Source organism: Pogoniulus pusillus, chromosome 34 (genome assembly GCF_015220805.1).
Source record: "Pogoniulus pusillus isolate bPogPus1 chromosome 34, bPogPus1.pri, whole genome shotgun sequence".
NCBI classification, from domain to species: Eukaryota; Metazoa; Chordata; class Aves; order Piciformes; family Lybiidae; genus Pogoniulus; species Pogoniulus pusillus.
In genome coordinates, this window is record NC_087297.1 from 9,964,601 (window position 1) to 10,071,170 (window position 106,570).

The 106,570-nt window shown below is 45.0% G+C and overlaps 2 protein-coding genes and 2 long non-coding RNA genes across 7 annotated transcripts; 1 reads left to right on the forward strand and 3 right to left on the reverse strand.

Annotated features, from left to right (window-relative positions):
• Positions 1–19,644: 19,644 nt before the first annotated feature.
• Positions 19,645–24,052, reverse strand: LOC135189868 (uncharacterized). Its single transcript, XR_010308339.1, has 2 exons — positions 23,973–24,052; positions 19,645–20,073 (listed from the first exon to the last, which is right to left on the reverse strand). It is a non-coding gene; the product is annotated as an uncharacterized LOC135189868 (long non-coding RNA).
• Positions 24,053–33,799: 9,747 nt separating this feature from the next.
• On the reverse strand, positions 33,800–68,866 carry ATP6V1H (ATPase H+ transporting V1 subunit H). Its single transcript, XM_064170445.1, has 14 exons — positions 68,728–68,866; positions 67,145–67,271; positions 63,927–64,029; positions 62,161–62,250; positions 59,120–59,233; positions 57,622–57,726; positions 56,452–56,496; positions 52,674–52,771; positions 51,065–51,257; positions 46,814–46,992; positions 45,839–45,964; positions 44,642–44,743; positions 40,838–40,951; positions 33,800–34,273 (listed from the first exon to the last, which is right to left on the reverse strand). The coding sequence occupies exons 2-14, from the start codon at positions 67,246–67,248 to the stop codon at positions 34,213–34,215; spliced, it is 1,434 nt and encodes a 477-aa protein (XP_064026515.1). The 5' UTR covers positions 67,249–67,271; positions 68,728–68,866; the 3' UTR covers positions 33,800–34,212.
• A 4,507-nt stretch (positions 68,867–73,373) lies between these two features.
• Positions 73,374–106,252, forward strand: RGS20 (regulator of G protein signaling 20). Of its 4 annotated transcripts, none has more exons than XM_064170716.1 (6): positions 73,374–73,898; positions 87,352–87,705; positions 96,719–96,867; positions 99,391–99,477; positions 100,820–101,054; positions 103,644–106,252. In XM_064170716.1, exons 1-6 carry the CDS (start codon positions 73,776–73,778, stop codon positions 103,830–103,832), a joined length of 1,137 nt encoding a protein of 378 aa, XP_064026786.1. In that variant the 5' UTR covers positions 73,374–73,775; the 3' UTR covers positions 103,833–106,252. The 4 variants fall into 4 exon arrangements, with proteins under 4 accessions (XP_064026786.1, XP_064026787.1, XP_064026789.1 ...); XM_064170719.1 differs by lacking the exon at positions 73,374–73,898 and adding an exon at positions 87,142–87,193 and having other exon boundaries at positions 103,644–104,839; XM_064170717.1 differs by lacking the exon at positions 87,352–87,705 and having other exon boundaries at positions 73,386–73,898.
• On the reverse strand, positions 99,704–100,968 carry LOC135189938 (uncharacterized). Its single transcript, XR_010308377.1, has 2 exons — positions 100,883–100,968; positions 99,704–100,006 (listed from the first exon to the last, which is right to left on the reverse strand). It is a non-coding gene; the product is annotated as an uncharacterized LOC135189938 (long non-coding RNA).
• Positions 106,253–106,570: the final 318 nt, after the last annotated feature.

Below are 106,570 nucleotides of genomic sequence, written 5' to 3' on the forward strand. Positions count from 1 at the left end.
AGAAGTGTAATTTTTAATCCTCCTAAATGGACAAAACCTTTCTGAGTAAAGAGATGGGCACAAATTTTATGTACTTGAATGCCACATATACAAATAAATCTAATTCTCCTTTTTTCTTATCTTTAAAGCCTTCTATAAAGGCCTTAGAGCAGTCAGATTCACTTTGTAGGCTGTATGCAGCCCTTGCTAATGTAGGAGGAAGAATTTTGAGCAAAGCATTTAAACCAGAGTCCATAAAGCTAGAAAATCCAGACACAGGAATACAAAATTCAGAGAGGAAGCAGGATTTTGAGCAAAGCATTTAGATCAGCTAGAAAATCCAGACACAGGAATACAAAATCCAGACAGAGAGAAAGCAGGATTTTGAGCAAAGCATTTTGATCAGAGTCTACAAAGCTAGAAAATCCAGACACAGGAATACAAAATCCAGGGAGTGATGCATATTTCTAATCATTATGCTAAGCAGTCCGTCCTGATCTACATTAAAAAAAAAAAAAAAGGAAGAAAAATACAAACTTAAAGAAGGAAAAGACAGAAGAAAAATCAGTGAAAAGGTAAACTACAAAATGTATATTCCACAAGGAGTTTTCCTCCTTGTCTCTGACAGCAGCAAGCTCCCAACAAAGCAGGTGTGATTCATTGTCCTCACTGATCTCTTTCAGATGCAAAATCATCCCTAAGCTGGAATAAGTTCGAGGCTCCAGTGTTTGCAGCTAACTGGAATGGTTTGATGGAGTTTTGTCAAGAAAAAGCCATGCACAGTCTTTATGGGTCACAGCACCATGACTTTATCAGCCCCCAAGCTTCAAAACAACCATAGAATCATAGAATAAACCAGGTTGGAAGAGACCTCCAAGATCATCCAGACCAACCTAGCACCCATCCCTAGCCACTCAACTAGATCATGGCACCAAGTGCCCCCACCTGCCCCTTAAAGCTCCCTGTCAGCCTTACCTGGAGAGAAAAATCCTGCTTGAATGGATACCTGGATGTGCTACAGGCCAATTACCATGGGTAAGAGGGTAAGAGATGGGGAGAAACAAGCTTGATACAAGCAATTCATATCCAATCCAAATCCAAATCCATTTATTGCACTCCAAACATGTGTTTGTATACCTTTCATCAGAAGGCTACACACTGTACTAAACTGCAATTGGTTACATGTACTTGTGTTAGAAATAACATACTGCATCAGGAATGGTGTGGCCAGCAGGAGCAGGGAGGTCATTCTGCCCCTGTACTCTGCACTGGTTAGACCACACCTTGAGTACTGTGTTCAGTTCTGGGCCCCCCAGTTTAGGAGGGACATTGAGATGCTTGAGCGTGTCCAGAGAAGGGCGACAAGGCTGGGGAGAGGCCTTGAGCACAGCCCTACGAGGAGAGGCTGAGGGAGCTGGGATTGGTTAGCCTGGAGAAGAGGAGGCTCAGGGGTGACCTTATTGCTGTCTACAACTACCTGAGGGGTGGATGTGGCCAGAAGGAGGTTGCTCTCTTCTCTCAGGTGGCCAGCAAAAGAACAAGAGGACACAGCCTCAGGCTGTGCCAGGGGAGATTTAGGCTGGAGGTGAGGAGAAAGTTCTTCACTGAGAGAGTCATTGGACACTGGAATGGGCTGCCCGGGGAGGTGGTGGAGTCGCCGTCCCTGGAGCTGTTCAAGGCAGGGTTGGACGTGGCACTTGGTGCCATGGTCTGGCCTTGAGCTCTGTGGTAAAGGGTTGGACTTGATGATCTGTGAGGTCTCTTCCAACCCTGATGATACTGTGATACAATACTCGAGATGTTGCTGGATAGTTTGCCCCATCCAGCCTTGGAAAAATGCCCTTTGGACAGTCGAGCATACTGTGCTCCAGATGTATTGAGGGGTGAGGGCATCTACATGTCCCTTGATAGTACCTGCAGACCAGCAAAAACCTGCTTGGTTTTGCTCTCTGTTTTGTTCCCAGGACCACAAAAGGTTAAGAATACTGTAGCTAACCTGCTGGCAGCTTTTTAGATATCCTGTTTTTCCAAGCTTTGTGCCTCACGTGGCACTTTGCAACCTCTCTCCCCACCCTCATTTGCATTTTTTCAATTCCACTGTGATTTTGGAGTGTTTTGTCTGCAGCTCTAATCTATCCAGGTAGCACTGAGCTGCTCTTTTGATCTGAAAGGCTTTTGCCTACTGTTGCTCCTGTGTCTATGTGCTGCAAACACTCTCTTATTTGGTTAGCAGGGTATTTCTGAGCTGAGCTTTTTTGACAGATGCACACATTCTTGTTTTATGCCCACGAATCTTGAATGGGAAGTCCTCCCACAACACTTCTAATGCACCACCTCAGATGAAAAAGAGACTTCAAAGCCACCAAGCTGGCAGACTAAAAGTATCACTTCAGCTTGCAGATACATGAGGTGGTGCTTGGACTCTGTGCCAATGTGAATTCCCTTTGCCTGAATTTCTGCCTCCATAAAGCCAACACTATGCTTCCCATTTTGCAACTGGACTGATACTGTCAGCTGACCACAAAAAAATATGTTTTGCCCCACATCTTGCATAAAGGCTTGCAGCAGAGTCATGTATTTTGTGAGTCTGTGGCTCGTAGCAGGATCTCAAGTCCTGCAGAAGGGCTTGTAGCAGGTCAAGCAAGCTGCAGGCAACCACATTACCAAGCCAGGCTCTTCAACCCGTAGTGAACCCTTCTGCTTTGGGCTGAGCAAAGCTTCATACACAATAAGCTTGTAGCACCTTCAGAAGCTCCAGCTCTCCACCATCACCCCCTCCTGAGGAGTTTGGTCACAGGTAACACAGAATCATAGAATGTCAGGGGCTGGAATGGACCTCAAAAGATCATCCAGTCCAGTCCCCCTGCCAGAGCAGGATTACCCAGAGCAGATCACGCTGGGATGTATCCAGGCACTTCTTGAGTATCTCCAGAGAGGGAGACTTCACAACCCCCCTGGGCAGCCTGTTCCAGTGCTCTGTCACCCTCACAGTGAAAAAATTCTTCCACAGGTTCACATGGAGCCTCCTGTGCCTCAACTTCCACCCATTGCCCCTTATCCTGTCACTGGACATCGCTGAGAAGAGGCTGGCTCCAGCCTCCTGGCATTCACCCCTTACCTATTTATAAACACCTTACTCTCCTCCTCTCCAGGCTAAGAGGAGCTAAGCCCAGGTTCCCTCAGTCTCCTCTCATAAAGAAGAGGTTCAACCTCCTTAATCATTTTTGTAGCTCTGTGCTGGACTTTTGAGGCTGTGACTGTTCAAATAGGCTTGAGGAAGATGAGGAAAGAAGAAAGTTGTTCCCTCTAGGACAAATATCTGCATTACTGCTGGTGTAGTAGCACTGTCAGCATACATTAAATGTTCTTATTCTGCTGGGCAGAGTGTGTCACTTAGCACTCATTATGAATATTTTATAAGGAGCTGTTTATTTGTGGTTGGTTGATTGCTTATTCCTCAGCCACACAGAGAGAAGTTAGATAACCAAGCTGGACATATAGATACATACACACACAGAAAAATAGATAGAGGGGAGGTGTGTCCTGATGTTCAGCCCAAGCTTCTCAAGGCATGGGGAAAGCCAGATTTAAATAACAGCAAAGTGCTCTGAAGGAGGAGGAGGTCACAGAGAAGTGGCTCTTACCAGTGAAATGTTTCAGATTCAATCAGCCACCAGCTGTGTAGAGCCAGCACATCTGGAGAAGCTCCGAGATGGCTCTTCCTAATAGGTGATGAGCCTTCAGACCAGAGGTGCAAGAGAAAGGCTCAACAAAAAAAAAGGCTTTTGTCTGAAGAGTTAATAACTGTGTGCTGGATCAAACAGCCCTTTAGGGATCCTGATAGCCCAAAACTGGAACAGAGCTGCAGAGAGAAATCCTGAGTTGGTTTCCCTTAGCACCCAGCACTTTCATCTGAGGCACTTTTCTTTTTGAAGCCAGCACCCCAGTGAGCAAAGCAGGAATGCTGATGTTAGATGAACTACCCTCCAAACACTGAATATATTGGTCTGCAAATTCCCAAGTGACAGGTGCCTGCAAAAGTGGGTTTTTTTGCCTGTTTATCATCAGTTTCTTTCTAAAGCTCCATCCCCACCCGCGCAGAGCTGAATTAATTCGGTAGTCAATCCATTGCTTTCACCTTGGTTATTACTGAATAAAACATCCAGTTTTAGCCCTGGGTCTGTCACTTCTGCAGAGTTATTTCTACTTGCTTCTGGGTAGAAGAATGTTGAAAGGGAGGAGATAAGGTAATGAAGACCTTTTCTCTCCCTTAAAAGAGCATGCACCACAATCAGGTATATTTACAGAAGTATCACTGAGAACTGCTCACTTGCTAGGCCAGTCCTAGAGCTTGGGAAATTGAAGCTGCTCATTTGAAGGCAAGCAAAGCTATAGGGTAAGTAGTTGATTGGATAGGGCTAGGTAATAGGTTGGACTGGATGATCTTGGAGGTCTCTTCCAACCTGCTTGATTCCATGATTCTATAGGGTGGAGTCTGATGAAAGCAGAGTAAAGGGCTAGCCAGGGCAAGGGAGGTGATTCTCCTCCTTTACTCTGCTCTTTGTGTCTGTGCTTTCATGTCTCCCAGCAGAATAAATGGGTAATACAGACATCACCTTGTTTTTCTTTTCACAGCCAATAATCTAATTTCTCTCATTAAAGTCTTCCAATTAGCCTCAAACCAACACACCATGATTTTATGCACTCATCACTGGTCTCCAGAAGACTTTGTGTCCATCTACAGCCAGCCTGGATAAATGACTTAAAATCAAGATCTTCTTTTTGAGTTGTATCAATTCCTTACAGCTCCCCAAATTAGTCTTGTAGCTGTCTGGCAAGCTCAGCTTTTTAGGGCTGTGTAGATTCCTTTCCAGCTTCTCCAATAACAACCATCTTCTGGAGGAAGCTCAAGATTTGCATTTTTACCCCCGCATTTTAGAGCAAATTTGGTCCTTCCCATCTTGTCCATGAGAACTTGGAAGTGCTGGGAAAGTGCTGGGAAAAACAAACTAAAAGCAATGAAGGAATGAACTGTGGACCAGGGCTTTGTGAACAGGGACAAACCAAACTTTTCTTTCTCTGCTGGGATCAAATATAATGAATCAATACTTGAGCCCAGGAGTGGCTCATGGTTTTCAGAGAAACCTTTCTGGAGGAATGGAAGCATTTCCCATGAATAAACTCACTGCTTTAGGGGACAAACATAATTACAAACCCATTCAATGCTATTTTAATACAGTTACCATGTTTTGGGAGAAGGAAAAAGCAGCAAAAGGCAATTAACAGGTCACCTTTCTGTCCTGACTCTTGACACACTGCAACACTGCAAAGGGTGAAATGGAAAATGCTACTCTATCCCTAGAAATATTACATCTCTGAGTGCAAAGAGCCCAGGAGGTTAGCGAGCAATAAACAAAAGTATTGTTGTTATTAGTTTGTGTCCTTGCCTTTATTGAGCCTCATGTTTCTTTGCCAGAAAGAATATTATCAGCTTCCCTCTTTTGCCTCCTAAAATGCCTTTGATCTGTACAAAGTGAGGGAGGGGTATTCTTCAACTCCACTTTTATGCATCTCTATTAAAAACAACCCAACAAAACCAATCACATTTACACCAAGAGAACAGGAGGTAATTCTGATGTAATATATAACATGTCTATTTGAGACATCAATAATTCATGTTTATTATATTTTACATCTCTAGAGATGTACCTCTCAACTGTTTCTAGGAAGATGCATGCAATCAGTGTTCCAAGATGCTGTGTGTATGAGACAGTTTCACCCTGATCCATTGACCTGTGACTGAATTCCCTTTTGTCCCAGTGTCTCGGTTATAATTTAAAGTCCCAGAGACTCAAATATATTTGATAGAACCAATAGCAATCTTACAGAATGCCCTTCCCTCTTCCCCCTTCTTTCCCAAAAAAAAGGAATTTAGATGTAGAGAGAGGAAAAGGTAAGCACACCCAAATAAATAATCTCCCTCTGATTTGGAAGGTAAAAAGAAGAAAAGTTTAACAATAAATTAAAAAGGTATCTGAGGTAGGGAAGTTACAAAGGTGTAGGGAAGGGAAAACAAATACAAAATGTGTAAATACAAGCAGATTTGTGATGGTAATGGGCAGAGCTCATTGCTGTCTGCAACTACCTGAAGGGAGGCTGTAGCCAGGGGAGGTTGGGCTCTTCTGCCAGGCAACCAGCAACACAACAAGGGGACACAGTCTCAAGTTGTGCCAGGGGAGGTCTAGGCTGGATGTTAGGAGGAAGTTGTTGTCAGAGAGAGTGATTGGCACTGGAACAGGCTGCCCAGGGAGGTGGTGGAGTCACCATCCCTGGAGGTGTTTAAAAGGAGAGTGGATGTAGTGCTTGAGGCTATGGTCTAGTGATGAAAGATGCTGGGATCAAGGTTGGTCTGGATGATCCTGGTGGTCCTTTCCAACCACAGCCATTCATAGTGATTAGATGTTGTGTGCTGAGGGATTTGATTTAGTCAAGGACTTGTCAGTGTGAAACTGATGATTGGACACCATGATCTTGAAGGTCTCTTCCAATCTGGGAAATTCTGTGATGCTGTAACGTTTCCATGACCGTGTAAGAACCTGATTAATATTACAATTAGTGGTTGGGGGTGGAGAGAGTTCTGAATACCAAAATTAATCAACAATATTAATTATGGAAAAAAATACCATCTCACATTAATTAATTTCCCTGCTGCAAACATTTAATTCAGTGAGTTTAGCTCATCAAGGTTTTTTTTACTTTGACATTCTTTATCATCTGTTCTTTTTTCTTATCCACTGCTTTTCTGCTGATCCCCATCATCCATCCTTGCAAACAAGGGGGTAAAGAGGAATTTTTACCTTTGAGCCCCACAGTAAATATATGCTCAGAAATCCATTCTCAGCAGATCGCTCATCTACAGTGTTCATTTTGTTTGGAAAGCAAAAAGTAGCAGTGAAGTTTTCCAACTGATTTAGCTAATTTTACTAGCTGTGGGAAGCAGCAGAGTAGCCACCTCTGGGGGAAGAAAAGGACCAGCTGTTGCATGGAAGGAAGGAGATTATTTTCCTTTTTATATTCAGCATCTGCCTTAATCTTCTTTGACCTGTTGAATGATTAAGCTTTGGTGAGATTGTTTGCATGTAGATCTTCCCGAAGCCTCCTCACACTGCATCTATTAAGAAGGATTTGACTCAATATTAACATCCTGCAGATAATTCTGCTGCTTCTTCCTTTCAAAACTAGCATGGTCCCTCTCTGTCACCTGGTCACTGTTGTGTGTGGAGCAAGTAGCCCACTGAACATTAAGCTGTTTCCCCTTTGTGCAACCTCTGCTTGTAAACTTAGGTCAGTGCTAAAAGTGATCATGAATACACATCGTGAAGTCTAGAGCTGTCTGTTACCATGTCTAGATCTGTTGGTGTAGATGTTTCCATCTGTCTAGATGTCTGTGACCATCATGCAGTAGTTTTTCAACTTGAAAATACAAGAAGGGACATAATTACTGAATCCCTAAAACTCAGATAATATTTTGATGCTGTGAAATACTCGGAATGCTTCTCCCTGTTATCTTAGAGGACCAGGAAAAGCATCAGGGCTATGCACTTGTCAGAGGGATCTTCACAGAATCACAGGATGTTAGAGGTTGGATGTGACCTCAGAAGGTCACCCAGTCCACCCCCCACCCTGCCTGCCAGAGCAGAAGCACCTAGAGCAGATCACACAGGAACACATCCAGGTGGGTCCTGAATATCTCCAGAGACTCCACAACTCCCTGTTCCTGGTTTGGAGTAGTCATATCGCTGGGATGAATAAAATGAGTATCTGGCTTGTATAACCACAGAGGCAACTCACAGAAATGGGTTTCAAAAAGCCCACCATCGATTTGGAGTTGTTGGTTATTTGGAACAGCAAATTCCCAGCCTGGGCAGAGCGATGTGCACCTCAGAAAACCTGGAGAGGACCCAAGCTGCTTTGTTCTGCAGCTCACTCGAGCAGGCACTCATTTCATCTATTCCACCACTCGTAGAATACAGAAGGGAATTCTTCACACTGACACAGAAGCACAGAACCACAGAACGTTAGGGATTGCAAGAGACCTTCAGCCATCATCAAATGCAACCCCCCTGCCACAGGAGGATCACCCAGGAACACATCCAGGTGGGGTTTGAAAGTCTCCAGAGGTGCCTCCACAACCTGTGTGCGCAGCCTGTTCCAGTCTCCAGCACTCTCACCTACAAAGATGTGCAGTTCTAGCCAGGATTCAAACTAATTATCACATTTCCACTCAGAATTACCAGCTTAAGGGGAAGCTGGCCACAACAACCTGACAGACACTTAGCCTCTCCTTCCAGAGCACCGAGATTCTCCAGCCTCTAGATGTTTGCAGCAGAACCTCTCTGTCTTTTCACGTTCTGAACCATCACAAGAGCAGCAATTTTGCAGCTGGAAGGAGCTTTCTTCTGCTGTGCCTGTTCCAGACCACAGGATATTTGCTCCCATAATTCATGGAGAATCAGGCACAGAAGTTGGGGCAGGCAAAGAGGGCAGATGAAATGCAGAAGTCTCCTGCTGTGATTCCTCATTGTCTGCTACCTGGAGCAGCTGCTCAAGCTGCTCAGCTCTGATGCCATGCTGCAGCCATTTCTGTTTCCCTCATTAAGATGAGCTATTGCTCCGGAAGACTAAGTCCCAGGACAATGCCCTCAATGTTGCAAAGCTAATTTTGTAGATCACTTCTGTGCCAAGCCAGCAGCCTGGGGTGTACTGAGGCACTGCCAGATTTCCCTTGTCCCTGTCTAATGCATAGACAACACAATGTTACCCTGTAGTTTGTAGATACTCTGGCCCAAATTAGAATCAGCCCTGGGGGAGAATTCTGGTGCATACCAGAATCAAACCTGGCTGAGGAAACAACAGGGAATCAATGAATTACCTTGAATTTCAAATCTCTTGCTCTAAAACTCAAGCCAAGCTGTGCTGATGGATCCGATTCGCTAAATTCAGGATGCTCTAATGCAGTCCCAATGGTTTTACACAGGTTTTGCATCCCAGTTGCCAGGGAACATGGGCATGCATTGTACCATAGCAGAGGGAAGGCATATGCAGGAGGTGGCAGGCAGATCCTTTGCTGCTTAAATTCAAGACAGCTTGCTTGGAATAAGCTCTGTAGTACCACACAAGGTGCAAAGACTTAGAATCACAGAATCAATCAGGTTGGAAGAGACCTCCAAGCTCATCCAGTCCAACCTAGCACCCAGCCCTGGCCAATCAACCAGACCATGGCACTAAGTGCCTCATCCAGGCTTTGCTTCAACACCTCCAGGGAGAGTGACTCCACCACCTCCCTGGGCAGCCCATTCCAATGCCAATCACTCTCTCTGACAACAACTTCCTCCTAACATCCAGCCCAGACCTCCCCAGGCACAACTTGGGACTGTGTCCCCTTATTCTGTTGCTGCTTGCCTGGCAGAAGAGACCAACTCCCACCTGGATACAGCCTCACTTCTTTCATTATAAAGCCACATACCAACAAATTTCATCATACCCTTGTACCACATTGACCTCATGGTTCCTCTCTTCACATCTTCCCTGGTGCAAACAGCTCAGCTCTCAAGTGAGCTTTGCCTCAGAGAGGCATTAGAGCTACTCAAGTCAACTTGAGTAGCTCTGCGTCAAGGACACAGTCTGGAGTTCTTCACAGCCTTCAGCAGCTCTTTCTTTTGGGCCCCAAAAGCACTCAGTTGTGTCTGGATACCTGTCTGCAATAACTGGCAGCTCACCTCATTTAAAATAGGTTTAAGTAACAAAATAGATCAGCTTGGCAGCATGCTGTCAGGAGATTTGTTTTCTCTGCTATTCGAAATACAGGTCCCAAAGCATCAGTAAATCAATTGATAAATTAATTGCCTTGCAGGAACACTTACAAGTAATTAGAGTACCAGACATACAGACTGATCTCTCACTTTGCTAAGAATTCACACTGCTGGTATTCAGGGCAAGAGGAAAACTCTGCCTTCTTCACCTCCCCATTCCAGCATGCTCCTGGAAGAAGGTCAGAGATTGTCCTGCTTCCCAAAATAGGGAAGTTTTGTCAAGTAGGCAACATTTGTCACACAATCCCCTCAAGTCTGCTGACATCTTTCAATTTTTATTGCTTTTTGAACATCCTGAATTAAGCCAGTGAGCCTGGGAGAGCTCTAAACACTGCTTCTGGCATTCATCTGGGGATTTTTTTTCTCTCAACAGCAGGTTAAAGTTAATAAAACTAACAATGATCCCACGTAAAATCATGCAGACAACATTATTTTGTTCACCTGAAGGGAGGCTGCAGCCAGGTGGGGTTGGGCTCTTCTCTCAGGCAATCAGCAACAGAACAAGGGGACACAGTCTCAAGTTGTGCCTGGGGAGGTCTGGGCTGGATGTTAGGAGGAAGCTGTTGGCAGAGAGAGTGATTGGCATTGGAATGGGCTGCCCAGGGAGGTGGTGGAATTGCTGTGCCTGGAGGTGTTGAAGCAAAGCCTGGATGAGGCATTTAGTGCATGGTCTGATTGATTGTCTAGGGCTGGGTGCTAGGTTGGCCTGGATGATCTTGGAGGTCTCTTCCAACCTGATGGATTCTATGATTAACTAAACCCTGGCACTAAGTGCTTCATCCAGCCTCCTCTTAAACACCTCCAGGGATGGTGACTCCACCATCCCCTAGGGCAGTTCATTCCAATGCCAATCACTGTTGCTATGAAGAACTTCTTCCTAACATCCAGCTTAAACCTGCCCTGGTGCAGCTTGAGGCTGTACCCTCTTGTTCTGTCACTGGTTGCATACAACCCTAGGTTTCTACAAATGATTTTTAGAGAAAGAAAGTAGAAAACCACCTGGAAGACAGAGGACTATAATTTTTCCTGCCAGGTGTTCAGCCTACTTGCTTGAAGCTAGAAATGGATTCCTTGGTCCTGTCAATATCCCTGTAAGCCTACGTACAATGATACCAATCACAGACCAGACCCATGTCTAGGCCAGTGTTGTTCTTAACAGGGAACTAAAAAAGCTTTTACTAGCATCTGAAAGAGAATAAGATCTAATTAAAAGAGGAGCACTAATATTTGGTTGAAGAAATACTTTGACAGAAAATCCCACTAATGTTTTTGTCTCTGAATGTAGGACGTTCAGACACAGTGGTGCACTTAGCACAGGGACAACCAATGCTTTATCTGCAGAGAACAGGAGGGCACATTAGTGAAAGCAACATTTCAAGCAGCTAAGAGCACTATTTGCATAAACCACCCCTTTCACATTCTAAAAGCAACAAACAAAAATTAGATATCACTTCTGCAAGCTGCCCTGCACTGGGCAAGAGTCAAAGTGGAATTTATTACTTTGTTGTTGAGGGAATTTAAGCCCAAACCCTTTTGGCTACAAAGAAACAAGTTGTATAGAGAACCCCTGAAAAGGAAAGAGAAAAGCAGGATGAAAAGGAAAAGCAGACACAGAAAAATTAATCTAGGGACCTCCATTAATATTATCTCTTCATCATAGAATCAGTCAGGGCTGGAAGGGACCACAAGGATCAGCCAGTTCCAACCTCTCTGCCATGGGCAGGGACACCCTACCCTAGAGCAGGCTGCCCACAGCCTCATCCAGCCTGGCCTGAAACACCTCCAGGAACAGAGCCTCAACCACCTCCCTGGGCAACCCATTCCAGACTCTCATGCTCAACAACTTCCTCCTCACATCCAGGCTGAACCTACCCCTCTCCCACTTTGCTCCATTCCCCCTAGTCCTGTCACTCCCTGATCACCTAAAAAGTCCCTTCCCAGCTTTTTTGTAGCCCACTTCAGCTCCTGGAAGATCACCTGGGAGCCTCCTCTGCTCCAGCCTGCACAGCCCCAACTCTTTCAGTCTGTGCTCACAGCAGAGCTGCTGCAGCCTCTGAGCATCCTCCTGGCCCTGCTCTGGACACACTCCAGCATCTCCACATCCTTCTTGCAATAGGGACTCCAGAACTAGATATTAACTCCTCACAGGAGGACACAGTTTCATTTCTGGTATGTCAGCCTATTTTTTTTGAATCAATGATTTTTTTCCCCCCATTCCATTAGCTGAATTTTGTGATTGTGCAGAGTTTTGTTAATGTTGTATTCCCTTTAATGACAACAGGATAAAAAGCAGATTCCTTTCTGTGGGCAGTCAGTAATAAGGAACCATTCTTTATAATTAAAATAGAATTATCCTGTGTCCTGAGATTCAGTGTAAACTCATTATGTCTGCAGCACATCTTTAAAAGCAAGCTCATGTGCACAGCAAAGTTATCCAAGGTTACAGTGCCAGCCAGATTTGGTCTGTGAGGCTTTGCCTGTCAATAGTACAACAGGGAGTAGAGAATCCTAGTGGAAGAGACATTTAAAGGTCATCTAGTCCAGCTCTCCTTTAGCCAACCAGGACAACTTCAACTAGATTGGGTTGCTCAGAACCCAATCCAATCTGACTTAGAATGTTTCCAGGGTTGGGGCAATTGCCACCTCTCTGAGCAACTTGGTCCAGTGGTTCAACACTCTCATCATCAAAGGAGGCTCACAGCATATCAGTACTGCTATTCTGTATATCTGGATGGAGGGAGGGAAGCTTTATGATATTTTTCTTTATCCAAGAGTCTAGAAAGCTGCCTGTGCAGCCTGGTAAGCCAGAAACACCACAAGGGCTTTAATGCAAAACCCCTTCACAGTTTTGAGATAAAAGATCATTTCTGTCTTTTGCTCCAGGTTAGAGGAACAAGTGAGGGGGTTTTACGTTACAGAATCATAGAATCAACCAGGTTGGAAGAGACCTCCAAGCTCATCCAGTCCAACCTAGCACCCAGCCCTATCCAGTCAACTAGACCATGGCATCCAGTCTTTTCATGAGCACCCCCAGGGATGGTAACTCCACCACCTTCCTGGGCAGCCCATTCCAATGGCAAATCACTCTCTGTGAAGAACTTCCTCCTAACATCCAGCCTAGGCTTCCCCCAGGACAACCTGAGGCTGTGTCCCCTTGTTCTGTTGCTGCTTGCCTGGCAGAAGAGACCAACCCCACCTGGCTACAATCTCCCTTCGGGTAGTTGTAGTTATGAAGACAAAGGGTCTCAGAGGGACAAACCAGAACTTTATTCATCAATTGACTCAATTTCCAGCATGCCTCAGAGAATTTAAAAGCAGGCTATCTTCTGCTTTCTGGTCCATGTAAAAGGAGCTTGTGACCATGCTGAGAACATGGACTATGCCCCTCTGTTAGGATGATCACAGTGCAATTCACAGCAGCTCAGTTTGCTACAAGATTGCAGTGACTCTTTAAGTCACAGAATTGAAGGCAGACACTAATCAGGAGATCTGAATGCAACTGGCTTTTCAGCCTCTCTGCTGTCCCTTCATTATTCAACAGCCATAAAGTAGTGACAGAAGAAAAGAGCCATAATGCTGACCATGACCACAACAGATCTTCAGGCAGTGCAGGACAGCAGGGTATCCACTGGGATCAGAGACAGCAGTAACAAGATAAAGCAGAAGTACTTCTGACAATGAACAGATGAAATGCAAAGTCTCACCTACTCCAAGTTAAGCACAAGCGTTTCTCACGCGCTCCACTCTCCCCCCAAAAAACCACAAACCCAATAATATGAAAGGGTGGGAGAGCTCCCACAGCAGGCCTAGGGTACAGGGTTTGATGAGGGGGGGTTGATATTACAGGCTCACAGGATGTTAGGGGTTGGAAGGGACCCAAGGAGATCATCGAGTCCAACCCTCCTGCCAGAGCAGGACAATGCTACCTAACACAGATCACAGAGGAAAGTCTCCAGAGAAAGAGACCCCACATGGGTCTGGCATATCCTGCCAGAATCTTGGAGAAGTGGGGAAGGCTGGGAAGGGTCAAGTTTCTAGGCACAGACTGAAACACCCACTACAGAAAAAGCTTTTCAGAGGTAATTATTAACACCTACCCCAAAGCAACTCCTTTCTATTTCTATTCCCATCTCCCATCAGTGAGATGAGACCAGACATCCTGAGGATGCTCATCTCAGCCATCTCCCAGGCAGCGAAAAAGGGCTTGCCTACCTTGGAAACCTTTTGTTAAGGGGAACAAAGACATCTGTGAGAGGAAAGTACATTAAGCAATCAGCACCGAGCCCCCTGCCCATGCTGCCACTCTGGTTTGACACACTCACAGTCCCTTTGTTCTGTTTCACTGAAGAAAATCAACTTATCAAAAGGCTACTGAAGAATAACTCTTGCAGACCATTTCCACATAGTCATCTCCTTCCATAGAACACAGCCAGTGTCTCCCAGAAGGAAATCCTCCACTGATGCATAGCCCAGCACACCTAGGAAGTGTTTTGCCTTCCAACTCTTGCCAAGAAGGACATGTAAAAAGAGTACCAAACAAGAGTGTTTCTCAGTTGTCTGGAAGCTGAAGAACTGTCTGAGTGCTCTAGAAGACAAGCCAGCTGCCATCCCGTGCTCCAATACCATAACAACTTCAATTTACAGCCAACAAAACCCAGGATGAATCTCAGCCTTCACTTAGATGAACCTCAGCCTTCACTTAGATGAACCTCACAGCATTTCCCCCCTGTTTTCTCTACTCATGCATACCCACAAGTAAATATCAGAGTGCTTTTGTGTCTTTTCCTTGTTTTAGGGTGGGGTGAGGTTTTTCCAATAGTTTCATAGTCTATTCAGAGCACTTCTTGAAGTCTTTTAGCCTGGAACTAGAGTATCACTGCTCTATAATTCACTCTGCCTATGCCCAAGCTATTAACTCCAGATGCAATCCAGACTGAAGTAGCTATCAAGTATTCTGGCAGCTGACTGCAGACCTTTGATCTGAAGCCTGGCAAAAAAACCATACCACAGAAAACCAAACCTGAACCTCTACAAAAGAAAGAAAGGGGGAAACAAAGATTCTCCCAGTGTGCTTTTAACGCTCGTTGGTAGGTCCACAGATCTGCTCAAGGGTGTTTCTCAGCTAAAAGAATGCTTTTAGCAGCAAACAGCGTGGCAGAAGTAGATGAAAAAATGGAACTGAACAAACCAAGGATGCAGGGAACAGTTACCAATGAAATGAAGAAATCAGTTTTCTTTGCCTGTCAAAAAAAAACAACCTCCTTGCAATGTGTTACTCCTTGGATAGTTACCAATGCTTCAGCTTTACAAAGGGTAATCATCTTCCAGGCTCATTTGTTTTCCAGTTTAAAGGCAACTGAACTGTTTCTTGTCAATATGAGTGTGCTTGCTTTAATTATGCAGTCAAATGGGTGTTGGAACAACTTTCTGAAGAAAGGAAATGAGGAATGCAAGAGGATGGCAGTTTGTGCTGCTAGGTTCACAGCAGTGAAAAATGAGAGGTTCAAGGCAACCCAAGCTGCCAGTGCTAGAAGCAGGGTCAAGCCATTTACAGTAGCAGCCATCTTTCAGGAACAAGATTACCCTGAGAGCTTCTCAGTTAAACACACATACTCTGATCTTCTTGGCTCCCACCACCAATTCTACACCCATACTCTGAGTTCTGGCTTTCACCACCTGGATTCTGCACACTATTGAGCTTTTCTTAGCCATGATGCTCTTGTGAGACCCCACCTGGAGTACTGTGTGCAGTTCTGCAGCCCCCAGCACAAGGAGAACATGGAACTGATGGAGCAAGTCCAGAGGAGGCCACGAAGATGCTCAGAGGGCTGCAGCAGCTCTGCTATGAGGACAGGCTGAGAGAGTTGGGGCTCTGCTCTGCAGTCTGGAGAAGAGAAGGCTTCAAGGAGACCTTGGAGTGGCCTTCCAGTAACTGAAGGGGGGTACAGAAGAGCTGGGGAGGGACTATTGACAAGGTCTTGTAATGACAGGATGAGGAAGAATGGGCTTAAACTGGCAGAGATGAGATTGAAACTGGATGTTAGGAAATAGTTGTTTGCAGTGAGGGTGGTGAGACACTGGCACAAGTTGCCCAGGGAGGTTGTGGCTGCTCCCTCTCTGGAGGTGTTCAGAGCCAAGTTGGATGAGATTTTGAGTGACCTGTTCTAGTGGGAGGTGTCCCTGCCTGTGGTGAGGGAATGGAACTAGATGATCGTTGAGGTCCCTTGAAACCTAAACCATTCTATGATGCACAACCCCTTGAGGAAAGGAGTTAGTGGTCCCATGTAACAGTTCAGGCACAACTTTGACTGGTTCACCAAATTCTGGACATCTCAAAGCCTAATCATATATTCCAAGAGAACTACTTTGACTTTGTGGACTTTCTGCTTGGTGGAAAATATAGCACTGCAGAAGCGGAGCTGAGCAACTAGATGTAGAGCAAGGACAGAAAAGTGAAGCACTTCATAGGAGGTCAGCTAAAATGTGTTATTCCACCTGAAATGGAAAAAAAGATACACAGAGAGGGAAAAGGGTGAAGGAGGAAGATAGAGAGCAATCAAGTTCTCCACACTGCCCACTTCAGTACCATCGAAGTCTGATTGTCAGGCTGGCTGGTTCTCAGGGTGGGAAAGTAAGAGGAGTCTGAAGGGAAAAATGTAAAATTTAAAGAAAAAAAAAGAACCAAACAACCCCCCCCAAAAAAAAATGTTAATGCCAGCATGGTGCAGAGTGGAAACCACGAGGGAGTTGCTCTGAAGCAGCACAGAACTGAAAACTGGCTTGGAAGCATGAGCAAGCCAAATGATGCCCATTTGCACCACCCATTTGCAACCCACTTGCACCACCAGGTTTGCAGGCCAAATATTTCTGTTCTTTGTGAAGAAGCCTTGAAAAATGTGTCTACAGTTTTTCCTCCCTAGAGGACTAAGCTGGTCTAGGCTGGATGTTAGGAGGAAGTTCTTCCCAGAGAGGGTGATTTGCCATTGGAATGGGCTGCCCAGGGAGGTGGTGGAGTTGTCCCTGGAGGTGTTGAAGCAAAGCCTGGATGAAACACTTAGTGCCATGGTCTGGTTGACTGTCAAGGGCTGGGTGCTAGGTTGGATGATCTTGGAGGTCTCTTCCACCCTGCTTGATTCTATGAAAACTGCAAAAGATGAAGGTTTACCAAAGTATTTTATGGAATTTCAATCAGTTCTGGGATTTGTATGAAAACAACTCAGGAAAAGCACCAGAGAAATTGCTCGCTCCTTGGGCAAAAAATTGGTCAGGCATTGGAATGGGCTGCCCAGGGAGGTGGTTGAGTCACCAATCCTGGATGTGTTTAAGTCATTTGGATCTGGTACTTGAGGATACAGTTTAAGGGTGAACTTTGTAGAGTAGGGATAAGGACTGGACTTAGTCATCCTGGAGATCTCTTCCAACCAGAGTGTTTCTGTGATTCTGTGAAGACAAGCACAGGGCAGCTGCCACAAGGATCCCTAACAGACAACAGCACAAAGAATTCCACATAGCAGTTTCCAGTGTAAACAAACCAGTTTGTGCAAGGAAATGAAGCCACCAAGTAAAAGCCATAGTCTCTTGTCAGGTATGTTTCAAACAAGATTCCTTTTAGAGACAAAAAGGAAACTCAGTGTAGTGAAACCTTTGCATAGTATCACCTTCTTTATAGGATCTCCTATATGAAACAAGAACAGACAGTGAAACCTTTGCATGGTATCACGGGCTCACAGGATGCTAGGGGTTGGAAGGGACCCAAGGAGATCATTGAGATCAACCCCCCTGCCAGAGCAGGGCAATACTATCTAACACAGATCACAGAGGAACACATCCAGACAGGCCTTGAAAGGCTCCAGAGAAGCAGCCATCAGTATCACCATCACAAGTATCACCTTTATAGGATCTCCTATATGAAACAAGTACAGACAGCTAGCAAGTATTCCTCATCCTGCCTCTCACACTAAAATGTCCTGTTTTCTATGTCCTTCTGAATGCCATGCAGACAAGTAAACACCCTCTGCTAGACAAACACCTCCTTGATCTTCCCATAAAGGCTAAGGCTATGTGAGATAGAAGCCATGCACTGACTAGGAGACATGAAACATTTGCCAGGGTGAAGAGCTGCAAACCCATGCAATAGCACAGGGAGTTTCACTGCATGGAAGCCCAACTGAGAAAGGACAATTTAAGAACAAAAGGTGGGGGGAAAGCTCACCTTCTGCAGGTTTGTCTAGAGGCCTCCACTCCAGTCCAGGAGCAGGCAGATTAAGAACCTGGTTGGATGGCTGTCTTGTAGAAAGCTCCTTGAAGTCAAACCAGTATAAGCATCAGAGCTGTTGGCTTTCATCCTTTCACTGCTTTGCAGGTGTCTTTGAATGAAGAAGCAGGTTTCTTCAACTTCACACTCTATCAAAGCTCAATGACTTAATGTTTGCCTGGTGTTGAGAGCAGCTTGGGGCTGGCTGGTAGCTCTCAGCCATCCCACTCTTGCACTAGTTCCCAAAGCAGTAAATGCAAGGGCAGGAGCTGTGGAGGCATCACATCTCACCGTGCCAAGGCACCTACAGTGAAGCAGACTCACACTGCTAAGTACCAGACACAACTTCTTTGTCAAGCACTAGATTGCAGGGCCAGAGGATCTGGCAACTATGAAATTCCCCTTGGAAATATGCCAGGGACATTTCAAACATACATTTTGGAGCTGGCATGTAATTTAAATTCCCCCCCCCTCTATTTTTAGGAGAGGTTATGCAATTTGTGTAATGGAGGTCATAGGTGCTAATGGAAAACATCTTCTGTGGAAGACAGCACTCTGTTTGTCTAACAGCCTGGAGCAGAGTGATCAGAGATCAGGAAGGGAAGGAATTCAGCTTGTGCTCGTCAATCAGTAAGGAAAGATGACTATAATTAATTATTATAACACAGCTACCTAACAAGGTGTGCTGCCATTCACTGGTGTCCCAGAGCACAGCTGGAAATCTCCCACTGGAAATCTCTTTGACAGAAAGAAAGGCAAAACAGGAACCACTTGACTTCATGTCAGAGATTTGCCAGGGTGTGAATGTAGCTTTAGGCTTTAAGAATCCACATTGCTTGCTCATTCACCTCAGAATAAACATTACCAACAGTGACCCAACTCAGGCTGAAGATTGGCTTGCTGCTAACGGCTGGAACTCTAAGTCTTCTCCAGGTCTCCTGGTCCCTCAGCCTCTCTTCATCAGCCATGCCCTCCAGTCCTCTCATCATTGAGCTCTGTGGTAAAGGGTTGGACTTGATGATCTGTGAGGTCTCTTCCAACCTTGGTGATACTGTGATACTGTGATCATCCTCATAGCCCTCCACTGGATATTCTCCAGCAGATCCCTGCTCCTCTTAAACTGGGGAGCCCAAAACTGAATGCAGTATTCAAGATGAGTAGAGGGGGAGGAGAACCTCCCTTGAGCTGCTGGACACACTCTTCTTAATACATGCCAGGATCCCATTGGCCTTCTTGGCCACAAGGGCACATTGCTGTGCCATAGTTAACTTCTTACCCACCAGCACTCCCAGGTCTCTCTCCCCAGGACTGCTCTCCTGCAGAGAGAGGTGAATTACTAACAGCCATGGCCTTTCCCTAAAGAACAAACCATTAACATTTTCCTTCTTAATCCCTAGGAAAGGTAAATGTGCGACACAAACAGCATCCTGCTTTTTGTTTCCTCCAAGACAAAGATTAGATTCCACTCTACACATTTTCCTTGCAGCAGTGTCTATATACTGCAGAATTCCATGTTAAAAATCAAAATCAGTTCAGAAAGGTGCCTGCAATGTGTCTTTTATTTGGTGACCATGACCTTTAGAAACTACTCAAGCTGCTGTTTAACATTTCAGCAGCAAACGCAGTGTAATGCACAGAAGACCATCCTCAAAGTTCACAAAGCTGTTTGCATAGATGAGAAAAACAACAAAGACTAAAAGTTTGTAACTGGAGGAGGTGTGGGGAGGAAAGAGCTGCAGGTTCCTTCCAAGTGCTGGCTTCAGCCAGCAGGTTTTCTCATGCACTGATGTTGACACTTCTGACCTCTTTCAGCTGTTTGCAAGCAGCTTGGTTCAAAGTTCAGACAAATCACCAATTCTTCAATGCACTCTTCTCTTGGATCCAATCCTCCCCGCTTCTGTTAGGCTTTTTCCTGCAGCTGTGTGGCAGAGCAGAGTCAGAGAGGATGGAGAAAGGTCTCTGATGGACCTAGAAGGTACAAAACTGCTTTTGGTCTAGCATTAGTGATTCCTGAACTGAGGTCTCTTCAGTCAGAAAAAACAGCTTGGATGTGGTGGTTTGGGTGTTCATCCCCCCCTCCCCCACCACTTCAGAAATCACCCAGACTAGACTCAGCAGCTCTGGAAATTGAATGAAGTTTATATTTACAGCTTAGCTCAATATACAAGCAGAGATTTACAGTACATACAGTTATAGACAGAAATAGACAAGGTAAAAGGTAATGCAGAAACACAACAGCCCTCCCAGAAACCTGAGTCCCCAGGAGGGGCTCCCAACCACCCTTCCACCTTCTCCCACCCCTCTCTACCTTACCCCAGATGTTGCCTTGTGCCCAAGGAAGAATGGAGGGTTGGCCAGAGGGGTTAGGAAGCAAGTGGATTAATCAGAGAGACAGAAGGTGAGGTCAGAGACATGCAGCCCAGAGCCCAGTCAGAGAGCAACTCCCTTATCTGTGTTTGGATTCTTGCTCTTATACATTTCAGCAAGCCCATGAGTGAAGTAGACATCACCATTGCTTCCCTTTCACAGCCTGTGATCTAGTTCTTCTCAGCAAAACATTCTAGCTAGCTTCAAACTAGCACAATGGAGTATGTCAGCACTGGACACACCAGTGGCTGCTTCTGAGTCTTTGATGCTGCCAGTGTTGGGATGACTTCAGATAGCTCAAAGGCTCAGGTAGACCCAGAGGAACAATTTCCTTTTGAGCTTTTATCTGTCACCAGCAGGAACTGAGGCTTCAGCAATGATAAACTCACTACAAAATAATATCAGCTTTGGGCTTTGTGGTTTCTTCCCTTTGCCTAAAATACTGCACACACATTATTGAGAGTCTCGAGACCCTTCCTGTTTATCCCAGCACTAAGTGCCCCATCCAGGCTTTGCTCAACCACCTCCCTGGGTAGCCCATTCCAATGCCAATCACTCTCTCTGCCAGGAACTTCCTAACAACATCCAGCCTAGACCTGCCCTGGCACAGCTTCAGCCTCTGTCCCCTTGTTCTGTCCCTGGTTGCCTGGCAGCAGAGCCCAACCTCACCTGGCTACAGCCTCCCTGCAGGCAGCAATGAGCTCTGCCCTGAGCCTCCTCTGCTGCAGGCTGCACCCCCCCAGCTCCCTCAGCCTCTCCTCACAGGGCTCTGCTCCAGGCCCCTCCCCAGCTTTGTCGCCCTCCTGCGGACACCTTCCAGTACTGCAACATCTCTCTTGAATTGAGGAGCCCAGAACTGGACACAGCACTCAAAGTGTGGCCTGAGCAGTGCTGAGCACAGGGGCAGAAGAACCTCCCTTGTCCTGCTGGCCACACTGCTCCTGAGCCAGCCCAGGATGCCATTGGCTCTGCTGCCCACCTGGGCACTGCTGGCTCATGTTCACCTACTCTCTACCAGTACCCCCAGGTACCTCTCTGCCTGGCTGCTCTCAGCCACTCAGTCCCCAGTCTGTAGTGCTGCTTGGGGTGGTCGTGGCCAAAGTGTAATGTGCTGGAAAGGCTGCTCTGGTACAGCAACAGCACCACTGGAATAAAACAAGTCACTGAGGGAGCCATAAAACCACATTTTCATTATTACTACACCATAACTTCTCCAAGCAGGCCAGTCCTACAACAGATCCAACTTTGCTGGCAGAAAGCTTTGCTTCCCAGAAAACCCCAAACAGCTTCTCTCACGACATAATTTTCTAAGCCCTACTGCCAGGACCCCCTAGATAAATAACCTCCCAAGGTGTTTGTAGCATAGTCCTCTTCCCACAGCTGTTTGTCCAAAGAATGGGCTTGAAATGTCCACTGAGCTACTCAGTGGCAGTAAGTTACAAATAATTATTGATTTAGCTTTCTAGCAGAGTCAAGCATTCAACCTGTTCTCTAACATCCAAGTACATATCCCACTCTTAAATCCTGCCAGGAAAGCAAAGGATTTCTGCCAAACTAGTTTATTGCTGTTGTCTTTCCCCCACAGCTATATCAGCCTTCTGCAGAGGGATTGATTTTACACTCTAGTCTGCTACAAACAAGTGCCTTCCTGATAGACCTGCTTTTCCCCCAGGTTAGTGCTAAGAACAGAACACCCTCTTGACCCTAATCCCAACTAAATACCTATAGCAAATATTCTTCCTGCAAACCTCATATGTACACTTTGTGACAGTGGCAATACTGGCAGGGAGAGACACAGTTTAGCAGTGCCACCAGATGATTTCCCATGCTGTTCATCTTACGTTGTCCAGCTTTGTTCAGTGCCAGACACCCCAATAACAGGAGACCACGAGAGCTAGCTTCATAAACACCTGCTCTACTCTGAAAAACAGGCTTGCAGAAGAGATCTCAGTGATGGGGATTCTTTCTTTACTGAAAAGCACCTCCAAGATGAGCAAAAAGCCAGAAAGCTCCCTTTCAGACTGTTGCATAGCCACTGCTCTGGTTCCACTAGCTCACTGCACCCTGGCAGACACTCTCTGCATGCTGCATGCTTATAAAGCTATTATCTAAATCCCTCAGGATCTGTCCATGCACATTTAACACAATGTTTATCAGCTCTAAGTGCCATACAGATAAGATGTTTAAATCATTCCAAGCAGCCCGTACCTAAATTGGCCAAATAAATTGCTGTCGATTTCGGTTCAGTTTATCACACACATCATTCTGATGCTGCTCTCCACAAAGGCTCTGAAAATCACAGAATCAAACAGGTTGGAAGAGACCTTCAAGATCATCCAGTCCAACCTAGCACCCAGCCCTAGCCAGTCAACTAGACCATGGCACTAAGTGCCCCAGCCAGGCTTTGCTCGACCACCTCCAGGGACAGTGACTCCACCACCTCCCTGGGCAGCCCATTCCAATGCCAATCACTCTCTTTGCCAACAACTTCCTCCTAACATCCAGCCTAGACCTCCCCTGCCACAACTTGAGACTGTGTCCCCTTCTTCTGGTGCTGGGTGCCTGGCAGCAGAGCCCAACCCCAGCTGGCTACAGCCTCCCTGCAGGTAGTTGCAGACAGCAATGAGCTCTGCCCTGAGCCTCTTCTTGTCCAGGCTGCACACCCCCAGCTCCCTCAGCCTCTCCTCACAGGGCTGTGCTCCAGGCCCCTCCCCAGCTTTGTCGCCCTCCTGTGGACACCTTCCAGTACTGCAACATCTCTCTTGAATTGAGGAGCCCAGAGCTGGACACAGCACTCAAGGTGTGGCCTGAGCAGTGTTGAGTACAAGGGCAGAAGAACCTCCCTTGTCTTACTGGCCACACTATTCCTGATCCAGGCCAGGATGCCATTGGCTCTCCTGGCCCCCCTGCTGGCTCATGTTCAGCTACTCTCTACCAGTACCCCCAGGTCCATTCTCTGCCTGGCTGCTCTCAGCCACTCCGTTCCCCACTTATTGGGCAAAATAATCAGAATTCAATTGTTACTGTATTTATTTCAAGTCACAGATCATTACCAACCATTGATGCACTACTAAAGAGAGAAAGCTGAAATCTCTTTAAACCTCAATTTACTTTTATATATGTGTGTGTGTGTATATATATATGTCAGTTCCATTAGCATGCCTGCTTTGAGCCTTTGAAATAATTGGCAGTGGCTCAGTCACAAACATACCTTTCATCGTTTAAAAGCCCACAAATGTCTTTCTGCTCATCCTGTCCCACTGCCTCCACTAAGAGCAGCCCAGCAGGCATTCGTTAAAGCTCTCCTTTGAAGTACCTTTCTTCTGATGTTATGGCCATATCTCCTAACCTGACCTTGTGAAAGAGGTGATAACGCTTTTCACTCTCTCATTTCCATGTAATTTAGAGCCCATGTCAAGCAAGGAAATGAGAAACAATGATTCTGAAAAGGTGGGGGGTAAAAAACAACAAATCACCACCCCCTGGGTTTGAATCCTCACCTGTGATACCTGTTCCCTGCTGCTTCTGCTTGCTCACAGAGGGACCTTAGAGCTCGACTTTCATGCAGGGAAAAGTCAACATCTGCACACACTCTAGGGGAACCTTTATTGTATCCACGTGGAGATGCTGATCCAGAGCAACAGCAGGCACACACTGCCCACAGCTACCTGCTGCCGGTCCTGGAGATCTGCTCTAATTGAGAGACAGCACTTGTGGTTCACTCCCCTTTGCCACAGCCTCCCACTAAACAAACAAGCCAGGACCCACAGGGTTAGGTGCAGAAGCAAGAAATGACATGGATGACTGAGGAACTGGAGCCTGATGAGGAGAGGCTGAGGGACCTGGGGCTGTTTAGGCTGGAGAAGAAGACTGAGAGGGGATTTAATCAATGTCTATACATATCTGAGAGCTGGGGGGCAGGAGTGGGGTGTGGGGACAGGCTCTGCTCACTTACTCCCTGGGATAGGACAAGGAGCAATGGATGGAAGCTGCAGCACAGGAGGTTCCAGCTCACACACTACGGGAAACTTCTTTACTGTAAGGGTCCCATAGCACTGTAACAGGCTCCCCAGAATTGTGGAGTCTCCTTCTCTGTAGACTTTCCAGGCCTGTCTGGCTGTGTTCCTGTGTGACCTGAGCTAGATTGCGTGGTCCAGCTCTGTCAGGGGAGGTTGGACTGAATGATCACCTTGGGTCGCTTTCAACCCCTAACATCCTGTGAGCCTGTGACCTATTGTGAAATGATAGACTGCAAACTCAGGCACATTCTGCATCTAATTGCAGAGGTGTGGCAGGTGCATCTCCTGGAAAGGTACTGCATCCTCCTGCTCTGCTCTGCAGTGCTGTTGCTCAAGCAGGGGTCATGCTCTGCATTGCATTTCTTGGTACCTTCAGTCATCAAGTCCATATCCACATGTTCCCACCATTGCTCAAGTTCTACAGCAGTCCACACTACTTCTTCCTATGCTTACACAGAAAGAGCTTCTAAGGTGTAAAGAGCATCTCCAAGGCATTTATGCTATGACAGTACAAAAGGGTTACAGCTTCCTAAGCTACCTCCTGTTCTGGAGCTCTTCTGTATGCCTGGATTTTTGCAATGCCTTCATTATTGGAACACTTATATCAATGTCTCATTTAATTGGTTCCATGCCAGTGGATTTCAGTCCACATCAGACTGTTTTTGAGCAGTGCTAAATTGTGGCTGACTACATATCAGGACCACATGAACCTTTCCTGAGTACATGGCAATGATGGCTAGAAATTGAAAAATACCTTTTCTCAGACACTGGGGGTGGATATTAAGGGAAGATTGGAGAACTGTGTTCAGGAGAAATGCATTTTGAAGGTAGAAGACAGAAATAAAAGTGTAGCAAAGAAGTGATAACCCTTGCCCTTGCATTAGGAAAACTTGAAAGCACATTGGCAAGGTACTGCACAAAATAGAGAGCAAAGAGAGGTTTCTTGCCAGATCCTAACATGATCTTTCTGGGCAGTTTGAAGTCCATGGTGGTCTTCACATCCTGGTCCATTTCACTGTGAAATTCAGGTTGTAAATTACCTTCCCCAATTTTTGTGGTGAATAGATATTGAAATTTCCCATCACACAGTTCTTTGTTTCTGCCCAAAAACCAGCCCCAAAACAACCCACAAAAATAATAACAACAACTTTTTTGGATCATAGATTCAAGCAGGTTGGAAGAGACCTCCAAGCTCATCCAGTCCAACCTAGCACCCAGCCCCATCCAACCAAACCAGACCATGGCACTAAGTGCCTCATCCAGTCGTTTCTTGAACACCTCCAGGGACAGCGACTCCACCACCTCCTATTCTTCCAAATTCTCAAATGCTTTATCCATTACTAATTATTCATCATGTTCCCTCAGAACAATGAAATTAAGGGTGGAAAAAGTGTTACTTTTTATTCTTGTGCTCTCATTCCACTAAATAGAACAGCTGGGGGGCTGCCCAGGTAAAAGGTGCATGTGTCAACATCTCTTTTCTGTCTGGATTTGGAAAGGAGTAATGAAGCAGTAATGTTTCAGCAACCCTCTGCCACCTGACAACTCTTTTCAGAGTATCCTTTAGATCTAAACACTTGAGGCTGACAAGGACTTACTAATTTTCACTTTAATTCCCTAGGAAAAAAAAATGAAGGCTTAAGAGGAAGATAAAAATTAAAACCAGAAAATTATAGTGCCTTATGTTAGAAGATATTTGGGCTTATGCAAATAATTTATCTGCTTTCTTCTCTGATTCTGCCAGCCTTCAGAGAGCAAGGTTTAAACTTTAGAGTGCTCATTTCAGTTAGAAAGAATAGCCCAAAACACAGAGTGGCCCAGTGAGGAGCAGTTTACACAGCCCATTGTACAGATGCATTGTACTAGATGCTCTTTTAGAGGTCCAACCCAAATCATTCTACGTTTCCCTCTGTTGGCTTTGCTCTGCCCATGAAAATGCACAGCCTAACTCGGGAGCTGAGCATCCAAATCCATCTGTTAGGACTCAAATTGCTTTCAGTCAGGGATCACAAGAGAAGGGAAAAGCTGCTGGTTTGTAATGCAAAAGCTGAAACAGTTTGCAAATGTGCAGGAGAGCACATCAATGACATCTGCTTGTGGATTGTCTTAACCTTGCAGCAGCTATGGCTGCAGAGCTGATGTCTCTTCCCACAGCTCCCCAGGGAAAAGCATACAATAGCCAAAATTATCAGGACAGATATTTATTTTTCCCCTTCTGGTACTGACATCTACCCCCTAAGAAACTAATTCAGCAAATGAATATTTGCCACTGTCCATAATGTGTGATAATTCACCCCATGCTGTATTCTATGTGCCTAAACAAGGAGGGCAAGTAGTAAATGGAATGTGGTCACTTTTGTCTTATGCCTGCCTTGCAGAACAAGAAAACAACCCACTGCACATCATCAAGTCATAATGATAAATAATGATGCTCACATTTAAACCACCAAGGCTCTGCAGCTAGTACAGCACATAGGGGATGATGAGCCCTGCTTCAGGCAAACAAGAAGATGCTGTCAGTGCCTACCAAAATGGCAACAGCCCCCACTGGGGCAGGGAGAAGTGACTAATATAAATAAGAAGATTTCATTTTGTGCCTGAACCCAGGACACATGAAAATGGGCTGCTGTGTTTGAGACTGGAATTTTAGATGCTGCTTAGGTCAAGAAAAGTTTTCTGCTCCTCTTCATTTACTGTTGCTCCCCAAGAGTCAAATGCTTCTTCCCATCCCATGCCCTCCATTTTTCCTCCTGATTACAAAGCTGTTTTCCTCCAGTCAAAATAGAGAAGTGAGGACTGTGTCTGATGTAATTACAGCAGCTCATTCTAGCCCAAAATGATGGCATCAGTTAGTCACATAACTGCTGCCACCAGTAACAGAGAGGAACAAAAGCCAGGTCTAAGCAGAAAATTAAGTCAAATAAATTAAAGAACAAATAGCCCTGATGGAATCAGAACCTGCTCAGAGGCATTTTATGAGTAAACTATCTCAATCAATCCAATAAATTCTGTAGTTATCCACTCAGTACTGCTTCTACCCCACTCAGTGAGTTTTTACAGAGAATTTTAGTGAGAGACAAACTGCTACATTAAGAATCAGGACAGTAGAATATCAGCTCTTCTGTGTGCAGAAGAGCCATCTCCTGCCCAGGTGTTAGGTGGATTGAATCATATTGTCACACAAGATGAAACATTTGCCTGGCTGGATTCAATTTCCCTCCGATTTATGAAGAGTTCTCATGAACTCTGAAGAGCATTGAAGGAGCTTAAGTCTAAACAGGAAAATCTCCAAGCCTCAAAAGAGTGGTTTGATGGCTCACTCTGCTTGCAAGCTTCCAAGTACCCCATCTGCCTGATTTGAAACATCCATGTGAAACCAGCTATCTCCTTCCAGGCAAGTGTGGGGACCATCAGCCTGGTGCTCTTAGGAAGCTTCTCTATCTGCCTTGCTGGGCTGATTCACTGAGACAGATACAACCTCTGTCCGTGTCTACAGTGCACATTTAAACCACTTTGTCCTGCTCTCTACCCCAATTTGTCTTTCCATGTAAGGTACAGAACAGTCCATCAGGAGACAATTTGCTCCCAGTATCAGCTCCACTGTCTGGATCTGGATACAAACTAAAACCAGTGAAAGAATCATAGAATGGGTTGGGTGGGAAGGGACCTTTAAAGGTCATCCAGTCCAACCCCCCCTGAAGTCAGCAGGGACATCCTCAACTAGAGCAGGTTGCTCAGAGCTCCAGCAGCCTGACTGTTCCCAGAGATGGGCATCTACAACATCTCTGGGCAGCCTGGGTCAGTGTTTCACCATCCTCATGCAGACTGTAATTTCACACTGAGAATCCTCCAGCCCCCAGTTCACTGCCTCAGAGAGAATTAATTCAATACCTATTGATCATCTCGTTGCAAGGTAAGTGCTGAGGAGAGGTGGCATCATGCTCAGTAGTTACCAGGAACTAAGTTGCTGAAGTGTTATGGTAAAGTAACACTAACAACTCATCACTTCCACAAGTGGTGTAAAAATGAAAACATTATTAATGCAGCATGGTTTTAATCATTAGCCTGATAAGCTCTGGAAATGTTTCAGGGCAATTCAGCCCAGGAAGAAGACTGAAAAATCCTCTTAATTAGAGCTCATTATGTAGCTACACACAGAGAGAGAAAAAGTCCAGCAAAACATGCTAGAAGACTGCAGTCATGGAGCAGCAGCAGAAGTTCATTTCTTCATGACTCCAGAACTAGAGGAAGCAGAAAAGCTTCATCCTCTCTGCTCACAAAATTAGGAACACAAGGAAAAAAGAATTCTGCCCTTACGTTCAACTATCTTCTGCAGCCCTACAACCTTTTCTAGAGTTATAGTTCCCTTTATTACCAACACAGATGGTGCTCATTTGCTGTGGTCAAGAATTAGGTGCCATTGAACCACATTTTGAGATGCTGGGCAGTGAAGGCCAGAGAGACTGAAATGGGGGAGGACAAGTAGAACCCAAACACTGTTTCATGGGGATGTGGCATGAGTCAGCATAGCAAAGGCAGTGACAGTGTCATCAAGGACTATCTCATTAAAATAAGGCAGCACAGAATCCTCTCTCTGATTGAATGTCTACTTAATGCTACACACCTCCCCCTCACAGCTTCAACTCATCATGCACCACAGAGATTATCAAGCCATCAAAGGCTCTAGTGGAAAGAAACTATTCAAAGGAGATTATCTTTGGGGAAAAATATTTTGAGGCAACAGAAGTGACTCAAGGAAAGACTTCTTCTGCCAGAGCCCTGGAGCAGGCTGCCCAGAAAGGCTGTGGAGTCTCCTTCCCTGAAGGCTTTCATAGAATCAACCAGGTTGGAAGAGACCTCCAAGATCATCCAGTCCAACCTAGCACTCAGCCCTGGCCAATCAACCAGACCATGGCACTAAGTGCCCCATCCAGGCTTTGCTTCAACACCTCCAGGCACAGCAACTCCATCACCTCCCTGGGCAGCCCATTCCAATGCCAATCACTCTCTCTGCCAACAACTTCTTCCTAACATCCAGCCTAGACCTGCCCTGGCACAACTTGAGACTGTGTCCCCTTCTGTTCCTGCTTGCCTGGCAGAAGAGCCTAACCCCACCTGGCTACAGCCTCCCTTCAAAACATTCCTGGATGTGATGCTGGGCAACCTGCTCTGAGTGTTGAACTAGAAGCACTCCAGAGGTTCCTTCCAACCCCCATCACTCTGTGACATGATTCTGTGTGATTTTCTCTATTACCTTCAAGAGGACATCACCATAAGAATGGACTAATGCAATAGTAAATTATATCTGACTGATTTAGAATGGTCAAGAGGAAGTGTACACTGACATATTTGTCCACATAGCTCTTCAGATGCATGAGGAAGAACAAATCCAAGTAACAACACCCAAGAAGCTCAGAGTCATGCAGCAGGGCAGGTTATTCCAAGGTAAACAAACAGACTCAGCCACAAATAATTGCCAAGCACCATGTTTACAAAAGCAAACACAAGAACAGTTATGGCATTTTTCTGACTTAAATATAATCCTGCAGTCTCCCCCAAAAGCCACCAATCTGAGTTGGCAAAGGCAACAGGAACACAACATAGAAGCTGGGTAATTAAAGCTCCACCTCATTAGCTCTGCCTGTGATCCTGAGGCTGAAGGTTTCCCTTAGTTTGAGGAGTCTACCACAAGCTCCATCAAAGGTAACACACAGACAGCCCTTGCCTCATAGACCTGTTCCTCTAACACTGATGTAAGCTTCATGTCAGGACTTCCTAACACCTCTAGCGTACCAAGCCCGTGGTGCTCTGACTCTAGGAAGAGAGCAGGCTTTGCAATACTGCTAGACAGAGGTCACAGTTTCAAAGTGACTTCTCTCTAAATGACTTTGGGAGGTGTCTGGGTGACAGTTGTTGTCATCAGGTTAAGCTGCACAAAACCAAGTTATAATATCCTCACCATAGCTTCAGTGAATTTGGGAGCAAGGTTGAAAGCCATTAAGGGAGTGGGTTTCTGGTCCAGTCTCCCAACAGGAAAAGCAGGAGCCAGAAACACAGCTGATCCTAAGAAAAAGACACTATCCCAGTCTCTGAGAATGAGAACCAGATCCAACAAGCCAGGCCCTTGCTGATCTTTCCTGAACCTTTCCTGTAATGAGGAGACAGTACTCTGCTTCCACGAATGCAAGGATCCACAGCTCTTCAGGGACACCAGTTAAACCCTAGGAAAGGCAAAAATCCACACACACACCCAAAAAGAAGGATTTATCTGGACATAGACTTGCCAGATTAAAAGCAACAGGATACAAATCTTGGCTCTTCCTTCAGAAATAAGTTACATTCCAGGTCAAATTCTGTCAAATAAGAAAGAGAAGCAAAAACACAAGGTGGAAGAGACATAAACAATACTTTCTTCCCAGGAAACTAAATCTTTCATTAAACATTTCCCTTAGTCTAAGTCTTATCTGTCACCTGCTTGACACAGTACCACGATGTAATTAGACTGGGAACTAATACTGATTCCAAGAGGAATTGGAATGTGATGCAGAAATAATTAGGTGGCACTAAGAGCTGAACTACTACAAGAGATGCGATAGTCAAAGATAGAAATGAAGGTACAGTTGGTGTACTTCATACTAAGTTCTACTGTGAAAGGACTTCAACTGAAGACATCCCAGATGGATTTCGGGGTCTCACCAGTGGCCTCAAGCCCATACTTTTGGCTAGTAAAGGAGCAGCTCAGTTCAAATGTGCCAGCTGGGGAAACCAGGCACAAAGTGACTCTGTTAACTGCCTTGAGATGAAGTCATCTTGTCAGCTCCCAGCCAATAAAGACATCATGTGCAACACTGAAAGAAACCAACACCATGATCTTGACAGCAAAACCAAACCAAGAAACATAGCTAAAGGTCATTTCTCTACTTCACTTGGATATTAAAATGATTTCATCTTTTTAACTGATGACCAAATCAGTCACTACACACACCCACACCCAGACCATCAGCTGGGATCCCCACACTGGCAGTCTCACAACACACAGTTGTATGTTAGCCACCTGAAGCAGACAGGACAAGCTTGTCTTGCAGATTTCCTTTTTATGGAGGTTATCTGGAGAACAATGACCTTTAAGCAAGCAATTTATCATGTTTCCCCACTACAAAAGAACTCAATACTGCAGCAGTTCTGCAATTTCCCAATCGATAGGTTTTAACTGGCAGCACCACAAGCAGCTGCCCATTTGTTTTTGCCCTTTTTTTGGCAGAGCTGGATGGGTGCAGCCTTGTGCACAGTTTGACAACACTGAGAATGTTGTTTTCCATTCTACTGGTTTTTCTTTATGCAGAATGCATGCAAGGCAAATTAAGTGAAGAGCCTTGAAAACACAAAGCATCCCACCAACATGCACATAATGGCACCAAAGAGGACTCCTGAAACTCTTGTTTCTTCCTGCAGATTTAGTTTTCACACAGAGGGACTAACTGTGAATTCCTGGGGAAATCTTCCACGAGAGGAAAAGGCACACCTGGGAATTATCAGATAAGTCTTCGTGGTCCCAAGAGGAGTAGGGCAAAGAGGAAGGACCACAGCCCAGCAGCAGACTTGTTGCATATTATCCAGGCAGGAAAGGTCTCAGATACTGAGATGAAAAAAGAAAACCAAAACCAAAGACAAATGTTTGTGGGAAGGTTGTCAGCTTGTGTTTGGGGGTTTATTTGCTTTAACAAATGCTGGGACATTCTATTTTATACCATCCCTGCTGGTCCAGTCCACAGCAAAGGAGAGACATCCATGAAGTGCTGGTGGTAAGGATTTGTGACTGAGAGATCTTAGGAAGGAAGCCTATAGTTTAAGCAGCATGGTTAGATACCAAAGCAGTTCTACATTGACAGAGACATTCAAATTACCCAAGTGTTTAGAACATCAATACATACAATGTTCACTGTGGCTCATGCAACAGCAGAAAACTTGAGGTCTGACATTTCCTAGAGCTTGGATGCCTGATTTGGCACCATAGAAATATAATTAGGAACTAATTCTGGTCTTCAATACTCTTTAGAAATTAATTTGTTTTAAACCCCAGTAGGATTTCTTTCTAACCTTAAAAACAAACCTGCTACAAGCAGGTGTTACACCAAAGTGTTCAGTGATTTCCTGTAAAGGACTGTAAAAATTATAACTACATAATAATTAGAGAACTGAGGTTTTACTCACCAAGAAGAGATTTAGCCTCAGGTAAGACAAGAACATTTCTTACCTAATCCTTTTGATCACACCTTAAGGGAGTTGAAAATAAAACCAGGTGGGGATGTTTGTCATCATGAGGAAAATCCTTGCATTTCATTTTTTCATCTTCAATCACAAAGAGAAATAATGAATACAGATCCTAATTCCTTCCTCTATCAAAAACAAAAACCCTAGAGAAAGTCAAATAAGAGGTAGTCAGTTGAGATGTTTGTGTTTCACTTATAGACTTTTTCAGCCAAATCACCTTCAGTGTTGATTCTTACTAATTTTCTTTAAAGCACAGCAGCTGGGAGACTGTAACAAATACAGATGGGGCCGGTGGTGGTGCTGGCTGCTGTGGTGCAGGGCACACTGCTGGCTGGACTCAGACCCTCAGGTGAGCCCCGGGACTGGCACTGGCCAGCAGCCTTGATGGAGTATTGAGTTCAGCTCTGAGCCCCTCAGTTCAAAAAGGACCTCAGAGGAACTGCTTCAAAGAGTCCAGTGCAGAGACACAAAGATGAAGGGAGTGAAACATCTCCCTTAGGAGGAAAAGTTGAGGGAGCTGGGGCACTTCAGCTTGGAAAGGAGCCTGAGGGCTGACCTCATCCGTGTTTATATAGATGTGAAGGGCAGTGTCAGCAAGACAGAACCAGGCTCTGCTCAGTGGTGTCCAGTGATAGGACAGGGAGCAATAGGTGCTGGCTGAAGAAGGGGAGGTTCCACAGGAACACAAGAAAAAACCTTTTCATCTTGAGGGCAACAGTCCTGGAGCAGGCTGCCCAGAGATGTTCTGGAGTGTTCTTCTCTAGAGACATTCATAACCCACCTGGATGCATTCCTGCATCACCTGCCCAAGTGCTCTTGCTCTGGCAAGGGGGAGTTGGGACTGGATGATCTTTCCAGGTCCCTTCCAACCTCTAACATTCTGTGATTTTCCTCATCTTGTATCCAAATTCTACAATACAGTCCCTGAAAGCAGAAAGAAGTTTCCTGCTCCCAGGAAAATCCTATCCATTTCTTTTGCTTTTGGAAACTTGGTATATAGTTTAGTACTGACAATCAACACTCAACAGTTCTCTGCATTTCCTACAGAACCAAGGAAAAGCTTTATTTACTTAATCATTTAATTAAGGAGCCATAGAGACTACTGACTTTTCTGGGAAACTGTGACAACACTGCTAACTCACTAAAGTAAGAGAATAATTCTTCTAGGCTAATTATACCATGGAATGAATATCCTTTAATAACATCCTTTATTATGAGAATAAATACATAAAACAAATGCAATATATTAGCCACATTTCCTCATATACATTCAGAAGAGAGCAGGAAGCTAATAATAGGCATAATCATCAGAACAAGTTGAACAATCTGATTTTTACTAAGCCAACACCACTGGAGGACAGCTGGAAAGTTTAGTAGCAGGCAAAGGACATGGAATTTCAACATCTCCTGAAGACACGCTGTAGTCAGAAGCATGAACTGACGAAGCTGCTTAGCTCCGTGCGGTGGCTGTTTGAGGTTGTTCTGATTGCAGCTGCTTCCCAAGGTATTCCCTGAAACACAATTCAAAAAATTAGATGGAGAAACACTCAATGGAGCATTGGAAGTAGGACAGTGGCAGGAAGGAAGCAGAGAAAGAGGAAAACACTTGAAGGTTGGAATTATTCACTCAAATACTGCCCACTGTTAATAGTCAACTGGAGCTATTTGTGGGAGTTCCTCTCTGAAAACGAGGTATGAAACTAAACATCAGCAACACTGTCTGCAAAAGGAAAGGCCCAGTGGTAGCCTTCAGAAGTCCTGACAAGTGGAGCAGCACACCCAAAGCCCACAGACTGTGTTTGCTAACTAAAGATAGTAGAAGCTGCAGCAAAGCATTTAAAAGGCTCTCTTCCCAACCCCCTGCTGCACAAACACAAGTGGCACCAACGGGCACACTGGCATCCTCACTCACAACAGTCACTGACTGAAGAACTCTGCACTTAAGATGAAGAAAGAAGAGATTATAGTGTCACAGATTTGTTTTGAATGGAAGGAGGAAGTTCTTCACAGAGAGAGTGATTTCCCATTGGAATGGGCTGCCCAGGGAGGTGGTGGAGGCACCGTCCCTGGAGGTCTTCAAGGAAAGACTGGATGAGGCACTTGGTACCATGGTCTAGTTAAATGGATAGGGCTGGGGGATAGGTTGGACTGGATGATCTTGGAGGTCTCTTCCAACCTGGTTGATTCTATGATTCTGTGAAAAGATACTTGAGATCACTGTGTCCAACCATCAACCCAGCACTGCCGAGTCACCACCACACCACATCTCTCTGCACTACAACTACGTGGCTTTCAAATCCTTCCAGGCATGATGATTCCACCACTACCCTGAGCAGCCTGTCCCAGGACTTGATAACTCTTTTGGAGATACAATAAGGCATTCAAGCCAGGCCCACTGCCCACTAACACTTTCCTCAACTGCATTTTGAAGCACACTAAGTCACTTCTTTTTTACCTCTCAAGACAGGAAGAAATCACCCTCAAACTCTTAGCATTTGCCTCGAGCAACAGGGTCTGAAATCTATGGAAAAACCCTGCACAATCCTTCTGTGCAGGCAGTTCACCACCTCACAGAACCACAAAACAGCTCTTCAGTACTATCTGGGTTGCTGCTTCTTATAGGAAAGCTTCAGCCATTGTTCCACTGCATCAGCTGAAGGAGAGGTCTCAGGGTCTGCAAGATGTAGGTGTTCTTTTTTCATTGCTCATCCCACACTTAGCACCACATTTTGCCTCACTGCACAAGTATTTCAACCTACACAGGTTAAACCTAAGAAGCAGTTCAGGGAAATTATGTTCAGAATGAAGCCTTGAAAAGAAAACACAGCCAAGGACTATGCACTTGGCTCTATTTAAAAGACGAAGAGAAAGGGAAAGCAGTTTTTGCTGCATGATTCAGTGCCTAGCTTTCCCTTTAGAATCCTGTTTAACAGCTGTTCCCTATACATTACAACTGCTGGTACACAACTCTAGCACCCAACAGCACTTCTCAGCTTTCATGTTAAGCATTCAGAACAGCAGCATTCCTATTAGGTAAGAATGTAAATGCCAAACTCCACTAGCAAAGCAAATACCACAGCACCAGCCCACCCTTATCAAAAGCAGATGCAGCAGGTCCAGCCAAGCTTGCATTTACAATTCACTGCATTCAGAAGTGAAATGACTCAGTATATATTTACAAGAGTAAAATATTACCTCTGCACTGCAGAGAAGTGTCACAACATGCAAAGTAGTACATCACTTCTGAGAGTAACTACCAAATCCTCCACTTCTCAACTCAAATTCAACAACAACAAAACTTAAGCCACTACATTTCTCACCTCCTTGGTCATTCAGAAGTCTGCCAGTGAGGGGTAACCAATTTCCATTTGCAAATTAATCTTTTCACTCATTATCTGAATAACCAAATGAGATTCTTGCCCCACCAGCAATTTCCCTTGTTTTTGTTTTCCCAGGCCTATCTTTAAACACACATTTTCTGTGTGCATTCAAAGTGCTTTTACCAACAAGAAAACTTAGAAATGAGTACATGAATTTGTTACATCTCAAATCCTTATTCCAGTTTGCTGCTTCATTCTGCTTAATTTAATTGGTTTTGTTGGCACAAGAAAGACACTGATAACCTCCAGTTGAATTATATTTAAGAGTCATGGTGGCTGCAACAAATGCTTAAGGGTCAGTTAGGAACAGGCACAAGGAACTGCTCCAACACATCAGCCAAATTCAACAAGTATGGAATAAAGAGGCAAGTGTGAGTTGGCACAAGACAAATTTATACTGGTTTTCAGATTGAGAAAGGACCAATGTTAATAGCAGACAACCTCTGATACATAGAGAAGTTTTCAGGTATACACAACACATTCTATAGGCCATATGCTAGAAAGAGCAAGCCTTTCAGTGTTACACTCCAAATTCCAGGGCTATCAGATTGACCCATCCTTTAAACAAAACTGAAAACTCTTCATTTTAGCAGGCAAGTGGAAGTCTAGAAGATAGGATGAAATTCTGGTAGTCTTTTTTCTAACTACATTTATTTTGAATCCCACTTCAAATTTATTCAAGAGCTAAATCACTAAAACAGTAATTTCATGACCTTGAACATCTCTAATTTATAGCTTCTTTTGGCAGACTCAGGTCCTTGAGAGGTAGATTCTACCAGATTCTACCCAGAGAGAATTTCCTCAGAGAGGTCGTGGAGTCTCCTTCTCTGGAGACTCTCAAGGCCTGTCTGAATGTGTTCATCTGCGCTAGACTGTGTGGTCCTGCTCTGCCAAGGGGGGTTTGAACTCAATCTCCTTGGGTCTCTTCCAACCCCATACCCTGTGATCCTGTGTAGTCCTTTATTGCAGAATCAGGTTTAGACTGGAAGGGACCTAATGGTTCATATTGGAAGGGACCTTAATCATCATCTGTATCCAATCCTCCTTGCTTCAATCACTACACCATTTAGTAATTTTATTTCTAATATCATACTTGATCACGCATCAATGATGCATCCTAACTCCTGTTGTTCAGTAGTCACCAACAAACTGCATGCTGGTATCAATTCACTGAGTAGCATCATTCCTGAACTCTCAGGCAAGAGATGCAATCTCCTGCTCACAGCAGTTCTCTGCTGAGCTCAGGCATCAGAACAGGCTGCCCAGGGAAGTGGAGTCACTATCCCTGGAAGTGTTCAGGAAATGTGTGGACACGGCACCTGGGACATGGTTTCATGGCCATGATGGTCTTAGGGTGAAGGTAACACTTCACCTTAGAGATCTTTTCCAACTGAAACAATTCCAAGATTCTATACAGCAGAAAGGTGGGACAACACAGTCCCAGAGTTTAGTCAACAGGAGCAACTGGCCAAAAGATGCTCTGAGTTCTGCCATTAACCTGACTCAGCCAGAGGGAAAATAAACAGGTTTTCAATCAGATCTACTATGGTTTTACTGCCACTTGCATGAATACTGAAGAACATTTGAGTTATAGAGCTTAATCCACTGCATTTCACTTTATTTGTATGAACAAAGAGCACACATGATCCATTTCCACATGTCAGCTAGACTGGATATTGGAACAATTCTTTTATTGCTGACCTCTGGTCCACAACTCTCAACAGCACTGAGGCTGACAGAGTAAGAAAGCACACAGGATAAATTGCTTGGAAGCTATCAAGTGATGCTAGAAAGATACCTTTGCTCCCTGCTTTATCAAATGCATGATCATTTAACACGTGAAGGCAACTGGAATATTTCACCTCACCTTATCCCATCTGCGAAGCTGACAGCAGATACTGCTGTTGCCAAGCTAGCCTCAGAATCTCACAGAATGCCTGACAGCCTCGTTTATCCCTGACTTCAAAGTCCCTAAGGAAAAGCCAGCTGAGCAGGTACTAGTGAACTATTCAAATTACTTAAGAGCCAATTGTCCCCAAGTGGAGTTATTAGCAGGCTAATGACACAGCTGTGCTTTAAGCATCATACCACTTGAGCTGCTCCCTGACATTCCTTCACTGCAGCTACCACAAGTTTTCCTCACTCTGCTGCTGCAGGCACAGCATGTGCACCAAGCCTCAGACTGGCAGAGCAAGCTTTTGTTCTCTGCTCCTTCTGTCTCTTAGCCTCCACGTCCAGGAAGAGCCTGAGGACCTCTGTCATGCCCGTGTCCCAGGGTAATGCAGGCTTGGTCCACAACGCTTCAGTTCAAGGGAGAAACAGTTGCTTCAGCTCTGTCAGGGGGGTAGGACTAGAGGATCCCCAGAGGTCCTTTCCAGCCCCTCCCCATTCTGTGAGTGAAATACCTGGAATTCCAAAACACATGGAAGGAAGAGGAAAAGTGCTTATTGCCTTGCCTAGCCCTGAAGAGCAAGGTAAGCAAAGCTTGAAGTCACTGAGTAACCCATCCTGTGACAAAGCAAGGCCGAGTAAGCAGCAGCAGCACTGCAACTGCACTGTGCAGCAGAGGACTCTGCTCTCTTCTCCCCAGACAAGCTACAGAACAGAAATGCTCCTGACACACACTAACAGCCAGATCTATAAGAAGACAGATGCAGCTTCCCACATACAAGCAATGTGTCATTCCCATAGCTCAAGCTACCTGATGGCTATTCCAGGGCACATGCACCTTGACAAATATCAACCAACAACAGTGTGCCCCCGGAGGCTTGTTGTAATAATAATTAAACAAGAACATGACAGAGATGACAACATCCATCTAGAAACAGCACTAACTTCAAACAGATCCTTTTTGTTGACACCACTGAAGATCTGAACCTAAATGTAACTGCAATCTCTCTGTCTCAAGTCTAAGAGCTCAAACACTGAAAAGGATGCACAGAAATATTCATGTCACTTAGAAAAAGAGAGACAAATCAATTAGAGGTCTTCTAAAATTAATGAGCTTAAGGTGAAAAAGAGAAAAAAAAAACAGGTTAAGAATCCAGGAAAACTTAGTCCCAGTGAGACTTGTGCTGAAGAAAGATCAGAGTTATGTATTTCTATTATCAGATTTCCAAGACACAACACATGAAGCAAGCCCTGTGGCACCTGCAGAAATCAGTAACTAAGTTCTGCACACTGTAATCTTTATTTACCTATGGCCAGTTTAGAACAGTCTGAGAAGAGTCTTATCACCAAACCTGAGAATCAGGGTAGTGTGTAACAGACAGTAATGACCCAAGATGAAAAATTTCATGCTATTTACCCAAGTCTTCCCTCCAAGTGGAGAATATGGACTCTGCACTTGTCACAGGAGGCTGTTGAAATGTGTGCTTCTATACTATAGGTTCCCACAGTCAGAGAGGGGAAGCAGGGTAAAAATCATATAATACACAAGAGTTAAAATCCATATTCATAGAAGCAACCAGGTTGGAAGAGACCTCAAAGATCATCCAGTCTAACCTAGCACCCAGCCCTGTCCAGTCAACTAGACCATGGCACTTTGTTTTAAAGAACATACACTGCAAGAGGGGACAGAAGTTTTTTTGTCAGCCTTGCTAGCCTGTCTTCTACAATAATAGGTGACCTCAAGAACCTCTCACAATGTGTTTGATAAACCTACAACTTCCACACTGTTAGAATCATCACTACTCAGCCTTTTAAGATCACATTGTGTCAGAAGCAAGGAAACTGACAGGAGTTCTGGGTATTTCCAAACACCAAGCTTGGCAGAAATAAAAGGTTAAGTTCAAAATGAAATGGTTTGCATCTCAGCATCTATGTTCCCATGTGCTCAGATGTATTGCTGCATTCTAAGGCAATGCCAAACTGGAAATAGGAGCTTTGGTGAAATCATTGTTAACAACAAGACAAAAAAAAAATCCTAATCAGTTATTTTTAATTCACTATGCTGTTTGCTTAGCATACCTAAGAAGCTTGGCAAGTTCTGCAAATGCTGTTAGATAAACATTGAAGTTTTCTAATACTTCAGCCTTTCAGAGCTTCACTAAAAAAGTTTTGTGCTCTCTTGGAAAGGCAACCACCAGCGAGTTCTGTGGCAGAACAAGTCAGGATTTCAGGGGGGTCTGGAGCTTTATTAGAGAACCAGTCAACCATCAACAAAGGTAAAAACCACTTCAAATGCTACTCTCAGACAACTGATCAAAAACATAGCAGCTTCATCTAACCAGCCCATGAGGTTTTGCTGCTCCAGGAGCTGCAGAACAGTTGTACCTGCAGCCCCTTAAAATACTGACAGAGAAATAACAGTGCAGAGCGGAGAGAAGCACTAGAGTGAAGAACAACAACGCAGAGGATTGGTCAGGCATGCATTTTGCAAAGCAACAGCCAATTAAATACCCAAAGAAGTGCAAGCCTAAATCACAGCTTGAACATTAAACAACTGAAATAAGTTCAAATATCCTGTTTGAGTGAATTACTCCTGTGACATTCAATCATGTAAGGTGAAGCCTCTCAATTCAACTGCAGCCCGAACACAAAGAAAAAGGATCTTACACATAAATATCAGCTGCAATCTTACCACACAAAAACATTATTCCCCCCTCAAAGAAATCTCCTCTCATCTCTCATCTCCTCTCTTTGCACCCAGCATTTTTTTTGCTGTTAGTAATGTGGTAAGTAATCTTCACATACCAGTTGTGAACCATCAGCTTCTGCACGGCCAGCAGAGCGTTGTACCGAACTTGTTGGTCTTCATGATGCATGTGGTTCATTACCAGCTGTTTCCCACCAAGTTGTTCAATCACTCTGAAACAGAAGAGAGGAGCAGGGGTTTTGCCATTACTTCAGCTTCCAGGCAGCTATCCTTTCCAACCATAAAATCCTACAATGGGTTGGAAGAGACCTTAAAGACCAAGTAATTCCAGACCTTCCACTAGACCAGGCTGCTCAAGGCCATTTCATGTTCAATGCACTAAGAGGGTAAGTTTAAGTCACTTAACCATATAATGATTTAGGTTGGAAGAGACCTCAAAGATCATTCAGCTCCAACCCCCTGCCATAGGCAGGGACATCTCCCACTAGAACAGGTAGCTCAAGGCCTCATCCAACCTGGCTTTGAACACCTCAAGGGAGGGAGCAGCCACAACCTCCCTGGGCAACTTGTGCCAGTGTCTTACCAAATACTTAGAAGTATTTCTTACCTCCCTAACAGATACATCTTATTGACTTGTTACAACTGCAGATCTCTTGTATTATATACTTGGTATTTTCTTTTTCTGTTGGCAATTCACCACCCCAGGATGTGTTTGTACTGGACTCCTGTTGGCTGTCCACTACCTACTTCCATATGTTGAAAATTAATTAGTCAAGAAAGAAGCCCTTTTCAGAGAGGGTTATTAACTTTACTCAGCTTGCTAAACAACTCAATTTTGGCTTGACAGAGTTGGCAGAGTGCAGCACTATTATTTAGGAGGAGATAGTGCTCTCCTTTCCACAAATTCACAACAGCCAGATCACTCATTTTTTTTGCAAGAATAAAGCTCCAATCCAGCCTAGCTCTGCCTAAGCCAGAAAAAAAAGCTTGTAATCATGCTGACAGCTATTAAACCACCCACCTGGTATTCCTCACAGTGGTTTTTGCCTTTCAAACTGTACTAGAGCCACAGCTGTTCCTGCACACAATGCAGAATTGGCTGCTAAGATACAACTTTCTAACTCCATACTTGAGCTGCAACTTTCACTGCAGACTTCACCTGAGTATTGAGACACAGCATTTTAATAGCTGCACCAAATCACCTCAGTATTCTCACACAACATTTTAATAGCTACACCAAATCCTACAGGAAGTCCTGATGGAATTTTATGTTGTGTGTCATGAACAGAGCATTTCTTTACAAAATGGAAAGCAATCTACATCAACCATACTTAAAACCAGGGGGCCTACAAGAAAGCTGGGAAGGGACTTTTCAGAAGAGCTCGAAGTGATAGGACTCAAGGGAATAGATTGAAGCTTGAGGAGGGGAGATTGAGACTGGAGATCTGAAAGAAATTCTTTATAATAAGGGTGGTGAGACACTGAAACAGGTTGCCCAGGGAGGTCATGGCTGCCCTCTCCCTGGATGTGGCCTTGAATATCTTCAGGGAGGGGGTATCCACAATCTTCCTGGGCAACCTGTTCAGTGTCTCACCACCCTCACTGGAAAGCACTTATTTCTAATCTCCAGTCTCAATCTCCCCTCCTCAAGCTTCAATCTATTCCCTCTCATTCTCCCTGGGCTGCCCAGGGTGGTGGTGGAGTCACCATCCCTGGAGATGCTCAAGAAGAGACTGGATGAGGCACTTAGTGCCATGGTCTAGTTGACTGGATAGGGCTGGGGGATAGGTTGGACTGGATGAGCTTGGAGGTCTCTTCCAACCTGGTTGATTCTATGATTCTAACACTACTAAAAACATCTATGGCTGTTTCATACAACAGGATTGCATTCAGAAAAATACAACTTTGATCTGGAAAATGCTCAGCAAGAACTCAAAAAGTTATTCATGTAACAGGTCAAAAAAAGCCTTTATGCCTGCCTTAGGCTAAACTAAAACCACTGCACACGAAGACAAGACTGTGAAACACAAATGAGAAACTTTGCCTCATCACACGCCTGACAAACACTGAATGCTGAGGAACTGAAAGGAGGTTAAAAAAGGCATTAAATTGAAAAGCTTCCTCATGCTAGGAGCATGGAAGAATCAAAATGAGATGTTAAAATCCTATAATCACAAATGCTAATTGAGTATTTTGGGTGACAGTACATCAGTGAAATTAGGGCTGAGAACATGAAGAGTCAAAGAACAGCATTAATTCTTGCATAACACTGCCTACTGGCACAAATCTCTTCCTTTCCATGGGTTTTAGACCAACAAGTAAGTGGCTGTGAAAAAGGTTCTCAATGAATCCTGCTCTTTCGAGTTCCAAACCTGCTCAAAACACTACTTATGGTTCTGATTTCCTCTGGTCCTCAACTTGTGCTCACTCTACAGTAGCACTGGAGCCCAGAGGGCCAGTTATAGTATGTTACATCTTCTGCTGGGACTGTTCCCTATAAATAACAGGGCAATAAGGCAAAACAGTGGCAATTCAAACATGGTTCCTAAACCTCAAGAGCCACATTTTAATATAACTCATTTAAAAGAAGAAGGAACAGAAAGACAAATGAGAACACTTAGAGACTTTTATAAAAGAAAATATTAATAACAATCCACACTACATATCTATAAGCAGATCAGGGTGAAAAGGGGGACAGAACTACGCTGCTTGTCAAGCATGAGCTAGAGAGGGAATGGCTCTAGCTGTCCATCTCTTGGACATGCAAAACATAAAACCCATGTTCATGGCATTCAAGTGATTGAAAGCCTTGATCTCTTGGGCCACATGGAAGTGGTACTGAGGGCTGATTTTAGTCTGTATTTATCTTCAGTGGCAGGGAACACCAACGCTGTACTTTACCTCTGCTGCTGCACTGTTACAAAACGCTCATTGGTGAGCCTTGCTGGAAGCCCACAGTGCTACTGCCTTAAGAATTTAGTCCATAATGTGCAATTTCAAAAGCAACTTACAACTATTTCAGCTGATGATATTAGAGAGCAATCAAGCAAAGCACAGCTTTCAGTGTAACAAATACCCTTTGTCAAACCAAGAGAAAGAGTAGCCAAAACTGTAGCTCTAGGTCTCTGCTGTATGCAGCAGGTAAACTCCTAGAGTTTTAGATTCTGTCTCTGAAACCTTCAGAGGCTAAAGAATGAGTTAGCCTTCAGTTAAGAATTGAGGAGAAAAAGCACTTAAAAGGAAACAAAAAAATATTTAAGCTATTTGAATTCTCTTATTTATCTAAACCAATGAATAACATTCCTTCTCCAACTAAGCCTTGAAACCAGCATATGAAATGCCAGCAGGGCAGAGGAGTAGTAAACCACTACACATCAAAACCCATCATGGTAAGAACTGGGCTGTTACATGGGGACTGACACAGTCTTTGGCTACTTTTAGCATATTGTTTAAGAATACAAAAGAAGTTGAAGCTTGAAGTCCCAAAACAGACTTAATCATTGAAACAGTCCAGCCCTACTGTATTTCAAATAATTACAGTCCATATTCATAATAGAGGATAAGAATATGTTGATTAAATTCTTGGTACCTCATTTTTTCTGCTGCATTTCATCTGCTTTAGTGTAAACAACTTATTCAAGACTGCTTCAGACATGTCCCTTCTAACCCTGACTGATTCTATGATGTTACCTTCGCTGTTAAAAGATATTGAACTATATTAAGTCAAAGATCTAGCTTGTGTTTTCTCATCTGAACTCACTTTGTGTTTCTTCACCTTCCCATTGAACTAACTTGCAGTCCCCATGCAAGACATTTTAATATGAACAAGCAAAAAAGCCACAGGGCAAGTCTGTCCTATGATTCTATGATTCTAAGTCACAGCACACTGGCATTATTCCTACCGTTTCCCACGAGGATAGTGTCGCACATATTCTCCCACGTCATGAGCAGCTACAGCCAGCACTTGAGGGTCATCAGAAACCTCCAGAAGCTTTGTCAGGATTCTATGACAGAATTTAAAACAATCAAACCCCAGGATTTCTTTTGGGTTTTGTTATTTAAATCACTGATAGCTTAAAATAGCCAAACCTGTAACCACAAAAATGCTTTACAAGTTATCCATGAGGAGCACTTTTTCCATACATCAACTGGCATAGCTATTTCTCAAGTGAAAGCATGAAGAGAGTCACCAGTACAAATCTGCACCCAAGTTCAGCCAGAGATACTCCCTGTCATCTTAACAAGTTAACCACGGCACAGCAATGTGCCTTTGTGGCCAAGAAGACCACCTGGGGTGTATTAAGATGAGCGTGTCCAGCAGATGAAGGGAGGTTCTCCTTCCCCTCTACTCTGCCCTGGTGGGACCTCATCTTGAGTATTATGTTCAGTTTTGGGCTCCCCAGTTTAAGAGGGACAGGAATCTGCTGGAGAGGATCCAGTGGAGGGCTAAAACAGATGATTAGGGGACTGGAAGGCATGGCTTATGAGAAGAGGCTGAGGGACCTGGGGCTGTTTAGTCTGGAGAAGAGAAGGCTTAGAGAGTATTTAATCAATGTTTATAAACACCTGAGGGCTGGGGGTCAGGAGTGGGGGACAGGCTCTGTTCACTTGCTGTCTGGCATAGGACAAGGAGCAATGCATGGAAGCTGCAGTACAGGAGGTTCCAGCTCAACACAAGGGGGAACTTCTTGACTGTAAGCATCACAGAGCACTGGAGCAGGCACCCCAGGCAGGGTGTGGAGTCTTCTTCTCTGGGACTTTCAAGGCCTGTCTGGATGTGTTCTGTATGACCTGAACTAGATGGAATGGTCCTGCTCTGGCAGGGGGGTCAGACTGCATAATCTCCTTTGATCCCTTCCAACCCCTAACATCCTGTGATCATCAATATATCTTGACCAGTAAAAGCAAATAAACATTTCTGCTTTTGAACAAAACGACCACACACAAGTCAGAACCATACACCCTAAGAAAGGCAGCGTGTTCTGAATTGCTTTCATTCTAGATGCTAATTTGTGATGAAATATGAAACCTGTATCAGATACAGGCTCAGTTAAATGCAGAAGACAAAGAACTGTGTGATTCAGGACTTGGAAACTTACTTGAGCAGTTCATAATTCTTCTCATTCAGTCTCACAGCATTCTCCCGCCAGAACTTCTCAGACTTGTGTACAGGACTCCACTCCAGCCTTCCTGACTTGAGCTCAGAACTGTACTCATCGAAGGAGCTGCAACACAGAAGAATTCAATGAACTCCATGAAATATCAGGTAGGCTTCCACAGACAGTTTGATTCATGTGCCTAAGCCTGCCCACAGCAAAACAAAGCTGGAGCACAACTTGCTATGAATGTTTGGATGTCAGTGCTCTCCACAGAGCATGAGAACTGTCTCAGAGTTCAGCACCTGAGAAATAAGGAAAGGTATGAAAGGGAAGAGAGGAATTTGTTTTCTAACATACCCTTCCATCCACCCAAAACAACTCCTGAGGGAAAAAGGAAGGAAAGATTCCAAATTACACAACTGCAAGATTTGGGAGTTTAATTGGCTATTTAGCCTGATTTCTAGGTTTTAGCTTCCCCCATCAAGGCAATCAGTCCTTGCCTTTCATCACAGTGAACTCCAATTCAATTTACACACAGGAGCAAAAACTGACTTAGAAGAACTGAACTGACACACAAGAGCAAGAATACGTCACAATTTGAGTTAATCTGGACAAGCTGTATTCTAACCAGGTAGTCTTCAGCTTCGATCAGAACTCCTGGAAGATGCCTCTGAAGTCCTTCAAGAGATAATCAGATGCAAAAAAATCACATGTCCTAAAGGGAATGTTTAATATTCACCTTGTAAAGGAAACAAAAGAAGGGAAAAGGGAAATCTGGATCTGGAGATCCAAATGAGAAAGGAGGTTGGAAGAAAAAAAATGGTTGAGAAGCGCTCAACAGGAAACCTTTCTATATAACCAGCATCTCTACCTACCACTTACATATCTTAATTCTGCATGTTCATTAGCCTTACAAAAGACATAAATTACCAATGGTTATGTAATCCCTTTTTAAGTTCCCACTGCAAAGCATACCTAAGATCCTGCACGCTCTCACCAAGCTTGTCCAGTAGAAATTTGATGTCTTCGCTTATGTCTTCATCATCGTATTTCTGCTGATCCAAATTCTCCAGCTGCTTTAATACTTTGCACTGAATCATGGCAAGTGCATATTCTTGGCGAGTTTCTCTCTCAGTAGACTTCTCTAACAAATTCTAGGGAAGTAAAGATGGATTTGTGTTCTTTCAGAGGATGCAACTGTGCAACAAATGATGTTTATAGAATTCTTAGTGCCACTTCTCAGTGACGCCCAGTGACAGGACAAGGGGCAGTGGGAGGAAGCTGAGGCATAGCAAGTTTCATTTAAACATGAGGAGGATTTTTTTTTCCCTGTGAGGGTGACAGAACACCAGAACAGGCTGCCCAGGGGGTCTGTGGAGTCTCCCTCTCTGGAGATACTCAAAACCTGCCTGGACACACTCCTGTGTGATCTGGTCTAGGTGATCCTGCTCTGGCAGGGGGGTTGGACTGGCTGAAGTTTCGAGGTCCCTTCCAGTCCCTGACATTTCGAGATCCTATGCTTTAATTTACTAAGTGACAGAACTTACACTTGCCAAAATGATCTCTACAAAGAAGTCAAGCATGGGTCTAGCACACAGTGGCTGCTTTACACCTACATTCAGTGACATTGATGGCCTTATTAGACAGCAGGAGCATTCATATCTGTCACTCTAGCAGATGAAGGAGAAAAACCAACAAACAAAAAACCCAACCTCAGTTCTACAGGAGAGAAGTGCATTGAATCTCAGACCATTTCCCACCTAGAAGGCAACACTAGAAAGTATCCATTTACCTGAATTGATCATTTTCCCACATCCAATCAGACAGGCTACAAAGACTATGCTAAAAAAAGGGGAAAAAATAGCTGCAGCCTGCCCTTTCTCAGAGGTTATCACAGAATGTCATAGGTTGGAAGGGACCTCAGAGATCATCTACTCCAAACTCTCTGCCATGGACAGGGACACTACTCAACTAGACTCAACTCTCCTCAAGGCCTCATTCAATCTGTCCTGAAACACCCACAAGGGACAAAGTGTCAACTACCTCCCTGGGCAGCCTGTTCCAGAGTCTCACCATCCTCATATTAAAGATCACAGTATCACAGTATCAACCTTGGTGATACTGTGATCCAGTCTAAACCTATTCTCCCTCTGCTTCAAACCCTTCCTCCTTGTCCTGTCTCTAGACATCCTTTTAGCTTTGTGTAGCAAAGAAAGTCTTAAAACACAGAATGGTTTAGGTTGGAAGGGATCTCAAAGATCATCCAGTTCCACCCCCCTGCCATAGGCAAGGACACCTCTCACTAGAAGTGGGACAAAAAACAAATGAAAAAACCCTACTGAACCAAACAAAATAAAGCCAAGCAACAAAAAACTCAAGTCATCTCTCCAACTCAAGAGTTACCATCTGGATGAGATCAGCTTCTTCTGAAGTTGGGACTATTCCAACTAGCCTTTTTTTCATTCAAACAGAAGCTTTGTTGGTAAGATTGGAATTACAAGCACAGAATGTAACAGTCAAGTTCCAATGGCATTTATTCCTTACACTTCCACTCAATTTAGTTAACTTCAAATGATACCACTTGCACTTTTTGCTAGAGCTGAAAACATCAGTAGCATGTAAAACACAAAGGTCTTCATAAACAGAACATGTGTTCAAATAGGCCCTAATTTCTACCAGATATAGGCCATGAAATCATATCATGGCAAAGTGACTCCATCCCTCAGGTTCATGTTACAGAACTATTACATTTAAGATTGCTAAGATCTAGTGGAGGGCATCTCTGCTCATGGCAGGAAGGTTGGAACCAGATGATCCTCAAAAGGCCTTTCCAACCTAACTCATTCTATGAATTCCATGAATATCAGACATGGTATTTGAAAAGCAGGACACAGCAAATCTATGTTACAACCTGAACACTGAAAATAAGTCACATTACTGTTTTTAATAGCCACATAAAATAGCTTTAATGTGCAAAAAATTATCCACCCCAAACCACTTCTATTTCAGTAAGGGAACTGAGAAGCAAAAGGTAATTTGCAGAAAGTAATGCAAAATTAGAGTGTAAAGTGCTAATGAGAGTAAAAAGAACAAAGAATGGCTCTTAATAGACAAAAATACACCAAGTCCAAGGAGCAGGCAAAGTTACCAAAGAACTCCTAAGTACAAGAATCATAAGCAGATGTGGAAGCTACTTCAAACACTGCTACCCAGGTGAAATCCCTGTGAGATATTCAAGCTTTGTATAGTGGAGTAGAAAGGACACATTAGAGAAGCAGAAACAGAAACACATGGCTAAGTAGAATTAATCAATAAACAACCCAGTGACAAAAAGATATGAAGGTACAAAATGAACTACAGGTAGGCAACAAACATAAAAGACCAAAAAAGTATGAAAAATGATGGGATAAAAAGCATTTCAATAGGTAAAAGGGAGAAAGTTATTGATTCAAAGGAGCTGGAGCATTGGGTTGCTTTATAGAAAGGAATTACATACTTCAGGCAATTAATTTGCCAAAGAGATGGAGCATATCAAATCAGGAGAAAATCAGTAGCAAGAGGCATGTGTGATTTGTCAAGAATCATGGCACACCTTCAGTAATGCACTGACAGTAGAGATGATTTAGGGAATCAAGCCTAATCCTTCCAGCAATTCATCTATGACTCCCTAAACTGGCCTCATAAGAAAAGGGCTATTTTGGCTCTGCTTCCTATGTTAATTTTGCTTCAGAACTCACAGCTCTGATGTCTAATTTCTGATCTATTATATCCTGGCTGCCAGTTTATAACCTCATTTTCATGCCAACCCTAGTCTTTAATGTTGGAGAAAGAAAACAGCTAAGTTAATTTCCCCTAAGCCTGTAACAGAACCTTCTTTTTCTTTCTTAGTTTTATTTATTAAGAGAACTTGGCTTCATTTTTGGCTCATCTTGCCAATTACACCAAAAAAATCTGAGCAGTAACATTTTTTTCCAATTCTGAGGTCACCAAAAGCAGGAGAGAAAGTTAAATATAAGCTGCTGAGTCCCCCAACTGTTGTTTTTTTTAATCAGTCTGTCTTGCTGTATGCTTCTGCTTCATCTTAACATTAAGATCATAAACAACATTTGAAGACCTACAGAGGCCTTCAGAAAATAGCTTCTGCTAAATATTTCAGGCTCCTTCAGCAAGTTCTTACATACCTCATCCAGCAATGTTTCCAAGAACAGATGCTTTTGGCTAGAGGGATCATTTAAGTGACAGAGTAAGCTCCTTCACACAGCTTGTTATTGCTGATCAACAAGTCAGTAAGCAACAGTTCTCCTCTCCCAGTCCTAACTTACACCTACCACTGTAAATAAATCCTCTGGAAAACATACAGTTTAAGGTCTACACCCAGTCCAACCCCCCTGTCAGAGCAGGATCACCTGGAGTATGTCACACAGGAACATATCCAAGCAGGCTTTGATCTCTCTGTAGGAGACTCCACAACCTCTTTGGGCATCATAGAATCAATCAGGTTGGAAGAGATCTCCAAGATTATCCAGTCCAACCTAGCACCCAGTCCTAGCCAGTCAAGCAGACCATGGCACTAAATGCCTCATTCAGGCTTTGCTCGACCACCTCCAGGCACAGCGACTCCACCACCTCCCTGGGCAGCCCATTCCAAGGCCACTCTCTCTGCCAACAACTTCCTCCTCACATCCAGACTAGACCTCCCCTGGCACAATTTGAGACTGCATCCCCTTTTTCTGTTGCTGGTTGCCTGGCAGAAGAGCCCAACTCCACCTGGCTACAGCCTCCCTTCAGGCAGCTGCAGACAGCAATGAGCTCTGCCCTGAGCCTCCTCTGCTGCAGGCTGCACACCCCCAGCTCCCTCAGCCTCTCCTCACAGGGCTGTGCTCCAGGCCCCTCAACAGCTTTGATGCCCTCCTGTGGACACCTTCCAGTATCTCAACATCTCTCTTGAATTAAGGGGCCCACGACTGGACACAGCACTCAAGGTGTGGCCTAACCAGTGCTGAGTACAAGGACAGAATAACCTCCCTTGTCCTGCTAGCCACACTGCTCCTGATCCGGGCCAGGATGCCATTGGCACTCCTGGACACCTGGGCACACTGCTGCCTCATCTTCAGCTACTATCTACCAGCACCATCAAGTCCCATTCTGCCTGTCCTTGCTGTATTTCACTGGCAGTCTCCCTGCCCAACTCTCCAGCCCTTTGCACAGCTGCAGACAGACACTTACCCGAAATGCTGCCAGGATGATCCTTGTCACTTTCTCTTTGACAGACTCCTGAAGGATATCTGACAGCACAGGGACGATATTATACCGACGGAGATATTCACACATTTGAGGGCTGAAAGCCAGCAGCCACACACAGAAAATCATCTGATACTGGAGCTGGAAGCCACATTTGTTGCTCAAGACTCCCATGATACTGAAAAATGAAGAGAGCATACATTAGATTTTAAAATGACTGCATAGATTGCATTCCTGAACCTCAAAACATTAAATGAAATGGCTAAAGGGAATGTGTTGGAAATTGTTGCTGACAATGGGCATACAACTCCCACTTCAGTGTCCTACATGGGCATTCACCTTTGCAAGAGCAGCTTGTTCAGAAAGCCATCCTTAGCCTTACAGCTACAGAGCAGCTCCTCCTGACATGAACTGCTGTGGTACTGTATCCACCATCAGGCTCACAACAACCCTTTTCCCAGCAGCATGTTTAGAGCACAAGAGTAGGAGAAAGAGCAGGTAAGTTACTCCTTCAGAACTAAAGAGTAAACTCAACAAAATATATACAAATGGAACTAGTTTCCTTAATTCCAGCTCTCCATAGAAGTGCCCAAAATGAGCTGAAGTAATCACTATTTGACAAGTGAGTTCTCAGAAAATGGTTTAAAAATACAACACAGCAGATAGACAACCACCCCTAGAGAAGCAATGCCATAAGACCTCCAAGAGGAAATCATGCAGAAGCTTTGTTGAGCTGAAGCAATTAAGCAATTTACAAGTCCATTTGAGAGAAGCTAACCCAATTTATACAAAACCAAACCAAAAAAACCCAATCTATTTTCAAGACCACTGCTGTCAGAACTAAGACAAATTCAAGCTTATTGAAACACAGGCTTATTGTAATGCTTTACTAGTTTACCAGACAGCTTCCTTGGTGAAAAAGTTTGCTTTGATAGTGTCACCTTGACACATACAAACATTTTTGAACTCTCAACTCACTGGTAACTCAGACTTCTCTCCATCTCAAAGAAGGGTATTTTTTCCCTTTCAAGTGCAAATCATAATGTTACCAGCCTTGATAGAGGCACACATGGCAAGAAAGTGATTTGTAAAGAGCCATTTTTTAAATAGGATGAGTGACAACATCCTAGCTTCCAGCAGAGCAATTTATGAAGAGTCTGGATAGAAGAACAACATAATGGAAGCCACATGCAGGGGGAAAAAAATGGGTTAGCTCTAGAAGATGTTGGTCCTTTCACCAATATTTTCAGACAGAAAAGCTCCAGACTGAAAGACAAGGCAGTGTGGCAGCAGCTCATTTTGTTAGTCCATGTCCTGCTAAGCGAAAAACACAGCATCTCCAGCTAGACAAATGGCTATATTCTCCTTCAGAGATTTATTTAAGCAGTAAATTAGCATTAAAGCCTCAGCATTGGTATCTATATCTGCAAGTTCAAGTTATTTGTCTGACTGTATTAATGATTGAAAACAAACAGGGTTTGTGTTCCAACAGAGCAGCTGTCCTTTGCAAGAGAGCTCTGTTGCAGAAGAGCTCACTGGAGAATGTGTCATTGTAGGTGCAGGTATACCCATATAAACTGAAATAAATGCTCACCAATTCACTCCATCTGCTTCTACCCACGCAAAGCGATATTCATTGACCCTGAGCATCAGCTGCAGGCATCCAGCAACACATTGTACATACTGGGAACTCTGGGTGAAAAGAACATAGCAGTGCTTACAACAAGAGTTAGGTAGCAAGTGCTCAAGTTCAGTCTTCTTACTAGCATACCGTCCTTCACATTCCTCCAGCAGCACTTCCAAGTTAAAGACACTCACCCTCATGACGCTTTAAATCTCCACACTTAAAGAGAGGTCACCAAAAAAGGTGGGAAGCAAACAGAAATGAAGTTTTAAACAGGAAAGAAGTCTCATGCATGTGATACCACTTTACACTATCATAGCAGATTTTTACAGCCCATCTGAACACACCTTTCAGCAGCTATGAATTAAGGCTCTCTTCTGTTTGATTAAACTGCCACAGCCACTAATTCTTACTTTGTTGAACAAACTTTGCTAAAGAAATCAGCAAATCTGTTACCAAGTTCAAAGAACTTTGCCAGAGGTCACAGGAAAACAAGGATTCTTTGGCTCAGGTTCTTCCCACTGCCATCCTCTAACTCAAAGCAGCAGCCGTGGCATCACAGTTCTGTATTTTCAGAAGATTCATACAATGGTTTAGGTTGGAAGGGACCTCAAAGATCATCAAGTTCTAAACTCACTGCCATGAGTAGGGACACCTCCCACTAGAACAGGTCACTCAACCTGGCCTTGAACACCTCCAGGGAGGGAGCATCCATGACCTCCCTGGGCAACCTGTGCCAGTGTCTCACCACGCTCACTGCAAACAATTTCTTCCTAATCTCCAGCCTAAAGCTCCCCTCCTCAAACTTCAATCCATTCCTTCTCATCCTATCACTGCAAGCCCTTGTGAAAAGTCCCTTCCCAGCTTTCTTGCAGGCCACCTTCAAGTACTGGAAAGCTGCTCTAAGGGCTCCCTGGAGACCTCTCCAGACTGAACAGTCTCAACTCTCTCAGCCTGTCCCCACAGTGTTCTCCAGCCCTCACCTTATCTTCATGGCCCTCCTCTGGATCCACTCCAGCAGTTCAACATCCCTCCTATGGTGAGAACACCCGAGAGTGCTACAGAAGTACCATGCTTATCATCAAGGGATGTGTGCTGATACAAAAGACACTATAGAAACACAAGTATACAAAAGCTTTATGTGTTAACTGTTGTCTTTTCACTGTCAGTTCAGCACAGTATGCTGTGCTAAAAAAGAATATTAAGACTAAAACTTTCCCATCAAGAAAATGTTGACAGATACACCACTGAATTCTATTTTCATCCTATAGGAACAGCCACAAAGAATCACTAAATAACTTTTCATCTCTAAAAGCACCTATTTTTTTGTGTTTCTGTTCAGAAGATGCACCAAAATGGAGCTTGGTCAACCCACTGTCCCTCCCACTGCAGCAACAGAAAGATCCCAAGGTACAACAGAAGTGACATTTTTTTCCCTCTCTTGCTCAGCTTCTGGCATGATCTTAAACAATAGATATGTTGCTGGTAAAGTGTTGGAAGTTTTTGTCTGGAAGACTTTCAAGACTAAGTAAAGAAAAAGGCTTATGGGGTAGATCAAATCACAGAATACAATATCAAACTCCTCAAACTGAGGAAAGAACTCAGACAATCCCATATGAGAAAAGAAAGAGACAATGAACAGAATTGAAGATAAAGATGAATTATTCTGTTTCTCAGCAGAGATTAAGACCTTCACATAAAAACTGTGTCTGAACATCAAGACCCAAATCATTATAGAGAATATTCATTTCTCTGGGTGGCTATTCATGCACAACATGCAAACAACACCTAGACAGCCCTCTCACCTCAAATCATGTATTCATTTATCTGCTGCACCAGCCTGGGTGCTACTGAACTTGGCTTTTTCCTTTTTTCAAGTCTCTCATAAAAGCTTTCTCCTCTAACACTGTTATAATTGAAATTTCAGAATAAATCCCAGCCCTCATTTCCTGCATCTCTAATTTACTCTGAAATAAATTAGTTAGGATATGCCTGGAAATTCTGCACAAACTAGATCTGGAATCAGAATGCTAACGAAGTAAAGGCAATTCTCAGTCAACTTAATTATCCTACAACAGATCTGCACTATCACTGCTGCTGCTTTGGGACCCTGCAGTGGTGCAGTACACCCATGCACTGCCACAGTACACCCATGCACTGCTACAGTACACTGCACACACATTTCTTATCAAGTCAGCAGAGCTCACAGCTCCACACAACTGGTGGTGTCTGCTGTAGAGCCATTTACTCTTTCAAGGCTACATGACCAAAGCTGTCAGCCTAATAAAACCTAACAGTGTGGCACACAACTGCACATAAAACATTTAAATAGTTCAGCTTCTATGCTCAGGTCATAATTTTAATCCCTGTCCGTGGTCATGAATAGCACTCCCTCATCTTTTGTATTTCAAAACTCAGTCAGGTGTTAGTTTAAGAGGCTTTTCTCTACAGAAAGGCAATCAGTTGAGGTGATGACTACAATTGGAAGAAAAACCAATTCCAGGTTCATATTTGAATTCTTCTAACACTTTCAGGTTATTAAAAGAACCAAAGACCAAACTGAACTCCATTTCCCATTCTAAAGCAATGACAAATCACTTCCCTGTGCCACAGCTAAACAGGAAATTTGGTTATGGTGACTGCTTGTTTGTTGTGCTATGGTAGTTCATCTTGAAGCTCAACAGCCATTACAGACTGACAGGCTGTTAAGGGTTGGGAGGAACCTCAAAAGATCATCCAGTCCAACCCCCCTGTCAAAGCAGGAGCACTTGGGCAGGTCACACAAGAACGCATCCAGGTGGGTTTTGAATGTTTCCAAGGAACAAGACTCCACATCTCTGGGCAGCCTGCTCCAGGGCTCTGTCATCCTCTAAGCAAAAGGTTTTTTCTTATGCTCATCTAGAACCTCCTCTGCTCCAGACGGCACCTATTGCCCTTTGTCTGATCACTGGGCAGCACTGAGCAGAGTCTGGCTCTCTCCTGACAGTGCCCTTCACATCACGGATGAGGTCACCCCTCAGGCTCCTCTCCAAGCTCAAGAGCCTCAGCACCCTCAGCCTTTCCCCCTGAGGGTGATGTTCCACTCCCTTTATCTTTGTGGATACATGCTGGACTCTTTAAAGCAGTTCCCCTGAGGTACTTCTCGAATTGAGGGGCCAGAACCAGGCACAATACTCCAGATATGGCCTCACCAGGGCAGAGAGGAAGGGAAGGAGAACCTCTCTCAAACTACTAACACCACCCATTCAACACAGCTCCTGATGCAAAGAGGACAAGCTATTTTCCCCTGAATCCAAGCTATTTAAATATGAAAAGCTTACAGCTTTGAAAGCACTCCTGTCATTTCATGCTACAGAGGTGAGGGCTTTAGTATCTGACACGGCCTGAGTTCTACACAACATCAGCACCAAAAGCCTTTTAGGCTCTAGTTTATGATAGTTCAGTGCTAAACAGTCAGTGTTGGTCAAGGATTTAATTAAATGCATACAATTCGAGTTTTAACAAGATCCTAGATACATCTTCAGTTTTAACAACACAAATCAGCTTGTACAACACAGCTCTTTCCGTGCAATCGGTGCTTTAAAGCTCCTTCTGTTTCTTGGCGCCATCAGCTGGCACTTTGCTGTCCAACAGTTTGGACTCCAGGTACTGCCCATCACCCACAGCAGTACATCGCTGCCCTTTAATCCCAGCAGTGGATATCACCAGCCCCAAAAGGCAATTTGCCAGATTTCAAAGGTCTACTCACATCACTCGTGGAGACTGCTCCTGCTTCCACGGAACCACGCAGTTTCTACCACAAAAAAAGAAACAGTTAAAATCAGAGCTGTCCTCCACCCTTTCAGAACACTTGTTACCAGGTTCCTTTCAATGCATCTCTCTAGTCACAGAAATAAAAGGTTAAGAAGCTACTAAATACTCTTCCTGCTCAATGTATTGTGATAATATATTGTAGTTATTTCCCCCCAGAAGAATATGCTTGAAGTTGTTCCTGGTATATGAAGGTTTAATAATTTAAGAACACTTAAAATAATTTTAAGTGTGGATTTACTTGAGACCTTTATCCATCTTCATCTTGGAATACAAAAGCTTCTCTTGAATTCTCCCTTTAGTAAACTACAACTTCAACATTCTTCCTCCAGAGGGAAAAAAACCCAAAGAACAAACCACATAAACAACAAAGAAAAAACCCACAACAACCAAAACCAACAAAACCCCAAACAAACCACAGCAAAACACACACAAAAAAGAAACCCAAAACTTGTTCCTCTCCTTTCCAGAGTCAACTTCAGCTACAACACTGCCTCAGAGAATGAAAAAATAATAAATCACTCAGTTCTGCTAAGATTCAAAGAGAAAAATACCCAATTATTATTACAAAGGAGAATAATTCATCTTTGAAGGACAAGTCAGAAGTAAATGAGCTAATACTGAGCTCATACCATAAAAATACTGTCCAAATAAAGAAAGATTTATTTAGTTATAAGAGACAGGACTAAAAGAGAAAAGTTTTGCATGCCAATCAACTGGAACAAAAAAAGTTTTGGTATTCACTTCCTTCTCCCACGGCTTTTTTTTATTCCCATCAACAAGCGTTGAGAAACAAAACAATACAGGGAGACAAAACCAAAATCCCTCATCACATGTTTTTAGTGTCAGGAAAACAAAACTGAAGAAATAGTAACCAACATGACAAAAAGGCTTATTTTTGACTTGTTCTTTACATTTGAAAGACCAGAACAGAAAACAGAATTCAGTATTTTACATGTTTGAATAAAGGATATTCAGGTTTAAAGATGACAAAGTACAATTTCATTGTAGAAAACAACAAAATTCATAAAATGATACCTCGTTTGAACATCCTTGCACAAAGTTTCCTAAGTCACTGCAATGCTTACGAACAGAAGAAGCTTTTTACCTGTGAGCTGAGCTGAGTTTTAATCCAGTTGAAATAGTAATTCAAGTCGCTGCCTTCCATAAGCTCCTTCCCCCAAGCAGCCAGTTTGGCAATAATTCTTGCTGCCTGAAAAGAGAATGCAAAAGCAGATTTTTTTCAACCACAGCAATTTCAGGATTCAGCAAGATGTCCTGGCAAGCTCTGGAAACCAATTCCAGGTAAAAGATGGTCCTTCACAGAAACCTACCTGCTTTACATGCAAGGATCATTTCATGCCTGGTAATTGTCTGTTTGGCTTTCTGCTGCTTCTGCTTCCTAGTAACTGATACATTGACTGGCAGTTGTGATAAAGGTTCTTTTCCTAATTATGTCTTACTCTGATTAATTCTAACATTCCTGCTTTGCTTGCCTGAGTCTTTCAATCCTGTTCTAATCTCCCAGAAAGTGGAAAAAAAACCAGCGTAAATAAATGATGTATTTTTTCTTACTGGTGCTGGACCCAATGCAGAGGAGGGCAATGAAGCTGGGGAAGGAGAGTAACTCTTCTGAAGAGTGACTGAAGCAGCTGGGCCGTTCAGTTTGAAGAAAGGAAGCTAAAGATAAGTCTCATAGCTCTCTACAACTACTTGAAAGGATGTTGTAGAGAGATTGGTGCTGGTCTCTTCTCACAGGCAATTACAGAATCACAGCATGTCAGGGGCTGGAAGCAACCTTGAAAGATCATCTACTTAGTGACAGAACAAGAGGGAATGACCTCAAACTGCAACAGGGTAGGTTTAGACTGGAGAAGAGAAGGCTTCGAGGAGACCTTATAGTAGCCTTCCAGCATTTGAAGGAGGCCTACAGGAAGGCTGGGGAGGGACTGTTTACAAAGTCTTGTAATGACAGTACAAGGAGCACTGGATTTGAACTGGCAGAGGGGAGATTCAAACTCAATGTTAGGAAGAAGTTCTTTACAGTAAGGGTGGTGAGACATTGGAATAGGTTGCTGAGGGGGGCTGTGGATGCTCCCTCCCTGGAGGTGTCCAAGGCCAGGCTGGATGAGGCCTCAAGCAACCCGTTCTAGTGGAAGGTGGCCCTGCCTATTGCAGGGGGTTGGAACTGGATGAGCTTTGAGGTCCCTTCCAACCTAAACCATTCTATGATTTGGAAAAACCTTTTCCCAGCAAGAGGGGTCAGGCATTGAAAAGGGCTGCCCAGGGAGGTGGTTGAGTCACCAACCCTGGATGCATTTAAAAGTCGTTTAGAAGTGGTGCTTGGGGATATGGTTTAGGGGTGAACTTTGTGGAGTAGAGTCAGTGGTTGGACTTGATGATCCCAGAGGTCTCTTCCAACCTGAGTGATTCTATGATTTTATTAAGACATGGTTAAGTGAAGCTTGTATCAAGACCAACTCATCTAGATTGCAAGGGGAAAACTTTCCAGCCTGGGCAGTAGTTCAGCTTCCAACTCAAAAATCTCCTAAAGAAAACCCAAGCCAGCATTTTTCTCTTCAGAGCCAGGTTCATTCCAGACTTACCATATGCACTGTGAAGAGATCCTGTCGATTGAGCATGGGCAGGAAGTAGGACCATGCAGTGTTTTTACCACGTTTTGCATAATCAAAGAAGATAGAAACACGCTGGTGGTTCTCCTGTAAAAATTGGGAGAGGGAGAAAGCTGACAGACTTGTAAAAGCATTCAACATACAGCAGTTATTTGCTCCTCTGGCATGCCTTATCAGAGTGTAGCCTGGCCTGTAAATTGGAAACTGCTCAGTTTGGCAGTTACTGTGCATCACTTCAGCACTCCAACAGTAAGGTTCAGTTCAGCACTCAGGTTAGTGATTTGGATGGGCAGAGAAAAATAACTTTGAAACAAGTTATATCTCAGATCTCAGCACTTGCTTAAGTCAAAATGGATGCATCCTTTTGATCAAATAGAAGGAAAAATAAGAGACAAGCTAATTACTGTCACTTGGCAGAGGAACACTACTCTTCCTCCACAGAATCAACCAGGTTGGAAAACACCTCTAGGATCATTGAGTCCAACCTATCATCTAACCCTTCTATTTAACACAGAATCATGGCACCAACCAGGTTGGAAAAGACCTCTAGGATCGAGTCCAACCTATCACCTAACCCTTCTATTTAACACAGAATCTTGTCTTTCCTAGTACTTCCATATACTTTGTAGCCTGGCAGGCCATAAGCTTTTATTGTAAAGAGATCTCTTGCCAAGTCAGCCTACTACAACCAAGTATACACCTCCTAGCAAGGGATGCAAAACTCTCTGAAACTCTGCAATTGGAAAGCTCTCATGAGAACAGTATCTCAGTCTCCACTACCCAGTGCATGTCATTTTCCATCTTCCCTAGCTGAAGTGCTTTCCTCTATCAGTTCAGCACCCTGTTATTAACTGTACAGACCAAGACTCAGCCAGGCAACCTGCTTACTGGGATATGATCCATTAAGCACAAGATGGTCTGAACAGATCTATGATCCAAACAGTGGCATCTTACTAAGTATCAGATTTGCAACCAACTCTTCATCAAAAGTATCAAAATCACTGCACAACACAGGCTGCAAACTGCTGTCCTGATGGCTGACTGGGGAAGGTCGAGTGTCACCAGAACCATCTGACAGCCACAGTCGTTGCAGTGATTAATGCTCTAGAAGAAACATGTCAAGAAGCACTCAAAAATCCTCATAAAATTTTCTGTTCAGTCTATGAAAAAAAAATTTATAAGGCAAGATGTGAGGAACACACTGCCAGGATGGAGAGCCTCTGCTCTGGGAGGATGAGCTTGATGAAAAATGGCAGCTCAATCAAATCACTGTTAACACCCACACTTGTGCTGCACAGGGTCTGGCTAAAAAGATCAGAACTACCTATATCAATGAGTTCAGTTTACAAGATAGCTGAGGAAGAGACAGGTCTGGAAGCAGAAAAGTTGAGGGAACTTCAACGTGCTGTCAGTCAGAAGACTGCTCTGGTTTGCAGAGCAGAAGTGCAAACAAGAAGGAAGCAGCACAGAACTGCCTGAAACTCCAAGTGCTGCACTGTCCCAGGCAGCTACTGACCACCCTCACAAGGGGGAAATCCTGAAGATGTCACTTCAACAGCTGAGTAATTTAGCATCTGGCACTTCTGACAAAGCATAATAAAGCTCAGTCAGGTGGCACTGCTGCTTGCACCAGCTGCAGTGCAGCTTCTCAAGGATTTCACAAGCAACAGGCTGTGCAGTGTGACAAGGTCATTAATCCAGAGAAACTCCTGCAAGTACTTATCATATGATTAGAGTAAGAAATGTTCCCTCAGGGAATGCTAACATTTCCTCCAGTATGCAAACCCTCTCCACCTTCAGGGATAAAAATATCACCATTCTGCTTATAAGGCAACCACATTAATTTCACTTCTTTCAGCCACCAAAAGAAATCTGTCTTAAAATGATAATCAAATCTCTAAGTACAACTGGTAGAACAATCCTAGACACCCAGATAGGCTTCTGGTGTGCTCCAGACAGCTGATAGGATTTTTACAGCCTCACAAGGAAAGCATAAAAAGACAACAGAAGAACCACAGTCATCATCCACACAGACAGAAGCTGGCTACTGTTATCTATGGTAGTTTCTAGAATTCTCAGCTACCAAAATTAGCTTGCAAATAGTCTTTACCTCCTGGAACTGCAGCAAACATCCTCGCTCAAAACAATTTCAGTGAAAGAATGAGTTGCACCATGACAGACTGCATCCTTGAGCAACTTCTCATTTGAAATCTTTGTAGTACTGAATTAAGACTACTTGGGCAAAGATAGGAGACTTCACACCCACTACTGTGGATTCTTCTCTCCATGCAGCTTGCAGAGACCCTGCATGAAGCTCAGCTAGAGACTCAATGGCCAACGTGCTGCTTTCTGACAACAATCTTGGATATGTGCAGCCATAAGGCATCACTGACACCGTGTCCTATCAGGTGAAAATGGCCAAAAGAACACCTAAGTCCCATTTCAGCCTTATCTAGTGGAGACACGGAGGGTTAGGAAGCCCTGGGGTGACGACATACAGATGCTCTCACACAAGCCCTTTATGTCAGCAGCAGGATATCCCTGAGTATGAAATCATAGAGAACTACAAAAGCCAGTGCAGGCCTTCAGACACTGAAGCTAAACTTCTGAAGTGAAAGAGGCATCCACTTCACACAAAAGCAAAGACACACTGTGCACCAGGCTTTTCCAGAATGTGAACACAGATACACAAGACTAAGCTGTCCATACAACTTTAGGTCTAACACTTCATTTCTGAAGACAAGAACCGAGTATTTCAAAGAACATTTTTAATGCAGTTTGACAAACACCTGAAGGTACCAGAATTAAGGTCCTGTCTCTGGAGACATTTAAGATAAGACTTGACGTGGCAATGGGCAGCCTGATCTAGCTGAAGATGTCCCTGCTTACAGCAGGAGGGCTGGACAAGATGGCCTTCAAGGGTCCCTTCCAAACTCATGTAATCTACAAATCAGGCTTAGGAAGCATCCAAACATGCATTTAAATACTTAAAAAAGGAGAGATTATTGACCTACTTGCAGCATATCATCAACCATTGTCAGAATGTACTGAACTGTCTGTTCCTTGGAGATATGAGTCATCAAGTTGATAAATGTTTTAGCACACTAGAAAAAATAAGAGAAACATTAAAATTAGTATCAGCAATTGTCTTCAGTCCTTTTGATACTATCAGCCAGGACTCCATTAATTCACAGTTAAGCCTTACATAAGCACTGAGCATCCCAACACCTTACTCAACTGCAATGAGAGATGAATACATTTGACATACTACAAAGAAAATTTTCTGTCATCCTTTACAAATTGTTTTATGATTTTCAAATGAAAGAACAAGCAGTCACTGGTGAAAGTCAGCAAGGTGTTGTATTGAGAGACTGATGAGGAAATCTCTGTCAGCATGGGGTTTTTTTAGCCAAGTAAACTGACAAAACCACACCAATGTGGCATAAGAAAGTTTCAGCAACTTGAGTGGGAGGGAGGGACAAGAGCTGACTGTCACCTGGCCAATTCCTATACATTGTACACATGTCTTTGTTCCGTTTTCTCCTCCTGAACAACCCTACTGTTTCAGCAACAAATAATATTCAGTCACACTATTTTTCATGCTTCCTCCTTAGTTGACTGTCACCACAGTCAACTAACACTGAAAGCAAAACAGAACTCTCAACTGTTACACTCAGACAGGAGCATAATGTTCACCACTTATGCTTTTGTCACCATCCAAATTATGGTCCATCACACAGCAGTCACACAATACAGTCTGGAAAACAAGAGCCCCATAGAACAGTCTAAAAGTAAAGAACAATGGCTGGGCAGTTGTGTGTCTCAAGTGCATTTCCTAATCTTCACCTTCTTTATGTGAACATCAGGAAAACTTCTTCACTGTGAGGGTGGCAAAACACTGCAAAGAGGCTGTCCAGAGAGGCTGTGGAGTTTACTTCTCTGGAGACGTTCAAAATCCACCTGGGTGTGTTCCTGTGTGATCTGCCCTAGGTCACCCTGCTCTGGCAGGAGGGTTGGACTGGATGATCTTTTCAGGTCACTTCCAGCTCCTAGTATTCTGTGATTCTACCTCACCTTCCCTCAGCCTCTTGAAGTTGGCACTGCCTGCCAGAACCTCAAGCTCTGAAGAAGAAATTCTACTGCTTCAAATGTCACAGAATTATAGAATTGTTCTGGTTGGAAAAGACCTCTAAGATAATCAAGTCCAACCATTGCTCCAATCACTGTCATTCAAGTGTCTTTGGCCATCCTTCTTAGTGCCATGGTCCAGTTGATTGGATAGGGCTGGGTGGTAGGTTGGACTAGATGATCTTGGAGGTCTCTACCAACCTGCTTGATTCTATTACTCCATAAGGCAAATGGCATGGGACACCTATCAGTTTTATATAGGTGAGCCAACAATCTTCTGTAAGGTCTGTCCAACGCAGATATCTCATCTCTCTCTGTGCCTAAAATGACACTAGAGACTTATGTTTGACCGAATGCACCTCGGTAGTCAGTGGACTCTGTTGCTCGAACTACATTACACCAGTTCAGCTAGCCAAGTGGAAATCTCACTGGCAGTAGCCCACAGGAGTCTGTCAGATGACATTTAATTACTTAATAGCTTTTTGAAAAGAATGCCCAGCCCATGTGTAGGGAAGAAAGAAAAGGAATCATAACAGCAAGTTTTATACTTTTTCCATAACATCTTAACTGCATGCAGCCTACAACAGAACAAGACTTGTTACAAAACCTTCCACCCTCCTCCCCTAAAGATAGGTTATTAGAAGAAAGTTACTTGATTGCCTTCTGTTTGCAACAACTCCTGTTTTTCTTCTGGGTTTCTTTTCTGTTCAAATTTTTGAATAAACTCACAGTCTTCACCTGAAATCATCTGCCCTCTGAAAGGCAAAAATTTAAACTGTAAGTAATGTGAACAGTCAGTTATTTCAAACTGTGCTGTGTTTAGGTAACTAGGATTTGGTAGCAGGAAGGATATAGGAGGCTTCTATGAGACTTCAGAAGCAGCTCCCTTGTCAGATAGGTTCAGGTCCAGTTGGCTGCAGGGCAGACCCACCACAGGTCACTTGATGACAATGGCAGCACCTACTGCACAACAGCAACCAGGAGAGAGAACACAGCAGAGAAGTAACTCTGCAGACATCAGTGGCAGTGGAGGAAGGAGAGGTGCTCCAGGCACCCAAACAGAGACTCCCCTGCAGCCCATGGTGAAGACCACAGCGAAGGTGACTCTCCTGATGCAGCTCTTGGAGGCCACGGTGAAGCAGACACCCATCTGCAGCCTGCAAATGACCACACACCAGAGAGATGTGGCCTAAAGGAAACTGCAGCTCATGGAAACCCCACACATAATAGGTTTTAGCTGTCTGGGCAGAGATGGTTTAGACCAGGAGCCCTGTACCCATGGTTTAGATCTCTGTTCTTGAGACACTAAGGCCTGCCTTGGAGAGCATGAGCCACAGGAATTAAACTGTGCAATATTTAGAAAGCATGATTTTCTAAGACTCTCATTTTAAAGCCTCTTGGTCTTGAGATGATTCAGAAACTTGTGATTCCTCCTTTTTATTATGCATTTCCTCCAGCAGCTCTTGTTCCTTTTTTTTGTTTGTTTGAATGACTTAACAGAAGTCATTCTGGAGGTTGGAAGGGGTTTTGTTTGCTTTGGGGGTTGTTGAGGTTTGTAAATACCAAAATTTGATGAAATCTACAGGCAATACGAAGCCATCCTGTCAAGGAGTAACTTCTTTTATGCAGGTAACTACAGTACTTTGGATATTCATTTTATCCAAATAACTGTTTTAACATTAGCAAATTAGAAGAGCAAACCAGGCTGAATGTACTCCCTCCACGGCCAGACAAATTAAAATCACACAAAATTAAACCCAAAAAAGCCACCATGCTCCCACACATTACAAGTGAGGAAGCTCCTCTCTCTCTTCTAACACAAGGCTGGCTTTTAAAGACCAAGATATTTAACTTGCTTGAGAAGGTTCTCCTACTCCTAGGAAAACAGATGATTTTTTTTTTATATCAGAACTCACAGGCATTAAGACAAAGCACTTAAAGATATATGGGGAGGTTTTCTCCTTCCCCTCTACTCTGCCCTAGTGAGACTTCACCTAGAATATTGCATCAAGTTTTGGACTCCCCAGTTCAGAAGGGACAGAGATCTACTTGAGAGAGTCCAATGGAGTGCTACAAGGATGATTAAGGGACTGGTGCACTGCCTGATGAGGAGAGGCTGAGGGACCTGGGGCTTTTTAGTCTGGAAAGGAGAAGACTAAGAGTGGATCTAATAAACGTTTATAACTGAGGGCTGGGTGTCATGAAGGAAGAGACAGGGCTGGCCTCTGCTCATTTGGCAGTGGATGTAAACTACAGCACAGCAAGTTCCACCTCAACACAAGGAAGAACTTCTTTACTGTAAGGGTCAGAGAGCACTGGGAGGTTGCAGAGTCTCCTTCTCTGGAGACTTGCGAGACTTGTCTGGTTCTGTTTCTGTGCAAGATTATATGGCCCTGCTCTGGCACGGTGGTTGGACTTGATCTCTAGAGATCTCTTCCAGTCCTAACAATCTGTGATCCTGTGGTAAGAACAAATTCTCTATCAGATATAACACTTGATATTTAATCAGGTGAGATCAAATGCTGTCTGCCTAGAGAACCTACAGTGAAGTCAGATGCAAGTTACACTCCAACACAAGACCACTTCTTTCACTACCCCTAGAAAGCAAAAAAATCAAACTTGCTCCAAGCAAGCTAACACCCTCCCAAGACATTCTGACACTCTTAAGGCAAATGCTGAAAGCAACCACACAGGACAACTGTAGAGGACAGTAACACCTCTAAACTGTTACAAGATGCAAAGGTAGTAAAGTCTCTAGAGAAGTAACAGCCTCAACCACATTTAGCTAGACCTACACACTGCCTTGCACTGTTTCAGATTTCACTAAGTTGCTCTCCCTGAGACATGAGTCTCCAGCTGGAATTCAGTACAATGTGCGAATTTTAGCATAAAAAAATACTTTTTCCACATTTATTTCACTTTTGTGCCAACAGCATACACGGAAACCATCCCAAATCACCAGTTGTGTGCAAGCAGTTTGTCATTTAGTTTACAGCTATAACCTTCAGAGATGGAATATACAACATGCTAGTTAATCTTTAGCTTGAATTGACTCCACAAGTCAGGCTAATTAGAGCCTGATCAACTATTAGCAAGCCATTTGAGTTTGCACTGAAAAACAGAGAGAGCAGAAAAGAACTTCAGAATGCCTTCCTGTGTGACTCAAACCCCAATGCTCCTGTGATGCGACCTTTAAAGCATCTTATAGATACAGTCAACCTATTACAGACAGATTCACCTCACTAGCCTGTTGTTATCATCAAGAATCACTGGAGAACCAGTGAAAGACTATCCCCACACTCAGACTGAGAGTGAACAGCTGTACTCCCAGTTTTACCCTCTGTACCTGCAATTCAGCTGTTCCTGAGCTGTCCCAGTGCCAAGTGAACAGCTGCCCAGGATTCTCCAGGACACACTTCCTATCAGATGGGTAACAGGGCACACAGTAACAGTAGTACAATTTTATTCACACACAAGACATTTTAGCAACAGAGATAACATATCCATAGAAGACAACACCTACTGCAAGCTTTTCTTCCATCAATACTTGTCCAGTAATGAAAAAAAATGACAACTAATGTTTGAATGATAAGGAGAAAGGGGAAAAAAACTGAAGTTTTACCACACATTCATGCAGACATTCTTTTTATTTCAACATTCCTCTCACAGAAGAGTTCCCTTTCTTGCAATAAATCACAAGACAAAATTTCCTCAACCCTTTCCATTCAATGGCAACTTTTTCCAATGCTTTTCATGCGACCAAGAGAGAATGTTCCCCACTGTAGTCTAATCTCCCAATCTTACCCAGAAAGTTTAATATTTAAGAAGAAACAGAGAAAAAAAGGGAAATGGTGGGAAGTTTTTACTTACTGAAGATATGACTGCCAATTTACTTTGTTTGCCCGAACTTCAGCAGCTTTGGCAGCAATGATGTTTGTTGGGACAGCAGCATCTACAGCACCTCTGATATCCATCTTAACTGGTAATTAAAATGTACCTATGAATACAAGCCAGATTTGAGACCTCTTATTAAAGAGCAGAGCTTAAGTCCAAGATTTTAAAGGAAAATCTATTTCAGGTATCCCATTCCATAAAATACCTCTCAATACTATCTGAAATCAAAGTGTTATACAATAAGTAAACTGTGACTTCTCTGAAACAAACAAAACTAAGTCACATCTACAACCTGAAGTGTAACCAGTCACAAGTGTGCTACAATCAAAGATATATCCCATTACTAAGTAACAGTCTTGTAAATTTTCAAGCAAGCAAATTAAGTTATTTGAATAAAGTCATTTTTTTCTGCAATGCCCAAGGAGCCCTACAGATAACAGAATTCATCTTCCTTCCAAATCAAAACTGATAGGTTGGACTGGATGATCTTGGAGGTCTCTTCCAACCTGGTTGATTCTATGAATCTATGATTCTATAAGGTTTAAAAAAGCAATGTACACTTCCCCCACCCCCCAGCAAATTAGGACTGACTTTGTTCAGGTGTTTGTCTAAGAGTACTTAGACCTTTGAAACACATGAACTACAACTACAGAAGAGAGATGCAAGTTACAGAAACTAGAAAACATTACACAGACTAACAAGAAAATTCAAATTATCACTATCCAGAAGGCAAACTGAAGAAGGAATATGAGCAGAAGTTCTTCCCTGGGACATACATTACCACAGACAGTGACCTTCATTTCTCCTTCCTCCTTCCTTTATAGTGCAATCTCCACCTAACTTTGATGCCAAAACAAGAAGTATGTTTGCAGAGGCCTCAGACCCAGCTGGAGCAGGAATTCCTTACAGTCTAAACTGCAACAAGCCTCTCCAGACTGCCTGTTCATGGACTTTTTTGCTCCCTTTACAGAAGCAAAAGCAAGAGCAAACTAGTACATTCTGCCCCATGCCTAATAAGCATACCGTGTTTGTATGACTGAACGAAAAGACGATTCTAACAGCAAAAAGAGGAACTACATTGAACAAATGAAGCAGCAAAACTGCTCTTCCTTTGAACCTACTTCTGCGAGCAGACAGCCACAAAGACGGCACCGTTTACTATGTCCTTCAACAACCACTGATGGTTTCCCAGCTCTTACATGACCCAAAGAGAGCCATTTAAACACTCCTCGGGCCGCTGCAAGGGACATGGTCGGTCACACCGGGTTGAGGAGTAGGCAAACGATACAAATTAAATGACAAAGTCGACAGAGGCCCCTGGGAGTCAGGGGAAGGAAACAAAACACTTAGCCCAAGTCCCTACACAGGTTCAGTGACAAAACCGCCTCCTAAGAGGGCTTAAACTACTGGCGAAGCCACAGCATCACATAGAGCCCTTCGTGATGTCCCCGGTCCCGACAGAGCCCCCGGGACAGGCTGTAGGACAGCACACCCCCTGCCCGAGACCCCCCACCCTCCCATCCCCGCGGTGGTCACGGCCGGAAGAAGCTCTCACTCACCCCACGGGCACACGGGGCGGGTGAGGGCCGTAGGAAGGAGAACAAGAAGGCTGCGGCAGGCCCGGGGAAGCCAACGTCTGCACAGGGCCCCGCCGCTCCCCGCACAGCGCCGCCGCCACCGCCGCAGTCATGTGACGGCACTCACCTGACCGCGACGGCGGCCTCCGAGGGACAAGTCACCCCTAGCGCGCTGCGCGCCGCCGCCGGGCGCCAGTGGCCGTTGGCGGGGCGGGGTGGGGCGGGAGCGCAGCAGCCCGCTCGGGGCTGAGGCGTTTGGCGCCAGCCGTGTGCGTTTAGTGGCATAGTCAATCCCTGGGAACTGGGCCAGTTCCTCTGGGCACGCAGATCTAGGTGCTGGCTTTAAAACACTAATAGAGTTGCTCCCCATCCTGTGCCTCTGTCTAGCAGGGCAGTGCCCCAGATACTCGCTTAGGCCTGCTGGGGATCGTGCCACAGAACCACCGAAACAGCCAGGTTAGGAAATCCCCTCAGGATCACCTAGAACCCTACTCTACAGGATTCACCTTAAACCATATCGCTAAACACCACATCCAAACGACCCTTAAACACATCCAGGGTGACTCAACCACCTCCCTGGGCAGCTCATCCCAGCGCTGCTTTGCTCAGTAAGTTAAGCACAGGTTTGGGTTAACTTTAGTGCCAGTGCCTGATTGTACACAGGACTACATAAAAGCATACACAGGATCATGGAATCACAGAATCAAGCAGGTTGGAAGAGACCTCCAAGTTCATCCAGTCCAACCTAGCACCCAGCCCTGGCCAATCAACCAGAGCATGGCACTAAGTGCCTCATCCAGGCTGTGTTTGGACACCTCCCTGGGCAGGTTCTCTTATGGTTCTCTTACTTCCAGTACTTGCTTCCAGTATTGCATCAGTACTTTACAGTACCACAGTATCATAGTATCATCAGGGTTGGAAAAGACCTCACAGATCATCAAGTCCAGAGAAAAATAAATTCATGGTTTCAGTTTGGTGCCCAATGTGACCTCTCATTTCGAGCACGCATTAGGTCACCAGTGGTCCTCTTTCCTTTCGTAACAGATGATTTTATTGCTGGGTTGTACCACCTGCAGGAGTCCAGCACCATGCATTCAGTCTGGGTGACAGGCCAGTTTGCCGTTTGCAGCTGAAATTTGATGCTACAGCAACGTGGTAATTTGGGGGATAGAAAAGAGCTTGAGAAAGCTGTGATTTGACTTTGTCATAATGGCAGCCTTTGCCTTTAGTGTTCATTTCACAGGGGGTCGAGAGGCTACAGTCAAGAATACTTTCAGCCCCCCTCGAAGTGAGGTGCAATGGATGAAAGTATACATTTGTTGAGAGAGAAAAGCAAAGAGAGGAACAACAACTGCAGTGGTGATTACACTTTGCTTTAGTTTAATAGGAGTTACAGGGAACTTTTAAGGAACCAGCAAACTGCAAAGATTAAATCTGTGCCAGGCAAGTTAACAGAGCTGCTGGCAGAGGAATCAGATTAACGAGGACAATGTGCCATACTAGAAATGTAATCGGTAGATTGTTCCAGAATCTGCCTGTGTAATAATACCTTTTGTTTACATATTCTTCTTACTCATATAAGGGAGTAAAGAAAACATTAGCAAAAAGTCTCTGCAGCTCTGTTAGGGACAGACATGTCTTACACCTCTGCAGGAGCTCTTCTTCTGTGTGAACCGAGTTAGTGCTTGGAGTGTTTCCAAAGGATTCAATGAGATGCATCTGCAGGTGCTCTTACAACATAAAAAGACTCTGCTGGGCTAAAAGGAGAGGTCTGTGCATTGATTTGTGGCCCTTGAACACTGTATACAACAGAGGGCAGGATGACAAGATCAGCTTTCACAGTGCAGAAGGGTCATCAGCTGAGTGCAGAAAGAATCTGGCTGGAGTCTATGCTCAGCACACTCAGCAATGCCTGAGAAAGGAGGTGAATGTAGTGAAAACTTTGCCAGTGCTAGTGCTGCTGCCTTGGCAAGTGCACCTTGCCAGAGGGTGGTGGGTATGCTGCATTTTCATATGTGCTCTTGTCTCCTGTCTGTCAAACACTTGGGCACATTTGGCAGTTTTTACTCAATGTGAATCCCATGAGGTGAAAGAAATCCTCTGTTAAGGGATTTCACTGCAAGGGCAGGCTTTGAGAAAGAAAAGCATTATATGGTCACTGCAGTGTGTCTGCCATCACTTGGGTAGCAAGAGGCAACCAGCAGCAGCCAGTACAAACCCATCTTGTGTCATCAGCTTCAGAGAGCACCTCACGCTGATTGATTCTCTGAACCAGATCCTACTGAAGGTTATCACTGCAAAAATGCTATGCTCTTATTTATTTGGTAAGCACCTGTCCTTTAGGATTCAGGTGCTGCAAACCAGCTCTCCTTTAGCTAATTTTAGTCATGTCAGTGCTTGTCCATCGGCTTCCAACAGCACAGCTTCACTCGAGGTTTCTATATTTAGATGACTTTATTGATATGTGAAACAGGAAGAAAAATGGAAAGGATATCAGCATGCAGGAACAAAAGTCCTCAATTGCCTAGATCACAGAGAATAAAAATGCTCACCCATTTCATACAAGAAAAATGAGTGCAGATGAGTCATCCTCACAGGAAGACTACAGACAGCTGAATGTTGAGAGCAGTTTTCTCCTTTCTTCCCTGTAACAAGAACAATGTAGCATTGTCTCTCCTATGTTCTGCAAATTGCAGCATTTTGCACACCTTTCAGCATTCTGCACATCACCCTGCATGCCTGGCAAGGTTTTAACTTGTCCAGGACAAATGGCTTGGAAAGCTTATCCAAGCCAAACGTACTTCAGAAGGGCAGGAAAAGTGAGCACACTTCTCTGGTTCATGAAATAGTATGGACAAATAACAACAGCAGCACCAACAACAAATCCAAAGTGGCAGAGTTTGCAAAGGAGGACATTTTCAGAGTGGTACCTATACACTAGAAAAGCACAGCCTGACCTTGTCTCTACAGTCACAGGTTATTCATCCAAGGATCCAGGGCAGATCTTCTCAGAAATCAAAGGGGCAGCACTGGAGGGCAGCCCTGAGGAGAAGGACTTAGGGGTGCTGCTGGACCAGAAGCTCAACATGAGCCAGCAGTGTGCACTTGCAGCTCAGAAAGCCAAGCAGAGCCTGGGCCGCATCAGGAGCAGTGTGGCCAGCAGGGCCAGAGAGGTGATTCTCCCCCTCTGCTCTGCTCTGCTGAGACCTCACCTGGAGTACTGCATCCAGTGCTGGAGCCCCTGGGACAAGAGGGATGTGGAGATGCTGGAGCATGGTCAGAGCAGGGCCAGGAGGATGCTCAGAGGTCTGCAGAAGCTCTGCTGTAAGCACAGACTGAAAGAGTTGGGGCTGTGCAGGCTGGAGAAGAGAAGGCTCCCAGGTGACCTTCTTGTGGCCTTCCAGTATCTGAAGGGGGCTACAAAAAAGCTGTGGAGGGACTTTTTAAGCTCTTAGGGAGTCACAGGACTGGGGGAAATGGAGCAAAGCTGGAGGTGGGGAGATTCAGACTGGATGTGAGGAGGAAGTTGTTGAGCATGAGAGTGGTGAGAGCCTGGAATGGGTTGCCCGGGGAGGTGGTTGAGGCCCCATCCCTGGAGGTGTTTAAGGCCAGTCTGGATGAGGCTGTGTGCAGCCTGCTCTAGGGTAGGGTGTCCCTGGGCATGGCAGGGGGATTGGAACTGGCTGCTCCTTGTGGTCCCTTCCAAGCCTGACTGATTGTATCACTCTATGAAAAGCCATCCCTCCAGGCTAGTGTGGAAAGCAGCAACATGTACACTGCATCCTCGATGGGATTGGTGTTTACAAAGGAAAAATAAACTAACTTCTCATTGTAGTAAATATTTTCCCCCTCCTTGGTAGAACAGTCAGGAAATTAGAAGTGAAGCACCATGCAGAAACTGGAACAGAAAGGCCAGCACGAAGCTATTTATAGCCTTGAGAAATAAATGCATCTGGGATTAAAATAGTAGAGTACATTAGGGAGTTGAAACAAGTGTCCCTGTCTCATGAATATACATTTTTGTTTTGAAAGCTGGGAGGTCTCAGAGTCCCCCTTTGCAGTCTGCAGCATTTCCCCTCTCACCATCAGTCTTTGCTGCTTTGTACCAACTGCTTGTTTGGACAAGAGGGTCCATACCTGAGTGTATAGAAGGAGCACTCTGCTCTGGGAAATTGCTGCAGTAGCAGGTGAAATAAAAGCCACCTCTGGGTTAACACAAATGAAACGTTATAAAGACCCCAATAGATCCTCTAACTTCCTCCTCTCTCACATGAAAAGGCCAGGGTCAGAGCATTAGCTTCTTAGAGGAAAAGGAAATGCTGAGCTACACAAACAGAAGGCAAAAGCCTGGCAGCCCTCTGTAACACTGAGAAATAATCTATTAATAATCTACCTGGAGTCTTAGTCTTTATATTTAGTTTGTCTCTGCTCACAGACGTGGCTGCTGCTCCTGTAGTGGTTCTGTTGGGGCTGGAAGGATTACCAGCAGACCATCTGCTCAGTGGATGATAACACCCATGATTGACAAGTGCCACTGGCCTAAGACTGACATCTCCATTTGGTGCTGCCTGCAGAGTGCAGCTATGTGCTGAGTTGCTTCTTCCTTCAAGTCACAGATGAAGTACATTCTCTCTGAGGTGATAAACTGTGTTTCTCGATTGTTCCAGCCTGCTTCTCTGACATGGATTCAAACGCTCTGTGCTTGCTTTCCTCCTTTTCAACTTACTGCAACCTATGGAGTCACAAATCTAATTGCTAAGCTGGCAGGGTGCTGAGGGGATGAGGCACTGCAGATATCTGAGGGCAGATAATCCTGTTTGTCTCCAGAACTGTGGAGGCTGCAGGAGGAACGAGCAAGCTGCAAGAGGCCCTGGCATTTGCCCATCAGGGCAAGGACGAGCCATCTCTATGCTGCTGTCATTCAGCCCAATGTCTGGGGTTTGGTTTTGTTTCACCGTTAAATAAAAGTAGTGCTGTGCCAAGAAAGGTCGGCCTGAAGTTGGATTCGAGAGCAGCCTTTTCCTGGCTCAATGTGGAGGCAACTTTTGCTCTACTTCAGGACTCACAGCTACCATGCAGATAACTGTCAAGCAAAGGAGACCCTCCAAAATGAAGATGGAGAGGCCAATAAGGCAGCACGGTGGATTTTCAAGGTAAGACATAATCCAAGAGTATTCATATGTCCTGAAAGAGGGGGGGAAATGATGCATCTGAAAAGAAGCAAAACCAAAGTATTCATGGCATGCATGACAGCCACAGACTATTTGTTCCCGAAACATGGATATCCAGGTTGTTCCTCTCTCCTCCTGAGCCTCTTGCTCTGCCCTCTGTTCCTCAGCATGCTGCAAATGCAGTGCCAAAAGGGGGTGGTGATTCGCCTTCCTGTTAAGTGTCTGCTTTCAAACAACACATTCATCACATCCATCTCGCTCATGAAAATGATTCATACTTTGTGGAGCTGATCTGTGGTTAAAAGGGTGAAGGAAAACATGTCACCTCAGGGTGTTTAGGCACTGAATAGCTCTGCACTTTTTATTGATGCTACCTTAGATTATTTTTTTTATGGGAGTTAACCAAAGAAGACATCCCAAAGAAATCAAACACAGGATAATACTAGAATCTATTAGGGTTGCTGCTGTAAATGCCTTTTACTGAGCCTCTGAAGCTGAACCATTTTTCTTAATTAAAAACAACAGTCATGCATCTTCTAGATTTGGTCCAAGGTCTGAAAGCTGCCTGAGGGGGAAACAAACATTATTTATGATGAGCAGCACACTTCTGTGTGGCTCAAGAGAGCAGGGGATGTGGCTGCAAGAAACAGTATCTTATTAAAACCTTGGTGAAGAAGCAGTGCATCTTCGTGCATGGTAGGGAAAAGTCAGTGACAGCAAAGGCACATGCTCACAAAATCTGAGGGGTTTTCAGACTCACCTAGCACCAGAGTAGAGAGAGACTAAGGCAACCAGTCGAGGTTGTTGGCAAGGTTGGTGAAAGACAAGATGGGGGAAGAAGCCACATTGCACTTCTGCCCTAGGGATGTTCAAGTTAAAGCAAATATTGGTTTCTCCATCCTACCTCCTTAGCCAATACACATCCATTTCCAGGAGTCCATTTCATTTGAATTACGGGAATACACTCAGCAGAAATCCTAAATGGCTTTCACTGCTTTTGCTGAGAGGAGTTAGGCAGCTCTGACACTACCAGGAAACTGTTTCTGATTATGAACCAAGCACACTCCTTTTGGACTTTCATGTCATTCTGTCTCATTATCTGTCCATTTAGCACATGAGCCCAGGGACTTCTTGGCCCTCTTAAAGGCAGAGAGGGTTTTATCACAGGCACAGTGCTTCTGAATTTAGCCCTTAATAGTTACAGCTTCTGAAACCTCTACTCTGAGCTCTTCACAACCCATACCCCCAGTCATTTCTTATTTAACCATTCTTCAACCAGGTGAACAGTTCCTTTCAGCTTGGTGATCACTGTTAAGGATCTCACCTGAAACTGTAGTTTGTTGTAGAGTCTCTGAGAATAGGCCACACAGGACTGAGTCAGAAATCTCAGGGAGGACAACTTTTATTTCTCTACTCTCTACAGAAAGACCTAAATGGCACTGCAAAGTTCAGGGCCACTTAATGTCCACAGTTCTTTAAACAGCAGGGTTGCCAATTTCCCTTCTCCTGCTTACTTTGTTCTGTGCTAATGTTTCTAATTGCTTCAGCTGCACTGATGTGGCTCCCTCTGGTAGCAGGGACAGCCTAGGAGATGGTCTGCAGCCATTTCATGAGGTCCATCGAGGTGAAATTGCTGTCACATGGGAGCTCCTGTGTAAGGCTACATGTTCTGGGTGAACACATCTCCAGTACTTCACAAACCGTATCAGCAAATGACCCTTTCACTTATGTGATGTAAGCAGTGTTACTAGCAGTTGAGTCCTCTGGGGCTGTGTTAGTGATAGGAAATCAGAAAACTTACCCATCTAGAAATGTGTCTGGCCCTAAGGCTGGGCAACTAAAATAAAATGCAAGCTTTGCCTCACATAGGAAGGTTCTTCTTCTGCTGAGCCAAGATTTCATAACACTTAGGAGAGCAACTTGAGGTTCAGACCAGCTTGTCACACCCCCAAAACAGATAAGATCATATTAAAGCTTCTTTTCTTTTGGTGGCATTGAAGCCTATTGAAAGGCCAGATTCTTTCTGCTGAAATGCCTCCATGTGTGACACTGGTTGCTACAGACCCATATCTTGTGTGTCTGATGTGGTCTTTGATCAGACTGATGCCTCAGCCCTCATTAATTCCCATGTTCCCTTCCACCTTAGGTGAGGCTTTGAATTTGATGCTTCTGGATGTGAGCAGTAGCTGCTTTTGAGAGCAAGTCCCTACCTGATTGAACATGCCACGTAGGAAAAAAGTTGGAAAATTGACTAGATTGAGATGTTAGAAACTGGTCAAAGCCAAAGCCAAACAAAACATAAAAGCTGAACTATTCATTACATTGAGATGTTAAAAACTAGACAGAACCAAAACCAAATGAAAACAACAATAGTTTAAAGCCCAAAAACATCCAGAGCCAAATGGTTGAACAGAACACTTGCATTAGGTTTATTCCTGAACAGGTTTGCAGAGAGAAACTGAATTACAAGAGAAATGTTTTTGAAAAGTGGTAGGCAGAGCACAAAGGCCTTTTAAATTCTCCTTGTGACATTTAAATTAACTCACTGAGTTGTTTGTTTCCGATCTCCATTTGCATTGCTTAAAAAAAGCCTTTCCCTCTGACAAGTTTGCATCTCGATTTAGAAAAGTGTTAAAAGGCAAAAAGTGAATAAGCTGCTTTTGACTTCTCTCAGCACAAAGATGAAAGGGCTTCCAGCTCGGTGCCCCTGAGGGAGCAGCCCTGTTCTTGCTGTTCCTTGGCAAGCAGAATCCAGCTCCTCTTGAGATCTGCATTACCTGCCAGGGCTTTCTTTGCTTTCTTCTCCAGTATGTGAAGAGAGGTGAAGAAAAGCCTATCATTAAGTGAGAAAGTGTGTGCCAAGGCAAGGCAGAGAGCGAGTATTCAACCTCCTTAAAAATCGACCTGTGATACCCCAGTGCAAGAGCATTGCCCTTTCTGCTTGCCAAGTCCTACCCATTTGAGTTCTGTGTGGGAGATCAGGCAGAAACCAGCATGGCCCCAAGCACAGTGCCTGGAGGAGCAGCCTGGGGGAAGTATGGCATCCTCTTCCTTTCACCCAGCTAATCCCAGCTCTGCAGAAATCCTTTGGGTTTGGAGAGAGCAAACGTTATTCCATGAATTCAGCTCCAGCCAGCCTGCTCTAGGGTAGGGTGTCCCTGCCCATGGCAGGGGAGTTTGAATTAGCTGATCCTTGTGGTCCTTTCCAGCCCTGACTGATTCTGTGATTCTATGACTTCCATGTAATATGGAAGTCACTTGTGACCACGGAGAGCTCCTCTGAATTATTCAGCAAGTGCTGTGAATCATGGTTTGGTTGATAAAATAGGCAGCTGTTCACATACAACCCCAAGATGGTCAAAAAGTCATATTTGCAAGAGACAATGTGCCAGTGATATGAGCACACTGCTTTGCCAGGTACTCTGGTGGCTTCGGGTAGCGAGTGCCACCAGTCAGTAGTTACTGTAAAAGGTCCTTCTTTGTCGTTTACAAGAGTAAGAAAAGTCCTGATATGAGTAAATACACTCACCTTCTTCACTCACTATCATCCCTCCCGAGAACATTTTCATGCCAGGAGTGTTTATTTGGTGAAGTTTGATTTTCATACTTACTCACGATGGCATTTGTATGTCTTAAAGCTTGTGACTGTGTCATGGGGTGTTAGGAACAAGCAGTAACATATACCAAGAACACATTCTTTCTGTTCTGCTGAACAGGTGTTGTGCTCACTTAAACAGACTGAAATATAGCTTCATTGTCACATTTTATCTAACTCTCGTGTTTGAAATGGGCAGGGGATGCAAACTGTGTGGCTGTGGATTCAGTCACTTGACAGCTAGCGTTCTTCAGCTTTGCCAAAGGAGTTATTCCTACACAGCAAATGTAAAATCAGAGGCTTGTTTGATGTTCTGCTTTACTCAGGAGCAGCATTTCAAAGGAAGGCAGAATTCTGGGACATCACCATGAGCTATTAATGGGGCACCCTTTGGCAGGCCTAACCCTGAGAGACACAACATGCCTCTGGCTTAGCTTGTAGCAGTGGGCACAGCTCATTTTTGTCACTTGCTCGCTACCCCTGGGCAGCCTTGCAGAGACCCTTCAGGTTTGGTTTGCAGGTTTCTTCTCCCCATGTCTCCCTTGAGCATCATTAGAATAAAAATATCACAGAATGGTAGGGGGTTGGAAGGGACCTCTGGAGATCATTTAGTCCAGCCCCTCTGCTAATGCAGGTTCACCTGGGTTAGGTTGCCCAGCATTGTGTGTGAAAGTCTCTAGAGAAGGAGATTCCCCAGCCTCTCTGGGCAGCCTTTCTCAGTGCTCCACCACCCTGGAAATAAAGAAGTGTTGCCTTACCTTTAAGTGAAACCTCTTATGTTTTAGTTTGTGCCCACTGCCCCTTGTGTCATCACTGTTCACAACTGAAAAGAGCCCAGCCCTATCCTCTTGTTCCCAGAGATACTGATCAGCATTACTAAGACCTCTTCTCAATCCTCTCCCTTCCAGGCTAAACAGCCTCAGGTCTCTCAACCATTCCTCCTCACAGAGATGCTCCGGTCCCCTGATCATGATCATAGCCTTTGTATGACTCTCTCCAGTAGTTCTCTGTCTCTCTTGAACTGGAGAGCCCAGAACTGCACAAAGTATTCCAGGCGCAGCCTCACCAGGGCAGAGTAGAAGGACAAGAGAACCTCCATTGACCTGCTGGCTGCATTCTTCTTCATGCACCCCAGGACACCATTAGCCACAGGGCACATTGCTGACTCACAGTGAACTTGTTGTCCAGCAGCACTCCCAGATCCTTCTCCAGAGAGACATTTTAAACAGGTTACCCCTCACCTGTACTGGTGCAGGAGGTTATTCCCAAACAGGGGCTGCAACTCCTTTGAGAATTAATATGCTTGACTCTTTAGCATAATACAGGAATGTAAGAACTGCTGAATGTGGCTTATGCAGGAGTTATTCCATCAGGCAGAAAACACTGTTTGCTTTTTTACTCTGGGGGTGGCTGAACAATGAGACAGGCTGCCCAGAGAGGCTGTGAAGTTTCTATCCTCAAAGGTATTCAAACACTGCTTGGCGCAGTTAGGAAGCCTGAGAAACAATCTGCAACAAACTCCTTCCACTCTCAACTCTTCTGTGAAACAAAGAGCACTTTGCAGTGTCTTTCTTTTTAAGCTGTTCTGCAGTTATATGGCATAATAATATTTTCATTTATTAATCCATAACAGTTTTTTTCCCCTTTTGCATCCAGAAACTCTGCTCTGAGAATAGCTAGCTACTGCTCAGGGTGGTCTAGGAGCCAATAATAGCTGCAGAGACAGCAGTCAGAGATCATTCTTTTGTAAAAGATGTCAAAATAACAATGCACTACACATTAATGGGTGGATTGCTTGCATATTAATGCTGTGCAAATTTGCTAGTCCTCAGAGATAATTTGTCCTAATTTGCAATCATGTGTTTTTTCCAATTTAGAGATTTGCATATTTCACCTTTTAAATAGTCCTAAAACTTCCTTCTTTTCTTTTTTTTTTTTTTTCCTTTTAAGCTGTGCACCTTTGAAATTGAAAAATGCAGAGTTCTGCTTCAATTAGGATATTCTGTCAGAAGGAATTTAATGAATACAAAACCCCCAAGACAAACTGGGTTTGCTTTAGTTCTGGAAATGTATCAGCAAAACAATCCCAGGCTGACCTGAATGACAGAGGCTTCCATTCATGTAAGGTGACCTTCTTTAAGTGGAACAAAATGCCATGCTGGTTAGTAAATAACCCACTCAGTCTAAATCTAAATCAAGTCATCTGGGATATGGGTGGTTTCAGATTTACAAATACATTCATTTTGGATGTCCTGCCACCAGCAAGAATCAACAGTTGGATCAGAGAATTAGAGAATCACAGAATCATAAAATCAGTCAGGGTTGGAAGGGACCACAAGGATCATCTAGTTCCAACCCCCCCTACCTTGGGCAGGGACACTTCACACTAGATCAGGCTGTCCAAAGCCTCATCCAGCCTGGTCTTAAGCACTTCCAGGGATGGGGCTTCCACCACCTCTCCAGGCAACCCATTTCAGGGTCTTACCACTCTCATGGTGAAGAACTTCTTCCTAACATCCAGTCTGAATCTCCCCATTTCTGGCCTAAGAATACGCTGAGATAAAGTTGAGAATACAGTTGAGATAAAGGATGACATTTCTCTGGAGGATCAAGAAGGAGTCCTTAAAATGCATCCAGGTTGGATGTCTGAGAGTCAGGAGGAATTGGCCTTTCCTCCATGATTTGTCCCTCACACACAGACCAAGTCACAGGATATCTTTGATTGGAAGAGACCTTCAGGATCATCCATTCCAACCTTTGACCCAGCACTGCGAGGTCATCACTAAACCACGTCCCTAAGCATCAGGTCCACACTCTGTTTAAACACCTTCAGGCATGGTGACTCCACCACTATGCTGGGCAGATCATTCCAATGTTTGATAAGCTTTTCAATGAAGAAATATTTCCTAACAATCCAGCCTGGCACAGCTTGCCAGTAAATTACAAAGCTAAGGATGAAAATACAAACTAAGGATGAAAATTAATCCCAGGTGTCAGGTATAGGCTGAGCAATTCTCAACACAAACAGGGGAGGGCTCAACAAGTTTTGTTATTCAGGCTGGATATTTCTGCACTTAGAAAACTGATAAAGTGAGTCACAGCCTTGAGACCTTTCTCCAAACTAGCATTTCTTTATGCTCTCTGCATGGTTTGATTCTGAAAGGTGGATGCTATTTTTGTGCCAAACTAGCCCTGCTTGCTGCACTGTGTTCATCCTCCTCATACAATCCCTGTGCAGACAAATGCATGTGCTTCACTTGAGTACAAGAATAGCATCTGCCTGAATGGTTTGCCTCACCAACAGTGGCCTGCTCAGGCTGTAATGCTGTTTCACACTCATGAAAAAGCTGTTCTGTCTCAGGTATCACAGTGGGGTTTAAGCAGGCATATTTTAAGCAGAAAGAAAAGCCAAGCTCTGCTGGATTCTTAGCAGGCTTTCCACCTCATCGGGAGAAATAAATTAAAGGTGTTACAAACTAGAGAAGAAAGTCTAGGCTACTGCTGGCAGACAATTTCAGTCCCACTTTGCCTCAAATACTAAGTTTGGTTTTGGGCCACTCACTACAAGAACATTGGAGGTGCTTGGAGCATGTCCAGAGAGGAGCAACTAAGCTGAAGAAGGCTCTAGAGAACAAGTCCTGTGAGGAACAGCTGAGGGAACTGGGGTTGTGTAGTCTTTAGAAGAGGATGCTGAAGGGACACCTCTGCATACTCTTTAGCAACCTCTCATTTCCCACTCTTTATTCTTTTATTTGCATGTTTTGAAGGAGTTATACTGCATTTTAGCTCTGATGTCTTCTCTTGTTCTCCACCAGAGCCTGTGAGTTGCATTTCCTCTCATGTGGCTGCACAGTTCCACCAATTCCTCCAGTTCAAACTCTGACCAAAAGCCAATGGCAGAAGCCACAGAGGCTTCCTCAGGAATCTTGGCAAGCTGGAATATTACTGTGCAAGGCACACTGTGCATCTGGGCTTTCAAATACACTTTGACCTATACTGAAACCTCAAACTCTTCAGTTGGTTCCAATTTGCCTCATTTATCTTTTTGAATCTTTTGGAATGTAACTCCAAATTACTTCCTACACTGAACAAAATTGCTATCTTGCCACTTTGGCATTCTTCTTGAACGATATGTGTTAATTATCAAGCATTTAGGATCCTGTGTGATAAGGAGGTTATGTGTGACCCAGACTATCAGGACTGTTCCTGCAGGTCATTGTTGGATAGGTAACTCTTGAGTGACATTGATGCTATGAAGATATTTTTTCCTTTGCTAATCACGAGAAGAGGAAATTGTTTGTGTCCTCACCTTTAGTTCATTTCATTTCCATTGCGGTCAGAGACCAGGACCCCCAGTAGCAAGAGGGGGAGTAGTGCTTTGCACTAATCCCTGCTTCTTGAGACTCCCTGTTCAACTTGTGGGTGCACAGCGACACCTTCTGGAAGCTTGTAACGAGGGTTACTGAGCAGCACTTTCATGAGCTGGAAAACACAGGTTTTAAGATGTAGAAGCTACTGCTTCTTTCCCAGTCGACATTTTTCCCAGACCTTTGCAACAGGTTCTGTGATGTGACAGGGAGCTACACGAACAAGGAGTGAATTATTTGGTTTCAATCAACTCAAAGGAAGTTATTATTCCCTTACACTCAACGCTGGTCAGGCCACACCTTGAGTGCTGTGTCCAGTTCTGGGCTCCTCAATTCAGAGAGATGTTGCAGTACTGGAAGGTGTCCACAGGAGGGCGACAAAGCTGCTGAGGGGGCCTGGAGCAAAGCCCTGTGAGGAGGGGCTGAGGGAGCTGGGAGTGTGCAGCCTGCAGCAGAGGAGGCTCAGGGCAGAGCTCATTGCTGTCTGCAACTACCTGAAGGGAGGCTGTAGCCAGGTGGGGTTGGGCTCTGCTCCCAGGCAACCAGCAACAGAAGAAGGGGACACAGCCTCAAGTTGTGCCAGAAGTGGTCTAGGCTGGATGTTAGGAGGAAGTTGTTGGCAAAGATTGGCATTGGAATGGGCTGCCCAGGGAGGTGGTGGAGTCTCCATCCCTGGAGGTGTTGAAGCAAAGCCTGGATGAGGCACTTAGTGCCATGGTCTGGTTGACTGGCTAGGGCTGGGTGCTAGGTTGGACTGGATGATCTTGGAGGTCTCTTCCAACCTGTTTGATTCTATGATTCTATGAAACTGTAGGGTTTTGAAATGATTCCAAAAAGTTCAAAAGCACAGGGAGAAAACAACCAACCAACAAAAAGAACAAGAAAAGAGGGGATAAAATGGGAGGTGTGTGTTAACCTCATGGTGGCATTACATTTTTAACTGTTTATTGGCATATATAAGGTGAGCAGGTCAGGCAGAATATAGTGCAGCTTCAATTTGCCAGAGGTGGTAAATGAAACCCATGATAGGTTCTTGATGCAGTTGTACTTCAGCAAAGAGTTCATTTTTGGTATGTGTCATATTGAAAATTCTAATTAGACCTTCTTTGCCCAAGCTGCTGGCTTCCTGGGTAGTCTGTCAATCTGCCAGAAAGTCTGAGTCACCAAGGATTTTAAGCACATGAGTTGTGGCACAGAACTCGGTCAGAGGGCTCATGAACCCTGCAGTGCCTGCATGCATCAGCTGAACTGGAGCTCGAATGGGGAGCAGGCCTGTCACAGAGCTGGCTCTGATCCTCTAAAACCCAGCATTCAGCCCTATTACTGAAATATATCTCCCTAGCTGTAATATTTAATTCTCAAAGATTGTTGCACTTTCAGCTTCTTTCTCCTTAGAAGCAACAAAGATGTGATATGTAGGAGTAGAGATGAAACAGGCTTGTGAGTGGAGACAGGAGAGGTTGATTTCCAGACTTCCAAGACTTCAGAGTAGAGGCTGACTGATAGAAATACTGAGGCTGGGAATTTTGGCAGAACATACATCTGAGATTAGCTAACCCTGAGAAAATACAGCACCCCAGAGAATAACTTCAGAGGGCTGAAATAATTAGCAAAGTACTAAGCAAAGCCATCGACAGCAAATAATTCTGGATACTCTGACATCTAAGCCAAGTTCAACCATTACAGTAACTTTTCAAGCACTGCTCCTAACCTGATGCAATCACAGGTTTTAATGCAGGACCTTGAAGAAACTGAATCCTCCAGTAAAAGTCAAAGCCCCATGCTTGACATGTGCTACCAAATGACATTAGCAGGAATTTCCCAGTGGGACTTTCACATGTGGCCTTAGACAAAAGAAATTCTGCTGGTGAAATAATGAATTGCTATTACTGTTGATGAACAGTCAAGTACTAACAGGCATCCCTGCATGTGGGACAAGGAAATGCTCTGTGGAGCAATGTGGTTAGCTCTGCGTTCTTTAAGACTCCAGTTTGTTTTGCCTGCCATCCACACTGAACCTACATCTTCTGCTTGAAGCCAATCACTAATAGACCCATTAAGAAAAGTTATTGACACTTAAAAGAAACTGATGGTGAAAGAATGCAACTAGTTAAAAGTTTAACCAAGCTGCTTCCCATAATATCACTGGTTCTGCCTTCAATCCTAAGTATGGTTACTTAAAATGCATCCCTTAAAAGCATACATAGATATTTTACAGTGGAAGTTTTTGATAAGAAATAAAACAAATAGAATACTGCTGATGGATGAAGAAAAGCTAAGTTCAGCTAAAGACCATGGGAACTCATTTTACTTCTGTATCCCAGCTCCTAGCAAAGCCCATCACTCTTCAAGGTAATTTGTAACAAGTGCACTTTCATGTCAAGGAAAATAGTCCCAAAAATGGCTTCTTACTTTGTGTTTGAATTGCTCCCTAATTCCCTGTGAATCAGCTTCATTCAACAGCCCAGAAATTCTCCATTTAACAACTGCAGTGGGCAGGAAACACTAAAATAGACGAGTACCCACGAGCTGCTGTACAAATGTGTATGACCTCTCCTTGGGCAAGGAGCAGAACTTCAGGTAGGAGGCTCCACAATCTGTCCTAACACCCTAAAGCAAAACAGGCTGCAGAAGGGCCAATATGTGCATTGTGTTGCCTATTGCTGTGGGACTGCACAAGTGCTGGAATGCAGTGTGCTCGAAATGCAAACACATGTTCAATATTACCCTTCTTGTAACCTGTTCTTAATATTTTCAGGAGAATAAATTTTAAACAAACAAATAAAGTGTCATTCAAGTTTCCAGTAGTAATGTTCAGCAGTTGTAGTAATCATCATCATCATCATCATCATCATCATCATCATCATCATCATCATCATCTATACAGTAGCAGGCTTCTTAATTTCCACAAAGGCAAAATTAGCAGAATGTATGAACTAGACAAATCTGCATAAAAGGAGAGTCTGGAGCCTGTGAAGCATGAAAAGGGGCAATATTAAACAGCAAAGGCACCCTCAGATAAAGCCATTCCTTCTTGGTGTAGAATAAAACTGCTGCCTGATGGGTAGTATTCCCTGCTAAAAGTTTATCAGTAACCACTGTAGACTTAAGTAAAACGTTCAGGAAATCCTAGCAAAAAGATAATTTTTATTTCTAGTGTCTTCTATGCTCGTAGCTGGCATCAATATAGGAACTGAGTCCTAATTTGATATTTAACTTGTATCTTACAATACAATATGAACTTGTGTGTTAAGTTGTATGCCACCATGTGGGATAACTTTATTAAATATGAAGTTGAGGTGCCAACACCCCAATTTCCATAACATTTTTTGGAACAGAATCAAGACCCAGGACAAAGAGTCCCACACCTAACTAGATTTCCAAGATGCTCGCATTTGGTTTTCTCTCTGTCCTAGTGGAGTTGAATTAACCTGTACAAAGCTGGGCAGCAGTGGGGACAAAGAGTAAGGTCACAAACGTGCATGTGCACAGCGAACTGCTCAGGTGGCTGAAGGAACCACACATAGGAGATGCACATTCACATGGCTTTCAGGCAGAGGAAAGGTTTCCATCTGTGTCTCTCAGCTTTTAAAGTGCCTCAACTTGAAACCCCACTTCAACAAAATCCAAACACTTGCTTATACACGTCTGTCTTATGCAGCTGGACATCAGCCTTCACCCTGCTCAGGAATAAAGGAGAAGATGCCTGTTTCACCAATTTGGAGAGGACTTTAGCCCTCCAAGACACACAGCTGGGTCAGGATTTAGGTGTCTGTATACGTACACAATGATGTAGAGGTACCTACCTACAGAGCTAGGTAGAGATGTCTACAGTCTGGAATATGCTTGGCTTAGATGGCTTTGTTTATCTGAAAACATTGATGCTAGGAATTGTGAGCAGCATCTTTTTACACACTAGCACTATGTGTCCTTAATGCTGAAAAATATATCCATCTTTAATAAGCTGTTAAGTGATCATGAACCTCCTGAGGGGGATTTGAAGGATGGAGCAAGATCACACATTCCACAGGTGTTACACTATACCAGCTTTTTAGGCTTGGCCTTTTTTGAGCATTCCTGCCAAGATTTAGAAAGCCACTCACCTGGGACCATGGTCTAGAGAAGGCTTAGAGGAGTCATTTCCACTCACTGGTCTTAGAAATGATCGTCCACTTAGCACAGTCGCTAGGAGATGGGCTCCAAGGCCTGTGGTGTTAACAAATGCCCTTGGTCTCAAGACATGTAAGAACCCTGTTGGTGCACTTAGTGAGACCTTCTTCCCTTTTCCCTGCCAAGAACTGGCACGGTAACATTTAAGTCTAATTGCCAATCTTCTAATGCTTCCATAGGTCCTGTCTGGGTCTCAGCAAGTGTAATCCAGCACAGAAGTGTGTTTAGTGCACTTAAGGTCCAAGCTATGTGCTTTCTGCCACAACCAAAGGGGCAGAGATGTACAAAAGGGATCTTACCACTGAGTGGGAGAAATACTATGTAGAGTGGGAATGCAGGAATCAACTTTTCTGGGTTTTTTCTGCTCTCCTGGGAACATTGTCCAGCTTCCACTCTAGTTCACCTCTCTGAAGAGACATGGGGAACTCTGTGCTGCTAAGCAACATCAAGCTCTCCTTATGTGCAGGAATGGCAGCTTTCCCCATAGGTCTCAGTTCTAACGAGCACCTTCCCTTGGCACCAACGGCACCACAGTTGTGTTCTGTTATTGCAGTAGCAGTGCCTTTGGCCTTCAAGGGTGGCATCGCCGCTGTAGGAAGGGCTTTCTGAACACTGTGCAGAAAAAACTTTGTTTCTTTGGTGTCAAGAGATCAGTGGTAGGCCAGAAATGTTTTGAGAAGGGCTGCCCTTGATGAAAAACAAAACCCAGCAGAGGAGGAGGCAGAAATCGCTATTAGAGGAACGGCCAGTGCTATCTATCCCTGTGCCGGGCGAAGGCGCTGCTAGGCTGGGTGCTCTCTCCTGGACATTCACAGGGAAGATGCGGCAACGGTGCCGCGATTCAGGAGCCTGGACAGAGCGCGGCGGGTCAGGACCCTGGACAGGGAGCGCCGCCGGCGGCCCGTGTCGGGGGAGCTGCGGCCCGCTGTGGCTGGCCTGGGGCGGGAGTGGGTGTGCACCTTACGTATTGACTGTAAGCGGCCACCTTCGTCCTCTTGCTCCTCCGTCTCTCCGGTCAGCCCCCAAGGGGCACCGGCTTGGTACGAGAAGACTCCTCCAGTCCTCACCTGAAGGGCCAGATTAGAAAAGTTAAAAGCGCAGAGGGTGCCTGCGTGGGGCTGAGGGGCACCCCCCAGCACAGACCGGTGGGTGTTCAGTGATTAGCACGGATGGGGGCTTGCGCGGGGCTGGGCTCTGCAGGGCTCCCGCCTACCCCCCGGTAACGCTTATTTTGTGTTTTTCTCTCTTTCTCCTCCTCCCCGCCCCGTCCCTCCCGCTCCCACACCTCCCCCGCACGCCGCAGCCTCCGAGGCCTGCCGGGCCCCTCGCCCCGCTGTCAGCTCTGCTCTCCAGCCCCTTCCTGCGGCCGCAGATCCCCGCCCGCCGGCCCTGCCCGCGCTTCGTCTCGGCTCCTCGTCGAGACGCCCCGGGGCACGGCTTCGGCCCCGTGGGCTTGGCGGTCCTGCTGGTCGGGAGCGGGCCGGCAGTTCCTTGCCCGCTCGCCGCCCTGCTTTGGGGCCGCTGGGCTGAGCCTCCGCCGGCCCCCGCCCCGCCGCCGCCGCCTTCCAGCCGCCTCCCCCCGGAGCGCCGGAGATGCCCGGCGTGCCACGGAGCCGCCCCGCCGCCGCCCCGCGCTGCCCCCGAGCCGCTCGGCGCTGTGAGTACCGCTCCTGGGGCCGCGTCCGCCCCTTCCTCCTCCTCCTCCTCTCCGCAGCAGGGAAGTCGCTGTCCGCCCACATGCACCCAGCCGGCACCGGCGTGGGCGTCCCGGGGCGCTGGGCGATAGCCCCGGGCTCCATGGGCAAAGCCCGCCGCCCCCCGCCTGCCATTCCTGTCGCTCCCCGGGTCCGCTAGTTCCAGCAAGGCGGCTCTTGCGGCCGCCCTGCTCCGCACCTGGTGCGCAGGCGGGAAGGGAGCAACCCCAATAGTAAGGCTGCCCGCCAGCTCTCCCGGGAACCGGGATCCCAGCTCTGGGAATCGGGAAGTGCGTGCATGCAACGAATCAGTCTCGCTTGCATGGCAAGACCGTGTCGCTTATCCCGGGGACGACGGTGACACAAAGCAACCGTCCCGCTAACCGTTGTCCCGCTGCTGCCCCCTCCCACAGACAGCATTTGGACTACCCGGGGGTCCACGGTGGTGGAACGTTATAGGTGAGCTAGTCCCCAAAACGTGGCGGCGTCTGTAAGGGCGCTGCTGAGAGCGGGATGAGCCGGGGTAAGCACCGAACCTGGCGGTCCCAGCCCACCGTCCTACGCGGGACTAGGCACACACCTTCTCCGGGACCGCAGCCGACTAGCATCGTGCCCGCTGTAACGAGAGAACTAGCCCGGGAGAGCCCGGTGAGATGTACGCCTCTGGAGGACAGGAGGCGGCTGGGCAGGAGGGAGGGCAGATCTGTCCTGCGGTTACTTAAAATGCAGGCGCGCCCCAATCCCGGGCTCTCATTTAGGGCATCTCTGCCTGTTAAGGGACCAGCACGGAGCCCCGCGGCGGCACTGCAGCCTCCCCAGCCCTTCCCGCCCCTGCCCTGCTCGCAGGCACGCTCTGCTTACACTCTCACACCCTCACGCCGGTTTTTCTGCCATTTCTCCCCCGCCCAGCACCGACCCATGGCTCTCCCCGCTCCCTGCCCAGCTCCCCGCCGCGGTGTGGGTTCTGCGGTGGACACTCCCTTTACAACTCTCCCCTGAATCGCGTCGGCCCCCGCTGCTCCCCTCGTCGGGGGCTGCCCGATGACAGCCCGCCCCGTCGTGCAGCGTCCAGGAGCGCAGGCCGCCGGCGTAGTTTCCCCCGGGTTCCGGTCACGGCGAGCGAAGCCTGTCCGCGTCCGGTACCGTGAGACGAGCCCGCAAGGGCCGGGCGCATGCGCGGGTCTGTCGAGCCTTCATCCCCGGGCGCTCAGCCCACCGCTACCGGAGGGGAAGCGGGTGAGGATTGCCGGCGCATCCACGCCGCCGACACCGTAAGTACCGCTCGACCCTGCCCGGCGGCTGTCGGGCACCGCGCCCCGGGCAGCCGCGACGCGCGTACGGCAGCCAGGGCCGCCCGGGGGTAGTGGGACTGGACGGACGGCCACCGGGGCAGGGGTCGTCCTCCAAGGGAGGAACCGGAGGCGCTTGCCCTGGTCTCCCGAACGATCGGGAGCCGCAAGCCACTAGTGCACCGCTATGGAGCTTGTACCGTCCCGTCCGTTCCCCGGATCCTCAGCGCAGGGCAAGGGGAGCACTCGGCTGCCTCCACAGCCAGGGCACCACCCCGCCGCCGTCTCCCTCGCCCCAACGCAGGTAACAGCTGGGCTCGGCTTCCGCCTGGCGCCCAAGGCTCTTCCTTATCTGTTCGCAAGTGGGGATGATGATACGGCAGCATCCTGCACTGCCACAGCCACTCCTGCGGAAACGGGACCCCGGTTCCCGGAGCCCTCGGCTCCCTTGCGAAGTTACTGATGAGAAGCAACAAGAGGCTCTTTTCCTCAGGGTCTCTTCCAGTATCCGTGGCCACAGAGATCAGCCCCCGGTGGGAGGAAGCTCTTCCTGCACCCTGCCGTTAGTTAGCGTCAGGAGGTAGGAGAAAAGCAGGTAATGAAACTTGGACACAGCGGCAGAAAGTGAAATGAGATTATCCTTGCACACGCCAGTACCAATTACAGTAATTCAATATCTATGTCATTGACTCGATGCAACCCTTCCAACATCCCCTTTTCCCCTTTTTGCTGCTGAAAAATGAAAGGTGAAAACTTCTGCTGCAGCACTTTTGGAATGGTGAGGGCTCTCCTCATCCCTCTGTGCCCAAACAGAGCAGCAGCAGCCTGTCCAGTGCTCTATTGGGCCATTCCTGTGGTGCCAGTTACTACATGTCTGTAGTCTACCAAACACAGTACTACCGAGCTGCTCCCTGTATGACAGCACCATAGCCAGTAACTACTCAGCCAAACAAAGCACCAAAGTCACGCTCGGTGCAGGGAGTTGTGGTTGTGGTCAGGTCAAAAGTAGGAGCAGCATGATAAAATTAGAAGCATCATGTTAAAATTAGGACCACTGTCTTAAAATTAGGAGCATAGTGTTAAAATCAGGAGTCTCTTTCTAAACTGAGAGCATATTCAAGCAAACTGCATGTAAAATGAGCACTGAGTCTTAGCAAATGCTCTAAGATAGAGAACAGTCACTTTTCCCCCCTTCCATCAATACATATTGTGCTATCTTCATTCTGGCTCCCAAAGAGTTAATAATGGAAGCATCTCCTTGGGTATTATGCACTCCTCTGTGCTTTGGAAAGAGCTGCATGTGTTGTTCAGAGTGAGGAGTAATGCTTGACGTATCAGGAAGGAGGTTGTGGAGTATTAAGGTTTCTGGGTCTCTCGGTGTGCAGGTCAGAAGTTGGTGAAGCTAAAGTGTAGGCAATGAGCAGTACAGAGTCACTTACAGACATCCATCCCCTCCTTTTGTCACTAAGAAAAGTTACCTCAAGGAGGTAGCAGGTACTGGGAGCACCATGGAGGCACCCAGAAGCAAGAGTATTCTGCACGGGAGGTTCAGGACTCCGACCTTGCTGTTTATGGGCGTTTCAGAATTTGGCAGACGCAGGTGAAGCAAAGAACTGCAGCCAGAGTGGTGGGGGAGTGTCAGCATGCTCAGGCACACTCTCGCTCGACTTCAGCTTCATACTGGGCTTGGATAACAATCCTCGGGCTGATGCTGCTCCTCCAAGCTTGCTAGGCAGGGGGTATCCCCTACACGCACCAGCCCTGCTGAGCTCACTCTGCAGAGGATAGCAACACCAGCACCAGCCCTGCTGAGCTCACTGGGTACCCACACCAGCACTGTCTCTGCCAGAGCAGCCAGCGTAGTACAACCCAAAGCGAATTGCGACAGTCGGCATCAATAGGCAGCGGTACATGAATCACTATTTCATGCACTCCGGGGTGACTCATCCCAATTCAAACCAGCTTCCCGACCAGTACAATGTCAGTCAGCTCCTCACACAGTTCAACATGAGTCAGATCTCAGAGTACAATGTGCAGTGAGTCACCGACTAACACAGCAGCTCCATGTGACTCCAGCACCCAGTGCGCGGTGTCGGAGCTGCCGTCTGCTGTGAGTCAGTTTATAGTACAGTAAAATGGGCTTCTTGGAGACCATTCATAATTAAGCACAGTGCAACCAAGCCCTCAGTAGGAGATGATAGGAGTGAGCAGAGCAGTCTGCTACATGCACTGGTTTCACTGTTTGCATAGTAAGAGGTTAGTGAAATATTAGGATGAATGATTTTTTCCCCCATTTTCTTTTTAAAGCAAACTGCATAAAAATAACTAGAAGCAAATACTCCCTGACATGAAAGCCAGCCAGAGCCTGGCTGGTGCAGCAGCAAAACTCCCAGTGCTGGAGAAGCTTGGGGGGAGTTTTTGGTTTATTTTTGCTCTGAGAGCTGATCAGCCAGTGTGAACTGACAGACATCCACCGGGGCTGACTCTAGCTGACACACACAACAAGGGATGCCAGCACAGCATCCCTCTGTGCTGTGCAGAGTACAAGGACTTGACACTGATTTAACTTAATTTCAGTTAGAATCATAGAATCAACCAGGCTGGAAGAGACCTCTAAGATCATCTAATCCAACCTAGCACCCAGCCCTAGCCAATCAACCAGACCATGGCACTAAGTGCCTCATCCAGGCTTTGCTTCAACACCTCCAGGGACAACAACTCCACCACCTCCCTGGGCAGCCCATTCCAACGGCAAATCTCTGGCAAGAACTTCCTCCCAACATCCAGCCTATGGATCATAGAATTCTATGATTCCATGAATGACCTTTCTTGGCACAGCACCACTTTGCAATGACCTGGTTTGTGAAGGGACTCGCTGCATCCACATTCTCACTCCTGCTGCTCCACTGTCACAAGCAGTGAGCTAGATGGGAGCAACATGATTGCTGAGGTTGTTTTTTTGTTTGGTTGTTTTTATGTGTGCAAGTAGTTAACAATTCTATCAGCTCTTTCCCATACTACAGGGGAAATCATGACAGAGGCTGACCCTGCTAACTGCATGCAAAGTCTCTGTTGATAAAATCCCAAGTAAAGAAATGCTTTGCAACACTACCATAGGGCACACAGGGCATCCCTCTAAAAAACAGTATTAAAAAAAGAAAGAAATTGAAAATATCCAACTGAAACCCCCAGCAACTACAGCTCTTAACAAGAAAGTCAGATTTTACTCAGAGCAAGACTTCAGGGCAGGAAGTTTCTGCAGACAGTAGGCTGATGTGGCAGCCAAATATGCAGCACTGAATACCAAAGAAAGGAAATCAGGAGACATCAAAGCCCTTAGTGCAAGAAGACTTCAGTTCCAGGTGTCATGATCAAGGCACTGTTACCTGTTACTCTGTGGTATGATGCACTTTCAGGCACTCCCAAAACACAAAGCCATGCACTCATCTGGGTGGATGAGCCAGCTCTTCTAGAAGAATAAGTCAAAACAACCAGGTGAAGGCATTCAGTTGCTGGAAATTCTACATGAAAGCATCCCAAAACCTGCACCTGAAAGGGAGCCTATGAGAAAGGTGGGGAGGGACTTTTTTACGAGGGCCTGTAGTGGTAAGTGGGAACGGACTCAATCTGGAAAGGGGCAGATTTAGACTGGATATCAGGAAGAGTCTTTACAGGTGAGACACTGGAACAGGTTGCCCAGGGAGGTTGTGGATGCCTCTCCTTGAAGTGTTCAAGGCCAAGGATGAGGTCTTGAGAGGAGGTTGCTCTCTTCTCTCAGGTGGCCAGCACCAGAACAAGAGGACACAGCCTCAAGCTACGCCAGGGGAGATTTAGGCTGGAGGTGAGGAGAAAGTTCTTCACTGAGAGAGTCATTGGACACTGGAATGGGCTGCCTGGGGAGGTGGTGGAGTCGCCGTCCCTGGAGCTGTTCAAGGCAGGATTGGACGTGGCACTTGGTGCCATGGTCTGGCCTTGAGCTCTGTGGTAAAGGGTTGGACTTGATGATGTGTGAGGTCTCTTCCAATCCTAATAATACTGTGATACTGTGTGTCCCTGCTCATGGCAGGGTGGTTGGAACTGGATGATCTTTAAGGTCCCTTCCAACCCAGACTGTTCTATGACTATGATATGATTCTATAAAAACCTGTTACGTGAACTCATAGACACTTTTCTCTTGTAGTTTTATCCACTTAAGCCTTTGACAGATTCAAACGCGGCAGTGACTTCAGAAGCTGCTTTATTTTGTGGCTACAATCTCCTCTCTGCTGACCTGTGCTTTGCACTTGTAACCTCTCCACCACTTCAGTCACCCCTCCACAAGATGCAGTACTACAAAGAAATCATCTTCAATAATCCAACTTTTACAGAGCTCCTGCTCTTAATTGGCTGAGTAGCAATGCAATAACTATGCCTAAAGCATGTGGGGTGAGTTCATTAACAACCTTCTACCTCCTCCCTATCTAAAATAGGGCACTGCTTGATACAGAAAGCCTGTGTCAGATTTGCCAATGGAGAGGAAGGAGCACTAGCATCCAACTTCCTCTTCACATTTCAGCTGACAATAAACTGCTGCAGGCTTCAGTGTGAGTACACTGCAGCCCCAAATATTTCTAGATGAATAAAACACAGATTCAGAGATTTACTTGGAGCTTGACCTCTGTTGCAAACTTCTTACTTGTACCTAAGTACAGACTCCTTTTCTTCCACTTTGCTGGTGATTGTTACTGGGGGGATCCAAAGAAAGAGTAGCAATGTCAAGAGTTATATCTCATAGAATTGTTTTGCTTGGAAAAGACCTCTAAGACTACCAAGTCCAACCACTGACCTAAACATCACCATGGCCAGTAAGCCATGTCCCAAAGTGCCATGTCCACATGTTTCTTGAACATCTCCAGAGATGGTGACTCCATCTCCCTGGACAGCCTGTTCCAATGCCTGACCACTATTGCTGTAAAGATTTTTTTTAATGACCTCCAACCTAAATCCCTGGCACAATTTCAGGCTACTCCTCTTGCCCTATCACCTGATACTAGGGAGAAGAGACCAATGCTTACCTCACTTCAGCCTCCTTTCAGGGAGTTGTAGAAAGCAGTGAGGTCTCCCCTCAGCCTCCTCTTCAGTCTAAACAATCCCAGTTCCCTCAGCTGTTCCTTATAAAATTACTTCTCTAGACCCTTGACTGCAGCAACTCATTGTAAAGCTCACTGACACCAAGAGGTAGCTCTCATTGCTTTAATGGAGTTGGGCTCAGGCTTGAAGTCTTTCCTGGAGAACATAACTGGACCATGAAGATGCACAGCTGTGCCCTCAGTGTGCTGGCTGTCAGCTAGGGTTACAGCACTGGGCTCCACAGGCTGCAGAGCTACTGAGAAAGCTTTACGCTGTGGCCATGCAGATCAACCCTGGGGGACAGCTTAAGGTTTGCACACCTGCCCAACTGTAATGTGTGCAAGGAGGAAACACTGTGTCCAAGTAATTATGTTTAAGCAACAGAATCTTGTCACTTTTGAGCTGGGAAAATGTCATTGTGCTTTAGCATAAAGTAAGGATAAAAGTGTAAAGCCATTGTCTACAATCTCCTGACTGGTCCTCTGCTTGGCTTCTCTGTTTTTTAATTTGATTGAGGTTTTGTTTTTAAACTTAACCTTTGTGGCTCAGATTTTACATATTCCTCCTCTGGAAAAGCTATTTTCTTGGCAGCCCACCTTTCTCTTAAGAGAGAAGCAAATACTATAATAAATGTTACAACTAAGCCAAATATAATCTGAAGTGCTTTTAACCAGGGAAATAATTTTCATTCCTGACCTTCAGCCCTCTTTGTGTTTAGAAGGTTACATCCAGAAATGCCTTCTACTCTGAATGTCAGACAGGCACAACCTGGAGTGGAAAGGGTATGCAAGACATGCTTATTCCTGTACCTCAGCATCACCCTTAAGGCACTGTAGTTTGTCCACTACTGTCCAAAGTAGCTTTACAGATGCTTGCTTGAATCCCTGGACTTCATTTTTTTAATGACTTATTAGAATTCAGGAAGATGAGCATGTACTTTTCATATGAATCATAGATGCTGTCTAGCTGGATAAGAAGCAAGAACCTGTGCCATTATTTTTCCTCTATTTTTGGTTCATTGCTTTTCAGGGACATTTTTATAATGGACTAAATTTGCTGTTACCAGTGGAGAGACAAGGACCACTCTGTCCCTGGAAGATCCAGAAACATCACACCTCGATCCTACTTTGGATTGACTTGAAACAGTGAACCAACCAGAGATGGCCTGAACAACTCAACTACTGTCCTCCTTTCTCAATTATTTGACTACTTTGTGTTCCACATGCAGGATTTGGACAGTTCTGTAGAGTGATGCAATGCTGCAGTCTGCTAAAATAATCTCCTGTCTCCTCCTGACACCTCATGACAATGTCTGTGCATTCTCCCTCCAGTTACAATAATTGCACTTCCCAAAACTGGCTGAACATTTTAGAGAGGAAGGCACCCTTTAAGAGTGTTCAGACTCTTTCAAGTCTGGCATTCGATGCCAATTAAAAATAAAATCAAATCTAGGAGCAGCTGATTGTAACTCCCAAACAATTGTCCCAGCCTCGAAAGAAAGCCTAGCCACCTGCAAGAGCCCACACACAAAGACATCTCCTGGCACAGGAGGGTGGCTAGTTATGGATCAAAACAAAAAATCAAATGCAGGCTAAATGAAGAAAAACTCTCTGTACAAGCTAGCATTTCATCTGCAAAAGACATCTGTCACCCAGGTATGGCTCAGTCCTGAGCATAACAGGGAGAGCACTGAGTGCCACAGAGCAAGTGTGAAGCTCAAAGAGAGACAGGTCAGAAAAGGACAGGGACTTCAAGGGAACTGTCATTTCATTAGCACCACTTCTCTGCACAGTCTGCAGAATTCAGGCTTCAAAAAGGTTTCCTAGGACAGTGCAAAAACCACAACCAGTGCTTCCACCCAAAATTGTTTCATGCTGTCTTCAACTGAAGGAGGTGACCAAAACGTTAGATATTAGCATCCAGTCATGTGTGTTCTCCATTGGTAATTCCTCATCCTAACAAAAGCACTGAATTCCTTCTTGAGAATAACATCAGACCTGTAATGCAGAGCTTTAAGTGTTGGCCCTTCCCCTTTGCTAGAGGGCAGCTAGGAGGTTTGAGGTGTGCCCAGCACTGACTGAAGGCCAGATTTTCAGTAGAGCTCAGGTGTCTCATTCAAGCTTCACCAAGTCTGTGTACTGTTTAGTCAAGAGAAAGAGAAGGAAAAGAAAGGGAAAACCAAAAAAGGCTCTGACTGCCTCAATAGCTTTTTGAAGTCAAAACCCGAGGAAACCTTTTTCAGCTCCTAAGGTTGTATACCACTGTGCTGAGCTGCAGCTCTCAGAACCCAACTTACACTTTGCTCTCTGCATCACCACTGTATTTCTCTTGGCATTCCCACCCATGTGCAGAATTCATCAACCCTTTGCCTTCCATCACAGTATTTCAATAAGTGAATCTTCCAAAGGATTCAACACATAAGAGCTCCTGTGGTGGTCAGGGGGGAAAGTCAAGCATTTAGCTTTTCCATTCCTTTGGAGCTGAGTCCTTCAGCACTTCTTGGTAAGGCTTTTAAAGCAGAAAGGGGGGGGGAAAAAAGAGCTGTTTTTCACTTGTCCCTTCTCATGCTGTCTTGCAGCCTATGGGATCGGAGCGGATGGAGATGCGCAAACGGCAGATGGCTGCAACCCAGGAGACCCCAGGTGCTGCTCAGGCTCAGCACGGCACAGGCAACCGAGGGTCCAATGCCTGCTGCTTCTGTTGGTGTTGTTGCTGCAGCTGCTCATGGTACTCCCTCTCATTCATGACTCTGGGGAACAGAACAGCAGGGGAGGGAGCAATAGCCAGCATGAAGGATAACATAAGTCTTTCCAGGTCAGGCTTGATGGGGCCCTGAACAACCTGATCTAGTTGGGCATGTCTCTGCTCACTGCAGGTGGGTGACTAGATAAGCTTTAATGGTCCCATCCAACCCAACACATTCTATGAGTCTATAAGCCAAAAAACCCACTTGGGTTGCTCTGCAAATCCAAGGCTGAGATGACTCTGATCTAGTTCTAGGCACAGACTTCTACTCAGCTTTGCTGCTTTTTTCCCCCTGCCATTGAAAAACTTCCTGCAGTTAGCTCTGCTGTACTTTTCTGGTCAGTACTGTGAAAGTCTGTTCTGTGCAGGATTGGTTCTCCCTCAGTCTTGAGCTTCACCAGGACTTCCACTGAAAAACAAAACCGATTCCAGAACATGGCACAGCTTTAGATTTAGGACTCAGACTTAACAAGCACAGGCTGTGTTAAAGGGCTAGTAGAATGTGAGAGAATTTGGAAGCCATAAAATGAATAACCAGGTGCTCAGCATTGTTCTTTTATTTCAAAGGCAACTGCAGCTGTTGTCATTAGTGTTGCCAACTCACGGCACCTGCAACTCATTTGAAGTTAATCCTTAGGATCAGACTTTGAACATTGGGGGAGTTTGCTGGAGATGAGTTGTTAAGCAGAATGTAATCCAGAAGAAATCCCAATACAAAGTGCTAAGGAGGAAAGTGTATCAGGGAAGCAAAGCAAAAGAAGAGGAGGAATCCCTTGATTCCTTAAATTAATGATGTGTTCACCTTCTCTCTCTTATCTGCTTCTCCAGATCCAAGTGATTTCATTCAAAACTGAAGTAAAGCCTCTCATACTCAAAAGTCCTGTATCAGTTTGAGGCCAAGTGCTAATTAATAGGTGAGGCCAGAACTTGCATTGAAATGAACAAGAATTAAAAAGCAAAGTCTTGAACAGCCACAGGACTTCAACCAAAACACTGACAGCAAGCTGAGTGCTTCTTATGAAGGCACAATGCACCACATAAACCCTCCCGAGCAGGCAAACCTGAGGTGGCAGGAAGAAGTCATCCATAACTGTATAGTCCATGCTAAGATTCTATCTCACCATTACTTTTCTCTGACAGCACCAGCTGGCAGCAAATGCTTTGGAGAGCACCGTTAGAAGGCAAGAGAGGAGCAGGCTGATAGTCCTCAGAACCTGGGATCCCAACTCTGCCCTCCCTAATGCAAACAGTGACAGGACAAAAGGCTGCCTGGAGCATTTTGCAAGATGCCAAGTACCCTGGCTCTGATCCTACCAAGCTTTTCAGCAGCTGCTTGGAGGTAAACTAAGGTTTACCTGAGCAGATATGGCACTTAAAGGGACTTTAAGTACTATGCCTGTGCAGGATGAGTTTGCCACCTTGCACAGCTGCATCTGTGTCAAAGCATCCCATAAAAATTCCAGTGTCAACCTGAAGAGTTGTCCAGTGCAGCTGCAAGTGACTCAGTCTAGAGCTCCATGACACAACTGCAGTTTCCAAAGTACAAAACAAGTCAGAGTAGCTAAAATTTGCATTTTTATCCTTTCAATGGGTGACAAAGTGCTTTTTCTGCCACTTCACCTGATACTTTACAGGATGCTCATTGTCTGTGCACCTCACTATTCAACCAATTCAAAGAAAGCAATTTACTCTAGGGGCTGTATGAATGTACCCAGATTTTCATGCTGCTTAAAATTCCTATTGGCATTTCAGAATCATCTGGCAAAGCAGCCCAGGCTCCAGCTTGGTTTAGCTTTAAAATACTTGCTGATTTTTTTTTGAGGGAGGGGGGGAGAATAATTGTTTTCTAGTAGCAAGAAATGCCAAACAAACCATAATTAAGCTATTTATATTCCCTATTCATAAAACCTTTCCTCAAAATAGCACAAGTGCTTTGAACAGAAAAATTATGAATAGGAATAAAAATAAGCCTAGATGAGTCATGCAGCTGAGTTGCTGAACATCTAATATTCAGCATACTCTTAGTAGTAGATTTAGAATGAAGAAATGGTGCAATGAGTCTCTCAGCTGGTTGCTCAGAGCCTGTCTTCACTCCTACAGCCAAAACTCAACCTCCAGCCTGTTACTCCTCCAGATCCTGAGCAGATGCAGTATTGCACAAGTCTCTCTTTTTTCTTTATCTGGACATTTCTAGGGAACAAGCCTGCCTGCAAGTCATTTTCTGAGGCATGGCATCTTCTCCTAAGGAAGCTTCTCTTATTTCATTATGATGTCTGTATAGAAGGTCTATCTGATCCAACACTGAACAGTGCTCAGCTACACTCAAAGTTTGCCAGATGAGAACAAGTGTTACATGAATGTCAGAGCATAACTAAAGGTAATGCTCTGTCCTTCCAGAGTTGGGGGTTGGGGTTTATTTGTTTAACTATCAGAGGAAAATAATCTCATACACATTCAGCCTCTTCCCTTATAAAGCTGACTAAAATTTTGTTTGCTCCCTTACAGTCTTACTGTTAGAAATCAAGAAGAAGAGAGAGCAAGGAGAGCATCTCAGGAACTTCAAGCAGAGGGTATTCCCAACTGTGAGGAAAGGTATGGTCTTTACTAAGGGTTCTGTCAAGTTAAACTGAAGCAGGCCCAGCAAACCATACTAAATAAAGTGAACCACCTGAAATTTGTCATTTCTGCTGAATTTGCAGCCCTCTGTCTCTTGCCTCCTAAGGAACCAAAGGGCTGACCTACAATCTTTTACTTTATTTACATGCAGCATGTAACCACATCCCCACTTCCACAACATGCCAGATCAAAACCAGCGCTGTAAGCAGTCTCCTCTCTTATTTTTATTGAGATAATCTTACCATAGTTCCTGTTCCTACCCAGCAGACATCTGAAGTGAGCAGGCAGTGCTCAGCCTTACAAAAATAATAAAGAGGAGCTTAGACCCTCCCCCAAGGGTCAGGCAACTGCCTCCAGAATTGCTCCACTAGTCAGAAGTACCTGTAAAACTGTAATAGAGAGAAAGTACCTTTGATGGGGTTTGAATCATTGTTTCTTCCCCATGAGGGTGGTGAGGCACTGGAACAGCTTGCTGTGGAGACTCCAAGCCTAGAAGTGCTGAAAGCTGGGTTAAATGAGGACACCTTGAACAAGCTGATCCAGTAGGAGATGTCCCTACCCATGGCAGGGGCACTAGAACTAGGTATCTTTCAACCATTCTGTGATTCTTTCTGGGTGTTTTCATTCAGCTTTTAACAACGATTCAACAAAGTAGAGAGAAACACCTAGCTGTGTGGGACCTCTCTGTGGCAATTACTCTGAGCAGTAAAGCAGCAGTTTCTGCATCAAAGCACTGGCCACCAGCTGCATCTCAGCTCTTGTTAAGGGCACTTCCAAAAAGCACCTTATCAAAGCTTAGTTACTAGAGTTTGCACTTGGTGAGGAGCTGAGGCTCTTAAGTTTGAGGAACGGGAGGCTGAGGGGAGACCTCATTCCTGTCTACAGCTACCTGAAGGGACATTGTGGAGAGGCTGCTGCTGGGCTCTTCTCACAGGGAATTGGAGGCAGAACAAGGGGGAATGGCCTCAAGCTGAGGCTGGGAAGGTTTAGATTGGGCATTAGGAAAAAGTTTTTCACAGAGAGAGAGGTCAGGAACTGGAATGAGCTGCCCAGGGAGGTGGTGGAGTCACCCAGCCTGGATGTGTTTAAAGGTCGTTTGGATGTGGTGCTTGGGGATACGGTTTAAGGTGAATCTTGTCGAGTAGGGTTACAGGTTGGACTTGGTGATCCTGAGGGGCTCTGCCAACCTGGATGTGTCTGTGATTCTGTAAGTTAGAGCCCCTCCATGAACCTTGTAACAGCAGATACCTCCTGCCAGCTGCAAGCAGCTTGAGTAACAATCATTCCTTTCTCTCTTCTTGTCTTCTTCCTTCTCAAGCCCTGCTCCTACTCTTGAAGAAGTAAATGCCTGGGCTCAGTCATTTGACAAGCTGATGCTTACCCCAGCTGGCAGGAATGCCTTCCGAGAGTTCCTCCGGACGGAATTCAGCGAGGAGAACATGCTCTTCTGGATGGCCTGTGAGGAGCTAAAACAAGAATCCAACAAAAGTGTCATTGAAGAAAAAGCAAGGCTAATCTATGAAGATTATATTTCTATCCTGTCTCCAAAAGAGGTATATTCCTTTCCCCAGTACAGTCTTTGGTGCTGTTTTGCACAGTTAGTTCTAATGTGTTTAAAGCTACGGTACTCAGGGAGAACTTTGCCCTCACCATGCTCCAAACAGAGATTTAGAGGGAAAAGACAGACCCATTGCTGAGGTGAGATAGTCAAAACTACTTCCACTGGCTGCAAGAAAGCTCTTCCTAATGTAACCCTGGTACACAGCTGTGAAAACTTTACTTTGAGGCTCAAATACAGAGGTGATCACTTCATCCTTGCTTGACTGGGACAAATGGAGTGTCTTTTGCCTTTGCACCAGGACAGGGCTTGGTGCACCTCTCTATAAGCACAGCAAGCACAAGTAGAGTGTTCATTACAAAGCACAAAGGGCAGCTGACAACACACAGCACAGAACACACACACACTGACTTCAGGCAATGTTTCAAAGCTTTCTGCACCTCACTGTTAGGTGATGGTCCAAGGTTTGCAGACCCCTCAGTTGAGTCTGAGCACAATCCTGCCGAGCAGGATAGAGTTCTAAACCCTTCAATATCCTTACAAAACTCAAATTTAATTGTTCTTGGTGTGAGCTGCAGGCTGAGGGAGCTGGGCTTATTCAGCCTGGAAAAGAGAAAGTTCTGAGGAGACTTAATAGGGGTCTGGGGAGACCTAATAGGGGTCTTCCAGTACCTGAAGGAGGCCTACAAGAAGGATGGACATTGTTTACAAAGGCCTGGAGTGATAGGGTGAGGGACAATGGCTTCCAACTAGAGAACCGCAGATTTAGATGGGATGTTAGGAACAAGTTCTTTACCATAAGGGTAGTGGAATACTGGAACAGGTTGCCCAGGGAGGTGGTTGGGGCCCACATCCCTGGATATATTCAAAGTGAGGCTCGACAGGGCTCTGAGCAACCTGATCTAGTTAAGGATGCCCCCAGTGACTGCAGAGGGGGTTGTACTGTATGACCTTTGGTGGTCCCTTCCAACCCAGACCATTCTATGATTCTATTTACTTAAAGAATTGCTGTGTAAATCCAGTCAATCTGTTCCAGTAACACAAGTATCTTTCTACAGAGACTAAAGCCATGCAGACAAAAAGATGACCTTACTTGCATGTTGTACAGAATCAATTTATCACTTTATAGCTGTAAGTGTGGCTCACATCAGTTCACCCTGCTTTTTAACACAGGGATTTGATTAAGCAACAGCTTCCCAGGTTCCAGTTTCCGTCTGCGTCATCCTGGTGACTCCAAATTCAGTCTCCTTACAAGAGCACTAACTCCCAAGGAAACCAACTGTCACAAAAAATTACAAATCTGCTCTACTACAGAGCAGGAGGCTGCTCTGGAAACAGTCCACCAGTCCCTCAGGTTTCAGCAATAACAAGATTGCAGGCAGCCTCACTCAAACGAAACGTTTCTTTACTGTAAGAGTGGTCCAGGCACTGGAAGAGGCTGGCCAGGGAGGAGCAAGCATCCTTGAAGGTGTTCAAAGAATGTGCAGACATTGGGACATAGTTTAAGGGGCATGGTGATGGTGGACTGATAGTTTGACTTGATGATCTTGGAGGTCTCTTTGACAGAATCACAGGATGTTAGGAGTTGGAAAGGACCCAAAGAGATCATCAAGTCCAACCCCCTTGCCAGAGCAGGACCATAGAACGTATCTTAGGTCACAGAGGAACACTTCCAGACTTTCTCAACTCCAACTTTAACTGCCTGGGGAAGTGGTGAAGTGATGAGGTCCTCTGGTATATGGTGTTGAACTGGTGGTTGAATCATAGAATCAACCATCTTGGAAGAGCCCTCCAAGATCATCCAGTCCAACCTAGCACCCAGCCCTAGCTAATCAACCAGACCATGGCACCAGTTGCCTCATCCAGACTTTGCTTCAACACCTCCACGGATGGTGACTCCACCACCTCCCTGGGCAGCCCATTCCAATGCCAATCACTCTCTCTTCCTCCTAACATCCAGCCTAGACCTCCCCTGCCACAACTTGAGACTGTGTCCCCTTCTTCTGTTGCTGGTTGCCTCGCAGAAGAGACCAACTCCACCTGGCTACAGCCTCCCTTCAGGTAGCTGCAGACAGCAATGAGGTCTGCCCTGAGCCTCCTCTTCTGCAGGCTGCACACCCCCAGCTCCCTCAGTCTCCCCTCACAGGGCTGTGCTGCAGGCCCCTCCCCAGCCTTGCTGCCCTGCTCTGGGCACATTCCAGTATCTCAGCATCTCTCTTGAATTGAGGAGCCCAGACCTGGAGACAGCACTCAAGGTGTAGCCTGACCAGTGCTTAGTACAGGGGCAGAATAACCTTCCTTGTCCTAATGGCCACACTGCTCCTGAACTCATTATTTTCCAACCTTAATTATTCTAAGGAATGTGACCTCAGTAAGAACATTTCTCTAACTGCACCCAACCATTAGCCTTCCCAAATCTCACTCATTTTGCCTCGAGCCCACGCAGCAGTCTGTACACTCTCGAATCACACCAGCTGAAATGGTTTAAAGACAATGACATTTTCAGATCAATAAAGCAAACCTGAGGAGCCCAGGTGCCCTCTTCACCACCACTAATTAGATGAATTTGTATTTTCATACACAGGTCAGTCTGGACTCCAGAGTAAGAGAAGTCATCAACCGAAATATGCTGGAACCCTCCCAACACACCTTCGACGACGCACAGCTTCAGATTTACACCTTAATGCACAGAGACTCCTACCCCCGCTTCATGAACTCTGCCATTTATAAGGACTTGCTTCGCTCCTTATCTGAGAAATCCATCGAAGCATAGGATTTGTTCCTCCCCCCCCTTTCTTAAATGTATTTATTCTAAAACCAAACAGAACTCTGGGCTACACCAATCCACAGGGAATTTAGAATTACTCAGAGATTTACCTGAAAACAACTCAGGCAAGTTTTGAGTACCGAGTGAGTGATTTAAAGGCGCACAAGGCTCTGACACAATCACCTAACTCCAGTTTCTGGTCCGATTCTGTGTTACTTTGTGAGAGAGAGAATGAAGAGAATGAAGTCAGAGTGGTGGCATGCAAAAAAAAAAAGCAGCATTTTTTCCAAGGCAGCACAAAACTCAGACCCAGATCTGCGGTACAAATGCCAACTGATTTTATTTTCAAGTGCAGTGTTAAGTTTTGTGGAACACCAAACCAGTTGTCCCACCCATGCTGTACCCAAAGTAAAAGCAGCGCTGTGGATAGCTGGGTTACACTACAGAATGTTTCACACAGTGTACCAATTGTACCTGGCACAGGCACACTCCACTTGTCTTGCTATATTTAATGGGTATAGAGTGTGCCAATAGCTGTGTGGCAGCCCCCAAGTTTGCAAGAGCTAACGGTTGAAGCAATGCTGCCTGCAGAAACCTTTTGCTGAAGAATTGTTATTTTACTACTAGAGCCTGCTGAAAGCATTTTGAAGTTCATAGTGTTGATGTTTATAAAGCTGAAATATCTACTAAAGAGGAAGAACAATCTGGGCATTTAAATTCCCAAATAAAGCACAAGAATTCTCACATGTTCTTCTCTTCCCTCGGCAGGTAGATGTAAAATCCCTTCACTACTGGCTCCGGAGAGAATGGCACTACCAACCACCCTGCTTTTGTACATATTCAACTCTCCCATTACCTGACAGCTCTTGTAAGGTTTCTATTACAGATGCACACACTTTTAATTAACAACAAAAGGAAGCTGGAACTATTCTGTTCTGATCCAGCACTCTTCCAGGCTGTTCCAGAGAAAAGCAGCAGCTCTGTCCACTAATAAACCACATTCATTTGCAATATCCCTGAAGCATTGCACTTGATTTCTGGTCAGTTCTCCAAATCTGTCATCACAGGGAATACAAGGAAGAAATTGAATCTCCATAAACTGTGGGTAGATTAGACAAACCTCTTTATGTTACATTACAAGATTCAATACCTGAAGGGATCCTACAGGAAGGCTGGAGAGGGACTTTACATAAGGATGTCTAGCAATAGGACAAGGAGGAACGGTTTGAAGCTGAGGACAAGTAGGTTCAGACCGGATATTAGGAAGAAGGTCTTCCATATGAAAGTGGTGAGACTCTGGAATAGTTTGCCCAGGGTGGCTGTGGATGCCTCCTCCCTGGGGGTGCTCAAGGCAAGGTTGGATGAGGCCTTGAGCAGCTGAGTTTAGTTGAGAGATGTCCCTGCCCATGGCAGGGAGATTGGGAACAGATGATGTCTAAGCACCCTTCCAACCGGAGCCATTCTATGATGTGTTACAATTCCACTGTATTAAACTTCAGAGTTCACAGCAGATTTGTATCTAATTGAATGTTTCCCTGCATTTAAGTAAACCACATGACATGGACAGGTAGAAAAATGACTTAAGGGGAACAAAAAGAAAACAGTCCTAGAAAGGAAGCACCAAGCATAGTTCAGTGACATTTACTGTAGCCTTCCTAAAATCTACTCTTTGCCTAATTCCAGCACTATGGAAAGCACAAAATGGAGATTTTCTCTGAAAAAAAGGAGATGGGAATAACAAGACACAATTTAGGAGATCAATTTAATTGTTTCCTCTATGGACTCAGCAGGAGACATATTCTTCCCTGACTGCATTTGCATTATTAAAGAAATAATGATGGGACTTTCCATTATGCAGCACCACAGGGGAAGACTCCATACATGGTAAGTTAACAATAGCTATGGAGCAGTTTCCAACAGCTCCTTCCAAAACTAAAATACTACTGAACACAAAAAAGCTTCAGATGGCAAATCAAAGCCTTTTTGCCCTCTGTAGCACAAGAGTGGGTAAGTTAAAAGGAAGCCCTTCTACCACTACTTAAGACATGGTCCAGTTAGTGGTCCCTGCTGCTGAACATCACTGGTGCTGGTTATCTCAGCTGAATTTCCAGTAACCATACCCAAAACATTATCAACACAATTTCAGTTCACAAAGGACTACATAACAGGTACTGACTTCAACATAACAACCTAGAAACATGGATGAAGCAAGCACAAGGACCTCACAGCCAGACTGATGATGCTGTGCCAGCCAGAGAGGATAAAGCGCTCCAAAAGTCTGAGCTGACAAAGTGTAACCAGGCCACATTTGGCTTGCTGGAAACCTCAGATGCATGCATCAAAAAAACCCCAGTTCAAAGTGTGTCATTTCATTTCTTTGCTCCCTCTTGCCTGCACAGACACCTCATTAAAAGCTGGAAGACAGACCCAGCGCTCGTCCTTTGTATCTAACAATATATTCTATTGTTCTGCAAGGAAAAGGAAGAAGACACAATGAAGTCAGAGGGGTGAGAACACTGCATCAGCTTGGGCAGCTCCGTGGTTAAAGTCAGATTACTCAAAGAGGAAAACAATGACTTCTAAGCTTATTTTCCACGTGAAATTAAAAATCCCTAGGCAGTTTTCACCTTCTGCACTACAATACACTGACATCTGCAATGCACACCTTTTGCCCCCTGAAAAACCCAAGTGGCAGTGCTGTGGCTTAGGTTTAAGCTTAAACCCAACAGCAATGGCAGAAAGCT

Bases quoted from the DNA above. Each gene is read 5' to 3' on its own strand.
- RGS20 (XM_064170716.1), top strand. From the start codon at position 73,776: ATGTGGAGGCAACTTTTGCTCTACTTCAGGACTCACAGCTACCATGCA. The intron at 99,478-100,819 runs GTATGGTCTTTA...TTCCTTCTCAAG, and splicing joins ATTCCCAACTGTGAGGAAAG to CCCTGCTCCTACTCTTGAAG. The intron at 101,055-103,643 runs GTATATTCCTTT...TTTCATACACAG, and splicing joins CTATCCTGTCTCCAAAAGAG to GTCAGTCTGGACTCCAGAGT.
- ATP6V1H (XM_064170445.1), bottom strand. From the start codon at position 67,248: ATGGATATCAGAGGTGCTGTAGATGCTGCTGTCCCAACAAACATCATT. The intron at 57,727-59,119 runs GTAAGTCTGGAA...TTCTCTTTTCAG, and splicing joins ATCTCTTCACAGTGCATATG to GCAGCAAGAATTATTGCCAA. The intron at 51,258-52,673 runs GTGAGCATTTAT...TTCATTTTTCAG, and splicing joins GAAGCAGATGGAGTGAATTG to TATCATGGGAGTCTTGAGCA.